This window comes from Barbatula barbatula (assembly GCF_947034865.1).
Source record: "Barbatula barbatula genome assembly, chromosome: 24".
Classification (NCBI taxonomy): domain Eukaryota; kingdom Metazoa; phylum Chordata; class Actinopteri; order Cypriniformes; family Nemacheilidae; genus Barbatula; species Barbatula barbatula.
In genome coordinates this window covers 8,587,189-8,731,367 of record NC_136787.1, presented here as the reverse complement: position 1 = coordinate 8,731,367, position 144,179 = coordinate 8,587,189, and the positions used below count along the sequence as shown (strand labels likewise).

Sequence of the window (144,179 nt, the reverse complement as noted above, 5' to 3'; positions counted from 1 at the left end):
TTCAAATGGAGCTGTACATGATGGTCTACTTAAAGACATTAAACCAGACACACATAACATTGAGTAACCCCACAGTGAATGGAAATCAAGACCAATTGGTCGCATTAGCTTTAAATCATTTTGTTATTTCTGTCACAGTTGGACAGTTCAATGAAAGGCGCAGTAATACAAAGCACTGAAATGAGATGTCAAGACGTGCCTTACAATTCGAAACTCACAAAGAAAGTCATATAGTTATTTTTATAAATGTGTTTCAATGAAATGAATTTTCAAAGAAAGACATCTAAAGTGAACGAATGGATATATTATTTGCATCGAATCATTCTTTTGGGCATATAGTGGTCTTTCTTCTTCAAAATTGAAGAAACTGAGAAAAATGAAGATTCCATAAATTTATGGGATAGTTCACCCCAAAATCTAAATCCTGTCATCATTTACCCTTGTCATTTCAAACCTGCATGACTTTCTTTCTTCTGCAGAACACGAAACAAGATATTTTGGTATCCAAACAACGGCGGTACCCGTTCACTTCCATTGTTTGGACACAAAAAGTCAATGGGTACCGCCGTTGTTCAGTAACCAAATACCTTCTGTTGTGTTCTTCACAAGAAAGAAAGCCATACAGTACATGTCTGAAACAACAATAGAGTAAATGATGACAGAACTTTCATTTTTGGGTGAACTATCTCTTTAATCTGTATGTGGCTGTTCTCTATGCAATGACACTTCAAAGTGACCACAGCTTAAAAACATATATAGCATCATATGGTCTACTTTTACGTTTACACGTTTTCTTTGAAAGCAGTAGCGGTTTTAGGCAGGGGCGAACCGGGGCGGCATTTTTTCATGTCACATGGAGGGCGGCACCGGCACGAGCAGTAAAAGAAAAGGCCGCCGCGAAGCGGTTTTCTATTATCTATCATTCATTCGTTGTGTGGGGAATCGGCAAATTGGCGCCCCTGCAGGTGTACCTCTAGGTGTTCACACCGAACACGAATGAAGCGTTAAGCGTGAGTGATCTACATGTTAAGTCAATGCAAAGACACGATGACCTACTTGCGGTGCGATTCGCGCGAATGAGGCGATTGAGTTGAAAAATCTGAACTTTGGCGAAAATTCGCGCTGCCAATCAGGAGCTTTCTCTAGTAGGGCCGTGATTATTTACATTTAGTCATTTAGCAGACGCGCTTTTATCCAAAGCAACTTACAAAGAGTTCGGGGAGCAATAAGCAATAGCCTATGTCATACAAAGAGAAATACAAAGTTACTAGTTTCAACAAAAGCTAGACCACTACCTGTTGAGAGAAGAGTGTTAGTGTACGTTTTAATTTTTTTTTTTATTTGTATGTCAGGTATTCGAAGAAGATGTGCGTTAATTGGAAGAAATTATTATGACTTAGCGAGCGGCAGAAGCCCCTCCCATGACGCGAATTCAATTAGTGGGCTAAAGTCAGTCACACACCACCTCGACTTTCTTTCAAATAACGCACATTTTATCCATAATGCAATGAATGCAGGCCTATAGTACCTGCACATTTTTGTTTTTCTGAATTGTGTGAAATGGCTAATAAAAAATAAGTAATACAAAACGATTATGGCCGTGACTCGTTTCCTGAGTGACAGTGTTGGGGGGCGGGGGGAAATCTGTTGATTGTCAAGTGCTCAAAGGTGTTCTCGCCCGGGGTGCAATTCAATGTAGAACCGCCACTGTTTGAAAGTATTCATGGAAACGTGAGTGCCGTCATTAATTCGTTATTTTCAAGCTGTTTTTTGTGGTACAGTATATTTCTTTCATTCATAGTCATGTCCCTAAACACCATGTGAAAAACAGTGATTATCTGAGTTACATCTTCCTTTATGTAGACGGTTCAAACTCAAACAGCTTTGATAATGAATGTCCCTTCATATAGACTCTCTATTTGTGGTAATGGATGACAGCGACATGACTTCAGCATTGAGATGTAACAGATACATGTGATTATTTTAAATGCACCCATCTGTCCAAATGAACATTAGATAACTGTGAGCCACAGATGGCATGGACACGTGAGAAAATGTAAAATAAAATCTTTATCTTTAATAAAATCAGCGATACAAGTTTGACTTGAATGAGATAATGTAAATCGCATTTTAAACTCCGGCAGAAAAAACTGGCAGTGTTAAGCTGCTGTCCTTGCAGCTGGTTTGCACCTGTGCTAAGTGTATGTGTGTGTGCATTTGTGGCTTGGATAAAAGTTTAATACATTGTATTAGTTAAAAATATTTCGACTCTATCACAGTTTTTTGTGCAGATCTATATGTTGACATTTAAAATATTGAAGACTTATAAGCAAAATCAAATTCATTTTCTTTTTTATGTTAGATGTATAGATATGCATTTGGATTTTCTCATATATAAGCTACACACCTATGAAAATCGTCGACGATGCTGTGGGAATGTAAAGCATGCTTTACATTCGTAAAATAACATCAGGTTAAAAAAACACTGGTAGTGCTTCCACAATCCAATAAAGGTAAGGTATTTTCTTCCAACATATTTGACCACTGACTATAGACCACTCAGAATTTCCAAACAGCATCCTACAATACCCTTGAAACCACATATAACACTTTGAGCAGTGTCTTAAGCATCACGTTTTCAAAAAAGTCTAAAAATCATCTGGTGTCTCTATTGCGAGTAAAAATAACACTTTTCACCTTTAAGGTAAATGTGAGAGCTGTCACCCGGTGCAGTTCAGCGGTACGGACCGAAGGGAAGACCATTCAGAATATCAAGGCGTGTCAGCTATTCTACTTCCAATACACAGATGCCAGAGGGAAGGCGGGCAGGAGAAAGCGATTAAAGGACCACAGTTCAGTGTCCTTCTTCCCTAGACAGGTTAATGAGGTTGAGAGGCTAACTTTGATGTCAGGAACCCTCATTAGACACTCAGTGAGCCTGATTTATTGCAACAACTTGTCAGCTAAGCCGTACGCCTTGAACAAGGATTAATTGCTCTCTGAATGTTGATTCAGATCAAGAGTACACCACAGCTAAAGCAGATCAAGTCTGAAAATAAGGAGCAGGGACCAGTTGGTTGTTGGACGAAGCGACATGACAAACCAAGACAAACCAAATGTTCTATCTTAGCTCATTGATGACTATGCACCATGCGTGCACACATAAAAAGACGGACGTCTGCAGAAAACAGCCAATAGGGTTCAGCAAGGAAAAAGCAGATGTTTGTATTTCACAGTTAAAAAGGGGAAGAAAAGAAGTACATTCAGGCATTGTGGATGTGAATTTTTGTAAAAACTTGAAAACTAAATTGTCAGAGAATGCAGTATATTGAATCATCTGTTAATTTTTTGCAAAAACCTTGATTACAAATATTAGAACAAATATTATTCTGTGCATGAGTTTCTTTTTTCAATGAGAAAAATGTACATATTACTAATGTGAAAAAAAGGGATGCATGTTTTTAACAGACAACATACTTTGTAGGATTTCTGTGAAATAAACCAGAAGCAATAATACCTAACAAATGGAAAGAGATGACTCTTCATAAAACATCAAATAGTCACTCTATTTTAATTTGCATGTGTCCATTTATGAGGAATGTGGACCGTTATTGATGCAACAATTTACTGGGCTCACTATGGAAAACTACTCTAAAAAAAACACAAGACTTCACTTGGGTATCTAAACCACCCAATATTGACATCTGACCTATCAGTATAAAATCAATAAAAATGTTATCTTAAGGTTGACATTTCCAAGAAACTGCCCATTGATTTATATATATAAAAAATATAAATATGAGTATAGAATGAACTAATGAGGGTCACTAAGACGGCGAGAGGTAAGACTTCAACAATGTTTACTGAACACACAGGAGAACAACATGTAAGTAAAGTGGTATTCATACTGTCCTTGTTTGTTCAAGAGATCGTGGGCGGCCGGCAGTGAGGAGGTGTGGAGGTGACGTTTGTGGATGGTCGGATCGTGAAGAGCTTGGAGAACTGAAGCTTGCTTTCTGAAGACATTTTTACAGGAAATAAAGACAATTCAATTCAAAAGACAAGTCTATTATACGAAAGTCAAAGATAAGTGAAATTAAAGAGATACATAGACAACTCCAAAATATCCTGCCAGCATATTTAACCTCCTACCCTCCGCAAGCTCTTACCCAAACTAAGCTGAGAGTTTGCCCAAACTAAACGCAAACCTGGGTAGCCACTGAAACCACCTTCATGCAACAGGCCCCCGAATATCACTTGGGGGGGGAGCATCATTTGACTGAGACTGGCAGGAAACCATCTGCAATAATGATCTTAAATAATCTAAACATTTAAAACAGGAAGTCAAAACAACATAAATTGTATTTTATTTATTTGAAACAGTGGATTAAGTCAAATCAGCTCTGTGTCTGTAACTGACAAGTCTCATGTGTCCTCAGTGCTCACATGTCTCATACAATAAAAGCAGAAACGGCATTAAATCTTTATTTTTACAAATTCTTTGGGACATATGGGATATATTGGGATATGATATATCGTCTAATAGAGGTATAAAGGATAAGAGTGTCAAAACAAAGCTGAAATAAGGAAGTATACTGTGCGTTTTTATGTGCAGTCATGAGTGTGTTTCTTTCTATCTCCGTCTGATGCGGCGAGCCCTCCGAAATGAAACTCATCGCGCTCGGCCCAGATCAATAAAAAAGCTGTGACTTCAACCTTGAGTATGATTGCTGTGGCAAATGACAAGATTGCCCCTGCTGACGAAGAGCCTCATCTAGGCCTTCTAGAGCAGATGAAAGTGGAGATGTACAAGAGTACGGGATGATGCGGACCCAACCCGGACTCACCTTTGATCTGCCATGACAAATCAAGTGCTGCGGCAAACCTTCAACGTTCTTCACTGCATTAATCCATTTAGATCTCTCGTGGTGCGTCACATTATGGCAGACTGCAATTATTAGACTTGATAGTCTCTGTTGGAAGCCAGAACCCTGGGGAAGGGAAAATGGGTTAATACACAGTTTAATGTATATCATTAGAATATAATATATGCAGATTTGCTTATGGGTCATTTTTGCTATAATTTTAGACTATATAGGAAAAATTACAATGATATTACAGTAGAGTGCTATGGGAGCTTGTTTGTTGTTATATGTTCATCTACTGTATTCGAATGTGAAATGTAAATGGTTTTGTTCCCTTTTTTATTTTAATAGGTTGTTACAAACCCTTTAATGGCTTTAACTGTGGTACTATGTGTCTAAAATATAAGCTAAAGATTTTAAACTATAGTTTTGTAATTGTAAAATTTTCACAAAAATGCAAAGACGTTTTCTTAGAATTACATTCTTTTTGGTCATATTCTTTCACAAAGACAAGATTTTGATTCAAATATAAAACTTATTTTTCGAGGGTACCAAAAGTGCCACGACACATCGTTTTTTGTAAACAGTCAATTTGATCTATTATGTACAGAAAGGACAGGAAATGTCAAGGTGAAGCTGAGGGAATGTGAAATGTTGCAAGCTTGAATTTTAAATGTCTGCGTTGAGCCGATTTCATCCTGTCTTTCCCTCCAACACTCGAAAGCACAATGCAAAAGTATTCATGCACATCGGTATAAAATATTAACAGTTCAATTTACCTTCCCTTTGCAATCATGTCTGAATCTTTAATTTGTTGCATATTTTCATTTTTTGACCCTCATTTACCTTTTAAATTCACAATTGCACATGCACAGAAAAAGCCTGTCGACAAGGATATTTGTCATTTTAATAAATTGAATTTATAAAAAAACTATTTTTATAAAAGATCTCAAAATGACTTATGCCAGCATTTGCAAAAATAACTAAATATATTAAAAAAACAATCCCCATCATATGTTCCTAAAAACGAATTAGGCTTTATGGGCTATGATATCGAGGGTATTAGCCATAGATATCAAAATTAGATGCCGCATTCAAGCTCTCCAGGCACGTAGGCACGTCCGCCATCTTGGAAGGTTCATAGCACAGATTCTCGGGCCCTGTGCAAATGCAATGTGTGGGGCCCCTCCATGCTAAATATCAAGTGAATTGTTATATTTATTTATTTATAATACAGCACTGAATTTTATTTTTCTTATGAATTTTGATATACTTAAAAATTAATAGATCACCTCAGTATCCCCTTAAACATGAATTGACAGTTTAACTCTATTAACATTTTTCTAGCTACAACGATTCTGCTGTTTATAAAAAGAGCTCGAGGTCGCCCTCGGCTGTGCGAATGAACGTAATATGTGAAAACTGCTTGACAAATCGTACAGTTTTAAGCAAGAAGCGTAGGTTCATGTGCTGCAACGCAAATGGTGGTTAGGGTCATTGCATTCTCACATTTCTCTCAATGCTTCAAGAGGCCTCTGTTTGGAGTACAGAATGCAATTTTTTATTGCTTTACAAGCTGTTTGTCAAGCCTTCTTTAATGAAGACTCTTCATCTTACATACTGCACATGCGCAAACAGACATCTCTTATGTCATTTCTTCACATTCATACAGTCAGAATAACTTAACCTACTTTCAAAGAGACACAGAAAATATCACAGCGTGATGCAATCTTTGCTCTAAAAAAGTGTATGTTATTGCAATTTATCCACTGCAAAAAGCTCCAGCAACATCTAATATTAAGATCCTCTTACATTATGATGCTTAACAGTTGATAATCTCAATTTCTCAAACCCAAATCTAAGACCAACAAAAACTAAAGACATTAAAATTTAGAGTGATTAAAATTTAGTATTTTGATTAAATATAATTCATTAATAATAAAATTAATAAGTATTGCCTTAAGTAATAAGTATTGTTAATAATAATAATCACTTATAAACTTATTAATTACAAAGTTATTTTACAATAAGTTATATTATATAATGAACATAATTGTATTAGCTTTAACAATAAAGCTTTGGGTAATTTACTTATAATTTTATTTATTTCCCCACAAATTAGTAGTGTAGCAAACTCATAAAACTTTGGAAATTATGATGAAAAAATCCAAATTTACAGCTGTTGTTTTAGCATCTTGTCATCCTTTGCAGACAATTTGGCTGGTTAAATGAGTTCCCATCTGTATGAGCTCTTATCCACTGCTTTCAGATATTTGAAGTCAAATTATATTTTTTGTATTTTTTATTTAAATTATTCAGACATGCCTTGGAGGTTTTAGAGTTTTTATAAACCCATTTAAGGCAAGAGACATAGACTAAGAATAATATTGCATATGCATATAAAAAACGTTTCCAACATGAGCTATTGGCTCAGGTTAAATCAGAGGTTCAAATTGTTTGCGGTATGTTTGTGTTTTAACTCTGCTTTTCTCCAGATCTTGCAACACGTGTTTTTATGGAAAGTATAAATACATGGAAAACAATATTTGGAGATGGACTTTGCGTTATATTTGCTAGGCTAATGCTCCGTCATTTACATTAATATTCAACAATACAACGAGGGTTACTTATTCCAATCTCAGTTTTGTAATTTGTATTCAGTCCATATCAGAACTTCAGAACAACACAAAAATGTTGCAGTACAGTAAGTGATAGTTCAGCTAACATGCTTAAATTTCACTATATCAACAATCTGTCAGTTGTGAAGTTCCCCTTTACAGTATATCATTAAAAGATGTAATGTCAAGAGCATATATACCTATATGCATATAGGGGCTTTAATGTTTCTTCTTTGTCAAGTCAAGTCAAGTCAGCTTTATTTATATAGCGCTTTTTACAATTTTCATTTTTACAAAGCAGCTGTACAAGAAAACATTGACTATAAGTAAAACATAAAAGGTTATGTTATGGAAGTCAAAACACAGGTCAAATATCAGACACACAATAAATTCCTATATGCAGTGTTAATTAAATAAGACTATCAAATTCTAGCAGCCCCGGCCAGGCAAACAGTGCAAAACAGTGTGCAAACGGTGGCGAGGAACCCAAAACTCCATTGGAGGAAAAAAAACCTCAGAGGTAGACCAGGCCTAACCAGGGGATTCCAGTTCCCCTCTGGCAAAAACTGCAGCCTCTGCACAAGCTCGACAGTGCTTGCACAACAAGGCAAAATAAAAAAGTTAGATTTAAAATTATCATTAATAATCTAATAGCGACGCCACGTCCTTCGTCCAGCATTTGTCAGGTCTGGGAATGGAACCTGCCCGCTCCGGTACACATACACTTAAATAATTTTCATTTAATATCATAATGTAGTCCAAGCATGTCATTATATTAATCAGGAGTGGTGTGATGCCTCAGTGAAAGCAGCGTGCTTGAGGCAAAGACCTCTGTTTGATTTTTGGATATAAAGAGTAAATGCAGAATGGGCACTGTAAAGCCCGTAAATGAAAAAAGAAACACTGAAATATAGAGCAAACTAGTGAAATCATTTAAGAAGGTCTCAATTTCTGAAAATAATAAGGAGAGCGGGGCCTTTCAGGTTAATTCTCTGAAAAGAAAATCTTGTCTCTAGGGAAATGCCCCTTTCAACAGAAAATGTCTTTGAAAAATAGGTTAGGATCCTATTTCTGTCTTTTCAAAGATATTTCATTGTCATTCATTTTCAAAGGGTTTTCAATAAATTCACATAGGATCATACTAATATTATTGGGTTTATCGTAACAGATACCTAAATGGGCCGACCTTCAGGCTGTTTTCTGTGCAGTATATGTCAAATTCTTGCACAATATTGCAGAAAAGCTTAATAATTGATGCCAAGCCTTAACAACGCGAAATACTGAAATGTATGTTACGGCGGCCTTTTGTCACCTAAGCAGTCTCTTTCTTTTCCTAAAATTGGCATCAGTCATCGCTAATTGCGACAAGGCACTTCAGCTTCACCCTGTCATCTGCTCTCGACGTCTGCATGCGGCAGTCATCATTTCTGCATAATCAAGATCTATAGTCAGCTTTGTGTTAGTCAACGTGATGACATATACTTCTGTGCGGAGTCGACTGTAATGATTGCAGTTTTTCTGCGGAGTGCTAATGAATGCCAAGAAGAGCAAAGAATTTGCATGAAAAATTATTTCATTTAAATACCAAATTGTGTATTATCCATAACATGCCGGCAAAGTAAAACTTTTCACAAACAGGCCCAGGTCACGCCCACACTTAAGATTGGACCCCTCTACTACCGACAGTTACAGACCTGTCTCTCTCCTCCCATTTATTGCAAAAACACTTTTGAAGGACAGTTTTCAACCTGGTATCTTCCTACCTATCACAGAATAAACTAATGGATGACAAACGGAGCCTGGCTTCAAAGCAAACCACTCCACTGAGACAGCACTGCTATCGGTCACAGAAGCACTGCGGCTAGCCAAGGCGGAGTCTAAATCCTCGGTCCTGATTCAGTTACACTTATCTGCAGCATTCCGACATGGTCAACCACCAGATACTACTGTCAACCCTGTCATCTTTAGGAATCTCAGCCACACATCTCCACTGGTTCAAATCCTACCTTTCCGGCAGATTCTTCACGGTGTCATGGAGGGGCTGGCTGTCCACTGCCCACCACATGATTACTTGGGTCCCTTAGTAATCGGTGCTTGGACCACTGCTATTGTCCCATCTAGAGCAAACTACTCGGGTTTCCGGCACACCCCACGGTGCAACACAATCTCACCATCCAACTTGGCAATACCACAATCACTCCCTCCAAAACAGTCAGGAACCTCTGGATGTTCTGAACCATCAGAGGGTGGAGTGTCACACTGAATGGACGTTGCTCCGTGATAACATATCTGGTCCCCGGATCAGTTTGCTCGGCACATGTGTTGCCCAAAATGAGTGCAGATTGAACTGGGCTAATTCCAAGAGGCGGAGTACCATGGCTCCTTTCCTCATCAATTCCTCTTCCTCACCTGAGTCTCAGGATGGTGTCTGAGGCGCAGGGTCCAATGTGATCTTCGGTCAGGGTCTCTGGTGCTGAGGGTGAGGGAAACGGCTTCTTGCTGGCGGGTCTCCGCTTTTTGCACCGTCTGTGTAGCGCAAAGCGACTCTCGGCGGCTGCTGTGCAGGCGTTGGCTTCGGCCGGCTAGACGAGGACCTGGACCCTGGTCGTTCCGGCAGGAAGTGTTTCATGGCCTGCAAAGAATAATACTTATTGATTGCTGGGAGGACGTGAAGAGATTTCCATCCAGCATGACAAAACATGTTTCTGGACAGGGTCACCTATTCTGCCTTTAATGTCAGCATGGATTAAACTGCATTCATCCCAGCATGATATGAGAATTTTCCAAAGATCACCTTGTGTTCTTCAGTGAAAGCAACAAAATCTTATCATTGCAGAAAATTGCTTACGTTTGATAACCGACTTAAATGCTTTTTTTACTCATAGCATTACTTTGTTTAAAAAAAAAAAAATTGCCAAATTTCCTTGTTTTCACTCCGGTCTTAGACTTTGGGACAGCACCGCGTGAACTGAAGGGTCATTCATTAGCGATTTTAATTACGCTAAACCTCCAGGTGGATTAAATCCATTCTCTAAAACTATTACAAGCATGCTCATTTGGTTTTCTTGATCATTAAAAAGGAACTCTGGACCCCCTCCCAAGACACCTGCACCTTTCCAGCCTCCAAGTCAAGTACCATCTAATTTTCTCCATGTCTAAAATTTGCTCCAAGTAATCAGATATCGGCCATGTTATTCTCAGATCCATCGGAAAGCTGTTAATGAGAATGTGTGGGTGAAGACGTGCTTGGTAATGAAACACTGCCTGTCGTTGGAAGGCGATATATGCAAATATAATTATGGGAGATTTTCTTCTTTTTGGAAGCTTTTTTAGCTAACTTGGCAATTCAACATTCTCAGTTAGCATATCTCTAGAGATCATAACCCAGGTAATCTAGGCATAAAAAAAGAGATGTCCAAAAGAAAGAATAAATTATGGAACGGTTGACAGCTGTATTTTGTCATTGCGTCTTTCACAGGCTAAAAAAATAGGTGAACCTGTATGAGCCGACTGCACACATTCTTCAAACATTCTTCTGCAGAACAAAGAAATTTATACAGGTTTGGAACTTTTCCATTTTGGGTAAACAATCTATTTAAGGGGGTCACACTCCAGACAAGAAGCCCCTCGCCGCGTCAATTCACGTTTTTTAAAACACATTGATTTATATTAAATTGAGGGTACAAACACTGGCATCACTCTAGCAACATAGGAATGTGTAAAAAATATAAAACTAATCAATAAAATCATTGAAACTCTAAAGATACTTGCAACTATTAAATCTTAGCAATTATTTAACCAAGCCCTTGCAATCACATAAAGCACCCTAGAAACCAAACAGAAACAGTAGGCTAGTATGTTGTAACACATATACAAAAAGTTCTAATCTAGTCAATCATAACAAAAGCATTCTGAAAAATATGTTCATTTTTAGCTAGACATTAGTAGCAATGCGTTTATTAGGAGTTGTTGAAGGTCAGACAGTTCACATTTCGAGAGTTTGTCTGCTTGAACTGGTCTAATGAATGCTCTCCTACTGAACTGAGCACAGAGGTTTGTTGTGTCATCATTAAAATTATTTTTAATCAATACACCTAGACCATAAGCCTAATTACAGCATTGGCTTCACAAAGACCGTTTGCTTCATTAGAAATGACCAATACGTGATGACCTCGCAGCCAGCCAGAGGTCAGGGCAAAGCAATAACAAACGGCAGGCAAACATTAGCATTTCTCGTCGTATTTAAAACCACAGGTGTGCCCGCGGCATCATTAATGGCAGATGTTTCCTGAAACCGTTCCTCTTTTCCCAAAGCGGCTGACCTGCTATGTCCATGCTGAAGCAAAAACAACTCCATCACGTAACTTTAAACTAACCAATAGCCATACAGTGATAAATGAATGGGAGGTGGGTTCTATATCATGTAGGGTATGGTGCAGAGGGGTGTGGGAATTGCCTTTAATGAATGACAGTTAGTTTGGCCAATTACTCATTTAGCTAGTGACGAAGTGTTGTGTCCCTCTATCATGGTGTGTTTTGGCCTTGGGGTAGTTGTTTCATTATATTGCATGTTTTGGAAGACACAGACTTGGGATATAAAGGGAAAGGTCAAAAACCCTTGCCGACATTACTCACCATAGGAAAGAAAAAATACAAATTATCTTTTTAAAGGTGCTTGGAATATCATGTAAAAAACTACAGTAAAGGTTCGCTTAATAGGACTAGGGGTTATAGTCTCACTATTTCAGCAGAAGGAATAGTTACTATCATGCTACTAATTCTCTCAGGTTTGATTAAGCTATTAAATAAACACTGTAACTACGGCATGTCTGGGAATTTGAGTTTTATTAATATAACTGTAAAAAAAACTTGCAGGAATTAAGCAAACTTGGACTCCAATTTAAATCTGTTTTATCAATATTTGCTATTCCTTCTTTGTGTAATACTATTCTGTAGTTATTAACTTATTAAGTGTTGTTTATTGTCAAAGCTCAACCTCAGTTTATATCCCAAGTACGAGTACATTAACATTTAAGTACATCTTTAATAAAACATATGAATGAAAAGTGTACACGTCGATTGTCCAAAATTGGACATCGCTTTTGACTGGGACTGTACATTTGAAGTCCCTCAAGTCCGTCAGTTGAACAGAAGCAAAAAATGTTATTAAAATAAGGTTATAGTATCTTTTGGTGTTCTAACGGTGAGGCTCTTGACAAATAATCACCTAACAGCAAGAACCAGTGATAGTCAGAATTGTAGATGTGTTGCAATATCCGCTTGTTAAGCCGGGGGCACATTTTCTCTTGTTTGGTGGGTATGTCAAGAATGTCTCCCCAAACAGTGCTCATTAACAGTAGTTTAACTTGTGGCCCCTCTTGAAATGAATAGATGATTGAACCCAAAAAAGGTATTCCTTACGTCACCACTTAACAACTGATTAGAATGCCGCAGGGATGACATGTTGTTTCGTTTGCAAAACCTGCAAGTGAGTTAGCATTTTAGCATGTATAGTCAATGCGTTTTTGGTTAAATTCCTACAAATCAGTTGTGACCAAAAGCTGAAGATATTCACTCGTTTTATTCTACGACATGAAACAAGCCAGTAATGATGTTTTAAAGCTTTATTGCATTAAAAAAACAGCAGTTGCTGAATACAACTATAGTCATTGTCGGGGACCTTGTGTCATCACACACGTAAATCTCACAAATAACGCAACATGGACACGAATGTTTAAAAATGTGGATAGGGGTTCAGTAACTAAGTTATTACTTAAAAGGAATCCTGTTTTTGATTTAAATTTTAAAATAGTTGTTGGGGGATTGGTGGCGGTGACGTTGATATCGAACGTAGTGCAGTCTGTTTATAGCCTCATGTTAGCTTTTTACTTCTGGCGTACAAACTTCCTTCAAAAGTACAAATGTTGTGTTCATTTGTAAAGATGATCTTGACGAAACAGCAAAACGTGTTTACTGTAAACCTTTGTTTGTCACAGAGCGTATTTATTTGCGATCTTCCAAGAGTCTACGGGAAAATAGGCTTTTGGTCAAGGGAACCAGTGCAGCTCTAACTTTTGGGTTGATTTACAAAAAATGTATCATGAAGTCTAGCATTTAGATCAGCTTGCGCAATGTATTGTTTGCTATATGTAAGCTCAAAATATTAATAGTTTTCTCTCACTGATGTATCTTTGCACTTCTCAATAATTCATTTCAGAAATGAGAGCTCTATGTATGTGCTTTTTGGTGCATCACTATTATGATTACCGTCCACGAAGATATGACATCGTTTTAATAGGCCTTTAAAACTATTTGTTTCTGTTCAACTGAATAAAGGAAGTCGTGCATCTTGGTTGAAGGCGAGTCAATATTCAGTTTTGAATAAAGTCCTGGTTCCGGTAGAGTTCCGGTTCTGTAAGATGATGCAGAGCATATTTGATCACCTATTTGTTGAGAAAACAACCTCTGCTTTAAACCTCTGCTCTCCACACTCAGAGCACACTTCACTTTCATTTCACTTCAAGTTTCTTGGAAAAACAAGCGGTCAAATATCTCAATGGAGGGCATTTAAATTAGAGCTGTTGGCATGGCGACGCTAAGCTTGTTTGTAGATCAGAAAGTGTGGAGGGGACACAAGGTGAGGGTCCTACGAGTGCTGTTGAGTCTTCACACAGAGTGAGCAATAATTAAACTCCCTCATTACAAAGCACTAGAGTCAGGTTGCCCGAGCCGCACAGACCCTCCAGGTAATCCAGACAAATAGTGTGCAGTCAAGCACATATACTCGCCATTATGACTGCAATTTCTGAAAAATCCACTCTCACAAATTAAATGTACCGAGTATTTTTAGGTGCACGGGAGTGGCAATTTGTAACCTAATTGTCGAAGTCGCTTTTAAAGGCAACTGAATTTATTTCTGGCACGTGAAAGTTGATGTTGAATGGTGAGGGCCCGAGCAATGACAGCATTATGGATCTGTTTCACTGTAAATGGATGCCTTCTACATTAATGTTCATTAATCAAATACATCAACAGATCTCTACTGTATTTATTTTGCAGATTTAATGCAGACAAATGCAGTTTTATTTCCAGCGAGAGAGAGAGAGAGAGAGAGAGAGAGAGAGAGAAGAGAGTCGGAATGTTCTTCAAAAAGCCATACTGCTGGTTTACATTGTCAATAGAGGTAAATCTTCATTACAGGTGTAGGACTGTTGTTAGTTTACTGTCGGTTTGTTGTTTGGTCACTGGTGGTGTCTGAAATCATTTTAAATACAGTCCATTTTGGCTATGCATTCATTTTCCACAGTATTTTATACATAAGCCCTATTCGGACAGGAGAAAACAAGGACGGACGTAGTTTGTCAAATTTGTTTCATCCTTTTTACACCATGCAATCTATGTAAATATTCAAGATTCTGTTGTTGAAATCTGGCGAACACAACAAACGTGATAAGCACATCAAAAACTTGAATATCAGTATCAGGTGATGCTCAGTTTAATGTGTCCATTTAACGAAATTGTTCACCCAAAAATGACTTCCTTTATTCAGTAGAACATAAAATGAAGATATTTGTAAGAATTTGTAAGTCTTATTTTGTGATCTGCAGAAAGTCAAACCGGTTTGAAATAATATGAGGATAAGCTAATTATGACCAAATATTTATTTTTGGGTAAACTGTTTCTTTGTTATAATCATAAAACGTTGTTACTGTACGTCTTTTGGTTTATTCTGTCAGCAGCCAATTATAATAAAAGGTATCTTTCGGATGATCTTCACAACAATTATTCAGTCAATAAATGAATAAATAGATGCTTTATATTTTTTATCATTTCAAGTGTAAAAATGTATTTTATTGTTTTTCGCCATATGTCATGCAGACATCAAAAACGTGATTTTCTGCAACGCCCAGGTGTACAAAACAAACCTCTGTAACGTAAACGTTGTCCTGTCTGAATCACTATACATGAAATCACAGACATGGTGTTATAAGACCTGTAACTCGAGCATTGTTTAGAAAATTTGTCACATTCAAATATGGTTATAGACCATTATAAATGAAATAGCTTACTTACACAAAAATAGAAAAGCACATTTTGCATGTGTTTTAATTTTTCTTCCGTCCAGTAAGTAGGCCTATGTCTAGTTTGGGCCCCTGTTCATTCATCTCCATGGCAGTTACTTGGCTGGTCGTTGACTTTTTCAGAAGTACTGTTTGTGACCTGGCATGATGTACTGAGCATTCACCAGCTGGGACTAACTAGTCCAGGTCAGGAACTAACTGCCAAATGCTGACCCTTTGGTCCAGATTGACTAATGTTTGTTAGTGTTGGTTTGCTGCAGGTGGTGGATTGGTATCTATCTCTTTCATTTTAAAGCAGTTTTTCACATTAAACTAATCTGACCGCTGTTTTACACTATAACCCCGACAAATGTTAAGTACTGTTGTTTACACTGACTTAACAATGCTTACAATTAAAATGACTAATCTGTTTGTTTAGACTTATTTTCGCTTTTCCTACTGATCCCATTAATGTACTTTTGCTTTTAAATGACAAAATTGAAAGCTATTTCTCATTGTGCTTTGTACTCCTTTCTAGCCGCATTGACTTTAATGATGTATGTTTTCTTAACAGGGCTGTTTTGTGCCGTTGGCTTTTACAACATTTGGATAATGAAAAGGTCTAGCTGCAGTACCACTTTATAGCATTATAAATAAATTCACATTTTTCAGTGGCAAACACAAAAGGGTACAAAAATGCCTCCGGCCACAAATTGTGGCTCCTGCCGGCAAGCGTTATTGTACCTGCCCACAGTCGACACGTGAGCGGATACAATGATACAGAGAAGCCTGGCTGAGTTTTACAAAACTGACAATGCTTGTAGGAACGCGGAGTGAAAGCTTGCTGAACACACATAAGATCTGCCTGAATCTCGTGCGTAGGCAAACCTGCTCTCAACAGGAGCTCATGGGACTCCATTTTGCATATGTCCCTGGTGCTGTACTCGGACAGCTGCTACCGGGAAAAATAGGGCACCTGAACAAGAGCGCCATTTCTTATTGTAATAGGAATATTTTCCACTTATGAAGATGCATCCTTATAGGAACAGGTCACGAAAAATGAAAATTCTACCACCATTTATTCACCCTTTTGTCATTGTAAACCTTGTGACTTACTTTCTACTGTGGAACAGAACAAATCTCTCCGTTCCTTTGGTGCTGCAGGTCTCTCAATTACTGTGGATCGAGGCGGGAGTTGTTAAATGTAAAATGTTGTTGAACCACCAATAATAGTCCATGAAACTTATATTCTGAATCTTCAGAATATGGGCTGCAGTTTGTGTGCGAATAATGAACATCAATTTTAAAGAGTCCTTCATGTAGTGTCCAACAACAAGTTTACATACATTCAAGATGTAAAAACACTATTATTTTGTAATATTAGGCAGTAACCTTACCTTACTTCTTTTGTTGCCTACATTTGTCTAATCCCCTCCTTTCCACCAGCCTACCCTGATCTGACTGGTCTACAGCGAATGAGGGTCACGAGCTACAGTGTTTGGGGGAGAAGAGTGAAGTTCACGGGAAGTCCTAGCAATACGTAGGCGGGTTTTATATGTAGTGATGTAAATCCCAGGCAATTCACGAATTCGACTAGGGCACGACTTGTGGCGACATAACATATTGCATAAGATATAATTTACATGATCTAGTAACATATTTTTTAAGGAAAAAGTTATCCAAAAATTTAAATTTTTTCATAATTTACTCACCCTCGTGCTGTCCCATGACTTCCTTTCAGTTGAAAAGAAACAAAATGTTTTAGAATAAAACATCATCATGTCATATGGTTATCCTCTTATATGGTACTCAAAATGAAGTTTCAAAATGCACGTACCTCAATCAGTGATGACTCCATGTCTTCTGACATTAACAATACGTTTGAAATGATTAATATTTTAAAGCTGCAATGTGGAGATTACAGTGGCATCTAGGGGTGAGGTTAGGAATGGCAACCAACGGTTCACTCCACCCCTCCCTTTCAAAGCACTACAGTAGCTGACACAGAAGTGTTGTTGAGTTTTCGCTTCTTTGCCGAAGTAGAATAACGTATTAGCGAAACGTGCTCTGTAGAGCAGTTTGTCCATTTAGGGCTATTGTAGAAACAAAACGGTGAATTCTATGTTAGGGGAACCGCTGTGTATGAATATAGAAATAGCTCATTCTAAGGTAATAAAAACATAACGCTTCCTTATGTAAGGTCTTTATACACCTGAAGACAAAATTATTTATATTATATAGCATTTTTGTCAATAGATCAAATACACGTTGGACCTTTAAGCTTTTAAAATGTAAATAAGCATCATGTTGTTATTCTCATTGGTTATGGCATGTCTCATGGCTAGATTTACCAACATGCCGTCACGAGCGGAGATTTAAGGGCCCTAAGCGGTTTCAGGATTTCAGGGACTAATAACATTCATAATATGTACTCTTTAAAACCCTTATTTTGCCATCTCGTTCTCAATAACTTTTTTCTCTACATTTTTAAATAAACTGTATATCACATCTAACTGTCTGTAAATAATTGGTCTCAAAGTGAAAAATAAAAAACTAACTTCACAAACTAACTATTTACAACATCTGTTTATACTTTGATACTTAAATTTTATGTTCTTGAGACCTGTTATGCATTTTTAGATGGGAAGACAAATTTCTACAGTTGTTATACCCATCTCCACTGAACAGATTGGACCAATCTGGACCAAAAGCAAACTACACTATCATTTTTTACACTGTACACTAGCCACGATCAGCTAATCTTTTCACATTTTTTTCTTATTAATGAAGTAAATGCTGCATGTGAATTGACGGTCATCGCTGTTTCCCATCAACTGGGAAAGTCAAGTCTTTGATTTAAACTGGCCCTCTCTTAATAATATGACGCCGCTCTTTATCTGATACATTTTTTGGCCAGAAAGCAGGATCGTCACTCAATAAAACAGTCTGTCTGTGTTGTTTGCATACTGATCTTGGGCTGCGCTCACCGCAGCACAGCACTCACTGTGTAAGCTATCAGTGGAAAAGAGGAGACTTTACATTTTTCGGCTCTGCTGGGGTATATGCATTTTATTATACACTAAATCTGAAATATGATGAAAGCTAATATGTTATACATGCTTTATATAAACCTCTGGGTATTTTTTATGGAGCCCCCCTGTTTTCCTGGGGCCTGGTTATATACAAGTCCGCCCCTGCATGCGGTCATATATAAAATCAGAGCTTGAAACTGTTTATACGGTATACTGTACATTGGGGATGGCATAGGGATGAGTAATTTATGAGAAAATTTTCATTTTTCGTTGAACTATTCCTTACTATTCTTTACTATTTGTATTCTACAAATGCCCATGGCACATTTATGAAAGTTCATGAAAGCTGAATTGAGGTCATGAACCAAGGTTTTTTTAGTCTGATCATTTGAATGAATCAATCAGGTTCACATAACAGGTCTAAACTATTTGTTAGTGAATTTGACTGATTTAATTCTCCAATTCAGCTCGCCGGATAAAATAGCTGAATTTTCATTTCTGGGTGTTCTGTACTTTTCAAATGGGATGCTCACACAATCCAACTTTTTATGCATATGTAATCAAATTCTTCCCGTTTGGCTGCCACATAATAATGCGTAATGCTTTGAGATAAAAGGGTGTCCAGACTGACAGCGTGATCAATTGCTTATATTGGCCATATCTCTGTGGTGAACGAGTAGGAAGTAGAGGAAACAAGGCACTTTAAGCTTGCACTGATTGGGTTTAACTGCATCTATTTGGAAGCCCGGTGACTGATCATTAAATCTAAGGGAGATAAAGCCAGAAACACAGACTGGAACACAAAGGGCATTGCTTTGTTCATTATCTCACTCTCACAGCATAACAACACAGTCCATTAATCACCCAGAAAAGCCAACAGCGCTACACCTCCATTCCTTTCTCAATGGGGTAGCCGTCGCTGGTCCTCTCAACTGTTTTGATTTGATCCCATAATTAGGTCGTCTGAACACCGTTACAATTGTAAACTTTGAAATTGTGGATATTTTCGTGCGACTGCTGCATGATTGGCAAATTTTACTCAACCTTTGTTCCCAAAGGAGCAAAATCAACAAAGGCCTATTTGAGGAGAAAGGTCAAGACGTTATGTGATTTCTACGGTGGTGTAGACTTCATAACTCTTCAGACACATCACACTATGACACCCATCCTCACCCGACAAACACAAACCGCAGTATTCTTTCTGTTGGTGTGATAAATAAAACGACACCTGGTCTGTTAAAAGAACAGGATGCACAGTTCCCCAGTGCACATTCAAGCTTTTTCCGCCCAAAGAGAGATCAAAGAGGCTGCTGCCTTGACTTTTTGTGAAAGAGTTCCCAAGGTTTGAAAAAAGGTTCATTGTTACAGTGTACATTATGGTAGAGTGTTAAAATCTTAACTCACATTCTTACTACACTCTTTTTAAAAGGTGCTTCAAGTCAGTACGAGTCCGTCAAATCTGTTTTATCAATGTGCCCATAAACTCATCGATCTAGACTAAACAGTCAAACCCACATCACTTTTAAAAGTCGCATGACAAGTGATGTATTTCTTCCATTCTGACAAGTTCGGTTCCTTTGTTAGAGACTCCGCCCTTATTTGGACTGCTAGTGCTCGATTGAAAAGGCACATTATTGCAAAAGGAGCCAGTGTTGGGCTTGAAGATAGAACGAGTGTCAGCTCGCTGCAGACAGGTCGTTTCCCACCCATGCGGGAGGCCCCCTGTGCACAGTAAGTCTTCCCTCCTTGGGCAGATATGAATGCTACCGGCAGTCTCTGCCCCTGCTGCTCATCTGCTTCTCAGAAAGTTGAGCTGAGTCAGCGCCACACTCAGCATCACGCCCACCCTGCGGGTCCCTTCTATTTGCATTTTCATTATTCATATTCTATGTACCACTCCGGTCTGTTTTAGGGGACATTGGAGGAAGTTGGTGTGGCCAGTCAGAGTCTTGCATCAGTTTTTGTGTATGCTGCATAATAAGCTAGCTTGTTCTGAGACTATCGACAGTTAGGGTGCCCACCTGTCCCGCTTTGCGTTGTACCGCACAGCATATTCAACCCTTGTCCCACATCTAGCATATTGAGAAAATATAATCTCTAAAACATTGTAAAACTGTGTGGCTTTGAAACTGTTGATAGGTTGTGTGGACAGCATACTAAAATAATTTACAAATAAAGAAATTATATATTATACCGATATATCACAGTTGTACACTGCCTTTCAGTGCTGTCCCACATTGTTCCACACAAACATATTACCTGTCCCACATTTGGTTTATAGGGTGGTGGTCGCCCTATCGACGCATTGTACTGTATAGGTAACCAAAACATTAAACATTTACAAGTGCTATATCACGTACAAGCAGTTACCTCACTTCCCCTCTAGCATCACCACATTAAACATGCTTTGAACAGAAGCTAGCGATGCCTTTCTGAATTAGCAACAGGCTAACATGACGAAGGCCTTGTGTCTCCCTGTCATATCAGATGCGGACGGCGGACATGGATTTGGCTCAGAGCCAGGGCCCACACTTCACATCCACTCTGTCTCATTCTCAGCTATTTCTATGGTGACCAAGAGAGTGATGCCTGGGAATTCAAAGCCAAAACTAATCAACTTTATGAAAGCTTATAATACCATTCTGGCTGCCTCGCCAAGTTAGCGTCATCTGTAGCCGTTTATCGGAATATCATATGATTTGTCTTGTGCTTTACCAATAACAATGCATTTCCATTGATTCCAGACGAAAGCAGATCCTGTCGCCGCACTTAAAATTCTGTATGTGCGAAGAACATTTATCCATCCGTTTACACTTTTGGGAAATCACATGCCTTTGCATCCATTGCCTCTGCGAGCAACGTGGAATGTTTATTAAGGCTGTCCGCATGATTTAAAGACGCAAAGCATTTAACGCGAGTAATGACTTTGGGGTAGCCTACCTGAATGTCTTGGTTGCAGCTGTATTCGTTAGAGTGTACCCAGATCGATTGCTTTTAATGAAGGAACAAACACTGTGCAGCAGGTCAGCCTTTAAGGTGCGATACTGACTTAGAAGGAAATGTTTGATTCACATTTCGATTTCAAATTTTTTATAGGAATCGTGTTGGCTGATGCGTGTGGACATGACTAATAACCGCTGTTAACGTGTGCCGTCATTAACAATACACAAGCAATTTTAAATGCAATGTCTGGTTTTTGAAAGGATTTGACATGCTTCTCAGACACATACAACACTTGCAAATCCATCAGTTTTATTTTGAAAGGCAGATCACAGCTACTCTCAGCACAGCTTGTCCCCTGTGTGGCCTTAAGTCCATAAAGTTTTCATCATTTACTCACTCTCCAGTTGCTCCAAATCAAACACAGAGAAAGATATGAATGCTTATAACCAAACAGTTCTTGGACCCCATTGACTACCATAGTTGGAGAAAGTACAATACTAGTCAAAAGTGCCCGGGAACTGTTTGCTTTCACACATTCTTCAAAATATCTTCTTTTGAGTTCAACAGAACAAATAAATGTATAAAGCAAATGTTCTTACTATGATGGTCAATGGTGGCCGAAAACTGTTTGGTAACAAGATTTTTTCAAAAAATCTTTCTTTGTGTAAAACAGAACAAAGACATTTATACAGATACTATCCTTTACCTTTAAGCCCAATGCGTCATTTTAAATATATCGATTGAGGTCATTTATAAGCATTACTCTTTCTTAAAAGAATACCATAATTATTTTAGTTCAGGGGACTTCTGCTTATTATTTATTTTCATTGCTAGGCTGATTTGTAAGTATGCCATTGCTAACTGACTGCTTAGGGCTTACTGTGGTATTGGTGCATGCTGTCTGCTAGCCAAATCCAATCTCATATTAATCTTGATATATAGTAGTATTGCATACTTTTTATCTTCGAAAAGTATTTCGCTTGATAAAATTTGAAAACGAGAGATACAGCTGTAGGATTATTTCCGGAAAAACACGAGCTGCTGGAGGCAGGCATGGGAGACGTAACTAGAGAACGAGCACACAATACATCATCGCATTATCCCTTTGTGTCCTTTACATTATTAACGTACGGGCCGATTGCCAAAAAAACACACACATATGACTTACCATGTGCAGTTCATGTCCGCAATTTTTTAGCGCTGGGACCGCGTCATCTATCAGTTTCAAACGATCTCCAAATCCAGCAATATATCCACCGTTTATATAACATTCATCACCGAAATACAGTGAGCAACAAACAAAGCTAAACTTCTGTCAGCCGAGTGAAGTGGCATTGATGGGAGTGCTCTCTCATGGGCGTGCTCTTTCTCTCACGCTGGCGTGTGGGCACGGTCTTTTGCTCGGTGGATGACAAGTGGGCGTGCTTTTCCGGGAGAATGGCCAATAAAAGGAATCAGATCCCTGTTACGAAACAGGAATCCAGACTTATAAAAAACGTTCCGAAACAAGTTGCAGTGCTGGGGTAGTGTATCGGGCACAGAAGTACTGTTACGGTCGTAATTTGACCATCTTAAGCATGAGAGGACAGCACATTTAACAGTGTAAAGAAGTGAGAAGGCATGAAATAGAATGTTACCCCATCTTTAAAGAATCTTAATTTTTGGGTGAACTGTCTCTTTAAGATGATGATAATGTTTCCATTTTGAAATTCTTCATGCAGTTAAACTGAAGCAGGCTTGCAATATCTTTGTTGTACTAATCGAATGTTGTACTTTTGTGTGACTGACTGTGTTACATTGCTTTGAATTGCAATACATTCCAGTTCTTGCCATTTCAGTTCAACAATCTATGGGGCATGGCCAGGTCAATTCGGCTCACATATTAAGAGCCAATTATAAAAATCTAAAACATTTATCAGACCTAAATATTTCTCAATCCCTCCAAATACTCACCCCGAGATGGCACTCTTGTAACAGCACTGTAACCAAGAGAGTATCCATTAAATCCAAGCTTTTTTACAAGACTGACTACACCTACACAAGGGATGCAGGCTCCCTTGGCTACTTATAATTGATAAGACTCTTGAGAAAGACACCTGGGGACAAGATGAAGATCAGCCTGGGGAAAATTGATTGAGCTCATAAATCCAGTATAGACCGGTACCATATTTTATAAGAGCTCCACTAGAGAAGTGGGTTCCTGCTGAGATTTAAAAAACTGCCTCCATTTGTGTGTGTGCTAGTGTAGTCGTGGTTCAGTTTCCGTTTGTTTGTGTCTCTGGGGACACATTTTACACAGATACTAGACATTTGCCTAATTCTCTGTGAATAATGAAATTACATTCACTGATTTTAATGCATAAATGCATGATGCGCTTGCGCGTGCGTCATCAGCGGCCATAAAATGTCACGAAAGAGCATCATTTTATCATCACATTGCACTCATCCAAACTTCGTCAACCCACTGTTCTTGTGTAATCTCATGTTTTGTCCACTAATTTCTGGACATTTGGCTCAAAATACTTTTTTTAATCCGTCATGTGTAATCTAGAGCCGGGCCGCGCGCAGCGATGAAATAGCACAAACTACGTGAAGCTGAACAGATGTGCGATTGGTGCTGGAGGGATACGCGGAGGAACAGTGAGTCGGCTTTGATATAAACAACGGTAATATCATAAAACAAATGATCTGTGTTAAAAGCTGGGAGATTTCCGTGAGAATCACCTGAGCCCAAAATGTGGCGTCCCAATTGAATTAATGACCCGTCCCTGGAGGAGAACTCCTGTTCAAAAGCCTTTTAGTAGCTGGCAGGAAATGGATGAGTCCAGTAGGCTTTAATATTTAGGTTACCTCACGGCTCACTGCATTCCATCTTATAAACATAATGAGATTGCCCACAGCTTGCAAGACACTGAGAATAAACATATTTACCCTGATGGTAAAATATGGAAAGTAGAGGAGTGTGGGAATGTTGTCTGAGAGAATTATTATTTATGGTGTATTGTTTTGCCTGTAAGGTAATTTGGAACTGTACTGTACCGGTATATTTACCATACATTTCATTTTTCTTTTGTATTGCGAAGTTGCAAACATTGCAAGATGGTTTGATATTGAATTTTGTGTGATTCAAGGGTGAGGAGCAGTAACATGAAGGCTCTTGTTTTCTTTCTTTCTTTCTATCCATCCATCCATCCATCCGTCTATCTATATGTCTGTCCGTCCATCCATCCATCTATATCATCATCTATCTATCTGTCTGTCCGTCTGTCTGTCTATCCGTCCATCCGTCCATCCGTTTATTCGTCATCTCACTGCCCTCTTTCTCCCTCTCTCTCTCTCTCTCTCTCTCTCTCTCTCTCTCTCTCGCTGAAGCCTATTACGTAAGATTGCACATTGCTGTTTTTTGTTACTGTTGGTTTAGAAAACTTGTCCTTGGTCATCCTTGGTTCTTCTGATTAAATAAGGTGGACTACATAACAAGATACTTTTTTGAGTTAACCATTATTTTAACTTGAACCATTACAAATGCAACAAACTACCCCCCCCCTCTCTTGACCTTAAATATCACATGAATTGGTATTAACTTAGTTAAGTAGTTAGAAACGAACCATTAATATCGATGCATATGGTCAGCACAAGAGGACTTCTGTTCTGTGGATGCTGAGATTGAATAACACTGAGCTGGAGGTTGAAGTCGAGGCATGAGTAATGACGATCTTCACGGAGAAGAACATCAGGGAAAGCTTGGCAAGAAGCCACGTTTAAAATTGGGTAAAAAAGTCTAATGAGCCTCACAGGATCAGCTCTAAGGTTCAGGAGATGGAAGGGCTGCAGCTCTGGAGGGAAAATGACAGGTGATTGAGGGCATTACAAGGGAAAGGAAGAGAAAAAAAGACATTCAGATGGAAAAGGGATCAAGATCTTCACAGCGTCTCGCCCGGCTGTACTTCCGCTGCAGAAGTGTCAGGAAAAGCGAGCAGAAACTGAAGGAAGGAGATGCAGAGGTCTGATGGGCAGAAGGAGTGAGTGAATTCATCTACACGTGGGATAATCTCACACCTTGTGTGCTGAACCACCTGATATCGTACCATCAGAATTCTGCTAGATGGTAGCTACATCTAAGATTTGAAAATGAGTGTCGGGTGGAAACATTCTATACATTTTATTTATATGTGAATTTTGGGGTGTGGAGTTACTGTACTAACTGTAGGAAATTCTTGTTTCAAAGTAAAGTGGCTGTGTGTCTATAGGGACTATGCTTAAAATGTGCCTCATTTCATTAAAATTAAGAAATGGATACAATGTTTTTTTTTTTATATTTAATCATTGACAGGTTCCAGATTTCAAAAGGAAATTACTTACAGGTTGTGAACACTGAAATGTATTATTTTATTGACACTGTTTTTACTATGTTCTACAATGGATACAGGTAGTTGGTACATTGTGTTCAATGTCTGACATGGCCTTACTCAGTCCATGTTAACAATATCAAGCTTATATTTTCTTTTATTTCTTTTATACTTTTATTCTGTAGTTTTACTTAAATGTAATTTCAAATATGAAAAGGAAAAGTTCTCCCTCAAATGAGATTTCTGTACTAACAATTTTACCGAACTACAAATCCCAACACTTTATTTTACTTTAATTACTTTTATTTTCTCCTGTTGGACTACATGGGTTAAGAACAGCACAGAAGTGAGAAAATAGTGACAGAACGTGCATTTATTTAACCCTCCTGTTATATTGGTGGACATGGACCCAACAGCAAATATTTGTATTTTTAAACATTCACAAGTTTTGAAAATAGTCAGCAGGAAAACACATTTAACAAAAATATGAATAAGTTAATAAGTTATTTTCATTTATCCTTTGCCCAAGCCTTCTGGAACTAGCTTGAGCTTTTTTTTGAGAATTTGAAGCCTCTCTTTCAATCTAGGGCTTTTTGTGGTGTCTACAGGAGCTCAACAATTATACAAATACAATATATACAAATCAAAATGTTTTATTTTGTCATTTATTTTCATTTAATTTAAAATATTTCATTTAAAATATTAGGTAGGTAAAGTGTGAATTGAAAAGCATATTACCATTTAAATTGGGATCATTTATATGTTAAAACAATTGTTTTATCATTCATCATTAATAGGGTTGGGAATCGAAAATCAATCCCATTAGAAAGATTAGGAATTGGATACTTGATCTCAAATCAAAATTGCACTTCCTCTTATCAATTGTGTGCAAATTTTCAGAATTATGCATGTGTTAACTTGAGATCTGCTGATATCTCAATGAAAGCCCTTTGAAAAAGGATTATATTTTTCTACTAAATTAACCATGATGGTATATTTTTTTTAGCAAAGCACAGTAAACAAAAATTTAGCATAGTTTCATGATAGTAACTACAGTTTAACCATGATATTTGTAGTTAAGACATGATAATACACATTGTAAAGAAATCACACAACATGTTTGCTATGTGTACAGTACATACACAAAAATATGCTCATCAATATACATTTATTTAAATTTACAACTGGGAATCGATAACTATCGGGGTCGATGAGTAGAATCGGAATTGATCAAATGTAAGTGATACCCAACATAAATCTGTTAGTCCAACTCAAATACACTGAATAGAGATTAAGGATAAAAATAGCTTTTTCGACTGGGATCTGTTTCTAATATAAATCAACAAATAGTCTTCGGAGATTTGTTCCCATCCTCTTTCTTGCCTCACTCCTTTGCCTACACATAGACACACACATACACGCAACAAAGCTATCAGCCATTCCAGGCACGCAGCCTCAGCACAATGTAAATTATTCAGCCGGGCTTACTAGAGGCTGCATGCGAATCATAAATCGAGACAATCTGGGACCATTTCAGAGGGGTAACCATGGTTAAACGAAGCTAAGCATCAATACTGAAAACCTTCGCAACCCTAATGCTGCCAAAAAAGACCAAGTCAAATCGTTCATTCCAGCTCAAATCTCGCAATAAATGTTTGGACATTCGTTCTTTGGAGCCGGGGTTCACCCAGGTTTTTGTGGATAACAATTCTTGGCAGGGCTTCAAAGGTTAACCAGCACTTTATGGCTGCAAACCAAGCCCATGCCCCGCTAAATAACTTTAATTATGTATGGCTGCTGGGCCAGAGAAGGCCACAGTGTACCTGAAGCTGTACCTCTTTGCATTTGACCTCGCATTTGATATTTTGACACGAAAATCCCCGGAAAGCTCTTCGTGCTTTATAAAATAAGTTAGGAATGAGAAATTACATACATCAAAGAGATGTTTGTTCAAGGCTAAATTGCCAAAGGCGGATTGTGTTTTATCTTCTCAGGTTTGGGAAGAATTGTGCCTAAGGATTTTTATCATGATAGACTGTTCACAAATGTGTGTTCTTTAGTCTAGTTTCTGTAGTCTGTATTTCTGTCATCTTTAATAATATGTAATAACCATATGCGATGTAATACATTTATCAACTCTGCAGCCGTACATCAATGCAGGTGCTGGCATGCATTTTCAAGTCCACGTCGAATTTGGCAAGTGTCAACGCGCTGCATGTCAATGAAAATGCGATCCCAAATGTTCAACCTGTTCTTGTTAATGCATTTAGTGAAAGTAACATTCAAATGATCATTTTGCTGCAGTTTTGCTTACCGATCTTAAACATATGTAATAAATCCGACAAATTCATTTTCATTTTGCAACTTAAAGAGTGTTAAAATATCTATTTAATTTTCACATTAGAACTAGTGAACTGACAAATGTGTATTATATTATTTTCATTTTGCACCTAATGTTGCACATATGTTATTTTAAATGTATATTTAAATACATAAATGCATTGCTATTTTGTGTATTGCATTTAAAATAGAAAATCGCGACCAATATGCTTCCATATGCTAGTGCTAGTGTGTTTTGCTTCTAAAAGTTAATCAAAAATTTATCGATCAGTTTGTTTTGACATGTATGTTGTCTCTGTTTGATTTGGTCATGTTCTCTTAACATGAAGCATTTAAGTAATGTGGACTGAAAAAAAAGGAAACTTAATTCAATTGTGTGAAACCACTGTTCAAGACTGGATCACGTTCAACTAAAAAGCTTAAAATGCTTGTTTGTCATTTGTATTCTGTGGTAGTGAGGATGTAATTTTTCACTTATTTCATTTAAATAATCAACAACATTTTCCTGTATCAAAACGTATTATAAATAACACTAAACTTTTAGTGCTTAGTGTAGCATAACTCAATTAAACAGAGGCTGTGAACGGTTTGTGTTTTAATTTCTAAAACTAATTTTGCATTTATAAATGTTTTGACTGAAACCCAAATTGTACAGTTATCGTGTCAAATTTGTTGTAATTGAGTGAGAAATTGAGCTGTTTGAACATTATAAACATGTGCATGCGGCTTTTTTGTGCAGGGAAGTGCTCTGCTGGACGGCCGCCATGTTTAGCGAGGCCGTTTGCTGTCTATTTACACACCGCAGGAGTGACCTTCCTTACAGCTCCTCCTTAGCCATCCTCGGGTACAAGAATCCCCCCCATCGCCATCACACAGCATTTCCTCAAAACAACATGTCAAACCGAGGTGATGTTTGCTAACTGCCGCTGCGCTGTACCCCATAATATTTGAATGATATCTTGACATCTGTTTATTTCCAAACATGCATCACTCATAGCGTCGTTTACATGTAACTCTGTGGATCATACAAACAAGCTCGCCTTGACTCACTTTACATTTTTATGCATTTTTGAGTCGTCGTACCGCTAAGCTAATCATTTTTCGAAATATGTTCTTTTGTGTTCTGCAAAAGAAAGAAAGTGATACAGGTTTGAAATGGCGAGAGAATGAGTAAATGATGTCAGAATTTTCATTTTTGGGTGAACTGTCCCTTTAAGCTTTGGTTCTAAGCTTCGGGACTTCACTTGTTAGCTGCGCTGTTGGTCAACAAAACATTACTCCTCTACCGCCTTGGACTCATTGTGTTAGACTATCTATTCAGGCCTACAAGCTTAAACTATTTACGTGATGGTTTGCCCCTTAACACCCACATTCTCATATCTCGTAACACTTAAACGATACAAAATAAAAAGAGTCCAATTTCAAAAACAGGGTTTACAAGCCAACCACACTCACAACAAGCGGTGAAGAATGTTAAAAGGGAAGCAAAATATTTCACAGTGTACTAATAAAGCCGGCAAGGCTTTAATTCCACATCCCAATGTAAGTTAATGAATGTTTAATTATTGAAATTGGAAACAATATCATTTATTGCCGTTTCATAATTGCTAGGACACAGATGGGACAAGGGTAATTGATTTGAAGTTCTCTTTTCTCTCTGCCGCTTTGGCTGCAACGACACTGCAATTCCCTCTGATGGTCTCTTCATTCCACGTCACCCCACCCGTAACACGGTCACAGCTTCCCCTGAGTGTTTTGTGTGGATCTGGACATTACTATGACGGACGTTTCTTGCAGGTCTGTATCAGCAGAAACAGCTGTCGTTAATCGCTCTGATTTCAGATTTTGTGAAATTGAGAGAGGCTGTTTATGAAAAGGATTTAAATAGGAGTAAAATAGAAGGCCTATATTCTAGAATATACAGTAATGTTGTAAAATGTATCTATGTTTGGCTTTTTTTAAACATTTAAACATTAACTCACACCACATAGAAACAATATACAGGATACTTCAACATAATCTCAACTGTTTTCGTTTTTTTTGGTGGCTAATATAGGATTGATCCATGTCTTTTTCTCTGCTGTAAATTACAAAGTGATCCATATGTCCTGTTCCTGTATACCCAATCCCAGCGTCATATGATTCTCTGTGAGAATCTCCTGTGAGCACTCCTCCAGATTGGGACACAGCTTGTGGCAAAGGTTGGAGAGGTCCCCCCAGCACTCACGCGAACACGCTGAAGCGCAGCGATGCAGACGCTTCTGAACTGAGCTGCCGCCACACTTCATGAGTCTTGTCAACAAACCAACAAAACATCTGTCATTTTATTTGCCTTAGTTTGGCGAGTCTGATGCTTCCACTTTCACATTATTTCACGGTTTAGTGGAGGCGCAGCATTCACCACCTGGAGATTACTCACGCTTTTATTTTTTAACAGGGATTTGTTAAAAAGACAGATATATGAAAAAGTAAAAACAGCGTTCAACTATTTTTTAAAGGCTTGGGGAGACATTTTATTAGATTTTTCAAAAATCTCACAAATTTAATTTCGGTAACTTTGGGAGCAGTGTTGTTTTTTATGTTCTGTTTTGGTACTGTTACAGTAATGACAGGCTGCATATGATTTCATTTTCAATCTCTAATCTGCATAGGCGCATATAGTTATATAGTTACAACCTTACATTCCCCCTATCAAATGGATCATTTACTTAATTTACTTTGTTATTTTCATTTGCAAAATCGGCACATTAAAATGATAAGGTTCTATCTGACATTTGTCAAAATTCTGCTATTTATATATACTTATTCTGTAACTTTTAAACATCATTAATAGTTTTTCAAGTTTTAGGACTATACAATTTTAGAGACTTTTTTAGATAACTAAAAGTTTCTATCTAGTTGAACTCTCAACTTGGTTCTATAAGGTTCTACTTGTGAGTTTATCAGCTCTTTAAATGCCCACAAGAGACCACCAGGATCAGCATTCTTTGATCCTTTTTTGTTTGTTTGTTTTTATTAATATCTTCAAATGTCTTAAATGTTTAATATTAAGCCTTGGAGGTCAAACAGTCAATAACAGAATTGATGGGGTCTAAAGTACAACAATAAATGTTTACATGATATTTAAGCGTATCTCTAGAGAGAAAACCATTTAACTTGTAACACTTTCTGTGGAATAACATCTGAAAATTTACATCTGAACTAGACATTAAGCACTGCCTTTTATGCTTAGCTTGAACAAGACAAAAAGTCATCCATCCTAAAATATGAAATAAATGTCATGGAAAGCATTAAATGTAACTTTTTTATACATGTCAATGCTTTATTACAACACTTATTTTATGTTTTAAAAGATAGTATAAGTAAACTGTTTGTGTTGCTTGAAAATCATTGCTTCAATTCATGTTTTGCAGGATCATTTGATTGGTTGAATTTAACAGGATTTCTGGGAGACGTGTAAATCGCGTTCTTTAACCGTCCGTCTGTAAACAACACGAAGCCATCTGATCTAAGAAGCAAGCTGTCGTATTAACAACGATTGCAATAAGCAATACTATAGAACTTTTGCTCACTGGTTTCCTCATGTTGTCGATAAGCGCAATTGGCAGTTTTTATATAATGTCGCTGTATTAGCTTCCCCGTGGGCAGTGCAATACATGTGAATTTGTTTATTAAGCTGATGGAACCGGTAAATGCAGAAACGTCATTTATTAACCATATCGGACTCTTCCGCAAGTAGGGGATGGACCGCTGTGTGTACCGACACAAAAACAGAACCTACAGGTTGTAGCTGCTATGATGCTGTTCAGGTAGCAGCAGCCAAGGTTTTGTCCGATCAAGAGTTATTCTACCACTGAAATAATTTTAAAGAATTTTTTTAAGGTGGAAATACGACAAAGTGATGCTTTAATTCTTCGGTAAAAACTCCTGAAACGTTGTTGCTGTTAATGTATGACATATTTGTGAACGTACAATGGCCTGCGGGGACATTTCTACGCCTCTAAACATGACACGGCACAAACAGAAACATGATAATGAAAGTGGCCAATGTTCCCAGACCTTCAGAAAGTTCAGTATTTATATTATGGTATGGAAAAACTTCAACTCTCGGCAGAACCGTATAATAACATGGTGACGAAATATTGACTTTTACTCTCCTCCTAAAAGTCTATACAAAGATTTAGTTTTCTAGCGTATCACTGGTGAATATAGACCCTTTTGCAAAAAGTAAACAAGACTGGTCCGAAAGCACTTCCTCTACTGTTATATATTAATTTTAGTTTTTTTATTTCACATCTTTAATTCATAAAGATGTGGGTTAAGCATTTTTATTTAATCGTTTATCTTCTGCTGGATGTAATTTGTTACATGTGTGTACTGATAAAAACTGAAACAGGGCGTCTGCACCAGCTTTCTTATGAAATGTGATTCTGATGTGTCTTAGCAGGCTTAGCTTTGAAGAAAGAAACCTAGGCTTGAAATCCATACCGCGTTGAAAGCACAGTGGGATATACAGCAAGAACAACTTGTTCCACTAAGATTGAATGCAAAAAGGTACTATTTTACACATTACAACGTGTAGGTTTGGTACTTAGATCTGAAAAAAAGAGAGAGGGGTGATTGAACAGGTGACTGCAGTAGAAATGTCCAACTCAACTGACTTGACAGTTTACTTTACATAATAATTGATCAAATGAATGATCACATCATTCACTGGATGTTATTTGGTAGTCTCCCAGATTAGACAAGAGTTTATAAGCATGATTTTACTAGGGAACAGCAGAACTTTACAGGGACCTCCTGTCCCAATAAAAAGCCTGGCGGAAGTGAATACAGAGCAGTTGGTGATATAGTGGTAACAGTCTAATGTTGTGGACCCTGTCAGACCCACTTACTCAAACTACAAGACCTGGGTAAGACTCTTAACTCTGTGCATCTCCACTCCGTCTTAACCTGACTTAGATTTTAATGGTTGAAGACAGCTTAGTTTTTCAAGCAACAAAGAGTTCCCGATTCAATCTGCTCTACTTATTAGATCTGTAACCATCTATGGGTCTCTATTGCCTGTGGCCGCATAAAGAAAATGTACATTAAGTTTGTGCTTTAGTAAGAACAGAACACTCTCCTCTGCAACAAGTGTGATTCAGATGTGTTATGAACTTGTTGATAAAGTAGTGTTATAGTTTGATAACACCCTCTATGCTTTGTTCTGCACTTTTTTAAATCAGCCAAGCTTTCACAGTCGCGCTTGTTATTCTACAGCACATTGGATTACTCTGACACGAAGTCAATACTTTAAAATGCTAATGGCACTTGATTATCGCCAAAGCCCCGGATTTAGTTTTATGTTCCCTCATCCACGGATGTAAATCCAGACAGCCGTCGGAACGTAACTCCAGTAAGTGAAGCGAAGGAAAGACAGTACTGTAAGAGGGGTGAGAGCGTTATATGGGACATTTAAGGGCATCTGCCAGCATCATAACTTCACAGGGCATTAATTGTTTCACTGCTGTCAGCGAGATTGCCTCCGCTTGTTGAGCCCTGGCCAAGGAGCGGCCCATCAGCCAAATTGGAGACCAGTTGGTCTGTAAGTAAGAGTTCCAGGGAATGATGTTTTCGCATTACAGAGCGAGGTGTCAGCCTCAATTTTAGAAAATGTGCTGAGGCAGACCTGAAATGTGGAAATGTCAAATTCTACCTTTTCCCAAAATGACAACCACAGTCGATCAATACATGTAAGTGGTGAGAGTAAATCTTTGTGGTGTATTCAATTCATAATTGTCTTTTATCAGTAAAGACTGTTTGTAGGTGGTGACCAATTGTACTTTGTGTGGGGGTTCGAACAAAACTTGAAAACGTCCTACAAACATGAATATCGATTAATGATAAGGGATAGTTCGCACAAAATGATCCCTCTTCCATCATTAATTCACCCTCATTTCTTTCCAAACTTGCATGGGGTTTCTATCTTCTGCAGAACACAGAATTTTGGTAACCAGACAACATCGGCCCGCATTGACTTCAATTATATGGACACAAAACCACAGAGACATTTCTCAAAATATCTTCTTTTGTGTTCTTTTGAGAATCATATACAGGTTTTAAATGACGTTAGCATGAAAGAATTGTGACAAACATGTTTGTGTTAAGTATTGTATGTGATCAGACTTGAATTTTCTCACGCATGATAAAACAATTAGGCCTAATCAAAAAGTAATAATCCAGTACACCCTAGCAACCGCATAGCAACGCACCAGAAACCATTTAGAACATCCTAGCAAAAGCATACAGCATTTCTCTGGCGGCTACCCTCAACACCCTTGTATTATGTTGCATTCCGTATAAACAATGCTCAAATCTAGTGTCTGGTTTGATGTAGGTGGAACACAGAAGATGCGTGATTAGAACATTTACAAAATTCATGGAAAACATTTGTGATCCTGAGGTGATTAAACCGAGGGCTCTGTAGCTCACACTCTCGGCAGCCATGACCTCTTTCTGAACTGTTGATAAAGGCTGCAGCTGTCTGGCCTGGATTTCCAGGCAATTGTACAATTGCCTAGACTCAGTTTACTTACAAAATAGGATACACTTTCTCTTTAAATAAAGAAAGGATTTGTTTGAAACACAACCATACACAGTGCCAAATACATGAATTTCTGCTAATAATTAATGTTTATTTATATATTTATACTATATGTGTCCATATAAAATAAGATAACATAAAATACCACTCCAAATTAGTCTTTAATCAGCATCTCTGCATGTAGTTAACAAATAAATCATACCTGTGTCATGTGTCATGTGTCATGTGTCATGTGTCATGTGTCATGTGTCATGTGTCATGTGTCATGTGTCATGTGTCATGTGTCATGTGTCCTGTGTCATGTGTCCTGTGTCATGTGTCCTGTGTCATGTGTCCTGTGTCATGTGTCCTGTGTCATGTGTCCTGTGTCATGTGTCCTGTGTCCTGTCCCATCTGAAAAGCAAAAATGTAGAAAAACGACATGCAATATAATTTATATTGTAAATATGAATATATTAGAATAATATATTAACAGTTTGTTTTCTACATTTCTGCTGTCACACCATAGGACACATGTTCGGTATATCTGCAGAATTGACATGTCAATTACTCCAAATTCCAAACTTTCATTTAATCAACATTTCTAGATGTATTGTGGCCATTCCAGTCCAGTGTCTGTTGAATTTGAACAAAGTCAAACCCCAGGAGTGACATAAACTTATTCAACAGCAATGTGAACGGCTGACAGCGTGACGAGATGCATGAAAACTGTGATAAAGCCAAGCTTATCACATTAAAAAAGAATGTTTGAACTTTCCTAAATACGTGTACAAATATTATTGTTGTAATAAGTAAATCTGAACTTGTTTTCTTTGGCAGTATTTGAGGTCTGAAAAAATACATTATTATGTTATTTTGACCTGTTTCTCCAGTCTTCAGCAACTTAATGCAAATAGAAACGATCTTTTTATTTGAAATGCTGGAGAAATATTGTTAGTAGTTCACAGAATGAAACAAAAATGACCATTTTACCTAAACACACACCTATTTCATTCAGAAAAACTCTAAGGGGTCTCTTTTTTATCATCTTAAGCGTTGGCCTTGGTCGATCAGTTCATTCAGCCTTAGGCACTTAAATGCTTTTGTTAACAGCTTTGTTATTTTGAAGGGGACACTTGACGGACAGAAATTACAGGGTGGTGCTAATGATGAAGCAGGAAATAGCAGTGCCAATCAGACATTTGCCTTGCATTGGAAGACAAGGGCAGCCAATCAGATTCCCCTCTGTGTGAGACCCCATAATAATCGATTGTCAGTCAAACCTTTCACCCTGAGCCATGCAGATATTTCTATTATAAATATAAAGCACGTGTTAGGGTGTTGTTCAACATTTAAACCAGTCATTTATTTTAAAAAGTCAGTAATTGGACGTTGTCCAGGTAATATTAGTCCATGCGTCATTTAGATTTCAATAAGGTAGGCTAATAAGAAACGTGTAATTTCCAGAAAATAACGCACTCTGTTGCTGGCTTGTTTGTTCGTTTTTTCTCATATACGTACTGATCTCTATCTTGTTTAGCTTGTCTCCCACTCATTTTCCCTTCGCCTTGGAGAAAAATGAGAAGCGATTGTTGCTGGAGATGTCAGTTCGCCAGAAGAGGGCATTCCGATTCTGTCTGACAAAGTTATGGTGCGACAGGCAGTCGTGGTTAACCACTCACAACCCTGCTGCATCCCTCTCTACTGTCGGGAACTGTACAGATGAGGAGAAACATTCCCGATGGAGTGGAATACACTTCAGTACAATTCCAAACAGTATTACATCAGTGTTTTGTTGTCGGAGCGGATGGAAATCTCGTAGACATCACAATACCGATTTCTTTGTAAAATTATAAACGGATTTGGCTTCTCTAAACAGTATCATTTCGGGAAAGACAGAATTTGCGCAGTGTGCTATTATGGAATATCGTCGGAAAGGGCTTGCTGGGATTTCCATAAGTTTGACTTGCGGTAAATAACTTGGATTGGGAACCGCGCGTCTCCGGCGACTCAACGCGTAATTTTAGGATTTAAATGGGTTCTTTCTGTTCCGCTGGATATTTATTATGAAGCCACGGCGTGTCTGATTTCGTTTTGAGGAGAACTGAAAGACATGATCAGTGGTCAGTTAGGAGATACTGGCATCAACGGGTACGAGGAAGATACCCCGCGTCTGTTCTGCGGTGGAAGGCTACAGGCGGGAACGTGCGCTAGAACCGAAGCATCTGAAGGGAGCGCGTGCCATGCCGTTTCGGGTGTCGGGCGGTAGAAAGCTGTAAAACCTGTGGTCCGGAGTTGACTGAGACGCGGTGATGGGTAAGTTTGCGAAAGATCACTCGGTCCCAAGTTTAAACTATATTCTTCTGGTACACACCACAGTTAAGGGCAAAGAAAATATATTTTTTTTAAATATCAAAACTGCAGTTTTAGTAACCCTATGTTAAATTGTACGCCTTGTTTGCTCTGTCCGTATATCAAAGCTGAGGATAGGTTGCATATAAATGCATGGTATGTTCTCATCTTTAGGCATTAAGTGCATACGATGTTGGTTTTGTTGCATGCATTTATTTTACATACACATCTGACCTTGCATTCTTATCGTTATATATATCCTGCTGTATAATGTGTTGTCTGAGCATTCGTTTATTTAATGGGATTCTCCATCCCTCACTGTTTTAAAGAGAAGACCGATGCCGGATCAATGGATTGGCACCGGAATCGGACCTCATTTTTGGAAGCAAAGCAACTTTTTAGCTCGAGTCTGTGTGCATTGATAGTTCAGGGCACACTGGTAGTTCCAGCCACATCACATGGTGAACCTGACCAGACTGCACATTTTCTAACATGTTAGGATCACATTTCGTGCGCGCATCGTTGTGCGTCCGTGTGTGCGTAAATGCGCACGCAACGCTTGGATAGCTGATTCTAGTTATATGCACTACATCATTGTAAAATGAAGGCACTGTCTGCGTTGCTTTTAGGTGCCGAGAAAATAGGCTTACTACGCATTGCATGAGTGTTGAAAGTGTTGGTAACTTCGGGTATTATTGCATTTTGTAACGGACGCGCTGTTCATGTGAATCATGTTTTTTTCTAATTCTCACACAATTTATTTAACAAGACACTCCTGTTAATCGTAAACTACATTCCTTCTCGTGGACGCATTAGGGTACTTGATGCTTTCCATCATTTTACAGGAGCTATTTGACAGATATGCGACCTGCTCTGATTGTTATTCGTTAGCAGCGCGCGGCGAGATGGCCTTTCACAGCTCGTAAAACGATGAGCTATGCTCGCTGCTTTGCGGCACTGTAGTGGAAGATCTTGACAGCAAACATAAAATAACTAACCAGGCAAATTTTTGGAGCTTCTCCGCAAGGGCTATATGTGTATGTCTATAGGGGCAGCATCGTTTTTACCAAGATAAGAAATTGTACAGTTGCTTCTAAAATAAGAAAAGTGGCAGTGCAGGTTTGGAAACAAATTCGTTTTCATTAGATCTCACTTGGGTCATTAAGTTTATCAGCATCGTTTCATTAGTAAATGTCATTAAACTTATTCAGGCTGATTATATAGTTGATATATGTATTGAAGCTAGAGATGCAATTGCTTTTATGTGGGTGCAGCTTACCTGTGTGCCAGTGGTTTACATGGATAACGGCACCTTTGTTTTCTCTTTGTATTTGTGGGCCGCTGTTGTTGATCATGTAAAGAAATTATTTACATACAATTTTAAATGTATGAATATCACTCCAGTAGGTAACAACAAGACATGGTAAGACGTCAGTATAGGGGGCAATTCTCACTATTAGTTATTATAAGCATGCGTGTTATTGGCATATTGGCTGTTTATTAGTACTTCTGAAGCACATATTCTGCATGACCATACTCTACATCCCTAATCCTAACCAATACCTAGACCTAACAACTACCTTACAAACTATTAATAAGCAGCAAATAAAGAGTTTTTTGAGGAAAAGGTCGTGGCTAATGGTTTGTTAATGGCGAGAATTGCCCCAAGTGTGACCCAAAACATTTATTAAAACAATAAAACAGTCGACGTACCGTTGAAAAGTTGAACACGTTGTGGATGTTGGAACATTGTTGGAAGTACACCTGTAGATATTCAGTGAAACACCTGCATCAACCTGTGGGAAACATTCATTAAAAATCACTTCGGTTTTAACAGAGGCCGCTTTTAGCATCTAAAGTTGTGTACGGCTGCAGCTGCTTTTAATAAATGACTTTGCATCCAAAATGATACAGAATTAGAACACGTGTAAGATAGACACATTACCCCACATCCATTTGCAGTGTCCTGTGACCTATGGCATTACAACAACTGCTTAATTCAGTTTTGATGCATTTTTATGTCATATTCATACATTTTTAAGTGCGACTTAGGTGTCCAAGTTATTTTGGGCACTATTGTGTATTGCAAGGTTCATGATTATTCAAACATTTTGGTACTAATAAACTTTAAATGTTGTGAGAAAGAATACCCCGTCAATGCAATATCTCTTTTTCAAAATTAGAGAACCACTTCTGGCAGAAACGCTTTAAAGGTATAGATCCACTAGACGTGGCATTTCTGAAAATATTATTTGGATGGGTTTGCAATCGTTTTGCCTTCAAGCAAAGTGGTTGCTGTGATATTTCATAACCACCTGTATGAATTTTTATTATGACAATATTAATGCACCATGCCTACATCTTTTTCTGATACAGACAGATAATGCCTTAGGATTGTGATTTCAGAAGTTATTTCTAACTATAGCTTTGTAAATGTGGTCGGTATGTTTCTATGTCAGACACCGAATCGAAACCCTTTCATAACGAAACAGTGCTGCCGTGAAGGCCAGAACGAATGATAAAATCCCATTATAGTCATGTACTGAGACCTTCAAGCACAGAAAATGTGTATTTTATCCAGACCTCTGACCTCAACAGCTAATGTTTGGTTGAGGATTCACTGCTGATATAAGACGTAACATGCCCACACCTTTATATTTTCACAAACGCAACACCAAGGTTTCCTATTTGCATTAGGGAAAAACTCACAAACGCTGGCAGGAAAATAGCAGATTTGTTTGACTGACAATCATTTAGATTATAATTAGGGTGTAATAGGATGGCCGAAGCATCTCTCAGGATACTTGCTTTCATGCTGTAGTGGGCTTGTGTCCAAGCTTATTGTAACACTGGCTTGTACTGATAGCATGTTTTCTATTGCCAGAAAGGAGAATTAAACAACAAGCCATGACTGGATTGATTTCAACAATCACCATTGTTAATTGGGTCCCTTGTGATCATATTCCAGTGTAAATGTACTACTGCAAGGGAGTATAATCGCCGAACAATTACAGAATTTCCCTTTTAATTAGTCATGTTAGTTCCTGCTTTGAAACTTCTCTGAATTATTCTAAGCACTATGATACACATTACATTCTGAAGTTGAATTGAACGCATAGCTAATCCATCTTCAAATGGAATGTTCACCCAAATAGGAAAATGCTGTCATTATTTACCCCCCTCAGCTTGTTTCATACCTGTGTGATTTTTCCGTACCAGTCAAGAAGAAGAATGTCAGTGACTGACACCCAGTCGCCATTTGCTTTTCATTGAATAGTTTTCTTTAGAATGGAAGTAAAACCATTCTGAGGCTGTCAGTCACTAGATTTCTATAATTTTCCATAGACATGTAAGAGCAGCTTTCAAATGTGTCGAGTCCGTAATACTCCGTGTACCTAATAAATGGGCAAAGAAGTAAATAAATGAAAATGAAAATATTATGACTTTTATGTTCTATGAAGGCCTATAATTTTCCTTTTTGGGAAAACCAACTTTTTTCAAATCTTGTCAGATGGGTTAATGCGCTTATGTTGTGAATTAACAAAGTGTTTACTTAATATTGCTTTTCTTGTCCATTCCAGGCTTTGCCATGAGGCACCGCTGGTTTATGGTGCCACTGCTAATGCAGGCATGGTTCTCCGCCACCCCCTGCTTCGGTGATCGTCCTTGCCCTCGAAGTTGTCGATGTGATGGCAAGATCGTATACTGTGAGTCCAGCGCATTCCGTGATGTCCCTAAAAACCTCTCGGGTGGCTGTCAGGGCCTATCCCTGCGATACAACAGCTTGGCAAGCTTAAAAGCCAGCCAATTTGTTGGCCTCAACCAGCTCATTTGGTTGTACCTAGATCACAACTATATTGCCAACGTGGATGCCCGTGCCTTTCAAGGGATACGGAGACTTAAAGAGCTGATATTGAGCTCTAACAAGATCACGCTGCTTCATAACACCACGTTTCACCTGGTACCAAATTTGAGAAACCTGGATCTCTCTTATAACAAGCTGCAAGCTCTACAGCCGGGGCAGTTCCAGGGACTACGCAAGCTGCTGAGCTTGCACATGCGCTCCAACTCCCTTAAGAACCTCCCCTCTCGCCTTTTTCAGGACTGCCGTAATCTGGAGTTCCTCGACCTTGGCTACAATCGCCTCCGCAGCATCACCCGTAATTCAATGTCAGGCCTGACCAAGCTGACGGAGCTGCATATCGAACATAACCAGTTCTCCAAAATCAACTTCTTCAACTTTCCACGCTTCTCTAATTTGCGTGCTCTTTACCTGCAGTGGAACCGCATCCGGACCATGAGCGAAGGCCTTACGTGGACTTGGACGTCGTTGCAGAAACTGGACCTTTCAGGAAACGACCTCCAGGAGATAGATACGGAGGTGTACCGGGCCATTCCCAACTTGCAGACACTCAACCTGGATTCAAACAAGCTTATCAATGTGACTCAAGAGGTTGTGGATGCCTGGGCCTCTCTCACTAGTATAAGTCTGGCTGGAAACATGTGGGACTGTGGATCGGTCGTGTGTCCTCTAGCAGCCTGGCTAAGAACCTTCCGTGGAAATAAGGAGATCAATATGATATGTGCATCGCCCAAAGAAGTTCAAGGTGAGAAGGTTATGGATGCTGTCGACGCCAGCGGAGTTTGCAGGAGTACCTCTGCTACGCCATCGACGGTCATCGTTCCCTCCGTCCCATTTGTCGCCTTTGCCCAAACCCCAGCCAGCTCTTTTGTCCCGACCCTCAAATCCGGAGATAGTAGAAGGAGCCAAGGCACATCGTTGAAAGACGCAACCTCTTCAGCGCCTTCTAAGCCTGCTGTCCCACCTCCCGAGCAAGACTTTGAGCCGGTTTCCTTCCACAAGATAGTGGCTGGCAGCGTTGCCCTCTTCCTGTCAGTTGCCATGATACTCTTGGTAATTTATGTCTCCTGGAAGCGTTACCCTAGCAGTGTTAAGCAGCTGCAGGAAAACTCGGCTGCAGCTCGCAAACGTCGAAAAAAGTCACGGGAGACGGAACGCACGCTCAGCACGCCGTTGCAGGAGTACTATGTGGACTACAAGCCTAATAACTCGGAGGCCACGGACGTGCTGGTCAACGGTACTGGACCTTGCACCTACACCATCTCCGGCTCCAGAGAATGTGAGGTATGACTCCACACCTGAATTTTTCTTATGCTATAAATTCATTTTGCTAAATTATTTAACTGCTTTTGTGGAAATTGTTGTATGTGCTGTGTTTTGATGCCCTTTATTTGGCATCATATTTGTTGAGATAGAAGTGTATGTGTGGGAGGGATATGTTTTCGGCAGGGATATGTGTTGAGATGTTTATTGGCACAGCATGCGGTTTGTTTAACCTCTTGACGGGGTGTTAATTAACTTACTATTAGTCTTGTTAATTCAGAATTTTTGTGTGATATTAGCAGTGTGATAGTCTTTTTTAAAGCAGTACTGGTAACATGAGTACAAGTAATTTGAGATTAATATATATAATAATTATTATTTTGTGCTGTGGTTTGACACGATGCATTTGCACATTGACATGTCTTTTTTAATGCCTTCCTCTACCTGTAAGGCACTTTCCTGAAGTTGATAGGATATTTTATAGTATTTGTGCTTTGTCAGACTCTGTCATGTCTTGCTTCTTCTCTCTTTCACCAACGACATTTGGGTTTCTTTAGAAATTATGTAACAGTAATTTTGTAGCTTGGTCCCTTGTTATTGGTTTGTCAGGTGACCAAAATTTGAATAGCTAATACCTGGATGTTGTTTAATGATTCTTGGCGCAAAATGATATGCTTCGGAGCACCCTCTATTATACAAAATGATATTACATACACATGAAATGAACACAAATACATAACATATTAACATAAATACAAAAAAAGTAATTAAGCGAATTGAATTGTTTATATTATAGTTGACAAATAAACAGTACATGTGTCCTATAGTGTGAAAGCCAAAGAAAATATTAACGAAGATAAATCTCTCTTATGCTGTTTTATATTATACATATACATATTAGTAAAATATTATATATTTGTTTACTACATTTTTTGCTTTCACACCGTAGAACACATGGTCGAGTTCATTTTTTGCAAATGTGTTAAATATTGCTTTATATGTTGTCGCTGTCCATCCAAAAATTGGATGTCTAAATTCACAGTTTTACCGGAAATAGAAGAAACACTTTGCTTTTTAAATGTTGACAAGCACTTTTTAATACTTTTTATTGCTTAGATATTTGCAAAACATAGTGACAAACATAAAGGGTGACTAATAATAATGATTCACGGCAACAACAACAAAACTATAGACATACAAGGGTCCAGACGGACAGCAGCGATATCCATTTATTTTTTGTCTAAGGCTGTTTATTTATTAGCTCTAAACTGTAATAAATTGAAAAATTTAACAAATTATACACAATAAAAAGTCAAAATGTCTAAAAAAGCACAAAGCTGCCTGCATTTAAACTACAAGGTCTAATGCACAGAATTTATAATTTTACACATACACTTTTTAGTCCCGCCCACTTGCATTCCTACAACTGCAAATTGCATTTCCAACAAAAAAGTGCTTTTCAACATCCTCACACAAAGCTGCACCATAAGGGTGCATGCGCATATAAAAGCTCGATAGACATCCGTTGAATATTGCATGACTACCCAACTGAGTCAGTATTCTATTCTACAGAGACAAATACCGATGTTTTTATATTTTTATTTACCAATACTTTCAACATCCTCATTCTTCAGTCCAACATCGTGTGTGCTGAACTACTCCCCAAACTTAAATGGAATAGTCTTTGAGGAGCTTCAAACCGCTAGTAAAGAAAACCTTTATAGCATCCTTCGTATTCTGAATCACTGCTTCTTTGAGCACTGTTTGATCCATGTTCATGTAGAGTAAAAGACAGCAATGATGGTTCTTTCCTCTGTTTCCTCTTTTCTGTTCCTCAAGATCTTCTCGATGCAACGAGAAAGTTTTTAATGACACCCCTACTTCCAAGAGCCTTTTTTTACTTCTCTATGTTTTGCTTTATTTAAATTTTTCGCCCTCTAATCTTCGCTTCACACTCTCTTCCTCTCCTCTTGTCTCATCTTTCTCACGATTTCTTTCGTTCTAAAACAGGTTCTGCAGTAGAAATGTACAAAATACAGACTCCTCAGTCTATCAGTCAGGGCTCTGCTGACGCGTGTGCGTGTTGACAGCCGGGGTCAATTGACGCTGTTTAAGGAGCCGGTTTTGTTTGTGGTTAGTACAGGTTTGCTATATTTACATGCCTTCGTTGTTGTCCCAAAGGGTTGCTGCCACATTTATTCTCCAGGGGTGCGAAACCTGTCAGTAGTGCAGGAAGGTGTCATTAGAGGCAGTCGGCGCCTCTGGCAGAGCCATGATAGGGGCGAATGTGCTGGTGGCAAGCGGGACAGACTTAAGGGAAGACAAGAAAGACAGGCAGACAGGCAAACAGACCGATTGGGATGATGCTGGACAGGTAAACAGGTAAGTCAAACCAACTCACAGGAAGTGAAGACAATAAAGGAGGCAAGAACACAGAGGGAGAGACAGAGCAACATTCTGACAGCTACGCTGACCTCTCCGCACGGGTCTCTGTCCCCGCTGTGATGTGCCGGCTCAAATCGCTTTTGGAGAGATCAGAGGTGCACATCAGAGTCCAGGAGATTGGCATGTTTTCCTTTGTGGCTTCAAGTCAAGAAACAAACTTTTTCATGTTACGTGTAAATCCCTGCGGTGCGTCACATACGCGTTAACTATTTTTTTATTTTGTGTGATGATAGGTTTTGCCAATATGTATACAAAAATAAAAGAACGTAATTTGTAAAGTTATTTGAATGGTTTAGTGCAGTGGTCTCCAACATGGTGCCTGCGGGCACCTGGTAGCCCTTGTGAAGTCTGTGAGTTGCCTGCCAAGCATGTTTTTTTAAACGTTTATTTTTTTATTGTAATGTTTATTTATTTTTTATAATACTTTCATAAAATAAGGAGGATTTTTCATAAATGTTTCATTTAACAGGGAAACGTAAAATAAAACCCCTTTATCATTCAAAATATTTAGAAGTACATACAGATACATACAGCATCACGTTTATATAAACATATATAAAATAATATATGAATATAATTATTTATATTGTTTAATTTTATCCAACAAGTAACCACGTTTATTATTTCATCCCTTCAGGTCACCCATGTTTACAGACCCCTGGCTTAGAGAGTTTTAGGATCTTAAAGGGTCTTAAGAAGGCTTGGAAAAAGAAAAAGAGACGACTAAGAAACATAAAAACAGATCTGATGAACTGAATGCCGGAAGCTACAGCAGTTTTAGCTTTTCCTGCTTGAAAATCTGAGCGGACCCGTTTCGGTCATATTTTCCATTAATAATCTATAATTCCGATTTGTTTTCCTCCGTTTCCCCCCGCTGTCCTCCACACCACAGCATTGCTGCATCAACACTAATGTGGTTTGGCTTCCCTCCCGTGCAGCAAAGCGCACGTCACCCGTGATTGATGACTTCTATTCTCTCTCCGGTGATTTGGTATTCTGCGCGCGCACCTGATTTACGGGCTTTTCACATCAAGCCAACAGACTAGATTCAAACACACAGTTCAGATTGCTCCTGTCTGGAGAACCAGTGTTCTACTGATGCCTTACATCGCCTCTGTTGCGAATCACAAATAGAATATAGGTGCGGAAGAGACTGCTAAGAGAGATTGTCCCATGACCTCACCTTGAGAGCGGCTCTCTGTTAAACTGACATACCATTTGGACATCTTTCATCGTAAAATATAATGCCAAGATGTAATGTCTTCTTCAATCGATTTGGAACGGCAAAGGGCCTTTATCGACGGCACTAATAAAGGCTCGACTGAGGATGAGCTGCCCCTTGAATTCAGTTATTTCAGTGATGAGGCTTCCCAATATATCTCATTTAGTTGTCAGTGATGTGTTGGCCACTCATGTTCCTTCTATCATAGAAGAATAGATGATTAACATACTGTATATTGTAGGTTATAGGTCTTTTTTCTTGTTATGCAGTTCTGTTTGAACTCTGTGATTTATAAAAACATAATTATGCTCATGTTGTACATACAAATAGTCTTTTTACAGTAGAAGAACAAACAAAGTTGATTCATTATAGCTTGGTTATTTACACAATGGCAAGAAAACGATGCTTATTAAGATGCAAAAAAGAGGTTTGCTATCACTTAGTGGGGGATTGAGAGGTAACGTGAAATTCCTGCAGCCATGTCACCCTGTAGCCCAAGACCCCACTGAAGCTAAGCAGGGCTGAACCTGTTCAGACCTGGATTTGAGACGTCATGGGAAAGCTGAACGAGGTGTTTGTGAGACCAGCAGGGGGTGCTCACCGTGTGGTCTGTGTGGGTCCTATTGCCCCAGTTATCGATGGGGACACTATACTGTTAAAAGCACCGTCCTTTGGAAGAGCGTTAAGCCGAGGTCCTGACTCCCTGTGGTCATTAAAGATCCCATGGCACTTTTCGTAAAGTGTAGGGCTCTAACCCGGTGTCTTGGCTGGAATCCCTCCACTGGCCTTTTTCAATCATGGCCTCCTAATAATCCCCACCCTCTGAATTGGCTCTATCTCTCTCTACTGTCCACCTATAGCCGGTGTGTGGTGAGCGCACTGGCGCCGTTGTACTGTGGCTGCCGTCGCATCATCCAAGTGGATGCTGCACACTGGTGGTGGTTGAGGAGAGACCCCATTCATATGATTGTAAGGTTTGGGTGTACAGAAATACACTGTAAAGAGCTATATAAATGCCTCATTCATTCACATAAGCAAAGGTGTTAACTTGAATTTAAGCGGCTATTCATAATATTGTATCCATATGTTGTCTAACATGACGGAAGAGTGTTATTGAGCAAGATCACAAACATCACAATTTCTACAAATCCATTGCCGGTTGTATCGATGTTTGATCTGTAGTCTGTTTTCTTACTAAAAGTTACTTTATGGATAATTGTAAGCTATAAACAACATGTAAAACTACAGTTAAAAAACGACTTTATACGGTCTTTATAAAAATGTATTTATAGATTGCATTTGTTTTTGTTTTAAAGCTAACAAATACAACTAAAAATAAACACTTAAATGTATTTTTTCATAATACGTCCATGAAATAAGCAAAAAACCTTCACATTTCGTAGAACTGTGAAACATTAAATAAGTCATTCAAAATTTTTGAAGTTTAAAGCATCACATGGTTATATTGTTAAAAATGTGTTAAATATACTGTATATAAAACAGACGGACTGATATGCAAATTTGTTGTGTGGTGTGATGTGAAAAATGTAGAAAAACACTTACAATGAAGATAAACCTTTCTTATGCTGTTATATATGAAAATATAACTGTTATTATTATAAAACAATGGAATAAGCAGTTTGTTTTCTAATTTTGCTGTCACAACATAGGACACTTTGAATTATTTGTCAACTACCATATCAAACAAGTAGCACCTTATAGTATTCCTTCAGGTTGCTTGTTTCCAAAAAGGTTTGAAACCAGGTTTTGGAGGGGTTTTAACATTTTAAAGGTCTTAAGAGGTCCAAAAAAATGTGTACCCTCAGTTATTGCATAATGAACAAAAATGAACAGTTATATTGTCATTAATTATAACAAAGTGTGTTAGTAAGTAATAAATGCAGAAAAGACCATTGCTTATTGTTTTTGGATTTGATTAATTTGAACAAATACAAAAAAAACCTTATTGTAAAGTGTTACAGCATATTGTTTAGATCTGTTAAAATCTGTGCAAACCTCACTCGCTTAAAATCATCTCTTATGGTCACTCAATTGTGAATAGTGCAGTAAGAAAACTAATAGGATTTTAATTTATTTTTTAATGTGGGATTAATATTTTATTAATCCCAGTCAGGGGCGATTCTAGGATTTTTTCAACAGGGGGGCACAAGAGGGGCCACAATTAATACAGAGGGGCCAATCTTGTGTTGTGTGAACTGTATATCAAAATCATTTTAAGAGTTTAGGAACCTTTAAATTCAGTAATAAACAGTGATACCCTATTATATTTTAATAGCATTTATTCACGGCTCTAAATCAAAACAAAACAATTTGTGTTAACTTTTCACATTACAAAAGTGAAAGAAAAACAGTAATAAATAAACTTCTGTGAAAACACAGTAGCCTACACACTAAATTTGAGACTAATTTTATTTACTTTGACACAAAATTCAAGAAAACTACAATATATTGTATGGCAAGAAAAGTAAACATCAAGTTATAGAAATTAGATACAATTAAATTTAGGCAAACAACTGTTAATACTGACCAAACAAATAAACAACAACTTAGTTCATAAGTAGTAAAATGTGGCTTATAATAGGTTTATGTATCTGGTTAATTTAAAAAAAAGTACAATTCAGCTTCTGAAGGTGGGGAAGTATCCAGCTCTTCCACATCACTTTCACTCTCATCTGTTTCATCCCTAGAGACAGCTATAACACAAAGATATATTAGTAAAATACAAGGATTCTAACCACATAACTTTATGCATTAATAAAATAACACTCAGGAGTGCACTTTTTCTGTATGATCCTGAAATGACCAATATACCAAAGTACCAATATATAAATATAGGGACTTATGTGATTTAAGCAAATGTGCAGCCCTGATTATACCATACCACAACAACAACAACAATACAAACCAACTAAAACACTTTAAAACGTATAACTCGGCATTTATGGCCTTAAACTGAACAGAAAAACAGTCAAAAACACTGTGGAAATGTCAGAGCATGTCACGTGATGCGTTTGAACGAATCACGTTGTCGGAAATTGGCATCAGCTATGAGATTCGCTTTTAGAGTTAAATGGCCAATTTTACTTACACGATTGGTTGCTGATGAAAAGGAAATTACCATATTTGTAGAGAGAGAGAGAGAGAGAGAGAGAGAGAGAGAGAGAGAGAGAGAGAGAGAGAGAGAGAGAGAGAGAGAGGATTTAGAACGCCAACTTTTGTCTCACCACAAGTCTGAAAGACGACATATTGAAGACAAATAACGTTAGCCCCAAATCTCACAATTGACAAGTAAAAAATAATAGAAAACTATGTTTTTGCCTGCCGTGTCTCACCTTAAAGTGTGTAGCGTTAGATAAACATCATAGATCACACGATTTATTTCGTCACCTCGCTTGCAATATAACTTGCGTTGTGGCCAAAAAATAAGTAACTCCCATTTTACATTCAGCATCAGGTCAGGTGCATAGTAAATATAACGATTAGCATTATCTTAGTCTGCTCTAGGAGATAACATCGTCATCGAACCTGGTCTGTCCTAACACCGAAAGACGGTAGCTGCTAACGTTAATAGTACCAAACCCTTCTTGCACTGCAACAACTCGCTAATCGAAAAAACATAAGCAATATAAAATAGATCAACTTACCGTGTGTTTTTTTGTTGTTGATGTTGGAAAACAGCAGCTTCCTATTCTTGGTCCTAGTTGAGAAGCATCGCGACGCAATCATTAATTACTACAAACTGAACGATTATAATTTGAATTTGTGAGTGACAGACAAGTAGAAGGGTGGGGGCACAATCGGGGGCCAATCAGTTTTCAAGAGGGGCCAGTGCCCCCATGGCCCCTCCCCTGGCTACGCCACTGATCCCAGTATATCAAGACATTTGATTGGGACGTGAAAATGTATTGCATCAAGGAAATGACCCTATTGCAGCTGCAACATATTTACATTGTGTCTTTGTGAGCTTATAAATCATACATCTCCTACTCGCAATAAACAGGATGTTATAAGGCCATCACACTGCCAGACCCACAGGGACTATCGTGTGAATGTGCAGAAGTAGAGGTGCTGAAATCACTCTGCGTGTTCTTGAAGGCTCCTCATTCAATATTAATCTTTTAGTTATGAGCAATTAGGCCAGCGGCTTCACGTTTTGGCGTTTCGTACATTACGTTGCCGTCACATTTGCATTAAAAGCTTAAACTGTCAGACTGTGATGCGTTCCGTGGATTTTAAATTGCTCTAATTGCTTTTGTGGGGAAAAAAAGAGAAACAAGTTTGCTTTAGTACAACAGTGGTAAGCCTGCAACAAGGGCATTAATCATCATTAGACTCAACAAATTTTGGTTAACAAATGGTGTTGAACAGTACCTTTGACCTCTCTGAATAATGAAAATGCACTAATCCTCCCAACAGACAAAGATGCGAGTCTGAGATTAACGGTTCTGCTACAAATCTAGTTAGCGGTTAAGAACAGGTTTAAAACTAGTGAAAAAAACTCGAAGAGAGAAAGGTAAAGGAAAAGCAAACGCACACGATTCAGTTCTGCCTGATGATCACTAAAAAAGAATAAACCGTTCTGCGCCAAGGAACAAGTTGTAAACTTGTGTTCATTTTCTAAATAAACAGTTAAGCGTCCAATTTCTGCAGCCCCAAACGAAATTGCAGACATTTCTTACTCCATTGGTCCACAGACAGATGTCCCTCTGAAACACTTGCCATGGGTGATGCGTCAAGTCAGTTTGGCATTCAAACAGCAATTTTCAATGTGTTTGCACATTTTTGGGGGAATTCAACACGAGTGCCTTGCTTACAGATGGCCATGTGCATTAAACTGGGATATGGGTGTGTATTTTAACTTTAAACCATCCAGCTTCACGTGGTTCACTTCTCAATAAAGCTTTTGAAAGAACGCAGTGCCCCGAAAAATGAAACACACAGTCTGTGCTTCCAAGTTGCTTTCCACCCTGTTCCTGGATGATCTCCAGCGGTATACTTTGGATGTCTCCCTTATCTCACATTCTTATTTCAGGTCTTGAAGTTACACTAATGAGCTGATGAGTTGACTCAGGTGTGTTTGGCTAAGGAGACATCTGACATGTTTAGTCCTGGAGGTCCTCCAGGAACCGGGTTGGAGACCACTTGTAGAAAGCAACACGCTGCACACGACGCTGTGTAAAAAGACAAGATACTTCTCTAATGGAGAAACAGCTAGCAGAACAGATCCATCTCGCTCTGACCGGATAGTCACAGCTCATTTAATTTAGCACCAATCATGGTTTTTAACGTCTGTGGAGTGCATTATAATTTATAGGGATTATCATAAACTGGCCTGAAGCTTGGCACAAGGGCATTCCGGCCGCCCGTCTCAAAATGAGTTTTTGACAGCAGGCCTTAACGTCAATCATCACCAAATAACCGTGCTTTTTTCCCACTTCTCTGTGATTTTGTCCCCCCACCTTCAGGTTGGCAAAGCTTTGGCACCCGATAAATATTTATGTCCATCAGTGCTGGTTTTTGGCCAAGGATCCAGCATAGTGAACGGAGCTGAAGGGCCCTCAACATTTGCTATGTTGAGCAGGGAGGAGGAACACAACCAACAAGGGCTCTTGCGCCAAAAGTGCGCCCTCATTCATGTTAGCGAAGACCCTTGCAATTGAGGCGTGAGTGTTTTTTTTTTTTTTTTGGAAGGTTGGTCGGTTATTTGAGATTGTTAAAGAGGATTGTTTTCCGTCCCAGATGGCTTGTTGCAACTCAGTGTTATGGAAAACAAGTTGAAGTGATGCTTAATTAGATCGAACGGAGGGTTTGGACTGAGCTGTCTTTATAAAACATAGATGTTGTTTAAGAGGCTTTCGCAAATGACAGTCTGAGCTGAGATGTACAAGTGTCTTTGGCAGAAAAGAACGCGAGGAACCGCGGTAATTTGATGGATCATCCACGTTTGACCTTTAAGTTCCATATGCCTTCAGCGTTCCGAGAAAGCACTAGACTTGAGCAGACGCCGTGTATTTTGATAATGGTTCATTTACAATGTCAACGTGCACTATGAAGTAGCGGTTACTGAACTGTGCGTGAATCACTGACCGCCTGGCGTCTGTAGCATTAATGTAGAAATTAACAATGCTATGAAATTATTGCTATAGATGTACATAATTGTTTTAAATTTAAACGAATGACACGATATAGCGTTTTATTCAATAAAATTAGTGTCATTAAAGAAAAGAGCAAAATCTAACAAATGGATACTATTTAAAGGAATACTTCACCCGAAAATGAATATTCAGTCATCCTTTAATCACCCTTTAAGTTGTTTTAAACCTTATTATACAGTATCTCTGTCTCTCTCTATAAATATATATATATATATACGTTTTGCTAAAGACTAAAGAGGATGTTTTGAAGAATGTGGCAAACCAGATTGTTGTGGGACACCATTGACTACCATATAAATGTTCTCCCTGCCCATGGTAGTCAATGGTGCCCCAGTACTGTTAAGTTAAAAACAATCCTCCACACATGTTCAGCAGAACAACTATTAATTTCACAGATTTGGAACAATTTAAGGGTGAGTAAATGATGCCAGAATTAAATTCTTGGGGGTGTGTATTTATGCAACATTTGCGCTGCAGCTCAATTCATCTCCGATCAGTTTTTATAAATCGTAGAGAACAGTTTAAAGACAAATTGAATGAACGCATTATCGTCCCCAAACACGTTTAATTAACCGCATGCCTTAACACAAATAGTCAACAGCCATCGTACCTTTATTTTATTTTATCCCTTTACCTTCTGCTTACCTGCGATGCTAACCGAGCTAGCACGGAGCTAATTACACGCTGTTGCAATTACGTTCCTAGGGAAACGTGTCCAACAACAACCCCGGCGCGTTTTATGAGGGGATGGAGGGTGTGCTGGCAGTGCTAGAGCGAGATGCAGACAGAAAGCTTAATTAATCCAGCCTCCCTTAATTAGCCTCTGTCCCTTTCATTATGTGCTTTCCAATGCACTCGTTCTCGCTTTATTCCTCTCCCTTTCTCTTTTTTCACAGCCTCTATCTGTCCCTCCGTTTCTCTCCTTCCCGGGTTCCCCCCTCTCTTTCTTCCCTCGCCTTCCGAGGACGTCGGCAATATGCTTCAGTGTGATAAACAAACTCTCTCTGTCGGAAAGGGCGGCGGAGGCCGACGGCGGCCGAGCCCGCGCTCCTCATACAGAAGATGAGAAACAAAAGCACAGCTGCGGAATGATATCGAGTGCTTTTTTCTGACCTCGCATTGTTTCGTAAGGAGCTCGGTGGAACGGGAGACGCGGTCATTGTGGTGTCTGGCTCTCGGCCCTCTGGCTGGAGACTTCCCGTGTGCTAGTGTCGATTAGGATCATGTCATAGCTTGAGCAGGCATTTGGCCCAGTGGGCACACACGGGGCCTTCGGCTCTCGAGAACATGGCACATGGTGGGCTGGAGCATGTTTCCCATTTGGAGGCTCGGCACAGAGCAAAAGATGAATAAACGTGTGATCATGATTATAATGCAGCTGTCCCGGAATGAAATAAAGGCTGGATTTAGCGGGATTTCAAATGGCAGGACTACATATTACACAAAAGAAAGAAAGAATTCTAGAAACGAATAACTCTTTTATTATGGTCATGTTTTTGTTACTCAGACAATGTTCGGCAGCATTACTCAGTGTTTGAATCTATACAGCCTACTATACATAAAATGTATGCAAAACTACTCTACACTTTTAGTTTTTTCCAATTGCCTTACAAGCTTAAGTTTAATATTAGACATTTTCCTCTGTTAAATCACATATATAAAGAAGCTGCTCGTTCTTTTGTAAACAAAACAAAAGAAAAATCGTTAATACTTTACAATAAGCATTTTATTTAGGTATTTGTTAACATTAGTAAATGCATTAACTAACATGAACCAACAATGAACAGTATAGCTATCAAACATTTAGTAATCCTTCTTATTGTTATTAAATGTCAATACAACTATTCATCTTAGTTCATGGTAACAGATTTGGATTTTAAACATGTATAAATAAATGCTGAAATTAATATGAATTAAGATGATTTAAAGTATTGTGCATTGTTTACGCATGATAGATTATGCATTAACCTCTTAACACATACCTTATGGTAAAGTGTTACCAAAAATCTGTTGTATGGGGTGACAAAACATGTTTAGGTTGAGGTTGAAAAAGAATCACGTCTCTTTTTAGTAAACATGGAACACGGTCCCACATATGCATATATCACACAAGGTATACATTTCCAAGTCATTTCATTTACTTGTGCAGTTTGGTTTGGGTTATTTTGCCTGTATTGTTACATTAATAGCTTTTCTCTTTTTGAGCACACACAAAATGTCCACATGTAAGTTATATGATACAGTTGATTTGTTCGAGATTATTTTAGGATTAGTTGTGATCAGTTAAACTTGAAAACCAGCTTGGTTCCAATGGTGAATGAATCGTTCGGTCCAGTTTGTGAGCTGAATCAATACGTTTTTGAAGAGAGCCGTTCGTTCACAGGTGTTCAGGAATGACAGGAGGTTGAGCAAATAATTCATTTTCGTTATTGAAATCATGGAATTCATATTGAAGTTTATGGCTTAAAGGGTCTGTGTACCTTCTGGCCCTAACATATTTATTTGAAAAGCAGATATTCAAAATGAAAACGAGTGTTATTTTATCATCTTTTAATAATTTTGAACCTTATTTTGTGATTTATATCGTTTTGTTCTGCTAACTCCCCCTTCTCCCTAATGTCACCTGCTATTGGCTGTCAATAAAAAATAGCAAATCATGATGCTGTGATAGAAACTAACAACGAACTGGCTATTTCAACAAGAGATTCATTTAATCAAAGAAAAAAAAGCAATTTCATGAGGTCCATAAAGTCCAAACCCCTTTTAAAAACCTTTCGTCTTCTGCACGAGGGAAATAATTGGAAAATAATTTCTAATAGATAATGAAGATAATTAAGAAGCAGAACCCCATCTACATCTCTGCCAATGGTCCACTGCATGATAAATATCTTTAGCTAGTTTTCCTTTTTTTAAAGAAGGTCTATTTGCGTATCAAGGTCATCTTACCTCCCCCTCCCATCCACCACCAGGGCACTCTCCATATCTCTCCTTTTCTTTCTTTATCGTCACGCATACTTTTTTATCTTTAGAGGAGACAGATTCAGGAAGGTTGAGGAAATGACACGCTGAGTACGGACGAGCCTTTATTGTGGAGGAGAGGTGACGTGGGAAATGACCTTTCGAGTTCTGTCTCAGACATTTATACCCTGATGCCTAAGAACGTTTGTGATGGACGGCATGTCAAGTTTAAATGGATAGCTCAACCAAAAGCAAAAATGATTTAATAATTTATTCACTCATGTTATTTTAAACCTATATATGACTCTTTCTTTGGTGGAGCACAAAAGAAGATATTTTGAGGAATGTCTCAGTGGTTTTGTGTCCATACAATGGAAGTCAATGGAAAACAAGGTTGTTTGGTTCCCAACGTTCTTGGCAAATATCTCCATTTGTGTTCTGCAGAAGAAAGAAAGTCATACATATTTAAAATGATAAAAGTATGAATAAATGATGACGGAATTACTTAAAGTGAATATTTACTAACATCTGCTCTTTGCTCTCATTGACATTCATTATAGTTCATGAGATAAGACTTCATATTATTAATAAAGAAGTCAGTTGTGTGTCAGTCACCATCATTGCCATAACCTAAAAAGAAGAGCAAGTTCTTTTATGTTTCACTAAGGAGAGAAAACCATGCATTCTTTATGACATGAGGGTGTGTAAATGGTGACCGAAGATTAATTTATGGGTAAAATAATTGCCAGATAGTCCCGGAACCCATTCATTGGCATTCAGGGTTTATCTCGTACGTTCCACTTGTCTTGAGAAAGATGCGAGTACAAGAGAGCAAGCTCATAAGACGCCCTTATTCCTAGGGTGACTTCACATCAGGACTGCAGCACAAGAGACCAATTTCAATGGCAATGAGGTCGAAAAACATTGTCCCTGCTCAGAGTGGGAGGCAGACATGTCTAAGCCATCACTGGAAGTGTTGTTTGGCGGCCATATAATCCTTCATGCATCATTTCAGTGTCCGCCGATCCCATCTGCCGTTGGGATCCTGCACTTAACTGATCCCTGGGAGTATAGCCTGTTCCCTGTCAGAACGGTGAGATAACCAAGTGTGGTTTCGATGGTAATGACTATTCCTTGTGACTGTGGCTCAGTGTCTGGCAGGTCTCACGGGTCTCATTGCGGACCATTCGAAGTATAGTGCCTAGCTGACGTGTAATTTCGATGGCACCTGCAATTCTTCGGCCCCAGATGCAATGTTGAGTTTTATTTTAATTAGCTGGTTTCTAAACTATTATTAACTTCTGCAGGTAGAACGTAACCCTAACATTTTATCGCGGGTGATTGATTGAATGCTTCTGAATGGTAAGCTACGATTATATAAACCGCTTTAATAGTGACGAAATGAGGCTAATTTAACCCAAGGTTAATTATAACAGGCGAACAGCAGAATATAATTAGTATTGTTTGATCTTCCGTGTGCAGTTTGTACATAACCCTGCAAAAATCTGTTTTAAAGACATTGGGTCTTATTGACTAAGCACGCGTATGCACAAATTTGTGCGTGAAACCTACGTACGAACGCTTTGACGAACAAATCACGATTCACAAAAACTTTCGTAATAAAATGTATTCTAAATATAATAGAAAAGATAGGAACAATTGAAAGCACACGTACGCAAAAATCACCAGTCTCTTTCTTTCCTTCTCTCTCTCTCTCTCTCTCTCTCTCTCTCTCTCTCTCTCTCTCTCTCTCTCTCTCTCGCTCTCTCTCTGTTTCTCTAAGACAGAATGCATGTTTCATCTTATAATAGTTATATATTTTAAATAATATTTATATATATATATATATATACTGTATATTTAATTACGCGTAGATGTATATTTTATTTAAAAATTATTTAATCATATTTAGTGAGAGAGTAAGAAAAGGTTTCTCTGAGTAACACTAAAAAGGCATTTAAAAGGACAGATCACCCAAACATGAAAATTATTTCCCCGTTTACTCGTACTTGTGTCACTTTAAACCTGTATTTTGCTTTTCTGTAAGTCTTTCTCGACTTTACATTATTAGACATTCTACAGTTCCAAGCAAACGTGTCTGAAACCAGGTACCTCTGTGCAAACATGCTCCTTTAACCCTTCGATTAACCAAGCAGCTGTTCTCAGTTCAGAAAAAGTCAAATGCATCAATTCATCTGTATTGCAGTGCCACGCTCAAAGGCACACCTGCGTTCATCTTCTGATGAACAAAGCGATGACCGTTGAGCCTGTCTAGGACCCTTAAAATGGTTGCCAGTCAGGATGCATTAGATGATTATTTTCCTTTGAAAATCTTCAGATGTGAATTTTTTTTAGATCATACGCCGAGCCTTTTTCTAGCGTGGCGCTTGGTGCTCCACCGATGGCCTATTTTTTTAAGTGGGGCTGCTTAATACCTCCATCGAGGGGCTGCGGAGTGGTAAACACTTCTTGCAACATCGACGCCAGCGGCCCTGCCAAATAATATGATCCACCTTTTTAAAATACCTTTTTAACGTATCGCTTACCATCTCGTATCGCCTCACAGGAACAATGCATTCAATATGCTCTCAGTTTGCATTTCATATTGCAGTTCTTTGCACTTCCTAGCCGTTGTTTGTGATTTAGCTCTAGTTTGCGTGGAATGAAGTGTTAAGCTTGTAAAAGCATTGTTGCAACTTAATGCAAGTAGAATAAGCAATTGTGGTTATATTAGATTGAGCAGTCATTCTAATCCAAATGAATTATATCGCATTCTGCACTTTTGTATGCTTTCCATAGATATTAATCCCATGACATTGCTCTACCACATGAGCTAAAATATTATGATTATACACTCTCATAAAAAAGTACAAAACTGTACTTTTTAAGGTACGATATCCGTCATTGAGGTGGTACCCCTATGGGTTCCATTATTTGTACCCCACAGGTACAAAACATAAAATGTTGTAACTTGTTGGGTACATAATTGTTCACTAAGGACCTATTGTGTACCTTAAAGGTACAGTTAAATGTATTATTTGGAAAAACAACATCTTTGAGCAAGTTTTATGGAATCCATATGTGGTGCACAAAAATAAACCAAAAATAAATTGCAAGCAACCGACGTAACTGAAGTAGAACACTCTTGTTATCATTAACACAGTGTAAAATATTAACTTTGCTATGTAGAACAGAGTGCAGAACTCTGTGAAGTTTCGTCCTTAAAACTGAAAGTCAAACGGTCGTTCTCTCTTAATTTGTATGATTTGAGTTGCAGTTAACTTTAACATTCTGTTAACCCAGATAGCACAGGTATGTCTGTGAGATGTCTGCCAAAGGAAAACATATGCTGTGTAAAAACATCTGATAGACTAGACGTATTCTAGATGTCTACATGACCTCTGACAAGAAAGGAGACGTATTGCAGATAAGCAAACAATCAAAAAACATATGTCTTGCAGATAGGGCTGGGCGGTATGTCGGAATATGCCGTTACCACAGAATAAAACTTCAACCGCAAGAAATGTTTCTATCTTCTGTCACGTACCACCATAAATGGAAGGTAATTTACTGTTTCCGGGTTCAAATGCTCAATAGAGGGTATAGACGTGTTGTCACTTTACCACCTGAACTCCTGCAGGGTGCCAAAACACTCAGTTCCGCGCAACAATTCAGTGTCCAAGAAAACCTGATTTCTTTGTAAGTCGCAGTGAATCCGTAAGCATGAACGACCGTAACCGTCAAGTTCAGCTGCTTGAAATTTCAGCAAATGATTGCATGTTTTAGTCCCAGATCCTTTGTTTGTCAGCCATTTTGCTGCGTGTTTTACCACTCAGGGTTAACATGTCTCAAGGGGGGCGTGTCTCAGTGTGTTGACGTGGTAAAGTGACGTCTATGCATACCCTCTATAAGATGCTACAGGCAAAAAAAATGCTAATATACAATCATGTCGAGCTATATCGGAAAACCGCGATCCTAACCTTTATCTTCATAACGAAATGCCACATGTCCAGTCAGCAATTTATTTTTCATAATTTATTCAAATATTGATGTCGGAGATTCCGTGAGCCTTGTGACTGTATACTTATAGTTAATACATTTTGGCTTAAGTTGTTTAGCTTAGATATGCAATATGATGTTAAGCATTAGATATGCACGTGTATTCCGCCGAACATAAATAACTAGGCGTGGTTAATCTGATCTCTGCAAATTGGCCGTTTGGATGAAAAAAACATGTGAATTAATCCACCCGTTACAAATGAACAAATCAGATATTCCTTTGAATATTCAGTTTTGTAGTTTACGTAGTTTCACGATTCACTTTAGTGGGACACTTGCCCTCTCACCTGTCACAATACTCGTGCCAGGGTGCAGTGATCTGCTCGTGCATGTAAAAAATGCTCAGTCTTGCGTTTTTCAGCAGTCAGATTGCTTTGTTAAAATGTTAATAGTTTTAATAAGGTTTAACTAGGCGAGCCGAGGTAAAACTTGCTTCGAAACGCGCGACGATGCTCGGGACGTTAACATTTTGACGTGACGCAGCTCTAACGCATGTGGAGTCAAGCGTGAGAATAAACAAATCTAAACACAGTAATAACACACTAAAAGTGTGCATCTAATACAGATTGAAGATCAATGAAGACCTACACCTGTCATATTCATGTTCTGTCATTGTTTGTGCATATATGCACTTAATTATTATACAGATGTATATATTTAATAAATATATATATATATATATATATATATATATATATAGCCAGAAGATAAATATAAATAAATAATATCTGATTATCATCCTACTTACACCAGACAAACGTATTTGAATGTAAATTCTATTAATCGTAATACATTTTCACGATCCCATATCGAGGGAAATAATCAACAGTTAATCAACAAAATAATCGACAAATAATCGCTCCCCCCTAATGTCACCTCGTGTACCGCACCGCTCGATTCAAATTTATTGACACGCTTCTTTAGGCTAACTCTGCTTCTGTCAGATAAGTCGAATGCTAGCGAAGCCACACACCGCTCTGCATCGCTCACCGACTTGATATTATTTGAGAAGAAGAAAACAAAACGGCAACAAGAAAGCTTGTGCTTATCTAGAATTCGTGATGCACTCCTTTTTATGCCCGAGTCATGTTTTGTGAGCCTCATGTGTTGCGTAGACTTGCTTCATGCGGGGCGTCTGAAACGGAGCCTTTGATCATCAAGAGAGATGTGCGAAGATGCGACTTGTGCGCAACGCAGTCGGTTCAATAGAAAAGGATGTTTGTGGGCTGCGATTAGCTGCGATTGTGTATTGTTGTGATTAACGTGTTCTAAAACTTTGGAGATTAACAGTTAATCTGTAAAAACACATTAGTATGTGGGTCCAATACTCTCACAATAAGTGTGTGGGTTTTACTAGCTGGTCGTCGTGACAACACAAATATATAACATGACCAAAATCTTTTGCGCTAAGACTCATGCTGCTTTTGTTTATCATTTTATAACTTTAGATTTTTTACTTGCGTGATGTCTCGTATCAAGTCCCTGCTATTGATGACTTAGCATTTTATCTGATATCATAAATCCTGGGGGAGTCACATCATCTGCTCGTTCATCGACTGTTCGATACAGATTGAAGCTGCGGGACAGTTGGGTCTCAAAAGAGAGGATTGGAAAACTCTTGATTTAGAAAGGCAGTGCCACCTTTTTTAGCCACAAAATCCTGCATCTTATTCACCAACCACCTGAAATTATTTCAAATAGTCACGCCGCAATTATCGCCTGGTTAAACTTTCATTCATTCGTCATTCTTAAAGAATCCCCCCAGACGAATGTTTCCAGCATTTCAGTCGCCATACCTAAATTTGACAGGCAGTACCTGTCTGCAGCAGAAGGAAGTTATGAATCATGGATAGAGCTCGCTTTCTCTATCGTTCCACTGAGAACCTCAGGCAGCCAATCTGTTGGATGCCATTCCCTCTCCCACTATAGATCTGAAGTTTCTTTCGTCGGTTGTCTGTCTCCTGCCATCTGCGAAATGAAACCAGACCATCTATTCTGGTGAGTCACACAATACATCAATTGCCCGCGACGGGCTGCTTGTTTGACCTATAACTCTAATCGAGACTGACTGACTTACACGTGACAAATGAACGATATCTGATGATAATCTGAGATTATTTATTGGTGGATATCATTGTGGTTGAAGGTCAGGGTGGCAGCGGTCCACGTCTACGCACGCTCGCATAGAGTTTATTGGGGGTCGTTTTGCAGCAAGCATCCGTTCATAAATCCATTTAATTTCCCAACAGGATGATGCATCTGCCTATTGCAGCTTGAGATCAGAGTGTGCGGAACCGTGAGCGGAGTTACGGGAGTTTTGCCTGGAGCAAAAGGGATTTTTTTTGCATTTGTGTTCTCCCTGACTCATAGATCACTTTAAAACCGCTCCATCACACGCTATTAGCACAGTGTTAATAGAGGGTTACCAGTCGAAATACAATAAAGATGCTATTTGTGAAGCATTCATGGGATGAAGATGGGAATACAGATGTTTAGTAAAAGTTAATGATGAAAAGGGAAAAATGAAATTTTAGAGATGGGTAAAATAATACATTAGAGATTAGAAAAAGGGTACATTTGACAATAAAAGCAAAAGGTTTAATAGAAACATATGCTGTATATTACCATGACATGCTTCATTCCCCACTCATTTCCAACATCTATTTTTTGTATTTCTGTAATGTTAATTGTCCAGTGTGTGTGCTCTTTATACAGTAGTATTTTTAATGCTAAAATATAATTATTGTTGTTATCCATGAATTTCCAAATCTACCGTTTTGAAAAATTTAAAAACACTATTATTATTTTATTCAGATGCCCAGTTACAGTTTAATGGTCTGAGAGAAGTTGAATGTGCCGGCTCAAATTTGTGTATTAAAACATTAACAAAGACTATTTAGTTATTTCAGTTTTAAATGACAATAGTCCAAAGTTTTAGTTTTAAACAAGTTTGTGACAAATTCCTAAAACATTTGTGTTTTCTCTTTATTATGACAGGTGGTCTAATTCATTTCTTAAACATTGTGTATGAAGAGTTCATTATTGCCAAGGCAGATACAAGGCAGATAAAAATTTTTCAATAATCATGTTTTTCCAATTAATATCCATTAAACTGCAGTTGGGTTGTTTTAAGTAATATTAACAAAAATAAATACAAAGCTAATTGAAACACTCAAACATACAGTAATGAAAAATATATTCAATTAAGGTTTTAAAAACAAAGTTATCTGCTTTTTGCATATTTACATGTATGTACAAATATATATTTTTCTATTTTATTTTAAATTAATTGACAGGGTTTTTCCTGCATAGAAACATTTGAGGCAGCATTTGTCCACCAACACAAATATCTCTCTCTGAGGTGTCAAACAGTTCCCTTCAATATATAATGCAAAACATGCGACACAAAATAATATACAGGGAATATTATATCATTATCGTTTTTAAGACAATATAATTAACAGATTGACTCTCAAACAAATGACCTTCCTTTGAACCGATACGTTTAAACTGTTGAAACTTTTCAGTCACTAGCGAATATAAAGAAAACAGTGAATCTTTTACCTCAGTAAACCAGCAGAGAACTCATGATGTGAATGAGCTTTGGAAAATATAGCAAGACTCATTTAGTTGGCTATCATTTAGTTGGCTATTGTGGGCTGAAAAGTTGAAAAGGATAAAAAGCCTTATTTAAAAATATCTCTGTTTGGTGGAATAAAAGTAATGTTTTATATAACTTAACAATTTTAATTATTCTGTTTAAAAATATAAATTGTATGGTTTAGCCACTTAAAAGGCCTACACACCTGCGTGTGTGTGTGTCTGTGTACAATATAAGCATGGCACCACCATGAGCCAACTATTTTATTAATTTTATATATATTTTATAAATAACAATGTTTATTCTTTGTACAGTCTAAAGTATACCAGACATTTCACTAGTGGTGTATTTGTATAGTTGTATATTTATGTATGTGACAAATTACTAATGGATCTAAATTTAATTAGGGAGCAAGTATTGGGCTTAGAAAACCCAGCGTTAGAGTTAGTGGTATCAGAACACAGAAAGGTGAAATCACCGTTGCTCCACCACACTCACATGCCCTGCTAGTGCCACATATTTCTGAATATGAAAACTATTAGGAAAATGTCAAGGAGGCACTCTGGATTCGTTTTCGTCTGTGCCCCAACCACAAAAACTAAATTTTTTAGCACCGGTGTGGAAATTAGACAAGCGTTCCTTGAATTACATTGAGGCTAGTACATTGTAAGCATGCATTGATTTTCCCATCATTGCTGGCATTTGAGTGCCGTCAAAGTCCTCCCCTGTCTCCTTCAATTAGCTTTCGGCCTAGGAGCTCTGTCAATCCCCATCTGCTCCTGCACCTATCAATGGCTCCTCTCCAATAAACGAAAGAGAGATACAGATGAGCTCTGTGTTCAGAGCCTTTTTACTCACAAATAAGTGAGTAAAATGTCAAAAGTCTCATGGCCCTTTTCTACTGATGAGCTCAGAGTTGATACTTGGATACTTGGTTATTTCCAACACAGAAAAGTGACAATATGCTTTGTAAAAACTGATGAACACTGTGACACAACCAAAACAGTCACTAATACTCTTCTCAAAGGGAATGGCTCAGATGCCTGGTTTTTCCTCATCGCCCTGAAGGTGGATGGTTTCAGAGACATTGCTTGTTTTGTTGCCGAGTCCCATGAGAGCTTGGTATCTCCAGCAGTCTGGACCATATGGGCAGGACACGATAGCTCCAGTTTCCACTTCTTAATGTGTTTATATTTCTTGCTTCCCACTATGTGGATTTTGAAGAAATTCGGTTATGAGTTCACAGATAAATGGATGTTTAGAGAAAGCTTGTGCTTTTCCTTTGAAAAGAAATGAGACGCTTGGGGACGGTGGAAGATGTTGGCTTTTTTGCCCTGTTTGTGCATTTATATTCCGGTATTTCTTTATTGTGCATTTGCGTCTCGGTCTTGACGGGTGGTGTAATTACTAAGCGGTGGGTGAGCGGTAAAATTGGCGACTTTGCGAAGGCGTACTGTGCCGAGCCCACTGGTTTGTAGGCAAAGAAGTGCATTCTTCCTCAGTTTATTGTACTCCCATAGCCATCTCCCTGTGTGCTCACACTAGCGTAGCTCAACAGAACGCAATACATCTTGTATTCGCCACACACCGTGGAAAATCACAAGAAGTCCAATAACATCTTGAGTTCTTCATTCGCATGTGGTTTTATATACCCAGAAACTCATTTGGGCGAAGAGCTGGAGTTTCTAGACACGTACGAAGCCGGGGGACCGGCAGGGCATTCGCATACGGTGCATTAGCCATCGTCGAGGATACGGAGCGCAGAAATGGCCCAGTGGCGGTCTTTATGATGGACCAGACTTTCAGGGCTAGCCGGAGGAATCTAATTCACAATGGGGCCGAAAAATAATGAGCCCCTGAATAGTTGGATGGGAACGAAATGATATCCTACCAGCTAGCATCAAGCAAGGTCAAATCTGACAGGAGGAACCCTTTGGAGAGGTTAAGAGTTCGGGGATGTTCGCCATTGTTTCACACCCTCAATTTGGTATCGACCTCAAGGGAATGAGGTCTATATGATTTTTTTTTATCAAACAGTTGTAAGTGCTAGAGGAAATGTCAATATAAACAGCTGCGCTGGCAACATTACCAACAGCAACACATTGGAGAATTCAAAAGAACAGGAAGCCGAATATTAGAGCAGAATGACTCATCGGGATAAGGTAATGACCGTTGACTCCCATTACCAAGATGTGAGGTGATTTTTGGAAGCCCAGGGCATCAGGTTGTGCGGAGGTGTGCTCTACCTGTTTTTGACAGGCTGGAACCTGATGCTGGTCTAACGAGCCTCTGGATGAATGTCTTTGGCTACATCCCCCCGCTCTTCCTCACGCCTTCTCCCAGTTATAAATAAAATCCTGCCGCATTAACGTCCTTGTCAAAATAAAGCAGTATCCAACAAATGCACTGCGGAGCATCAAATCGCAGTGGAAATTACTTCACTGATGGGGCAAGTTTGGTTATTTCATATGGCAGTATTTATCTGAAGATTCCATTAGCGCTGAAATGGGTCAAATTAAAATGTGGCAGGCTTTACCTGAGGAATACCTGTAAGTTAAGAGAAGTCAAATGAAAACGTATCTGACATTTTGCCAGAAAGTATCTGATATTTTGCAGACTTCCATTTCTTTACTTTTACTATTGGTAATACTTTAAAATAGAATTAAAATTGAATTTCTTAATATTAGTAAATGCATTTGCTAACATGAGCTAACAATGAACAATACGTCTACAGCATTTATTCATCTTGGTTTATGTGAATGTTAGCATTTACTGATACATTTTATTAAAAAAGGGACGGTTAACATTAGTTAATGCAACATGAACTAACATGAAAAATTTTCTTAGCATTCAGCATTAGCAAACTAAGATTAGCAAAAACTATTGTCAATTATTACTTGATGTTAGCTTATGCATTACTAATGTTAACCAATTCAATCTTATTTTGTAACTTTAATAATTCTTCCTCAAAAGTCTTTAAAAAGAAAAATAATTTGATTATTGTCCTCCTTATAATTCATATCCCTTGACTTAGATACTGAAACAGATTGAACGTACGTTCGACATCCCACCTTTGACATCGTCTTTGATTCAACCAGACACTGTACTTCATATCTTCAGTCTTTCTTTTTTCACTGTTTGTTTTTCTCACAGTGTAATCCTATTTCCCCCTCCCTTTTTCATCCCATCACCTGCTGCAGTGCCCCGAGGGGTGAGCCCAGACTCTCCTGCTCAAGCCCGGCGATTATTCCTCTGCTCATTCGCTTTGACTGGAGGGGAGAAGACTGAAAGCCTCTCTTATTGAGGAAGGGTTCTCAGGAATATGGAGAACAGATATGCGGCTCAGGGTATTGGCTCTGACGGTCCTTTACCTTACAGCTTTCAGTACTGCTTTCTCTCTCGCTAAGCCTGTTTAGATTCACAGCCACATCCATTCTCGGCTAAGCTTTACAAATCCCTGTTATTTCTCTCAAAATTGTCTCACGAATGTGCGATCGCTTCAGGGGAGGGCGTCTTATTTTTATGTCCTAAACGAACACTTTTGCTATAAGATGCTTAATGAGTAAATCCATTTTGGAAAATTTCAAGAATAAGGCATGTTTGCGCAAATTAAGCCTCCAATTAATCCTGTTTTTGTTGGTCGCTTTAAGGACTCGAGCGTGCCGTGTTTCACAACACTATAATCAATACAGATCGTCGTGCAAGGATGAATAGACTGTGACATCTTGACTTTTTGGTTGGTTCTTGTTTTAGTTTTTTGTCAGAAAAAGGTCATCATCATCATGGAAACCAAATCAACACTCTTTAAGTGGCCTTGCAACAGTGTTTCATGCATTCTGACTTATTTACAATGTTAAACGTGCCGTCTTCTCATGCTTGACATGGTCAACTTGTTGATATTTTTTCTAAAAATATTTTAACTATGAAAAAAGGCATGCTTCACCTTTGAGAAATAAGGTGAAAACTTTAAGCTTTTTAAAATGATCTGTCAAGGAATTCATCCAGCGCAGAAACTTTGGTGACATTCGACTTTTCACATGGGAACAGGCTTTTGCTGTCCTTTACGGCGAAACTCGCCCGACGTGGCGGGTTGGCTCGTGCTAGCAGGGAATCTCACATGACTCATCTCGGTAGAGACGGTTCTGTAAAGTCATACAGGTGCATTAAGAGTGATTTCATGATTTCACATCAGTCCAGCCGTATGCCGCTTTCTCCTCTCGTTCTAAACTGATTGTGCTACATGGAACTAGCGGTGGCTTTACTAGCTTTAAGGGCTCAGCCACCAACTCTGATTGACAGGCGTCAGGATTGATGGATGTGCGGGCTGCCCCTTGACAACGCCTGCAGATATCTCAATCCAGGAGGCTAATTAACTGTCCTCTGATAAATCATTGAATTTGAGACTAGCCCTAGGTAGGGAGTAGAGGTACTAGCCATCGGTTAGCGCTTAGTGTATATCTGGGCTCGTCAAATCAAACGGAAATGACAGTTCTTTCAATATCAGGCAGAAATGCCTCCATGGCGTATATTTTCTTTATATCTCACAGTTGTTATTTCGCCTTTAACACTCAATAAACAGTGCGTTGTTTTGCTAGCTTGTCACTTTTTGCTAATGTGTGACGACTGCATTTTCGCAACCTTGAGCTTCCAAGACTTTGTCTAGCTAGCTCTCAAAAAGGGTTGTTAAATAAGACATTTTTGCGGGTAAATTATTAAACAAATAGAGATGTATACCTGTGGGGAGACTACTGCAGCTTTGAGTGGTCTCTTTGAAGAGTGTCCGGAAAACTAACAACACACTAAATTATGGCCTTGTTTTCTCTCTCCCATTGAAATGGGTTTCTTATTTTAGAGTAGGAATCAAAGGAATAGTTCGTCAATAATGGATCTTACGCGTTCTCTGAAGAGGGTGGAATCTTAACAGAGAGACTACCCTAAAGACAGAAAGAAGCCAAGGAAAGCATCCAACCGAATGGGACCCCATTTTTTCTTGCAATAGTTATGTTCTACGTTTCAAAACTGGGACACTCCAAGACACATAGCATACTGTTCCCCATGTGTTAATACACTATACATACAACACACATAGACACTAGAAAACAGCAATATTACATATGTTACATGTTTTACAAACTAGTAAGATGCCTGTGTCCCAACAGGACGGAAGAATAATTATGCTAGGCATGTTTTCTTTTGGCCAGTTAGTAAAGTAATGTCTGAAGGTTATATTTCTACAGTATTTACTTTAAATGCTCTCTCAGGTTGGAATAAAAGATCACTAATATGAGGAGTATGGTACGCAATTGAATTTAAGGCAAGTAAGTGAAGCACATTTTGACTACAACATTAACTGTTATTATTATCTGTTGGTTCTTTACTTTTGTAAACTTTTATAGTCATTTTCACAAGCTGTCTTTATTATCTATGCTCAATGTGTACATTTCTTGCCAAGCCTCCTTAAATTCTTCTCATAGCTGAGCTTCAGGCGGAAGTAAAGACGGCATCTGACACTCGGTAAAAGGCACTCTAAAAAGTATAACTATGATTTACGGTGAAACAATTTTTATGAAACAATAAATCAATGAAATAACTTTTTTAATTTACATTTACTCAATTTAAACAGTATAAGTAAATCTGAGTAGCTCAACTATTAGAATCCATTTTTTATTAAATAAACTTAAATAAATTGACCACTGAATTCTTTTTTTAGAGTTGGATCATGTGAGGTGGATGATATACCATTTCTATATGGCAAGTTCCTATGTTTCTTTCCTATTTAGCTGCCCGAGATTAACGTTATGTCATGTGTTCAGCTTTTCATGCATTCAAGTCGTGTTTTAATGCTAATCCACATGCTACTAACTAGCCACATAATACACAATAATTGTTCATTTATGTCATTCTTGTCGGCCAATCGACAACAGTGCTTTTTTAATATCAGCATCGGCCATTAAAAAACGTATTAGTCGACCAGTAATCTTTAATCACTTTTGGCTTAGACTGTTTATTACGCTTTGCAGTGCGCGTGCGTACACAAAGAAATTTGACTGGATAATTTTTTAATATATTGAAGTGTATCTGTTGGCTGACGTTACTCTACCTGGAGTCAGATAAGCATAGAGGCTGGTATATTATTATGCTTTATTGCTTAGTAAAGCTTTGTCACTGTCTCTTATTCAAAAGAAAGCCTCGGGGATAAAGCCCAGATTTCAAAGAGGAAAGAGCTAAAGGTTAAAACATAAAAGCATATATATAAATAAATAAAAGTCCTGAGATTTAGAGACAGCCACTGATATCACAATTTAATGAAGGGCAGGCCAGCGTTTCTCTGGGCCGGGTCTCCGTCCCCACAAATGACAAGCTGTCCGCATCCGAGTGTAATTTAAGACCTTCCCCATGAGAACCCAGAGTTGGGACATGTATATCCATTTGCTCCTCATAGTTCCCCCATTTCTTCATGCCAGACCTTAGCCACCCTCTTTCACTCACTATTTCAAAATCTAGGAAGCTGCCACACGTCCTGTTGCCTGCGTAGACAGCTCATTTCTTTTGTGCGACATTTTCACTGAAATGGTGACCGATTGGTACGCTTTACATAGGCAGAAACTCGATGCATCATACAAATAGTTCTCCACGCGAGAAGCGCACATGATACTCGGCGGCTGGGCATTCAGGTGAATAGTCAGTGTATATCCTTTTATCTTGACATTTTGTATTGAATGAATAGTTAAAATCAACATCTCACTTCACAAAATATAAGGCGGCGTTATTTTAGAAATCAGAATAATTATGATGCTGTCTCTTCGCATCAGGACGGTGTCTTAAATGCTACCTACCTCTGCATCTCACTCGATTTTGGAGCGTAGCATCTTTCCCTCCCTCCTCCCCATGTAAACACCAACTCATTCCACTTTAAATTCACCTGTAAGCATTCCTCCAGCCATTTGTTTTCCCCAGCCTGACGTCTTTTCATTCTCTTCAGCTTGTCATCCATTTATCCTCCTACCGCTCTATCTTCCTCCCTACGCCTGTCTCTCGTTTCCATTTCTTTTTCGTCTCTTCTACACATCTCTGCCAGCCGCTGCAGCCCCCCCATTACTGCAGTCCTCCATCCATCTCATTGCTTTCCTTATTTAGTCCTTTGTCACTGCTAACTTCTGCCCTCTCTTGGCGCACTCCCTCTGGATCATAGTGACATGCAGACAGGGTATATACAGAAATCAAAGAGTTAAATGTAATACCTTTTAAAACCTTTTTTAAGACTCTCTCCATACATTTTAAGACCACATCACCACCTCAAGTTTTAATCGTACACTTCAACCGAACATTACGATGGATTCTGTGCCGATCGCTTTGGAAATGTATGTGTGAACGGCCAGCAGGGGAATGATGACTAGCGCTCCGGCATGGTTCAGGGCACGCTATGGATGCAGGGCTCGCAAAAGCTTTAGCTTCTTCCTGTGTTCAGACGTTTGTTAACTTATAAGAGATACCACACCGCAACCTTTCGGTACTGCACCAGGCACAGTCACTTGTAATCATTACAAAGAGTTAAGATCAAGCCCCTAACAAGCTCTACACACGTTCATTCAAATAAACAGATATGACGTTTATGTGGGCGTTCCCAGTAATGCAGACGGTCATCCACACCCACTGATTAACATGTAATTTGCATGCAGGTTGACCTTGAAAATGAAAAATAAAAGAGAAAATTAAATGAAAATCAAACTTTACATTTTAATTTGAATTGTGTCAGTATTATTATGAAAACCCTTCCACGTTTGCCTTTTCATTTATATATTGGCAGGGACGACGCATTGTCAGTGTAAAAATTCTAATATCTATCTATTTCTAAAATCTATTTGACTGAAAATGTTACATCCACAACACTGGAAATTAGCTTCACAAATGTTATGCTAATGCATAAGCATATTCGTGTTTTTCAGTTTTAAGATTTTTATTTTATATGTATCTTGCACTTTATCCAGAAATGTTGGTTAAATCTAGACAAACAACCAGTGCTAGATGTGTTTGTTCTATCTTTCATCTCCATAACTCGATACTCCATCTTTGTTTTAATTATCCAATAGTAGCGCTTATTTGTTGTTATATATTATATTTTTCTTTTTTCTAACTATAAAACAGCACTAATGTTACCTAGGGCATCAAGGGAGCCAAGCGTGCCAATAGTTCACCCCAAATAAATTGAGTTTGCGAAGCCCCCGCGAGGCCTCCCCTCAAGTCCCAGCCCGCTCCCGCTTCACCCAATAAGCAAACAGAACCGTCCTCCCTGACCACGGCTCCACACAGTAACAGTAAAGCACAGCTGTGCGTCTGAACTCTTGCTCCTGATTGAATTAACATGGGGGTCAGATTGAATTACGTGTTGTTGCGGTCCCATTTTGAGTAAATGGCATTATGACAGTTGAGATTTAAAGTGGTGATTTGTTGAACGCCGAGGGAAATAAATGGCCCTGTGGAGTCTCCGGGGCTCCGGCCAGCATTAAGCAGCCCCTCCGCACACCAAGAATGAGTATTGAATTCTCTTCCAACGGCTCCATTTATCCACCGAGTTTAACCACCCAGTTTGGCTCACGCTGGGAGCCACAAAGCCTTCATTACCTTTGTTTTTAATCACTTAATTTACCCCTTTAATAAACAACGAAGTCTACAAATGCACAAACAGTGTAAGGAATGGTGATGCTGCTCCGTAATAGCTCATAAATCTTTCGAATCTGGTAATTAGGTACAGTACTGTCGTACGGGCTCCGGATGCAAGCGCTCGGGAGGCGCGGCGGACGCTTCTCTCACTTTTGCTCTTTCGAAGAGCTTTGCGAGGGATTCATTTGTTTATTTGTTTGCTTGGGAGAGTTGAGTTAATCTGTTTAGCCGTAATGTTTTCCTTACCTCCCATAAATGATTCACTCATTTCATCCCTAGTTCATTATCGAGCTCAGCATTTTATAGCACAGCCTATTTTCCAATTGCGCGGGGAATTGTAATAGGACTGAATTGTGGAGCGCCATACCGTAATGCGGCGCACAAGCCGTTCGCGGTTGCGTTTGAAAGTCCCTGCCGCTCGTCTGAGCTGTACTGAATGCTTTTTAAGCTGGGTTAAATGTTTAAACCGCCACATTTACATGAATACAAAAAAACTCAATGCTGTCCAGGGTAATAAAATGAGCTTTAGATAAACACAGCCTTTAAAGGTGGGAGGGGGTTGAGAAAAGGCGAGAAAGAGCTTTTCTGCGGCACTCTTCATGCAAATGGCATGACAAGTACACCCCCTCTCGCTCTCGCTCTCTCTCTCTCTCTCTCTCTCTCTCTCTCTCTCTCTCTCGCTCTCTCTCTCTCGTTGCATGGAAATGTAGCTGTACTTGTACATGGCCAATGAGCCATGAGAGCTAGATGGAGTCAGTCACCAGGCAACTGCAAAACCACATAGCGCTCTATTGTTTTCCACTTATCCTGTTCTCGCTCTCTCTCTTCTCTTACGAAAGTTAAGATATTTAAATAAAACTATATACCCAGATCTCCCTCTGCACAGGTTTTCATGACTTATGACAGTTTTTAGACTCATATCATCGGACCTAATTATTTTGGGCTTGCCATTGGCGTAACATAAATTAGTTTGGTCGAGTCAAATAACCATATTGTAGTATCATTTTAAGATGAACAATTTTGTGTCCATCCAAGCCTGAAACTGATCATGGGGTTGTCCCGGCATGTTTTGCACTGGACTGGATGGAAAGGGTAAACAATGAGTAAATAAAGTGTTATTTAGTGTTTTCTTAGTGAGATGAAGAATGTTAGACTTGTTAGTGTTTAATGATCTGTTAGGTCAGGACAAGAAGAGTTTCTATTATGGTTATCGTTGTGCTGAAGATGGACTACTGTCCTGTGTGTTTCTTTAAACAAAGAGCATACACAGAGGAAGTACACAATTGATCACAAATGATGAAAGCAAACAGACATAAAGTAAAGAAATGGATTGGAATTTGCTGAAGGTGCTTTTGTTTCCAGATGTGTGTAGAGAAGTGCAACTACATGTTTAACGCTTTTGCAAATAGAGTTTGATTGTGTATGTAATAGTGTGTTCGATTGAAAGATTTGTTTTGCCTCTGTATCATCATCTCTTTTTGAAACATAAAAGTTCAGGGTACTTTGCAAATGGCGACTCCCTCCTTATACCCAAAGTATACATTTGGAAACAACTACAGGAAAACAATTATTCTTTGTTTACTATACAAAACACAATTTGTGGGCCTTCGCTGTGATTTTAATTGAGTAAAGAGTTCGTATCCCTTCTGACCATGTGGTATTTTGTTTTGATATAAAGACTGGCATTGAAATTATTTCATGTTTAATAATATTTTATGTGAGTCTAGTTGGAATGAACTATGTAGTTGCAAAATTGACTTATAATCAGCATAATGTCTAAAGCGTAACCTTCAAATAAAAAAGTTGACTTCTTTTGGATCCAGCGTGTTTTTCCAAATGGTTGGGTGACACTGGTTCTGATTTTGAAGAGTGATGATAGAGAAGTTGTCTGTCTTGAGAGACGTGTCACTGTAGGTTATGACAGGGGTGTCCGCACCGGGCCTCTTATGTGACCAACAAATATGATGGAGAAATACACGATGACAGAGGTCATTGTTATCCTGTCATCTATTTTAAAGTGTTATAAATCACCAGTGGGAGAAGGGTTAGTTAGAAGAGCTTGTGCGGTGCAGGTGCGCAGGTCTTATGGCAAGAAGACCGGGACATTATGTAAGCTTTGGAGAGTTTCGCTCATTTGCATATGCAGTAGAGCACTCATAAATAATGTATGTTTGCTTGGAAGTAATTAATGACTTAAATAGTCTCCTTAAAGCTGTAGGGAAATTGCAAAGTCTTTCCGTAGCTACTGCGTATGCAAGCTTGGAATTCCCTTACAGTTAGTAAGCTTGCGATTTGTTTTGCACATTTTAATGGGCACATGTTATATTTTACATTCATCTGAGAAAAGATTTTGATTATGATCAAACTACCTTTACACTTCAGAGGATCTCATTAAGGTCAGCGTCACACCTCATTAATAACTGCTTCTGAAATAGAGACTGGCGAGCCAACAATTGAAGTTTGAAGTTTTGGTTCATTGTTATAAAGTGTTTCCATCATACTTTTGTTTCGGACGCACTGGTTCAATGCTTTGATATACACTTTTGATTTACGTGGTGGCTTTTGTCACCACATGGTCACATACATTTGTGTGCTTTCAATATTTCATGAAATATGCAAGACACCACAAGCATAATTAAGAGTTAATGATGTTTTTGATTGTATTTTAATGAGTCGTGTGGAATTTCAAATGCCAACCCTTGTATGAATTTGCATATGAATGGATCGCCCTATACTTATAAACACTTTTTAAAGTGAAGGGTCACTTATTCCTTTTTTATGTAGATTTTTCACACATTTTGAATAATAGTAAACATATCAACATTATTAGCACACATGTGTGAGCCTGCCTTTGAAAGCCCAACTAAAGTCTATTTTGGTGATTCCACATAAAATCGTTCTGCATCATATGAAAAACATTCTGTCAAAGTGTAATCTTGATATCTTTAATATTATATCTTTATCTTTAATATAAGATTAAAATCACAGTGAAATCAATGGTTGAAATCAAACTTTAATGCGTATGATGTTACAATTAGTTTTAGAGGCTTTAGCTAGATTTTCACATGCGGGGATAAGAATTATGTTTAGACTACAAAAATTATGAATAAATGCAATGTGTAAATGCAAAATGAACTTCTGACATTTTGTTAGAGATCTAACTGCATTCAATTTTTCAAACGCAGTTAAAACGCTTGTCGGTTTTCTCAAGGTTGTGTTAAAACCTCCTGGACATGACCAAGAAGTACTGATTCACACCAAGTTTCTGGTCACTCATGCATTAGGTATGAAACATGCGTGTTGTAAATCTGGTTTCCTTTTATCCTTTTCAAATGATCAATATCGAAATTGGCCCTGAGGGAGAACCTAACCGAGCTTTCGTTCTGGCGCGGCGATGCCTTTTCGTTTTTGTTGTCTTCACCCTCTGAGAACTTTTCAACATAATCTTCAGCCCGCTGCGGAATTTTCATTCTTGGAAAGCTATCCGTCCTGGACATTCATAGCACTCATTTACTATCATAGCCGGAGAGCTAATTGCTTTTCAGCCACCCTTGATTTCCTGGAACGTGTGGAGGAAATCAAGCAGCAAGAGTGAGCCCCCTTTTCAATTTTCTCTCTAATAAATTTCCTCCCCTTTTTTCTGAGCTCTTTCAAAAGTACAGGCAAATTAGAATTCATTGAATTCCGACATATTCATTAAGCTCTGAAGTTCAATGCTCGCTTTCCGTCGAGTGGAGGGTGCGGTTGAAGTCAGCGAACGAGATGAGGAAAGACAGTGAGTCTCTGATCTTACGGCACGTTGATAAAGGGCCCGAAAGAACGAGTGTAACGCTTAAATCACTTATTCAGATGTAGTGTTAGATCTGTTGGATATCTCGGGGCTTCTAGGCTAAAGATGGCTGACTTGTACATTTGTCACGAAGCCCTTGAAAAGCAGCCATTTCATGGTGACTAAGAGGTTGTTTTAATATGCAGGATTTTGCGCTCGGGAACAGAACTGCTTGGTTACAAACATATTCTTCTAAATATCTTTTTCTGTGTTCATCAGATTCATTACACATATTTGGAATAAATCAAGGGTGAGTAAATGAAGACAGAACCTGTTTTTTCGGTTGAACTTTTCCTTTAAATGAAATAAAAAATAGAATTAAAATAAATGTAAAATTGCTCTAAATGAGATGAAACGAATTTTGTTATGGCGGCAAAAATGTGCATCCGTTACTTGTTTAGCAGGGACTGAATTTCAAGATGTTTTGTGTGCAGCGATGCTGAAGTCGAGGCAGAGACGACTGAAGGCTGTAATTTTGTTTAAAGCCAGACATTTGCCAGCACTGAGAAAGGAGGTTAGCGAGACCATAAACAATTGAATAGTCCTTTGGGAACAGACAATTTTAGTGGTGAACCTCAAGGCACTTCAAGATTTTAAGAGGGAGACCGAAGGGCGTCTGCACTCCGATGCTGCAACACATGCAACATACATCTGAGATGAGGTACAATTATTGTTGAAAACACAAGCGTTAGATAGTGTCTCTAAAAGTCCGGGTAGAGGCAAACCCTAACCTCTCAAATTGTTACCTTTATCCCAAGTGGCCAGAAGGGTGGTGCACGAGCGAGCTTGGGTAGATAAATGTGGTGAAAAGCACAGCGGTGGTACTAAGTGTAATCGAATCTAGTGGTTGAAGCATACAATTTCTGTTTACTTACGTAATTTCATCTATAACTATAAACGGCTAATTTAGCCGACGATGCTACAAGTAAGAGCCCTCGCTAGAATCCAAAAGCGTCTTTTATTTTTTCTAAATGAAAAGAGCAAAATTAAGAGGTTGAAGCCTTCAATATTTCAAAAGTCTCTTGCCTTTTGGAGACCTGTGTATGCATTTTTGGTGTGGGTGGTGGAAATGCTTGGATGGTAAGGGATGTGTGGGCATCAGATTAATACTCTTACATGTAACACCTTCGCAGCCTGAAAAAGGAGTGAATGTTCTTACATTCTTGCAATTCAAAACCATTATTTGCATTTTGTTAAATATAAACACAGTTCTGTTAAAAAAAGTCATTTGCACTTCGAATTCTGATCGGATGAGTCACATTTAAAGCATATGGAAAATACAGCAGTTGATAAACAAAAAGACGTCTGCAATTTCATTGACTGTTGCACATGTTTTGTCCTAAAGCATATTGAAAACAACACATAGACATTTAGCTGTGGAAAATATTCAAAGATCTTTACATTTTTGATTCAATCAGATGTATTGTGGCCAGTCCAGTGTCTGTTGAATTTCAACAAAATCAAATCTCAGGAGAGAAAAAGTCATGTAAAAGACAGACAACATGATAAAAGATCATTTTTAACCTTTCCTTAATACATGTACAAATACTACTGTTGTATTGCTTAAAGGTGAATATGAACTTGTTTTCTTTCTGTATTTGAGTTGTAAAAAAACAGAGTATCTTTTTATTTTCTACAAATGCATGCAAATAGAAACTTTCTTTAATTTGAAATTGGATAGTTATCATTTTCCCTAAACACATACCTATAGATAGTATTTTCAGAAAAACTCAAAACGGTCTTTGAGATGGTCTAGTAATTCTTCACCCGCTGTATATTCGCAAGAATCACGTCTGTGAAAATGTGTGTACAGTATGTGTGTACTTACTTTTAGGCATGTTGAATTGTTATAAAATGCGTTTTCTAAAAGTGGATGATGTTGTTTATATTTATTTTCAGGGGGCCTCACTAGGATGCTCACCTAGGGTGCCAAAATGGCCAGAAACAGCCCTGCATGTAAACAACATTGCAAATGGGATTGTCACTGCAGGGGGACAAATGTATTGGCGCGGTTGAGAAACAATGTAAACTTCACTGTTGTGCCTCACAACGCTCCGAATAACAAGTTATTCTTCATCTTACGAGACTTGATCAAGACACACCCCCCTTTTGTATTTTTACATAACTACATACCAAATATATCTAACGCTGCATAGCACAGCTTCATCTCCACCCGTTGACACATTTCTGTCTGCCCAGCCCCAGCGCATTTCCACCAACATTAAGTGCTGCAAATTAAAGATTTATTCTAAAAAGCTCCAACAAATGGACGATCCCGGGCATGGTCAGATTACACAAGTCCTACCCGCCTGTAATTTCCATTCCAGACTCGTTTCCACTCCAGCTGTTGTATGAAGCAGCAGTTTTTAATGTCAAGCTAAAGACGTAGATTATTTTTCGACTCATGAATTCATCAAAATACGCGTCCAATTATTTTCCACGCTACGTTTCCCCATCAAGTGGCACAGAACGAACAGCGCATTGGAAATGAGCCACCGGCGTGCGAGCTGGGCCCACACTAATACATTGACCTTTTAAGTTGACAAGTGGGGAATGTGATTGCGGGCATATCGCGAGCACGTTATTTTGTCGCCAAATTTTCCGCCCTCCGCTCGTAATGGCTCGGGAGTGGAGCTCACGCTGAACTAAACCAGTTCAACAAACACGTGACGTCCTGGTATAGGCGTTTTAAAAGCGTTTCCTTCGCACGTTCCTTGTCCTCCTCCTAACTACCCTTGGTGTCTGATACAATGAAGCGCCATTTCTCAACCACATTGTTTTTATTGCTGAATAAATCCTTCTTCATCCGAGGCTCTACATTATAAGATATGTATACCCTATACGTGTGCAAGCGCATGCACTCCCACGTTCTTTTACATTACTGGAATTACCCAAAGGGCATTGACAGGGGTTTTAATGAATTAAAGTGGACAGAGCTGACTCAGAGCGATCGATTGCTTGTCCCTTATGGACCCGTGTGTGTTTAGTGCCAACGGTTTCGTTCTGGCACAGGAGAGAAGGAGAGCTTCTAAAAGAGAGGCAGATCTGTATGTCGTGCTTGGTGGAGAGGGGAAGGAAGCTCAAAGTGTTTTTAACTGGCCAATCATTTTTGATTAATGACGGTGTCCACCGATGGGATGTTTACAGTGCTTCCTAATGCAAGAAAAACACGTATCCCATTGACATACGGGATGGGGGCTAAATAAGAATTCTTTCATCATTTATTCACCCTAATGTCAGTCTACACTAAAAAAACCCCAAAGATGTTCTGTCAGCTGGAGCAACAGAAATTTACCGTAATTTTTTCCTGTAAAATAACAGGATATAAGGATATATAATGAATTGTTTATTTTGAGTTTTTGACTGTATTTCAAAAACAAACTGTAAAAGAAATCCAGTCTTGTACAAAAATATGACATTTTCTGGCAGCTGTGCGTTGCTGGGGTGCAAATAAACTGTAAAATAACATGTTTTCCTTGTAAATTTGCGGTATTTTTCTGTAATTTTAAGTTTTTTCAAAAATACAGTACATTAACATTTTTATTTATAAATTCTGTCTATAAATGACACTTTCTTCTGTGAAACACAAAAGAAGATATTTTAGGAAATGTGTCAGTGGTTTTGAGTCAGTATAATGGAAGTCAATTGGATCCAATGTTGTTTGGTTACCAACGTTCTTGAAAATATGTTCCGCATAAGAAAGTCATAGAATAAATGATGAAGGAATTTTCATATTTGCTCAAACTATCCCCACTGGGATAAACCCCATGACTTTTACGCTCCATCACAATAGTCTGCTTTATTTTCAAGCCTTTGCACCCCTGTATACGCATGGCTATGCTTTAGTTATATACCGCAGATTCTAGTTTTAAGAAATAGGTTTATAGCTCAGTTGCTTCAGGTAAGGTCACTGAACCTCCTCATGGGGTCAGGGATGTCAACTAACACACAAAAGGACTCGTTGCTTGTTCCCTGTCCTGTGGCCGTGCGCCCTTGAGCGGGGCACTTGACATTAGAGTTGATCCTGGGGTGGCTACAGCATCCGAATGCCCCTGACCCCTCCGAATGCCCCTGACCCCTTTTAAAACAGAGCGCAGACTCAATAGACAACCACTGCGAATAACTAAAGACTAAAACTGCACTACATCTGTTGTGAAAATAGCCTCCACGACCCGCTGTTTTGTGAACAAGATCAAACCTTGTTCTAAGTCCACGCTGGGTTGTGGATTGTTGGCATCAAAATTTGCCAGGAACTGCTTAAAACGCTGTCAGAGAGGGGTGACATTTTATTAGCATATATATCCTACCTCTGCAAATGTCACCCTCAGGTTTGTATGACTAGCCTAAAGCCTACTTAGTGTGGGATAGAGGAATATCATTAACTTTTTTAAAAGGACATTCATTACTTTTCATTTTTTTTTTATTGCTTTTGAAGATATCTCTCTTTGGAAATGTCCAGAAGACATATGAGTGACACAGAAACCTCATTGACTGTTAATGATAACTACTAGTTAGGTATGCGTGTGTGTTAGTTTGATTTATTTCAAATCAATATAAATACGTTTGTGCTAAAATATATAATGCCAGTGTGTTACATGTATAATGCCTTGTTTACAAAAAAATTACCCTCAAGTCAAAACGTCTTCGTGCTTCATTCGTGCTGTTTAGCTTGCGCATCATTTCCCTTTATTTCATGTTTGCTCTAATACTTAAATAAGAACCCCGTACTTAACTAATATCCAAAGTAACTTATTTATGGGTACATTGTGATAACAAAAATGAAGTGTCTGTTCATGCTTAGATTGTTGTATAGCATACAGCAGGTCTTGCAAACCACGTTATATTAAAATAGTTACCCCTTAGTTTTTAAATAGTTACACTATACATTTTTTATTGTTGTTTTATATCCCAAACTTTGCATTTTGTTCTCTGTTATCTACAGATATGTACTGAAAGTTTTACAATTAGTTACTCTGTAAATTCTGTTTAGTTATGCTGTACATTGCGGGCCGTAATCTAAAGCTTTACCGCTGTGACTTTTATGTAACAATGCCCGTATTCATGTACAACGATACAAATATTAATGGGACAGTTCACCCAAAAATGAAAATGTTGTCATTTGTTCGCCATTATGTGGTTAAAGACCTATATATGAGCCTTTCTTCTGTGCAACACAAAAGAAGATATTTTGAAAAATGTATCTGTCGTTTTGTGTTCAGTCAATGGGTACCGCTGTTGTTTGGTTATCAACATTCTTCAAAATATCTTCTATTCAGTAAGTCATATAGGTTTGTAAAAACATGAGGGTAAATAAATGATTTAATAATTTGAATTTTGGAGTGAACTATCGCCTTAAGACCAGTTAATGTTCCAGTCTTACATACAGAAATTGAATGAATTGACAAACAAGTCAAATGTCCCAGAGGGTACAGAATGTTCCAGCTCTATTTAACCTGTGGCTATACTATGGCGCCATAGTAAAAAACAATTTCTGGTAGTTTTCGGAGAAAATGTGGTCACAATGTGCTTTCAAAGTCATTAAACTTGTGCCATTCAGTCCAACTGGAACACAACCAACAAGATTATTATGATAAATGTGGGGGCTTGGTAGGATGTTTATTTCAGAAGGAATATGTTTTTTAGGACAACAGGGGGACTATTAAATATCACAGCTTGGAACAATTTTGGTTGTCTTAAAGTATTACCGAATTCATTTCAACACGTAATGCGGCAGACTTTGTCAACGTGCGGTGATGAAAATTAGACCGGCTGACAGGTCGGGGGTTGACTGTTGCTTTTAATTTTTCCTGCCTCTGTTCTCTCTCCCAACGTGCGGCGTGTGTTATGTTGTACTTTTTATCTTTGTCGGATATGGAAAAGAAAAGGTGTTTGAACGTTACACAGAAGCCTTTGACTGCTCAACCCCCTGTCAGAGAATCTTTTTCAGCGCCGTTTCATCTCAATTTGGTCTGTCTTGCATTTGCCCCTCTTAGTGTCACATTCCCATCTGTTTGCTTTCCAGAAAAACCCAATTCTCTCTCGTCATTCAGACGGCTAGGGAGGTGAGATAGAAGTTATAGGGAGTAAGTTGTGCATATCTGTCAGGTTTGCATAACTGAGAAGTATCAATTTAAATGGCTGTCACACTTTTGTTTACATTTATTTCCCTAGCAGATACTTTCATACCAAAATGTCCCGTCACCATTTCTCGAAATTCACAGATGAGACATAAATCTCTCTTTTTACATGCTCAACCTGTACTTCTACCATCTCCTGTCATTTGGATGGATGCAGAGGTAATGCATGCTAATGGTTTTCAATATCCCCCATAGGTACTATATGTCAAAGTGACTAAAAAAAACACAAATCTTTCTACCTCAGTACTGTGCTATTTGACTGGTCGAAGGATGCTTTCAAACCTTTGTCTGCATTTATGAAGAGTGCTTATGCATTGTGATAATATGCGTTCATGTGTGTGTGTGTGTGTGTGTGTGTATGGTCCAATGAATGTTAAGCAATTTATAAAGAGAATTGGTCAAAATATAAAATCTGTGCAGCCTAATGGATCTGCTGCTGTCTCTGTTGTCTACTATGTCATTAATATTCATTAAAGATAATTTTGACAATTAAGCAGAAAATTGAATTTAATGCATTTCTATATTTCTTATTATTGACTCTTGGAAATACTTAAAGCAGTGTTTACTTAAGAACTAATGAAGGCTGCTTTATTCAATTGATCATGATTTAATTTGTTTAGATTTTATTATGTTTAACTTAGAAAAATAATGTATTTAACAGCATAATATTGTTTTTACATTAGTAAAACGACCAAAAAAGCACAAAATCTAGCCTTATTTGTAACATGTATATCGTTGCTGTCCTTGCAAAACCTTGAATGTCTATTTCGCTGTTTTTCAGGAACTGTCGTTTTTAAATGATTAAATACTTATGTTGTCACATCAATTGTCAATTGAAGTAAAGTAAATGATGATTAAAAAACATACATTTTTTAAAAGAACATAAAAATCTTAAACCATGGAGATACGAGGTTTCAGTAGGAAGGACAGCAGCAATATGTTCCTAGCCACAAAAAAAGATGTGGGTTCAATTCCTGGAGAGCACAACTTAAGTCCCTTTGGATAAAATAGCAAATCCATCATAAATGTAAACGTATCAACAACTGAAACACTATCTTGAGAACGCTAATTCCCAACCTGTGCCGTTTTCGTTCCATTTTCTTAACATACGACACCAATCACAATACGTGATCGGCAATGGCAAAGCATTCAAATATAGTTATGCTTAAGTGGAACAGGAGAAAAGGCGCAGGTTTTGAAAGGTGCCGTGTGATGGAGGCTTGATTGATTGGCATGCCCGTTCTCTCACGCGTGTGACTGACAGAAGCGCGGTCGCCACGGAGCTGGAAATGAGAGTGGAATTACAATGCAAACCTATCGCTTCCTTGGGGATGAAAAAAAGAGAAAAAACACAATCAGCCTCTTTACCTTCACATCAAACACACAACCCTAATGCCCACACGCTCTGCATTCAATGCGCGCGCACACACACACATTCATGGAGTCGCACAATGGCACTTGGCACAATGGGCCCCGCATCAAAAATACACTCGGCAGGCTTGCTTTTAGCCGATATTATACCCCTGACTCTCCTTTCCTTTAATCTGTCACCTCACACGCAACCCACAAGAGCCATTATGGAAATTCAGAAAGGGCCTTTAGTGGTTTATTCTGAAATACGGCCCTGAGTGATTCTCACAAGGTTCTGCCCCGCAAATCGGCTTATTAGCTGCGTCATACTGTGATACTGTAATCATATAGATTGTCACTACAATAATGAATTGTTTGCCAATATGCTTGTTGACAACATCTGAGAGTGAATTGCTTTTAAATGTAACAAAGATGCTCTTAAAGTGATCCTCAGTGGACCCTTGGGTTCCACAACACTAGGAGGGAGCCATATGTTAGCGTTTATTTTAGGAGACGGTGCTTGGCCTGTCATGTGACTGAATTACTCCGGAGCCTTAAGAAAGTGTTTCCATTGGCTGGGCAAGCATAGCCCTTTACAAACAGCTAGAAATGTATGATATCATTGGTGTCAAAGGGAACAGACAGGGGAAATAAGCCTGCGTAATGTTTTCGGAGCCTTCAGGAGTCCTCTTTAACACTGATACTAATGCATTTAATGTGGATATTCTGTGTAATATTATTTTATTTATCTATTACTATTATTTTATAATTGTTCAATATTGTAGTTGTTGTATGGATATGTATTCTAATGGATAAATATCTATGTCATATAATATTATATTAATATCATTTTAAATTATAATAACATGTTTAGTAATATAATAAAATATAATTTATAAAAATTAGTTATTGTCAAATTCATGGAATAAAATGTTTCATATACAGTATATACATGTATATATATATATTTTTTTATTACATTTTGATTACATATTTAATTATTTTTATTATAATAATAATATATATATATTATTTTAATATTTTATTTGTAGGAATGCACACAAAATGTAGATCACCCCTTTGTGAGTAAGGCACTTAGGTTCAATTGATATTTGTTGGAAGTTTCGAATATGTATTTGTATGAGCTTTACTTCCCTCATACGTCATGAGATAAGCTGCAGCTGCAAGTATGTCATTTGGCTCACTTGAAAAACTTGTGCAGACCAACAAATTGTGGCTGGTGTGTCAAGTTAGTTGAAACAGATATTGTCTTTTTTCTTGTCGGACTGCGTCGGAGTGCATGAATTGAAGGCATGAATTCTTTAGGGGGGGAGGATGCCCCCCACACCTCCCAACAGGGATATAAATTGTATGTGTCAACATTTTCACCTCTTCCGAGTTTGCAGGTCTGTAACCAAACTAGAAATAAATGCTAATGAAACAAGTCTAAACAGTGGCTTTACAAAAGGTAAAAGCTCTCTTTGTCTTTCTATTTGCACTTATGATTAGTCTGGCTCAAAAGGTTCATGTAAATACATGATTTTAATTGCTGCGTCTGTTTTTCAGCATCCTCAAATCCTTCTATTATTCCCAGCATGCATCAGCTGCACCCCCATGGCGTTTATCACTCGGAATTCAATTTCTTTGGTTCATTGTTATGTTTTTACGGGCACCATATACCATCATATAATGATATGCTTGGAAATGTACATTTTGAGCTTAAATCATTATCTGTTTGTGAGTGTGAATATATGCTTGTGTGTTGCTGAGATTTGATGCCCTGTACTGCAGGAAGAACCGGATTATAGGCGCCGATCTGTTTTATGTTCTTTTTTTATGGGCGCTGAATCTTGTGTGGGTGTTTATGACTGCATGAAGAGTCTTACGTATCATCTCTAATACAATTCAGATGTGCCACTTTCCTTCGTCAACACGGAGACCCGTTAAATCTCGTTAAACGCCTTTAAAGCCCGCCGGCATGAGGCCTGTTACACGCAACAATAACCTCTAACTGGAAATTCATTTCTGGTGTCATTTAATAGGATGTAGCCCTTTATATCACCCATAGTTACCAGCCGCGGGGTGGATGAAACAAGTAAACGAGCCGCTTCGGGAGGTTGTGCCTACCTGTACCGTTCCCCAAAAATGGTCTCCAACCATCTCTGAAAGCTCATTTTTACCAGCATTGTGGTCAGTGGAGTGTAGGAGGCTGGGAGGGGCGATGTGGGTGCCGTTATAGAGCCTGTGACCTGACATTTCGGATTGCCCAGACAGGTGGGTCGAGTTGCGGGAGGACAGCATGCCTCTAGGGAAACGGCTACGAGTGTCTTTGAGGTTAAACGATGCCTCAGCTGGAGCTGCGACAAGCATGATGAGGTACTTTGGAAGGCCAGGTGGCTCAGCCACCAATGGTGGATATGAAGCAATCTTGTCGCCCCGTGTGACACCGAGCTAGAAATAGCTAGAAACGCTTAGTTTGGCTGTGAAAAAGTGGCATTGTATTGGCGATTGATACGCTTACCTTGTGACTTTGAATGACTTCGAGTGCAACATTTTCAAACACTAATCCGTGTTTTCCAAAGTGTGCATAACGCACCATGCATAATGAATAGTTTTGAATAATTGCCATTGGGTAACACCACGGAGGAAGGAGGGGGTTCAAATTGCATAAACTAATCTCACATTCCGCTCTTATAATCACAGCTTGATGACAATATATGCTTGTAGTATCAATCAAAGCGTTTAATTAAGTTATTAAGATCATCCGAACACCGTGGATAGCATTCTCAGTCGACTGTGTAATGGGCAGTAATGACTTTCACCTAGAGAGACCTATTAAGGAATCCTCCTGTTTGTCACACGCATCTGCTTAAGCTCCAGATGTTAGCAGCCATAAAACACGTTCTTAAGCAGCCCGCGACAAGAACGCTCCTACTCAATGGTGGCGACTTCCATTCAGACCTGCTGCCCGTCTTCTATCTCAACGCAGTCCAGCATCCTCGAGAGTCCCTATTAGCGTAAACACGTGCAGAGCGACAGCCATATCTCAAGCCGTGGCGTTTCTCTGCGCTAATGCCCTTACTATCAATGGCTAATTAAACCTTCGGATCGCTTCGCCAAAACATCTGTTCCGCTCTAACCAGCACCGGGTTGTCTCGAAGAGATTGCACTGAGTGTCATTAACTGCTAATCAAATGGAGCTGCCCGGTCAATGGCCGTAAATGCTGCTGACTGCTGAGGAACGCACGTGCGGAAGATGCTAACGCTAAAAAGATGCAAAGGGTGGAGAAAGGGAATGACTGTGTGCATTTAGCCCGACTTTGACAGCCGCTTTCTTAAGATTTACCTTAACTTTAAGTTGATATTAGGTTCTTTTGATAGCTGCGAATAACGCCTATAACCAGTCAATTCTTCGTATGTAGCCACGCCCACGTTTGTGATTGGGGTACAACGTACGACTCAAACAGCGCTAACCCTGACAAAAAAAGAGCTAACCCTAACCCTAACCTTATGTATCCATGGAGATGGAAAAATTACAAAGTGTGATAAAACACAACATATCGTCAGTTCCCTGTTGTTATAATAATGTACGTCATGCTCTAAAATATCTCAAGCGCGACCTTGCTAATCCTACACAGAGCAATAGCACAGGCTCTCCACGACTTTGAAGCTGACTTTCAGCCTTCTCGGTCTGTCAGTAACAAGCTATGCAAACCAGTGTAGGGTTTGTTCTGCGGAGTAACACGAGCAGACGGGTTTCAGCGCTGTGGCTAATAAGGTTGTAGAAGAAGATTCAAACAGCATGGCATATCTTTAGTTTAATTAGTCATGAAAGAAAAAGAAACCTGCGCCGTGTTTCTCTCCAGTTAAAGTTGTGCTTTGAGGAAATATAATGAGGTTGGTTAAAGATAGTGTGCACTAGCATGACCCTTACTTTGATAATGACCCGGGGTCTGTACCAGACTGCATTAGGATTGTCAAGATGCAATATTTTCAGTAGTAGATACCTGTAGCAATATACCACAGAAACTAATATGCTACAGTACACATTCGTTTCACAAATTACATTTAAACAATTCCACGGGTTCATGTATTTCATAATGAAGTTCATATTTTCTGTGTTTATCGTGTATGAACTATTAAATTGTATGAAGTACACTGTGAAGAGCAAAATTATTTTTTCTTGTGAATAGTGTTTGATATTAACAATACAATAGACAGCAGTTTATTAGACTACATAACCATGGCAAGGGCTAGCACCAAGATTACATTTTCATGGACTGTGTTTATGTGAATACCTCGGCTGGCATTTGATCGTTCACGCACCAGCTGTGAGGCGGGGGCACTTGAGGGTGTGCGTGCATCTGAGCATTCAAACACAGCCGCCTGTCAGTCGGGTACAGTAGCACATTGAGTTAAATTCAGCTAGTACACTGTATTACCAATACCGTAGAGAGACTAGTAAAGTCGTAGCTTTTTATTATTCTTTTAATATCGACTTAGTTTGAGAACCACTGATTTAAATCAATACTGTCGTGCAGCATATGTGTGGTACGTGACGCGACTGGAAATTTAAAATACTTATATACTTATATATATTTTAAATGGATTTACATAACATTTTTCTGATTTTCTGATGTACAGTATGTGGAACTTTAATATAGATTAATGTATAATAATTTATCATTGGATGATCGTAAGTCATAGAAACAATTGTGAGCAAGTCTAATATCTCGCGGGATATTATTCAATTTCATCAAAATTGCTACATCAGGAATAAAAGTAATCAATTCACAATAACAGCAATTAAAGAATCTTATATATAATATATATATAATTATCAGCGTATGCGTGTCATTTTCTATGACGGTGAAAATGTTGGTGGAACAATTTTTTCAAAAGTGGTACTTGATTTTTAAAGTTTAAGAACTACTATTTCGATAATGACAATGAAGTATCAATGGTTTCGACATCCCTACACATCATTCTTTTCAGTTTTATAAAGATCTTGTCTACCATGCTTAGAAAAAATAACATCACAGTTTATCTTATATACGGTTTTATCGTACGCAAGCGCCTGGCCTGAAGTTAGCTTCCATTATCTAATAAATAATTTGAACATGAGCTACAAGTTTGTTCTGGTACTCGGCCCAAAAGTTTTTGAAAAAAGACTAACAATGTCTTTAAGTTTGGGCCACAAAAGTGTGCATGTGTAATAACATTTGCTTTCGTTGCTGCTTTGAATCCAACTATATAAGATGAAGGCCTGAGTTTTTGGCCAGACTGAGCTGGTCTGCCTAGTTTTGCAGCCTTAATAGTTAAACTTCTTTAAAACCAGAACAGTTTGATTAAACTGTAATTTAATTATTTTTTTAGCAAATTATATTGAATTTTACAGAATAACCAGATACACACGTATCAATAATTCAAACCGTTACTTCTCCATAGCCTGTTTCTTATGAGGACAGTTACAGAGGAATACATCTTTTTATCCAACCGTACATGTTCTTTATGGATTGCTGTGGATTTCATGAGCCCTTACCATTGAAAGCATTATGATGAAGTATTGAGATTAGGCGTATAATCCCTACAAATGGGCGCTTTATACTTTTATCTAGGCCAGTCATTTACATATACTGAGGAAAGGGATTGTGAGGAAAAGACAAATGGAAATTATTTCTTTTAAAGTGGGAGAAAGTAGAAAGACATAGATTCTCAAGAGAGAGCAGAATTTAGAGTCGTCGTACAAAGGCGTTCAGTTTGGGTTATGAAGACCGATAACACAAGGCTCTAAGTAGGGCAGAGAGACCAAGAGTGAAGATTTGACTCACCTTTAACTGGAACATTCTGTCAAGTACCGTGGAACATCCAAGATGACTTCACCTCGAAATCTGTAGGCAGAAAATACTGCTGTCGAAACATTATTGGCTGCCTTAATCAGGGATTACTTTTTCCTATGCCTGGTTCTTTAAAGGTGATTTTTCAAGGTTAAAATATGTGTCTTTCATTATTTACTTACAATCGTGTCATTTCAAACCTGTATGGCTTACTTTTTTCTGCAGAACACAAAAGAAGATATTTTGAAGAATGTTGTTAACCAAACAACATTGGTCCCCATTGACTTCCATTGTACGGACACAAAACCACTAAATCAATTCTCAAAATATCTACTTTTGACACAGACAAAATAAAAAGAGTCTGAATGACAAAAGGGTGATTAATGATGACAGGAGTTTTAGCGAACATATTTCACAGCAGCTTTCTTTAATTTTGTTTGCTAGTGGCACAAAATAACACATTTGCAGTTGTCATGGCTACAAAACAAACTCGCTTTTTTAACACAACATAACTTTCAGCCAAGGAATCAATCGTTTCAATCATTGAGGCGAGAACATAAATCTGTCCCCCGACACTGACGGCACTGCGTACATCATGCGAAGAAAAAATAATTGATGGTCAAAGCTGTGGGGCGTCCGTGACCAAACCCGCTCTACATAAAAACGTGAAGTCGGATATTTGCAAAATACCGTGCTGGAGCCTTCTCTCATCATCTGCCACCGCAGGGACGTCAGTTATGACTTTCCATTCAAAACGCAACCTTTGCCATTTGTTTTGCCACATCCACCTGTAACCGCCAAGCTTCTGAAGAGTCTCCCGGAGGATTAGTAATGTTCTCCTGCCTGTCTCGTTGTCTCGTGTTGACAGACTGACAGCAGATTGACTCGCTTTCTGGCTGCGGTCCCCACGCTCTCCTGGAGCATCTTCCCTGGAGAGAGCCTCACCAGGCCTGGAATTCACATCTGAGGCTGCCCGAGACGGTTTCACAACCACGTGTTACTGACGGCTGGGAAAAATGCCTCTGATGGCCTTTTCTTCCACCGTTGCTCTAAAGCTGTGCCAGACAGTCAGAAGATAAATCTGAGCTCTGCGGGGGTTACCCGCAGCTAAAATCCTGTGCCGCCTTCCACTGGGTGGCCCCCTGCTAACGAATCAGTTAACTGAGATTGAAAATGACAAAGATGTGTTTCTATTTCTTTATCTTTGCTCTTTGAATGCTAAGGCACCCCACCGAACGCGTTAGCTGTGATCTAAGGATAAATAATCTCTTTATGTTGAATCCACTATGAGAATTTTGTTTGCTGAATTTTAAAGACCCCGAACAGGACTGTAGTTTTTGTCATACTTGGAATAATTTACCTTCCTTTCCATTGTAGAAGATTTGATGCCTGTCCTTTTATTTGAATGTGTTTTGAAAAATAGAAGATATATATATATATATATATATAAAATACCTTTCGCTTACACCTGAGGTGATTTTTCTTAGTCAAAATAGCAACACTGGCTTTTAGCATACATAACAAAATATGTCAAAAACAGGAACATTATTTTCTAGACTACTGACTGCTTTGCAATGCCAGTTTATGTGACAGGGCATTACGCTTACAAAATCTCCTTTACAAATTCACTATTTCACCAATTCATCATGAACTGTCATATCCAGTCTCCTCTCACATTCTCCTGGGCTCATGTATTTTTCCCTTTTTAAGTCCAAGAATTGCACAAGTTGTTCCCAAATCTGCAGAACAGGCCTCGACACAATTTGTAAATACGATCTGAACTCTTCTGCTGGAAAGTGGTCTTAAGACCGACCAGAGGGTGCCCGACATAAATGAATAAAGGTCAGTGGAATTAATATGCATATATTATTTTTTATTACCCGTAACCTTGAAGAAACCGGACTGGCCCGTTTGTATCTAATATGTAACTGGAGAGGTATGGAGGGATTCGAATGTAAATGTCACGTCGTGTCAGTCTTCACATTTTTTGTAATTAATGGAAGCCAAATTTTAAATGCGCTAAATATCATTACACTCTAGGTAAATGTTAAAACCGTAGTCCCTGGAAATGTCTAACACTACTTTTATCCACAAAGATAACTTGAGCTGACAGAGGTTTCTGTTTTGGACTGAATCTGTTTTATTGTGGCTGGAACAAGCTTAAAAATAAAGGTGCATACATTCTAGAACCTTTTTCATCGAAGAACGTTTCACAAATGGTTAGGCTATGTAAAGTATAGACCCCTTTGCATAATGTAAACACTGGTCCTGAAGCACTTCCGGTTTCACTTTTAATGTAAATTTATCGATCTTAGAAATTAATTTTGATTAATATTCTGTTGGTTGTATTTTGTTCAAAGCTTGTGCAATAAAAAACTGAAACAGGAAGTTCTTCTGGACCATCACTGAACTAGCATTATTTACATCTTCCGAAGTGGTCTATAAGAAAAAGAGAAATGGTTCTTTTCAGAACCTTTGACTGGATGGTTCTTCTATGCCATCTTCTGTAGCACCTTTCCATAAGAGTGTAAAGCAAGCTGCTTTCAACAACAGGGTTGCGGGTTTGATTCCCAGTGAATGCATTGCAACAGTGAATAAACTGTATTCACTGTGTTTCTGTTTAAAAAGCCTTTTTGTCGGCTCAGTCTTCTCATTACACTCTGAGTTGATTAGTGTGTCGAATACGTTCAATGGGGTTTTTTATTAAAAGACACCTGCACACCTGCTGGTTAATACCAACAGCCAATCATGTGTCTGTAACTCAATATATAAAAGCACAGAAACACTGCATACCTTCACATTCAGAAGAGCATATCTGTAGAAGAAACAGATTAAATACAAATGCCTGAAATTTGTGATGGTGATGTGACGGTTTATTTACCACAGGTGTCGCTTTGACTTATACATAACCCATTTTCATTGTAGCAGATACCTCATTTCTACTTTTCTCTCGTGCACAACTGCACAGTAACCATCCCGAGGTGAATTAAGACAAATCAAAATGCCAGAGGCTCAGCTCCTTTTCACCAGATTTATTTTAGCCATGCTCATGCAGTGCTGAGGTGGTGTGCGGTGACAGATGGGTGAATTTTCCTGCCCGCTTCCTGAGAAGTGATGTATCGATGTTCTCTGTACGCCGTGTTCGCTTTGCAGGGCGTTATCGGGCACCTGGAACGTACCCTGGGTGAAGAGTTTCAGCTGTCGTTCAAACCAAACATGAGAATTAGAAAGAAATGCGATCGCTGTGACTTTGACGGTGTAACGATTAAAGATGCCAGGCGGGTTTGAGTATCTTGGAAATTGCTGATCTCCGGGGAATTTTTTTGCATGACGGTCTCTAGGGATTGCAAAGAAAAGTTGGAGAAACTGAATTCAGGCCAAAATCATTGGTCACGTAGGGTCCCAAATGATAACAAGGTCCCAAAACAAAGATGCTTCTGGGGTCTGACAGATCCCACCGTCGTTTGCAGTATGCAAATGGTTGGGTCATAATTTTGGCGTAAACAAAAAGAATCCTTGGATCCGTCCTGCCTCGTGTCAAGGGTCTGGGCTGATGCTGGTGCTATAATGATCTGGTGAATATTTTCTTGGCACACATTAAGCCCTTATTACCAATTGAGCATAATTAAAATGCTACAGGCTGAGTATTGTTGCTGACCTTGTGCGTCCCTTTATGGCCACAGTCTACACATCTGCTAATGGCTACTTCCGACAGAATAATGTGGCCTGTCACGGAAAGCGAGTCAATGATTTTAATGTGTACAGCTTTCACCGTCACCAAATGTCAGGCCAAAATACTTTATTTGAAGCACTTACGTTTTAATTTGCGATTTATTGGTTATGTTTTGATGTAACCTTATTTGTAAAAAACTGTAATTTTCCTATTAATAAACCTAATTCATGTTAACTACTATATTTCATCTATTTACATTTTTTATTGAATGAATGATTAGATATTTTTAATCGACCAGCTAATCACATGTAGTTTGCCACATTCACAGTACAGAACTGCACAGAAAAAAAGAAAATATTCCATAGCCGGCCATGATACTATTTTTATCTACGTCTTTTCTGCCTTCTGAAGTGACATAACCCATGTTAGCTGACCTATGATCATTTCATCACAATTATGATGCATTACCATGATTAATGCCTCTCTCGTCTCAGCAGTCTTGTCAGAAGTCCATTGGTCTTTCTGTCTAACTGTCAATTCCACCAACTGACACAAAATCAGTCAGTTCGGTGAAATCTTCTGCAAAAATTCTCTCAAGCTGAATCTTTCCTACGCTATTATTTCTATTGTGCATGCCGAGACATTGCGGTAAATAGTGAGAAGCTCAAGTCGGAGCTATTGAACTGCAGGCTTCAAGGTTATGATGTTTTGATGGAACGACCTGCGATGCATTTAGTTCCAGTCGTGAGACATGAGGCGCCTTTGATAATTGACACGCATTTGCCGGCGCGCATTCGCTTTCATGTATGCGTCTGCGAACACCCGTCTCAATTATTCCTGTCAGTTAACATTTAAGAAAAAATCTCTGTTGACTGAAGCCAAGGCCGTATTTTATCATGTTACTCTGTATCAGCGTATGTCTCATATACATTGTTGTATTTCCCATCTAATCTTTTAATCCACAAATGACTGTCTGCATTGGCCCCTCCCTCCCCCGAGTTGACGGCAGGAGGCCTGGCCGCTTTGTTCCATATATCTGCCAGCCTGCACCTGTGTTGCTATGGACTGTATAATTCCCCGTCTCTGAGGGCTTCCTGCACGGAAATTGAACTGGAAAAATCCAGAGACAGGCTGGATCTGCTAGGTTATCTGATGTAGATAGGTGCATGTGGATAATACTTAGTCTGGTGCCGGATAGAAACATTTCCCCCGCCGAGCGCAGGGGAGCAACATCTCTTTTAGAAAGCTCAGGGATAAAAAAAGACTTTGGAGTCGAAATGTGCAGCTGTCAAATGCGGCCTGCTGGTGTACACACAGAGGGATCGAATGATCAAAAGATGCCAGATGTTTAGCATCGATTTACCACAAAACCATAGCCAAACCCAGTATACCAAACCCAGGGAAAGTTTTTTGCATACATTAACTGGTGTATTTGGAGTAAGAATGTAAAAGCTGTAAATTATAATAGTTGTTCTGTAGTATAAAAACTACCCAAGCATCTTTTTAAAGGATGGCTCTGTTTAGTAATCTAGCGGGCTGGCTCCATAGGAAAGTGCTTTCAAAGATGCCGTCTATTTCTTAAGTGACTGATTTGGAACGTTCTGCATAGGCAGCAAATACGTATCATATCATATACTGTAAGAAGCGCTTTTCACAGGAATTGATAGAAAACTCTTAACTGATTTTAAGAGAGTCTGGAGTTGGCGTGTTGCAGAAAAATACAAATCACTCACAAATATCGGAAAGGATAATTCTCCGGAAAATGAAAATTCTTTCATCATTTACTCATCCTCTTGTCATTCTAAACCCGTATGACTGTTTTTCTTCTGCTAAACACAAAAGAAGATATTTCGAAGAATGTTGGTAACCAAACAACATTGACCTCCATTGTATAGACACAATATAAAATATATTTTGTGTTCCACGGAAAGAAAATCTTATACAGTATTGAATTTTTAGGGGAACTGTCCGTTTAAGATGCCTATAGACCACTTTGGTAAACAATGCCGGTTCAACGGTCCAAGAACTTCCTTTTTCAGTTTTTTTACACTACACAAACGTTTAAACAACATTCGACCAACAGAACATTTATAACCAAATCAAAATATTAAACAAAGAAGCCAGAAGTCCTTCTGGACCAGTGTTTACAAATTGCAAAGTGGCCTATAATGTCATGAAATGCTCCCTACATAGGCAGCTCACTATGTTTTGGTACATATACCATGACAACATCTACCATAATCATTAAAAGAATAAAAATGTACACTTTCATTCATTTTAGTAGCAGACACTTACGCATGACCTTAGCTTTAATAACAACAAGTTGGTGGGTATTGTTAGCCCTTGTTAAGCTCTTATTCACTGTTGTTGTTTGCCTCCCGCTTTAGCTTGTCCTTGAGTGGATTTCATTAGCTGGCTTAACAGGGCCGGTGTAAATAAGTGCGTATGGCGCAGCTTTTCTGTTTAGTATGTACAGGGTGTAGATGTTCCCCTAATTTGAGTATATGTAATTTAGCCCTCGTTGGTCTTCAAGCCTCAGTGATTTGACCAAGAACCTCAGGTTTTAGCTTAAGTGTACATACACAAAATGCGAAAAGAAAACACATAGACGGTCTTTAATGGTTCAACACTCTCGGATATGAGAAACAGACTCGGGTGCTAAGTTCTACTATTTTGTTTTAAGTGTAATGAAAATTGTATCTCTGGGATTAAAATTCTGTCATTATTTACTCACCTGTTATGGTAGTCAATGGGGGGCAAAATCTGTTTGGTTACAAGCATTCTTCCAGATATCTTTCTCTGTGTTCACCAGCACAAAGAAATGTATACAGATTTGGAACAACTCGAGGGTGAGTAAATGATGACAGAATTTTCACTTAGGGGTTAAGTATCCCTTTAACTGTATCGCTTTCACGTAAAATTACTTTTCGAGTTTAATCCTGTGTTTGTTTTCCAACAAGAAGCCCTTGTGTTTTAAAACCGCATACTTCAGCCGACTATGCTAATGAAGTTCATTTGGCAAATCAACCCGGGGCTTTGAAGCTTTTCTCACTCCGTTTCATGTGCTTGGGTTTGTCTGCCTCACCTTGTCTTTACCTCAATCGGGGGAAATGTTTCCCGAAGCAGTCTTTTTTAAAATCCCATGTTTTCTCTTGCTCCCCTGACGGCGTTGCTGTAAATAGTCGTACCTTTGCTAGCAGCAAAGTCCTTTGTTTCGTCTTTGTATCGCTTATTCTGTCTTTCATCCTCTACCTCGGCCCCGGTGACTTTTGACCCTTCCTGCTGCGTGCCCGATTCACACCTGCAGACGTTGGTGGCGACGGGCTAAGATCAAGCCCCTGGAGGAGGCGTGCTGGGTTAAAGGAAGATCAAAACCAATCCCCGGCAGACTGAATCTCACATCGACTCCCACAGACCTCACTATTACCTAATTAAGCACAGGTTAAAGAATCTCATTTACAGGTTTAGCTGTGTGTTAACAGATGAGAGGAAAACGTTTTAGCGAAACCGAGTTTGAAATTCAGAAAACCACCTCAAGAGAGATCGAGTGGTAACTTTGAGAACCGGATTTGATTGATCGCTTGTGCAAATGTGCACCATAGAGAACACCAAAAGAACTTTGATACTTTCATTCCTTTTTTCTGAATAATGCATCGCCCCAACATCCCATAACAGCAACAAACCCTGCCACTCCAACCATGGTATGCTACAACAAATATTGTAAGGCATTCCACATTGCCAGTTGTGAGATTTAATGCATATTTGATAATGTTTTTGTCAGACTTCATGAATCTCTGTCATATGGTTGTGTTGACGGCGTCAACTTAAAAACCATTGGTTCAACATCAGTGCCGGATGAAGATGGAAGTGAGAGGAAACAGGGGACGTGTCGGTCTCCAAGGCTCAGTGGAACTTACTCACAAGCCTGAAGGAAACCGTGTGGCGTGACATCCTCTTCAAAGTGCGTCAGAAATGAGGTCTCGCTGCCAGCGAGTTCCGATTTTGATTTTTCCGGAGGCTTTGAAATGGTTGTTAAAGTCGTTTTTCATGTATATGGATTAATGCATTTGCCGGAAAGGAAACTTGCTCGCCTGTCTGTTAAACAATTCATAAAGATAAATATTTGGACGTGTTATTCAAGGTTATTGACAGTTGAATTGCTTTTTTATTATTAGTGTTATTTATTATTTATTTTATTTACATTCAGGTTGAGAATGAATACACTCCTCAGAAAATGTGCTTCTAAAGTTTCTTTGATGCCATAGAAGAACCTTTTGGTTACATACAAACCTTTAACATCTTCAGATTATAAAAAAATAAGAAAGAGATGGTTCTTTAAAGAAAATGTCCCTGAATGGTTCTATGTAAAACCAAAAATGGTTCTTCTATGACATCGCTGTGAAGAACCTTTTAAGCACCTTAATTTTTAAGATGTACTGTCAGTGTTTTGATTTATTTTCCCCCGGGAGTTAAGATTTGTTTGTCGGTTAATATAGACCTCATATGCTTTAGTAATAAAAATGGTTTCAAAGATTAAAAGTGTAAAAGTTTGGTTAAAGGCTGTTTTATTGATTTACACACACATATTCACCAAAGCCGACACGTTCTTGACATAACTCTGCGGAGGCCAGTCTAGCAGATACAACTCCAGGCCATGTTTTAATACTCTGTTTTTACAGTTCGCCAGTGTTTATATATTTTGTTCTAACACGTTATACTAACAGAGTCCTATTTTGACATGTCATCCACACCTTGATGCTTTAAAACTATGAATGGCTCTTTGCCTGGTGTTTAGTAGCGGTCTCCGTCCCTGCTCACGGTTACCTGTGGTAACCCCAGGCCCCCATCCAACACCAATGCGCTAGGCCAACTGTGCAGCCACGCTCGCTCTCTGATACCCCCCCTGGCCTCTGCTTAACCAGAGCACATAATCCTCGAGCTTTCCTCAATGGGTCGCTTCCTGCACAGACTAACAAACACATTCAGAGAGAAAGAGAGCGGGCGAGCGAGCCCCGAATCTCTTTGACGGCAGCGCTGGCTCGTGGTCTCGAAGCAAATACAAGCTGCCAGAAATCACACAAGTGTAATGCATTCTAATGAATGGGAATGGAGGATGAAAGTCTTCCATGGACCAACATGGCTCATCTGAATTATTCCATTAGAAAACGGTCGATGCTCCTTTTGACTTTAATTAGAGGCGTCTTCACATGGATCCGCCGGCCCCGGTTGATTGTAAAATTAAAGATTCTTCTCTAGTGTTTCCAGTCGCCAACCCGAGTCATGAATAAACCAAACGAGGAGCCTGAAGGATCACACTGTGAAACTGAATCACAATTACAAACGCACTGTAGGCACTGCTTTCTGCCGCAGACTTGGCAAGTAGACGAGTGGGCACTTTATCACAGCGGCTGCGCTCGTGCGGACACGTTCCCTGCTTTCTCAATAAGTTCGGTATATATGTTTTTTTGCGAGAATGTTGTTAGCGGTGCACGTCGATGCTTTGTGGCTGTTTGAGGGGTGGATAGATTTTTGCCAAGATGCAGCTGTACAGGAATAGGAAGTGTCTATGTGTAAAACTTTGCGCATGAGGTGGCGGTCTTTGGTGCGCGTTGAATGAAAGAAGGCTCATTTTAACACCATGTCAATACGGTTGACATGTTGACGAGTTGTGCGACAGCCAGTTAGTAGATTAGTGAGTTAATCTTGTGTAGACTCATTTTAGATTCACAGTTTTTAAATGATGTGTATGAGTTTTCGGTGGCTCAGAGGATAGAGCATGGTACTAGCAATGCTAAGGTAATGGGATCAATCCCAGGGATTGCACATAATGTGTAGTACAATGCAATCTAAATCGCTTTGGATAAAAGTGTAAAGTGTAAATTGTAAGTGTATAAATGTGTCCTAAAATCTCTGTATTCCATTCCATTCTGTCTATAAATATCCAAACTGTCATACGATTAATCGCATCCAGAATAAAAGTTTGTATTTATATAATATATACATTTTGTATTTATAAACACATACATACATATTTTGGAAAGATGTACAAATATTTATTAACATTTACCAATAATTTCAATAATATAAAAATGTTTATTGTAATTCTTTTCAGAAATATTAGCATGTACGTGTATGTTTACAATACAATACAAAATGACTATGCACATTACATAGACATACATTACGTAAACAAAAACTAAGATTCTAGATTCGATTAATTTTTTGAAAGCCCTCATAAATATAGAAAAACAGTTCAGCAAAGAACTTTAATATTAAAATACATCCAAGAATGCAATCCTGTAGGATCTCCTTTCTTTGCTAAGCAAAACGACAAGGACTGACAGTCACAAGTCACTTTTACTTTATGACAAAAAGATGAAAGTGAATGGCGACTGAGATTGTCAGTCCCTAACATTCTGCCTTTAGTGTTCCACGCAATAAAGAAAGTCATACAGAACATAAGGTAGAGTAAAAATGACAGATTTATTTTCCAGGGTATTCCTAAAGAACCTTGTAAAGTCCCACAAGGGCTCCTTAGTGTGCATGTATGTATGTAGAATGAGCTGGGAGCGGATTGACGGAGTACTTTCTCCTCCCTGATGTCATGTACAGCAAAGCTTATACAGTAGTAATGACGGAACTTGAGTCCCATCACACAATTGCAGATGACAGCTCTTTACGGTTGCGAATTGTGTTTTCCTTGAGGCAGTGCAAAGAAATACATGTGCACATACAAATGTATGCTAAAAGCTTAATAAATTGATTTTTGGTTCGCTTTTAGCAGCTGTTGCTTCATAGCTCAATGGCGTGTTATGTGTTTTTTCACTTTGCATGCTTGTAGGAGTTTGGTCAAGGTTTGGCTATTTAGCTTTTGCAAATAGTCCCTCTTGCTAGATAGCATAACTACAGTATACCATATTGCATCATTCAACAAGAACAACTTTAATTGACAACCACATAAAAGTATGTTCATTAGATATTAACTTGGTTACTTATTAATAAATCTTGCTGTGATGTAGAAGTTACTCCTGGGTTCTCGCTGTCACAAAGTTGCGAACATGTTGTTGATTGTTATATTTACCTCATTACAATAAGCTAACACAACACTTTTGGTTGTTTTTCAAACGTATTTACATTATATACAATGTATTTAAATTAGCAAAATAGATATTTATTCAATCCATTGCTTTGGCTTTACATGAATAATTTTTTGGCAATAGCCAGATACAGAAATCCAGATCTAGCTGCACTTGTGTGACAGTGTTTTGAGATAATTTATTGTGATATCTACCGTAAGATGTACTTAAATTTTACAATTAAATATAGATTTTTTTCCACAAACGTAGAGGTATTACAGTTTGTAGGCTGTATTTTTTAGCAAAGTAGCAGACAGACCTTTAGGTTACATTTTCATTGCATCTAGGCGTGTGTAACATGATTCAATAGGAGAAAGGAAGGAGGCGGGAACCAGCGAACGTAACATAAGACTTTTAATCAAATAAACAAAGTAACGTCCCTCACGGTCGACTGCTGGCCACACAAAAACACACCAAAAACTCCAGGCCTGGTCCTCTCTCACTGACGGTCCGGTTGCTCGTCCTCTTATGCTCCCGATCTCCTCCGTGATAAGAGGCCTCCCGCCTACCTCACTACAGCGTGACTTAAACCGGATTTATAAACATAATAAACTGAACCAACTAAAATGTAGACCTTTTTTAGTATTCTAGTACTTCTATAGTATAGTTCTACTATAATTAGCAACATTTTTTGTTTTTAAAGCTGATCCGAATTGCATCTTTAAGTCTTGATTTCTTAAATATTTTTATTTTATTTTCTAAGGTGTAGAAGAACATTTGACACTTTGCTAAAGCCGTTCACATTCAAGGTACACGTTTCCTGTAGCTCAGCTGGTAGAACACGGCTCCAGTAATGTTTAATCCAGAGAAAGAATCTTACAGCAAGAAGTAAGAACACATAGCACTCACTAGGTTACAAAGTCACGATGACTCTTTATTTGTCCGACTCTGAAGTTTAATTTTACATGACTTCCTCTACTATCACTTTATTTACAACTTCATCAAAAACCTTCTTCTCAAAGGCCTTAGGGAATATGCCGTGCACACACAGTTCCTTCTTTGTTCTGCTTTTGGTGCCTGAGGAAGTCAGACCAGACTTAATTTCTTTTGTCAGATTGCAGAGCAAGACACTAATATTGTTTGATACCATCTAGCGAGCAGATTGCATGTAAATGGCTCGAAATAAACGTATCAATTATACAATGTAAACAGATCGGCTTCTGCTCCATTGGCGTTTATTTACAAAGACTGAATCTGAATTAGATCTCCTTATTCTATTTATCTTTCCAAACCAAATATGTTTTTCGTGAATAACCTCCAGACAGATTCATTTTTCATTCCATTCGGGAGCATTTTCGTAAAGTTGGTTGAGGACAGAACATTTGGATGATTAAAAGGATCCGATGAGCACAGTGTCATGTATTTCTAATCTCCCAGATAAGGATTAGGGCCTCGACAGTGTTGCTGTCCCTATAATCTGGTCGCGTGATGTCTCGGCGGATGCGTCTGCGGCTTGTGTTCTCTTTGTTCTCTGTTATGTTGAGCCAACCTACTGACACGGATTCTCATATGAAACCCTGTATAATGTCAGAGGAGTTTCAGACAGCTGGCCGCAACGGTGGACAGATGTGTAGCGTGTTCTCTTTCAGGACCCTGGACAGTTACACACAATTATTTAACACATTGCAGTAGTTTCAGCACCAAGGACAGCTGCATTCTGCTCTTGATTTCAGCCGAGGGGTCACTTTCCCACTTTTCAGTCAACCCCTGTAGGTAGATGAAGTAATTACACCATCTGGGACTAAAAAGCATTTTCCTTGGTTGACAGCTGTATAAAATTAGCAGTGTATTCGAACAAAAGAAAATTTGTCAGTGACTTAAGTAGTGGCCAAAAATAAAGTGAGGCGCATATTTATACAATGCGAGCTGCCCAGACAAGCGTCTGTCGTCTTAATACAACACCGGCTAATACAACGCCGAACTACCATTGTGATATCTGTCGGTCCATGGCGATGGATGATGGGATCGTCTATCGGCCCAACCTTCGGCTGGAGACCTTATTTTTTTAAACTCCCCTTCATTTAGATTAAACTATTGAAATATAAGAGCATTGTAAAAAGAAAAGACAACCTGGTTAAAATAATAATATGTTAAAAAGGCAAGCTACTGAATATCAGAGGCTATAGGTTGTTTTCTAATACATATAAAAGATTAAATGGAAAAAGGCATACACTGCAATTATATTTGTTATTAATATTAAGTAATTCTTCTCTCTTTATTACAGCTTTTAAATCATTATCAGGGACTTGACTCAATTTGTGCATAGACTGATATGTTTCTGATGTCTGGACATTTGGAGTTAAGGAAAATATTAACAGATGGTTCAATATATTAATGATGAATACATTCTCTGAGAGTTCATATTTCAAGTTTTAACTGAAAATGTCAAATCCATAATGCTGGAATTGCCCATGTGTTGTGTAATTTTCAGGGACAGTTCTGGGTTCTGTCTTCATTTAATCACCCTATGAACACAGAGAAGGATACTCGGAAAAATGCTTGTAACCAAAGAGTTCTTGGCCACCACTGAATACCATATAATAATTGCAATTGTAGTCAAAAGTGTATTAACAAAAAATAAACAACGACACAATTTTCATTTTCGGGTGAACTGTTCCTTTAGAGAGAGAAGACAGCTATTTTCAATTTAGACGTCACTTACGGATACTACTGTATAAGACCGCCTTTCATGTCATAGCTCAGTATAATCACTAACAGAGAGGGCTGTGCATGTTTTTCTGGTGCCATCTGCTTTGCCATGACAATTTTCTTGCAATTCTAGAGTAACAAGCCTTCTTGCAAGCTTTCTTCAGGTTATAATGTACCACCTTGTCCAGATGCATGCACTAGTAATTGGGTTGGTGTCGGCTTTCATTGCAAATCAGCTGTATGCAAAAGTCAAACCCATGAGTCCCTTTGGGACAACATGAGCGTGCACATTACATTAACTTGCGAAACTGCTGATGACCAGGCGTGATCAGAAGCAACATCAGTTGGGATTGCGGGTAGCTCTTTTTGTCGCAGTTAATTTGGAAGGTATCTGCGCCTGTTTCCCCAGAAAGAGCAAAGTTTATTTTGCCAAGCATGCAAAACTGTTTTGGAGGGGGTGGGGTGCGGTGGTTTCCACAGGCTCCCTTGTGGCCTACGTCGCGAGCTGAGTGTGAGAAATGATGATGCGCTTGATGAAGAGATTGGCGAAGAGCGAGACAGGGTCCCTCTGTCTTCGAGCGTTCAGAAGCCCCACAGGGATTTATCATCCGCATTTCTAGACATCTCCAAATATCACGGACAGCTGTGCGATGTCAGTGAGGTAATTAAGATGTGCGTTCACCTTATTCCCCAAAACACGTTATCTCCTAACAGCCTCACACAAGAGATCGCGCCTGCATTGCTTTCCTCTCAGAGGCCAGCTTCGACGTCTGAAAGAGTGCCCCGGTGTCGTGATGTACAGCGGGGCCTGTGTTTCCTGGCCTGACAATGGCCCTGTCATCTCCCTCCAAAAGAGCGGGCCGCCGGCTCCTCCACGTGACACCTCCACAGAGAATGTCAAGGGAGAACAAATTCCCCCATCCAATTTGTGAGGAGGCTGAACTTTACACCCACTTGCTATGACAAGGGGGGAATTGAAAATCACCACTTGGTCTAGTGGTGATTTTCTTTCTACCTCCTCACTCTCTATCTGTCTAGCGCCGACTCTCTGAATCTTCTCCTCTCCGCCGTCTTGACATGATATTTTTATTCGCCGGCTCTTAAGCTTATGCACGCTTCGAGCCTTTGCAACACCATTGCAGTCTATTCAAATGTCAAGGAGAATTTCAGCATCTCTTTTATTTCCTTCCCGCCTCCGCATCATCTTTTTTTACCTTCTCGATCCCACTTTCCAGCTTTTTCTGATTGCTACCTCACCTATGTGGAAGGTTCCCATTACCGCAGCTATTCTCGAAGACTTAAAATTTTACCTTGCTGAGTAAACAAGCGGTACCCGGTGCCCCTCTGTTGCATTTGACACCCTAGGAGAGGCCAACACTTACAGAGCGCTCTTAAAAGGGCACAGAGCCAGTGCCACGTCTGAGATTTAACCCATCGTGGCAGCAGTATCGTCTCTGAGCCTGTTTGAAGAGCTTTAAATCAGACTCGCAACAAAAACAGAGCTCTCAGCAGAGTATACGTTGGGTATATTTGTGTAATCATAAATCTTAAAAGTCCGAGTTGACAGGATCTGTAGTTTACTAGGCAAAACGAGACGGGCATGTTTATTTAAAGGGGATGTGCAACAGTGTTTCATGCATTCTAACTTAAACATGCTGGCTTCTCATGATTGACATGGTCAACTTATCAAAAAACGAGTTGGACGTACATCGTAATATTTCTGTGCTCAATACACTCCCCCAGCGTTCGTATAGACTTCGGAAAGTTTTTTTCGAGCATGATTTGTTTGTTCGCTGCATTTCGGTGAGGAATGTTATATACATATACATAAATGTATAGATTTTGTACGTTTGGGGCGGGACTACTGTACATTCCTGAATTTGTGGTTTATTGATCAGAGGTACAGAATTACTTTTTGGGTGAAAAACCAGGTGACTTGAACAGGAATCTGATCATAGCCTGTGATGAAGTTTTGTGCTATTTTGACAGAAGATAACAAATGCAACTTGGCTTTATGTTGTGACCAAACCATATACATGGACTATTTTGACTTTGGGTAGTCTACCAAAGCCTACTAAATCAAATGTTAGGTCTAGAATACTATACAGATCTACTGAGGTTGATTATTTTGCTATACCCTCTGTCCCCAGGTTATGCGCACATTTCGATTTGATGGCACTACTAGCACAAAAATGACACACTTCACCTTTAAAAAGGTTAAAACTTTCTGTGTACAAAACATTCCATACCAACCACCAGTATTACAGCAGGCGAAAAACACACCCATCTTCCACATGCAATTTTAAGACTGGAATAGAGATACACACGATCCAGTGCACATGTGACCTATCGATGTTTATCTCCCCATGTGTGATGTGAAGTCATTAACGCTCTTCAAAGGAATGGGGGAGGACGGCTGAAGCCAGCTGTGGCAATTACTTCAGCATGGATAAAACATAAGTGGAGATGTTAAATGACTTAGATATCTCCAGTCTTTTGCATTTATTGATTCCGTGGTGTGTGGGAATGGTGCAAAAGGAGATGAAGTGATCATTACAGTTGACTGTTTGTTTCGGTGATGCGTATCCGGAGGAATGCCACCTTTAACTTCAAAACTTACAATGACGAAATATAATAACAATGTTTGGGCAGTTATTTGTTTGAATTCATAGCCTTTTCCCATATCTTTCAGTTAATTAAACAGTAAATAAACGTATGCTAGTTTGTGTTTTGTCTAACTGTGCCTTTTATTCATGTCACTCATGTCCTATAATGGCTATTTGTGTCTTATTAAGTCTCGGCCAATTACATTAAACTGCAGTTATTACATAATAGATTTCAATTGAGGGGCGGATACTTGGTGACTTGTTTTCCATCCACAGTATGGATGTTGTTTCGTTTAAAAGCAGATTATTACAACAATGGCGGTTTTAATCATAATAATGATAATGCTCATTGACATCCTGTATATTCTGTATTTGGGTTGTTTTATATGATGTTTGATAAACACTGGTTTATTTAATACAGCCTTGGAGGCAGACTATTCATTGTTGTGCTTCCATGGGTGCATTATGGGCATTATGGGTGCGAGCGGCATTCCCTCTTGTAGGAGTTTAGATATTCATAGGACCGTCCAAAACGCCTATAGGAAGCAAAGAAAACTGTATGCTATTTTCAAATATAGCTTACCAAACATGACCCACCAAGCCACGGCCCAAAGCTCACTGCTGTCATTCAAGAGCACCGCTAGTGGCCTTCACTTTTGTTTGTTTTTTGGCCATTTCCATGAAATATGCATGATCTCCAATGCCACGGGGCACATGGCTAAGTCTTGATGGCTCTCCCCTGTCTCATATGCTGAACATTACTCTCCGGAGACCGCTGCTTCCCTGAAGGGATCAAACCATCAGGCTGTGTATTCCGGCATGCAAACTGCATCGTAACGGTTGCTTGCTGAGCGTATGGTTCATGCCCTCCTATTGTTTACGGCGGAATGCTTTGACTCTGCTGCCAGAGCTAAAGAGGAAGGGACAGCAAAAGCTTATTACTTTATATATAATGCCGCTTCCCATTCGTAAGTACATTACCAGAACTGTGTCTGCTGTAAGAAGAGGATTACAGTGTGGATCAAAAAGTTCACGTCGTGAACAAAAGAGCTGATCATAGAGGTGATGGAATAACTTGCATGTATGATAATATTCTTCTCCCGGTGAGGTGCGGTTTGATCAGAGGAGTGTGGTGAGCCATGTAATTTAAGGGATGGGAAGTGTACAGTAGTGTTCGCAAAGTTACAGCGATAATAGATCATGTAAGCACGTTGGTTTTGTGACTCAACGGTATGCTAACATGCTAATTTTATGATACGTGATGGTGGCATTTGTGTTGTACCGATTGGTTCGAAAACCAATGATTTCATCATTTACTCCACATCATGACAGTTCAAACATGCATGACTTACAGTACTTTTCACCAAACAACACTGGACCCCATTGACTTCCATTTTATGGATACAAAACCACTGAAACATTTCTGAAAAATATCTTCTTTTTTGTTCGACTTAGTCATATACAGGTTTTGAACCACATGGATGTGAACAAATGATGAAAGAATTCATATTTTGGATGAACTATCTCTTAAAGAAAAAGAGATGTTATTGTGTTACAATAGGCAAATGCACCCTAAGATGTGTTTGTCTATTTTTACACACAATGACCTCAATGCAACACTGGTAAAAATGTAAAGTACAAAAGTATTTACGTAAGAATAATCTGCATGGTTTTGTGTTTCTAGTGTTTCTAGATTCTCTGCAGAATCAAACTTATGGATCCTCCACAAAATAATGATTTCAGCCCACGCACTGATGTTGTTGTTGTTGTTGTTTGGATGCTGGCTGTCTAGCAATGCATGCTTTTCTGCTGGAGGAAAAGCTTTCAGCTATTTTGGATGTACCGAAACCACAATTTTGCAAACGTGGAGCATTAGCATGCACTCATTGTAATTGCTATTAATTACTGAGAGTCCAAACAATCCCTCAGGAGGCTCATAGACGCTTGGTGTCATTGTTTTCACACAGTCTTGGCCTTTCAGGAGGACACCAGGAGGTTGTATGTAGCTCCTAACACAAGGCCAGAAGGTCATGGTTCGTGCCTCTATTATTTATCATCTGTGAGTCATATTTGCCTCCGCTGTCATGCATTCTTGCGAGGTAATGTCATAATCGAGGGACAGCTGGCATCCTCGTTTCCTGTCGGCACATATTTTCTGCCACATCAGTAACAAGCGCCTACATGCTGCTACAACGGTCATGGCTCGCTGCTTTTCTGCGTTTGAACCCCCCCTCCACATTCCTCCTCTAGATCAGTGTTGTTGTGGTACTTCATTGCTGGTAGTCTGCCCCACCGGCTTCCCAGGCAAAAACCTTTACTGCTTTTTTATCTAATGTGCTCTCGCGCTGTTTCTGTCTGGTTTACTCCAAGATGCAGCAGTTTAGAATCTGTGTTGCAATACTGATTTTAGGTGAACTTGGCCTAACATCTGCAGATACTAGATCCAGATAAATTGGATTAGTCGATACTGATGCATAGAATTTGGTAGTTTTATTTGATTCTGCTTATTTACAATATGGTTATCATTGTGTGGTATTTGGGTCAATGTTTGTTAAAAAATTATGCAATTCATTTCACAGGCATTTCAATTATTTCGAGATAAGCTTGTTCCATGATCAAGATAAGTTTTTTCACTCATATTGTAGATTTTAATATATTCATTTAATAATAAATAAATAAAAATGTTATACATTCATTTGTTTATTAATTTATGTATGCATTAATTTATGTATTATTTAAAAAAAATAAAACAATCCTAAATGTAATTTTACATTGGTAAATGCGACTATTATCCATGTATGCTGTTTGTGTGCGTATATTGTGTGTATTTGTAAAGTATATTTATATTGATTTAAAAAATGACTAATGAGTATAATACTAGAAACAAAAATAAGGGTTATCACCATACAAGGGTGCAAAACACTGGATTGCATTTAAGGAAATTAAAATAAAACTTTTTCTCTCATTTTCAACAAAAAAACAAGAAAATCTGTTTGTCACTTAGACAACTTACGTTTTATATTTGACCTATAATATCATTTAATATTTTACATATTACATATTTAAATATAGATATTTGTAATGAGCAGTTTTTATTCCTGTTTACATATTTTCGACTCAAAAGGGGGGTTGGGAAGCAATATACAGTATCAAGGTCAAACGCTTTTTCATGTTTAAACAGCCAGTTTGTTTAACATCACGCAAATGTCCCTTTTTACTATTCGCTTGCATTGCAAGTTTCTCTCAGTGTTTCACCGCCGTGTCTTAAACTGTGTTATTTTAATCTCTTTACTAAAGAACACGGCAAACCAAATAGATTCAACTCGAACAGGTGCATTTTTCTACCTTCTTTGTTTTGACGTGACTAACCTACACACAGCGAAGTGCTGACATTATGCAGACGCCGCTGTGAGCTATGCATTTTCTGACACATTTCGTTCTTTCCGGATTTTTCTTAAAAGGTGAGCTTGCGTCAACGTGACAAAAGTGCTGTGGAAAGAAAGGCAAAAGAACAAGGCTCGAGAGAAAGTAAAGGGGTTCCTGCTGGCCCAATTTAAGATTTTTTGTCATTATGGGCACAAGCAGACATTGCTATGGAAACAGCGAAACAGGAAGGATGGAGGCGATGGAAAGGGGCAGGAAAGGTGGCACCTAAGAATGATGGATGGTATAATGGCAGAACAGAGAGATGCAGAGAGATTTCTGGTGACCCAGTCACTCATCAGCGCTGAGGTTTCTGTCAAGAGTTAGAAAATGACCCCGTGTTTTGATGTTAGACAGTCTAGCCAGACACTTCACATGACTGTCAAACAATGCCAGAGTTAACTCAGTTTTAAAATGTACAAAATTAGACATTTTCAAGGAAATTTTAGGTTATTGATATCCCACCAAAAAAAAAGAATTGTGTTACTGAGGTCTCTCAGAAATGTATTGTTTTGCTTCATACGACCATTTCGATTATTTTAATGATGGATGTGCAGTATGTGCTTTTTCAGAGCTTTACCGGGTTATACAAGGATATTCCTTAAGAGAGGAAGTCGTATACATCTGGAATGGCATGAGGATGACTAAAGTATGAGATAATTTATATTTTTAGGTGAACTATTCCTTTAGTGGAGATCTCGGTAATGTTTTCCAGGGACTTATTTAAAGCTCCATCTATCAGTTTCAAACAAACTCCAAATCCAGCGTTATATCCACCGTTTATATAACATTCATCACCCAAATGCAGCGAACAAACAACACAACTGAACTTCGCAAACTTAGTGCTCTCTCTCTCCCTCCTGCACACAAGTGAAAGTGACTTCTGCCTATGCTCCTTCTCCCGCTCTCCATGGTTGATGCGTGGGAGTGCCGCGTGCTTTTTGCGGGAGAATTATCCAATAAGGGACTAAGAAAAGTTGTTACGTAATGATTTTACTTGTTCCAAAAAAACGTAATAGATACAACTTTTTTTTGACAAGTTGACCATATTAAGCATGAGAAGACGGCACGTTTAACATTGTAAAGAAGTCAGAATGCAAGACACACCATTTCACCACCCCTTTAAAGTTTACCTCAGACTTTTATTTCTAGAAATGCACCGATATTTCGCCCTTAAACGGTATCAGTAAATAGAAGCAATCTTTCACGCTATCGTCTATTGACCGATAGTTTTAAAACCGCCTATGATCAGGTCCAATAAATCCTGTCATTCAAAAGATAACAGACAGGAAAATGCAATGAATTTGTGCTTCGTATAGAGAAAATGTCAAGAAACACAACCAGTTGGATGACCAATATCATAGTCATTACATGAATTAATAGCATTCAGAAAGTTAAGAAATGTTAAATTCATCTTTAGAATCGGGATTGGCAGATATCACGAAGTAATCGGCTACCGGTAGCGGTGAAGAAATTTAGTATTGCTGCATCTTAATTTTTTTATGTTTTGGTCAAGAATGGAAAAAGAGCAGGGTGAATAAGAAGCTACATTTTCTATTTAAAAAATGTAGATTATTCTCTTTGACATTACAGGAGTTTAATGACAACCCCTTCCCTCCTCATGACATTAATGATAATGTAATGACGCATTATTGTAATTGTAAACTTATATAGCATTTCACATAGCAATGTATTTTATTGCATGATAATCCGAGCATTCACAGAGGACGATTTTTTTTACTGTGTTATAATGAGGATCTAATAAGAAACACCAATGAGGTTAGTGAGAGTGACAAACACATACAAAAGTAAAACGACTGTACAAATTACAGTAATGATAACGGGAATGTGTTTTGTTTTTATAAAAATAATGTGCGACACACGCATTATAAGTTCTTTGAGTGGGCTTTGTTTTGTTCACACTAAAAAATAAGTTTTAATTTCACCCGAAACACAAATATATAAACCAAAGACTTTCTTGGCAAGCGTTGTGAGATTCAGCCAGTTCTGGTACCATCAAAGTTTGGTCAAAAAGGAAGATTGAAGGCATATTATAAAAAACAAAACAATTACCATTTAAACCTTTGGTTACCTTTACGTTTGAAAAAAGTACTGTGCTCTTGTTTGAGACCTGTCACCTTCTCAGTACCCAATACTCCATATTTTCCTCTCCCTTTCTAACTTCAGAAACAAGCCTTCTTATATTAAAGACCATTCAGCCACACTGCCTCTAGTGTGCGAATCTCACCGGGCGCAGATTCTTCTGATTAGGCCGGAAGCCTGAGTCATACCGCAAAATTAAACTGATCAGAGGACGAGCCTTGAGAAATATCCGGAAAAGACTCTCAATTATACACCAATCAGCCGGAGGCGCCTCTCTTTTAACTGCCGCTTTATACCCCTCACCAGCCTCTGATTGGGCAGGAGTGGCCACCCTCCCCCCCCCCTCGACCCCAACACACAGCTGGAGCTTTTCGGCTACCCATAATGCCACGCTTCAATCCTCGGCTGGTTGACGTTGCCTGATTTCCATCCATTGACATTTTTGGAAAGGGTGATCATTGAGATGCTGTGCGAGTGCCAGACCTTTTTAAGCACTGTTTGTGGGCGTAATGAGGGGAACATAGAAAGAAGGATGGAGAGAGAGAGATGGCAAAAAAGAGAAAAAGGACACCAAGAATAGCTAATAGTGTGGTAAGATGTTTGTGTGCTTATACCTATGTATGAAGTAAGAAAGGTCTAAAAAGTGTTTAATGTTACCATTTATTGGTAACTTTGTTTACTGATCCATTTTTTATTAAAAAAGAAAGTCATATATCATCGCTGTGGGGTAAAAACGTTATGTATTTATTAACTTATTCATCTGGTTTCCAAGATGTCAAATATTATTTAACACTCTCAACTCAAAACACATTTTTTTATATTCCAAGCAAGACCTCTCATTACTGTGTTCTTTAACGCCCAATATGTCATTTGTGCCATTGTTAGCGTTTTTAATTTTATAAGAGAAACTGCCAAGCTGTTAGTTTTAATTCTGTTTCAAGAATAAGTGTTTTTTATTTTTCTACGTACCGTAGAAATGTTCATTTCACAGCATATTTTGCTAAAAATGAGAAGCCAAGATGCCTAAAGTTTTTTATAAATCATAGCCTACATAATTAGATATTAATGATATAAATTTTTATAAAAATTATAATTTTTAAATGTTGAGAACTGAATTATGTGTTTAATATTTAAAATCATTGCTGCAATGACGTTTCATTGGCTTTGTTAGACTAACCCTACTAATGGTTAACCTTCATGTTTGTCCCTGGGTTTTGCAAATATTTGACCAATAAAAAGTATTTAAAAGAGCTTGTCAACTTTGCAAAGGCAGTGGTAATAAAATGTTGTTTTTGCGGAAGGAAGCAGTTTCCTACCGACAGCGTAGATGTTTTCTTTTTTCCGTGACATTTCCATTATATTCCAATTTCAGTGTGTAGCACATATCCTAAAATATAATCATACAACTTTGCCTTGAAAAAAGTAGCACATTTAACCCCACTCTCCTCTATATAGGTCAAAGTATCACCTTCCATTGGCTTTTCCAGCAGTGACTGTAACTGTGCCATTAGCAGTAACACATTCTGATGTAAAAACGACAGTTGAGCTCTGGCTAAATCCCACAACCTAAACCCGCCATCTGTAATGTGATGGCATATCTGGGCAGCTTAATCCAAGCCTAGGCCCAATATTTACTCGCGTCTCTCCAAGCACAGCCACCGAGATCACTGAGAGATTTAAAGTGACAGGAGGGGTGGCCGGGGCACGCCGCCCTGAAATCAGAACACCACTGTAGAGATTCACGCTTTCAACACTCGAGACCAAAGAGCAACAGAGGCCGAGCGAGCCGCGGTGGGTATATAAGTCAGTTCTCTTCTTTGCAATCGAAGAGAAGACCATCAAAGTCAACACTGCGTTCTTCAAAGTCAAGTTAAAAAACTATTTCTCAGACCCAGATAAAGGACCGTCTTAGAACAAAAGGTTTTCTTCAGGAAATGTTCTTTCAGACTAGGATAAAGCTTGATTTGAGGGCTAGAGGGTTTGCTATAAGAGAGTCACCAGAGGACAGCCCAGCATGATGCCTTTGGACCTGTCAAACAAGCTGTTGTCAATGTTGGTTATTAAAGTTTGATAAGAGCTTGCTGATGCTCAGATTTACGGCTGCTCACAGGCTCTCTTTGATGGGTCAAAATAGGGTTAAAGGGAAAAAGACCATTTCGTGTTTAGGGTAATTGTAGCTCTAGGGGTTACTCAACCTTCCATTCATCTCCCTCCAGAGATGGGATCCTGCTGCGCTCGCGTAGATAACCGGGAAGGAATGCCAGAATTGCCGTGGGATCTGCTAAAAGAGCCATTTTGTCATAAGACATGCAAGATTGTACTGCCTTTATTTTCCTCACGTAATTTCATGATTGTTCCCGGTTCTCACAGTACAAAGAGCTTGAGTCTCATTTCTGATGATATGTATAGAACTGAAGCAACCATGTGAGGTCTAAAGGAGCTTTTAAAAATTAAGACTAATAAACATGTTTATCTATTCCAGTGATTCCTATCAAAACAAATAATAAAGCTAAATCATACAGTATCATATTAAAGGATTTTGTTTCCATCTTTGTTGCAACAGTTTTAAAAGGGTCCTCTTCTGTTCTGAAACGACTGTACCCGATGGGTTTGAGTGATGAGTGTTTGGCTCAAAGGTGTTCCGCTGGGTTCAGGCCTGGGACCACTCAAGTTCTTCCACACAAGACTGAATCAATCATTTATTTTTTAACTTTGCTTTGTGCACAAGGTCATTGTCATGTTGAAATAGAAATGGGTCCTGCCCAAACTCTTGCTATAAAACTAGAAGCACACAATTCTCTAGAATAGAGATATATAGTGCATGTAGTTTAAACATCTGTTCCTAATGAATTCATCCATACATTAATAGTCTACATTATTAATTTATAAAAGCATTTATGAAAGTGTCTTGGAGTCTTAAATAATACGAATATACTGTATATACTGTATGTATGTGTCTAAAATGATTTATCTCCAATAGTTAATTCATAATGTATTGACGTATGTACTAACGCACATACAATGCAAACAAAAAAATATAACCACCAAGACTTTTCTAATGGAAATGAATATAATTGATTACTTAAGTGATTCGTTTTTTAAAACTGCAGTTCATGCATTATTGTCTCTAACATTATCATTCAAACTGCAATAGAATATGCGAGTGAAAACTTGAAACTGATGTCTCTCGCAGTTCGCCCTACAGTACTTGTGTTTTCATCAGTATATTCTCCGGAGGAAGCACTTCCCAGACAAAGGAGAAACGCCAAGTTCAGCGAGAAGGCAATTCACTCAAATCTACTTCCTCGACCTGATCTTGAGGAAATGGATGTGACATTTCCCCTGTGACTGCCTAAAGCAGTATCACTGCCAGTATATTAAGAGGTGATCAGCCAAGAATCGGAAAGCCGGATTAAAAGATATAGAGCACAAATATAAGTTTACTTTATAATACAGATGTTTCACTTTCGACAAGATTACAGATGTTACCTTCATTTTTCATGCCTTTCTATGCAAGATATAAAAATAAATCTTTACTTCACATAATCAGTTCATTGAGTTTAGAGCAGAACTATCTGTTTGTATGAGCAATGAAAGACGAGAGACGGCTTTGAGTGTGAATCATTTTTACTAAGCAACCTTTTCATGTTCATATTTTTGTGACTGGTTGTATACACACACCTGGCCCAAAATTAACTTCCAGACTATGTTTGGTTATAAAATCACAATGAAAAATACTCAACAGTTATTGATTCTTTGCGGAGGTCGTTCGGGCCACATAACGCTTATGTTGTTGCCGCTGAAACTGTGTAGTATATACCAAAAATACAACATTTATTTATTTCAAAATGATTTATTGATGATAAATAATTCATTATAGTCATTAACCAGCATCACCATCATCCTTTTCTACATCATGATTATAATAAAGTACTTTTTTGGCGTTACACATTACTGTAGCTCACACAAAGTCTACACTTCAAATAAACTGTAGATTTGAAGTCAAGGTACAGTCCGTGTTATCTCTTCCACTTTTCTGTGCATCAGATCAAAGGAGCGCTGGCTCGGCCTTGATAAGAAGCTCACAGTCAGAGGCAATATTAGTCGGCGTGTCTATATTAGCAGTATCGATTCAAACATTCGCTGTGAACTGTACCGCCAGATGTCTGAATCCATATACAGTGACATGGTTTACACAAAAATATGACCTCAAATGTCAGGATGTCTGAATCGAAAAGATTATCTGATGGAAAATGTAAGCAGTGCACTTCCGTGCTCTGTGCGTGATCGCAGTATGGCTGTTTTGTGTACGGGTTGGAAAATAGATCAAAATAAGCAAGTGAACCAAGATCAATAAGGTCAGGTGAGCTAGATCTCACTTCTATAAACTTGTTAGTATAAAATTTACATTGCTGATTCTTTGAGATTTTCATCAATATGACGTTTAATTCCTTCCACGCACTGCCCTGCAGGGCATTTATTTCTCCACCCCCTCCTGGCGTGTTCATTATTTCTGCCGATGAAAACATATTCCCCTTCATTAATTTTAAGCTGCTACAATCCATCTCAATTACTGACAAATAAGTTATTGTTATGGTAGTATTATTTTGATAAGTGGCCTACGAACTCCACAAAAAACACAAACACGCATGTCGAAGGTACCAAACTCAGCACCTCACCAGGCAGGGTTGCTAGATATGATAACACAACATAATTACATATCAACTCTCAACCATCACGAACCTTTCCAAGCTATGTCATCTGTAAAGGACCGTGGGTTGATTTAGATAATTGAAGGTTTGTGTGATTGTAATTGTCATGTTTGTTTGGTATCGTGAGAGACGGGGCAGTTGATATGGAGGGGGTCCTCTATGGACACGTACAAAATTTGTCCGGAGGAAAGATTGAATGCGTTTGGTAACTTTCTATAATAAAATACTCCAAAAGGCAAAATGTTAAATATTCATACACTGTAAGTTAGGGCTGTGTATTGGCAAGGGCCTCACGATACGATACATATCACGATAGATGGGTCCCGATACAATATATCACAATACATACGATACGATACCAACGTTCGATATATTGCAATAATTCGTTTTAAATAAATACAAATTAAGAGTGAGCTAAAAATACATGTTGGTGTGTACAATCTATGGTATTCTGGTATGTTCATCACATTATAGTGATAACTCTGCAGACACAAAAGATTCCATTCAATTTTATTAACAAAGCTATTTATAAGAGGTATTTGTCATCTTGCTTACACAGTGTTACTGAACAGCGAACATATTATGTTTAAAGTGCATATTTAGTCATTAGACATTTAAATGCAAATGCCACAAAAAACGTATTTTTTTCAGTATGTTGTTAATAAAAAACAAAGTACATTAAAATCTATTCATAAAACTGAAATTGTCAGTATGACTCTCTTTTATATCCCACTCCACCAGTGCAGTTTTCAGTAACTCCGCAATGTTTATGCCAGTATGGCTCGTCTCATGCATTGCGCGTGTCTGTGGTTGTGATGTAATCCTAACATACGATGCATTGCAAGTCAGGGTCACTCTCTCTACCGAGCTAAGGGATTTTTTTACCTCTTCGTAAATCCCGGGTACTTCTACGTCCGTTATGTGCCTGCGAATCGGAATCGCATAACACAGCTAGTGTTCACCATATGCCAGATCGAAGCCGGGGTTTTCAACCACACTGTCGCAAATCCTTACAAATAAAATACACCACCGACTCTGTTATTTTCTTTGCACGAGCTAAGATATACGGAAGCTTGTTGGTGATATTATATGAATGAATCTACTTTACGCCATTTGCTTTCTCGCACCCGCTTACTTTTGAGACATTGTCCGCATGACAGCGAATCACAGCGACATCAACAGGAACGGAAAAAATGGTTATGTGATGAAACGTCATTTTGAATCCATTCAAAACATGACTTATTTAAGGTATCGATACTATAGGTTGGACTATCGAAACACTATCGTGAAAAAAAAATTATCGCAATAGTTAGCTGTATCGATAATTTTGCACAGCCCTACTGTAAGTGAGGTACATCCATAATAAAATCTCTAATGTAATGTGTGGTGTGTAATTGTAAATATAACTGTGTATATGTCTTATTGTAATGTGCTATTTAAGACCTGGCAGGTCTATTATTATAACATTATGCCACACTACTGATCGGTAGTTGAGCATTTAAATGCATTATAACCCCGATTTCGTTCACCTTCCAATTTTTGCATGCTATACGCATAACATAGTTATCGAAGAGACCGTTGAGTGGTTCACCTAAGGCTGAAACCTTAGAAAAGGCGAACAAAAGCATACAAAATAAACAACTAGATAAAATCAATAGATTTACCAAGGTTTCGCCAGCCTGTGCTGTTGTGTACAGCTCCATTTATTAGAATTAAGGATTTGTCCATTTACCAAAGAACAGTAAATTCTTTGTAATTCTTTCTCAACAGCACCTTAAAGCAAAAAGCCCAGACTTAGATTCACAGGAGGGAGAGCCAATCCGTATCGATCCTTTTCAAACAGAAGCATCTTCAGGCCGAGCTTATCCTGAGTGCTCTTTTCCAGAAAGAATGCCTCATTTCAGATAATCTGCCTCTCTGAAATGAAATCAAACAGAGGGGAGAGAGAGAGCAGAAGAAAGCGAAACAAAGAATGAGAGAGGTCTTCACACCGGCCTGGCTTCGCTCCAATTCACGCAAGCATGTCTGATTAGCCCCAGCTTAAAAAGCCACGTTCACACACTCCTTTTCAATATCCCTGATTAAAAGTTGACAGGGGCGTCTGCCACGGAGCCAAAAACCCTTTTTACATTTTGGAAATATTCATCAGCCAGACAAAGTGAAAATAGGAGTAGTTTCGGACCGGTGGACGCAGCAGTTTCGGGCGTGCGGACCGAGCTCGCTTCTTTACAAGACGATGGAAAATGGCTCATTGCCACAAAGAAACGAAGATACGGATGTGATTTATAGTGATAAATGCGTTTGATGTGTTATGATACTTTGCACAAACTGCACGCCCGATCGCATTTTGCGTTCATTTTATTGTTGTCATAAACACAAATGTGATACATAATTCTAGGTATAATTCAATTTGTCATTTGTTGGACATTCCATTAAAGGGATAGTTCAGCCTAAAGTAAAGAATTATGTCTCCTTATACTCACCGTCTTGTTATTTAAAAACTTTTTGGACTTTCTTCTGCAAACCACAGAAGATATTTAGAAAAATGTTGGTAACTGAACAACGTCGGTACCCATTCACTTCTATTGTATGGACACAAAACCAATGGGTTTCATTTTTGAGTAAGCTATCGCTTCAAATTTAGTTGATAAGATATTACATCCATGGAATTTTGTTTTAGCTTGTCATACAACAATGACTGTCTAGCTTTAAATAAAAAAACTAATCTCCAAACAGCATAATGACTTGAACATATACAGGGTCGAAATATTTGTTTTCGCATAGACGTTTTTTTTTACTATGCTGCTACTTTCATGTGAATTTATGCAATGAAAAACAAACAAATACAAAAAAAGTTGCTCTTGACTATTTGAAAAAATGCAGTAATGAATCTCCACCCCAAACTTAAACATACTGTATAAATGAGATTCTAGAAATTCATATGAATTTGTTAAAAGTACCATGGGATTGTGTTTGGTCACATGGACCACTTTTGTTGCTTCTACTTGTATTGCAAACATCTTAACAATTCTTCTCCTCTTTTTTTTTCAAAACAACAGCACACCGGTTTGCAACGACACAAGGGTGACTATATAGCATCTGGCCCTTTGTTTTCAGATGAACTGTTCCATTAAAGAGGCTGACAGCGTCAACATTTTCTTTCTAATTCCCAAAGATCAATGCGCAGACCTCTGCTGGATAAACGCTGCCAAACCCTTCAGTTTCTGACAGATAATGCATGAGTTCATCTGTTATATAAATGGAAGGCAAACACTTCTGACGGTTTGCGGCAGCCCCAGATTCCCATTTCTCTTAGGCGTGTGCTTCCCCTTCTGCTTGTTTAAATTCTTCGCTGCTCAGGCGAACTCCAGGGCCCTCGGACATGTTTTTATCCAAAGTGTGTCTGGTGGCTTTAGTGTCACACAGGCTAACCGTGCGCATCCAAACACCACTGCAACGTTAAATATTCACGCCTGCTGACGCAACACACACACGTGTGCGTGCAAACACTTTTAAACACTTCTATGATTTAAGCGCATTTGATCGTGACAAACATATAAAGTATCTGCAAGACCATTGTGAAGAATGTTTCTTACTACGCTTCCCATCCTAATGCCTAATGCCGGTCGTGAAGAAATCAATCATAAATGTAACTTCTGTTATTATTTAAACTCATTATTTAAAGGAATAGTTCACCCCAAAAATAAAAACGATGTCATCATTAATTCATCATCATGTCATTCAAAACCTATACATGATATTTTCTTTGGTCGAACACAAAAGATGATGTTTTGAAAAATGTCTCAGTGGTTTTGTCTTCATAAAATGGAAGTCTATGCTGTTTGGTTATCAATGTTCTTCAAAAGAATAGCTTTTGTGTTCTGCAGAAGAAAGAAAGTCATACAAGTTTGAAATGACATGAAACAAAAAAGAAAAGTTACAGCATTAATGTTGTTTCACCATCAGTTCATCGTGGGCCGGGGTGTCAGCTTTGGTAGTCACTGATGTATGGTGACTGCTAAAATATGATTCTTTAACATGTCTGCTATTCTGAAATTCAGCTTTTCCCAAATGCAGCTCATTGCTGAAACATTCTGTAGTATGTACCCCATTACACGCAGCTCCGCCTGTACACGCAAATAATTGGTTGGTGCGTGGAAGCCAGTCACTCACAAAAATAGGCAATAAATTGCTTATCAAACTTGTCATCCGAATAACTAAAGAGCTAACAGATTCCAAACCGTGTGTATGTAGCTGCTGCAGTATGACTCATTGGTGCAGGTGGTGAATGTCATTTGCCTAGTTTAGCCTCTCTGACACATTAAATGCATTGTTGCACTCAAATTCCTCACGCACGATCGCATCGCAGACACACTGCATTATTGCATCTCTCGTAACCGAAAGGTTTTGGCCTGAACGTATGAAGAAATCTAATCCTATAGATTCCTTACGGTTCTCTGCGGGCCATCTATTAGCCGATACTGACATCTATTTGGCGTGCTCCTGCGGCCGGCAGCATGCAACAAATCAAAACGTTAGCTCAACTGTACGCCGTTAATATGCCACGCAAGCCTGCTTATTTGCATAGCTAGTGGCTAGGGCACAAGAATTCCCTGTTAGGCTCTGAATAAACAGGAATGGCAGAGACGCGACGTTCCCCACATACTGATGAGTTCCTGCTGTCACCGTCTACCTTAATGGACAAACGGCTCAGCAATTTGACTGTAGTTGGCCACGGTATTGTTATCTGGGTAATGAGGCAGCAGACAATGTGTTAAGAAACATCACAATATGTACCGCTCTAAATGAAAGCACAGGGGACCCAGACCAGAACAGAAAGACGTGACGGACAATGAATAGAATGCATTTAGACCTCATCTGCCATGAGACCAAAGGCATTATGGGATTTAATTCAGACTCAAGAGTTTGACCATCTGTCTGATAAACACTGATGATTGTTTATACGTTCAGGGCTGCCTCTAAAATTGATAGAAAATTCTGCGATGCACTTCAACACAATCTCAAAAGAATTAGTTCCTATTTACTATACTAAGGTGCCAATTCGTATGAATTCGTACAATCAAATCCATACGATTTAGTAAAGCCTGCTTTCCCGCCAGTGACGGTTGGGTTTAGGGGTGGGGCATCAGTATTGCCTTTTCTGATAATCATCCATTTTTTAACCATTCACATAGCACGAAATCATATAAAGTAGCCACTTCGTAAAATAGTGACGGTTTGGTTTAGGGGAGGGGCTTCAGTATTGCAGTTTCCATGCAAATCGTATGAAATCATTCGAATTAGCCACTTCGTAAAATTGTTACGGTTAGGTTAAGGCAGTGTTTCTCAAACTTTTTCTGCCATTCCCCACTTTGGAGGTATGGTAGGGGTCCGAGCCCCACCTGTCCCCAATAGCCAAAAACAAGGCTTGCATTTAAATGTCGTTGTTTTGTTTTTGAGTGTATGGTCAATAATAAAGTAATTAATAGAGATAGGCACAAAAATTACTTAATGTCCACTCATTTGTCGCACGCCACTTGTCATGTCTCTATTCCCCACCAGTGGGGCCCCGCACTTTGAGAAACACTGGGTTAAGGGGTGGGGTTAAGAAAAGGGGTTTCAGTATTGCTTTTTCTGATAATCGTACATTTTGAACAATTCACACGGTATGAAATCATATAATGTAGTCACTTTGTAAAATAGTGAAGGTTAGGTTTAGGGGAGGGGCTTCAGTATTGCTTTTTCGATTCAAATCGTATGAAATCATTCGAATTAGCCACTTGGTAAAATAGTTACGAATTCCTCTAAGATCAGGTGTACTATTATGCCACAATATATTATTATACTGCATATGTACCTATGATACCGAAGCTGCACAAATCCACCTTTGTATGGTGTAAAAATGGTGTTTTTTATAGGTGTCCTGTACATTCTGCAAATTGCATATTCCTATGCATGTTTGGTTATATGTATGTTTTACAAAGCAAAGTTAATTGGATAGCTCACCCACAAATGAACCTTCTTTCATCATTTACTCACCTTAATATCATTTCAAACCCGAGAGTGAGTAAATGATGACAAAAACTTTCATTTCTGGGTGAACTATCCCTGCATCTCCTGAAACCTGATTTCCCAGGATAGAAATCGCATAACGACAACCCTGAACCCTGCACAGTGATAGTCTTAGACAGTCTCGTCTCTCGTGTAAAAAGAACAGTGTAATCCAATGTAAGTCAGTTAATCACACCCGCCATGTTGATCTGAGATTTACCCATAATTCCATGAAAGCAGACGAAACACAGAGGCACTGGATGGTTTTCTCTTCTCTAAACCTGAAAGGTGTGGTTAAGACAAGAGCGCTTTCCCTCTCATACACACACACTAAAGCTAGATCGATGTCCTGCACTCTGTTCAGAATTTGCTGAAACAGTTAGTAGTTCATATATTATAATTAATCAATGCAACGAGTGACGATCTGCGGATGGAGGGTACAGTCATGAAAGAGTTTGTTCTGTGTGTGTGAGAGAGCAAGAGAGAAAGCGAGGTGAACTAATCCACTGAGTGCCTACAATGTAATAAGTAAACCCGGCTTAATGGAGTCATTTAAGCAGGAGAGACTGCAGAGGTAATGCTAAGGTATCATTGAGAGCTCATTTCCAAGGGTTGGACTTAACACAAACATTACTGTTATGTTCGCCTCATTGTACAGGATTTGCCTCGTTTATCATTTATATGGCTATTCATTTGCATAGCTTCCCGGTTGGCCGTTGTTTACCGCTGGTTAAAAAATACATGCAAAATGTGACATCACCTCAACACGTCAATCACACTCAGTCAACACAAACAGTTAAAGGTTGAGGGTCTTTTTGGGATGTTGAAGTATTTGCACATATTACAGTTTAATGTGGCATGTTTGTTTTACTGCAGGATTTGAGGAGGTCTATACATTTTGTTACAGTAAAACGGTTTGGCAGATTGATTATCATTTGTATTCCTTTCATTTTCCTTCAAATATCGTTTGTTTACTCAAAAAAGCCGTTTTGTCATACAGCTGTTTTTTTCCGTGGAACACAGATGAAGATATTTTGAGGAATGTACCGTGGTTTTGCGTCCATGGAGTGGAATTCAACCGGCACCAATGTTGTGTGGTTGTCAACATTCTTCAAAATATCTTCGTTTGTGTTCTAAAGAAGATGAAAGTATGTCATACAGGTTTGAAATGACACGAGGGTGAATACATTATGCATTTTGGCTTAATAACTATGACAATTGGGGTTAAGACCCCTACCTATTTGAAAAAATGCATTATTTTAGCAATTACGCTTGGTTATCCCAGTCACACAAAAGTACAAACTTCACCATAAAAGCCAATGAATATCTGTTAGTACACAAACCCACTAGTACACAAGTACACAAATCTATACTGTATATGACCTCAAAGCTAGCCAATATGGAACAAAAGCAACTCAAAACCCACAATGGTCAACAGTTAGCTCTGACCCTAACCCATGGATCTGACTTTTCAGTTCTTCTTTCACTTTCTGTAAACTAGTCTTCTAAGTAGCTGCCATCTACATTCTGCTGATACCCCAAAGCCCTTTGCTCTAGTCAGGGAAGGAATTAATTTGGCATACAGCGAGCACCTCTTTACACCTCAAGTCCCTGACACAATGCATCTCATTATGACTTGAGAGTGGGTCCCACATTTCAGCTTTTTATTTTACTTCCTGTCAGGAGTCTCTTGTAAAACCCTTTCCACTGTCACGCCGGCAGCCTTTTCCCATCACTAATGTTCCCTCCCTGCACATGTGATCGTACGTGGGTCTCTCTTTGCTTTCTAATTAAGCACAATGAAAGCAGTCAACTCTGGTTGTTATGTGAAAATGCACAGGGATTTCAGCATTGTTTCATCAGGATTTCTTAGCGCATTAGTGTGTGCTCGTATGTATAAGACAGCAAGGTCAATTTATCAGAAGTCAAATAGAGATCTTTCAATGATTTTATCTCTTTCCTGAGTAAAGAGTCAAGGTGGCTAGGTTGGTACAGTCAGCCTGCTGTTGGGTATGGTTGCAAGAAAGCATTTTGGGGCCATTTAAAAGCAACTGACTATTATGGCATAAGTATTTTTTTCAAGACAAACGAAATGTAATTTTTTAATTGAATAGTCGATGTGACTATCTTCGTTCTTTCCTTTCTTCGATACACTTTTAAACATGCTGGTTATTGGATTGTTATGCTAGGTTGTTTAATAAAAATGAAAATTGTATAGGTTCAAAATATGTGGGAACATACTGCATGCAATATATTAAATAATACATTACCATATGGGTCAAAGACGTTAAGATAATACATTATATGGGTCAAAGACATCAAAATTAATTTACAAAAGTGATTTTATGTCCATTGAAACCACATTAAATGTAAGTAAAATGTATACGTTTTTGGAGAATAAAATGTCAAATTTGAAATAATGTTACATTGTAATTCAGTGTAACACAATATTTATGTACAAATTCAAACAACGTGCTTATTCTCACTTACATATTAAAATATATTAAAGAATAAGGGAGCATGGTTATTGTATATATTATTGAATATATTGACTGTTAATATTTAAGAAAATATATTTAGGTTGCATCAGGGATGTCTCTATTGTTATGCATGGTGCATTTTCTGCAAAGCTACTTTGCAATGACGCTGAATTGTGAAAAGCACCAAGGAAATACATTTGAATGGAAGTGAATATACAAGCATAAATTGAAGCTCTTACGGCTGTAAACTTTATGTTGTGTAGCTAATATCTTTTAACTGTCCCGGCCAACTGCATTTGCCTTATAGTCATACTGGCAAGTCAGTAGAAAAAGTGTGTTTGTGTCGTACTGTGTGTGTGGTCCTGATACACTGTGCTACCAAGTTAGTAATACCAGTAATCTGTGACCTTGTTTGGTCCCCATGAGGAAATCATGCGTGTTTGTGTAGGGTGGTGAAATGATGTACAGTACAGGCTACAGTACTAGACATATACCCTTACCCTGCCATATGCATCTGACGTCCCTTCCGAGGGAAAGAAAACATGAGGCAGGCAGATGCGGCGCGTTTCCTCGCTGCGACTCTACTGGAGTCACTGCGTGAAAAGGAAAGACATATTTGCTAGTGTCACTTATCATGGGAATAGCTGCAGCAACCCATGCGGGGGTTCATGTGTGTGTGCTGCAGGTATCCACAGTGTGAGTCACCACCGAGCACGGCACACACACCGGGAAGCAAGACAGATGCTGGGTTTGCACTCAATGTAAAATGCTATTACGTTTACCAGTGCGATGCCTCTTTGAAAGCAGGTGCCACAATGCAGTTTTTTAAATGCAGACGGAAGCAGAGCTTTTAGAGGAAATGCAAGTGGGCTCAGAATGATCAACACATTAACTTAAACTGAAATTATTGAAATGACTTAAAGGAATAACTAGCCGTACCAACCTATTCAGTCATTGTTTACTCATCCTTGTGTTGTTCTAAGTAATTTGTGTATTACATTCCAAATCATTTGATTCAGTGGGATGTTAACCCTTGCCAGTAGATGAGTCAATGAGTTCAAAAACCAACAAACCAGAACAGTGCAACTGAAACATTCAGGCTGGTTTGTAAAACTAAATAATTGACTCATTTAAGGCATGTGACTGAAATATTAGTCATGGACATGCTAATGTCAAGATTTTCAGTGAAATTCAAGTTTGATTGTATATTGCTTTATCACTTTTTATAACATTGACAGGTGAATAGATGTTTTGTGTTATTGGGTTTTATGTTTTTAAACACATTATAAGGCATTTTGTGTCAAATAAATAAAAGGGACAAGTTTGATCTATCCACCCATCTATTCATATCCATTCATCTATATTTCACTATAGATCTATATATCAATCTATATTTATCCATCCATATCCATCCATCCATCCATCCATCCATCCATCCATCCATCCATCGTTCTATCGTCTGTCGATCTATCATCTATCATTTATCTCTATCATTTATCTCTATCATCCATCCATCCATCCATATCCATCCATCCATCCATCGTTCTATCGTCTGTCTGTCTGTGTCTGTCGATCTATCATCAATCATTTATCTCTATCATCCATCCATCCATCCATCCATCGTTCTATCGTCTGTCTGTCTGTGTCTGTCGATCTATCATCTATCATTTATCTCTATCATTTATCTCTATCATCCATATCCATCCATCCATCCATCCATCGTTCTATCGTCTGTCTGTCTGTGTCTGTCGATCTATCATCTATCATTTATCTCTATCATCCATCCATCCATCCATATCCATCCATCCATCGTTGTGTCTGTGTCTGTCTATCTATCTATCATCTATCATGTATCTCTATCATCCATCCATCCATCCATATCCATCCATCGTTCTATCGTCTGTCTGTCTGTGTCTGTCGATCTATCATCTATCATAGATGATAGATCCACAGCTGACCCCCTATCTCTATCATCCATCCATCCATATCCATCCATCCATCGTTCTATCGTCTGTCTGTCTGTGTCTGTCGATCTATCATCTATCATTTATCTATATCATCCATCCATCCATATCCATCCATCCATCCATCCATCCATCCATCCATCCATCGTTCTATCGTCTGTCTGTGTCTGTCTATCTATCTATCATCTTTCATTTATCTCTATCATCCATCCATCCATATCCATCCATCCATCCATCGTTCTATCGTCTGTCTGTGTATGTCGATCTATCATCTATCATTTATCTCTATCATCCATCCATCCATATCCATCCATCCATCCATCCATCCATCGTTCTATCGTCTGTCTGTGTATGTCGATCTATCATCTATCATTTATCTCTATCATCCATCCATCCATATCCATCCATCCATCCATCCATCCATCGTTCTATCGTCTGTCTGTGTCTGTCTATCTATCTATCATCTTTCATTTATCTCTATCATCCATCCATCCATATCCATCCATCCATCCATCGTTCTATCGTCTGTCTGTGTATGTCGATCTATCATCTATCATTTATCTCTATCATCTATCCATCCATCCATCTATCCATCGTTCTATCTATCTATCTGTCTGTCTGTCTTCTATCATCTACCATCTACCATCTACCATCTATCATCTATCATCTATCATCTATCATCTATCATCTATCATCTATTATCTATCAATATCATCTACCCATCTATCAATCATCCATATTCATCTATCATCTACCCATCTATATATCTATCTATATTTATAGATCCATCCATATTCATCTATCCATCTATATCTATCTATATTCATTTATCCATCCATCCATCCCTCTATCCATCCATATCTACATACCCATCTATATTCCATCATCCGTACATACATACATACATACATACATACATACATACATACTAACATATCCACTTATCCATCCTTAGCAATGTCGCAATACAAATTTGTATGAATCATTTTCTGCTGGAGTTAAAATGTTGTAATCATTACTCTATTAAGTATGTGTGTCAAATTTAACATAGGATGCACATTATTGACAAAAGTTTAAAAAACAAATAGAAGAAAATTGTTGTTGTTGCTTCTCATGCAAAGCTTTATGGTTTGAGAAGATTTGATTTAGGATACAGGACGCTTTGGTGTAATTTGGGAGCTTGACACCCCTAGACTCAATCTACTTGAATTATTATAGTAGCCAACATTTTCATTGTTTCACTTTGTGTTGCCTGTAGGAGTTTGCTCTATAGGAATGAGAAAATAATGACTGACTTCTTATTTTTTGTTCACCTGTTCTTATTATTGACCGTTGTGGTGGTGGGTGTTTAAATGACTCGTAAGGTCTTGTTTAATACGTTATTAATTTCTCTCTTTCTTTCGATCCATCCACAGGTGCCTCACCAGATGAGCACGCTGACCTTCTACAGGTACGAGCAGCCCATAGTGGACTACTGCCAGGCCCACCAACCCCTGCGGCTAAACATGAGCTATGAGGGTCCACCGCAAAGCATGGAGGGGCTGGAGGAGCTTCCCCCTCGAGAGCGGAGCACCATCCAGACTGTAGCCCTTCCCGCCGTGCCCACCCTCAACACGGCACCCCCAGGGCCCTGCTCCCCACCCAGCCAGAGAGCTCCCGTTGAGGGGCCCAGCATCTCTTACCCCACCACAGAACGCTCGGTTTGCTATCCAACGACAGAACGTTCCACCAGCACTCTCACTTTTAGACGCTAACAACTACTCTCGGAAAGCAAGGCATGATGGGTAATTTAAGAGGCTGTGCCTGAGTGGTGATCCACATTCCACCGTCTAACCACAGCGATGCGACTCAAACTGTGCATACTGCTACGGCATCTTCTGTGCTAACTGTTTCTCACGAACATAGAGATGTGAAGATCATTCCCACAACGTTGCCGGAGGATCTGGTGTACGGGACACTTCTATTGTGGAGTGTAGTGTATCCTGGAAAATGGGATTCCATGTCTTTGTCCATTTTCTTTGTTCCCATGCAAAGGCCTGTGCCATTTTTTTTCTCCCCGTCCTGCTCAATGACAAATTGAAAACCTGTGTGACGCGCATGAGACGTTAAACGTGGTTTCGGTTGCATTCAGCCCCTTCTCTGTACCGACAGGACGCCTCCTCTGTGGAGCAGATAATGGTGAATCTCCCATGCGGAGTGAGGAATTAAAAGGAATGTGCAATAAACAAGGTTTTTGACGAGAGATAGAGAGAATGAAGAGAAGCATATTAATGTTCAGCTCTAAGGCCTCTCACTGTTATTTTCATTTAGTTGCCAGGGAGCGTCCATAAATGCATCACATTATTCGATTATGAAGACAGATCTGTCCAGACATGAGCATGGAAGATCTTCAGTATAAATAACGCATTGATTAAAATCTAAATGAAGATTCACGCAGCAAGGTCTTTCAGTGTGCACATGTACCAAAGATCAGGCTTCTTACGTTGTACATATAGCTTGTGTTTATTTTCAGAATATATTTCCAGACCTTTGCCGTTTATGACAGACCACATTTTGCCAGTTTTCTTTCCTGTTCAGTAAGTACTGAAAACCAGAATTGAAGAATTCAGAGAAACGTTGTGTTCCTAGGCTACCTGTTTTACTTATGGTGTATGTGTGTGTTTATTTGTGTGTGTGTGTGAAGGTAAAAAGTGATAAACCTTCTCTTTGTGTGCATGTTGGAGTCACCATACTCTCATGCCAGAAATGTATTCTACGCAAATAAGCGAACACATTGTTAACAAAATAGTGGCCAAATGTCTTTGTAATTAAATGTTTTGATATTCAGGAAGCTACTTTTAAATATGCTGACAGCTAAGGGTGTTGAGCTAACAAGATTATTTTAAAATTGTTGTTCCTGTGTGGTAGTAGTTGACCTGTGAAAGAAAATCTTTCTGCTATAGTGACCCTTATGGCTACGCTAAGATTGAAAGTGACATTTCAGAACGTTACAGTACGTGTTCATTTACTTGCGTAGAATACGTTTCAGAGTAAAAAACTTGTCCTAACCCAACTTCAAATGACTTCCCAATGATCTAAAGAAAATGATGTAACTGTAACAAGTCTTGAACCTTTAATGAGGGCCTTCCGAATCTTTCATTTAGGAGAATTTGCTTCTTTTTCTTAGTTGAGTTCATGTAGAGGTGGTCAGTAACCTCAGGTCATTCGATCGTAAAAAAAATTCTCCAGATGTCACTTAACAAAGAAGCTACACGGATGAAATTGCTACAATTGGATGAAATGGCAAGAATTTCAAATAGAAGAGACCAGGGGCAATTGTAACTATTAATTCATAAGTCGCCTTGTATAATTGTATTTTGGTATAAGATATACGTATATGTGCCAACAGTTAAACATTTACATTGTTTACATGTTCATTATACCTCTTCATTATTATTTGCATTACATTTATTATATTTACTTTAAATTTATTACAAAATGTTACACTACAAGACTGATTACAACAGAAGTTTGGGGGCAAAAAAATATTAAACTTACGATATTAATACTTATTCAGTTGTGTGTTAGAAATAAGGGTCGTTTAATGCAAATGTCTAAGTGGGACCAACATTATAATTAGTTGCAATAAATCTAAATCCTTTTTACCAGCTGGATATATTTTTAAATCATTCTGATATTATAACGATTAAGTCATACGATTTTCATTTCATATTTAGTGTTGCAGATGCCCCTGATGAAAATCATCATTATATTATAAAAAAATGAATATTATATTATAAAATCATAATTTCTTTAGTTTCTAAGTCTCTTCACTCCAGCTCTTTTTGTGATTGCAAAGTGACTCTTATTTGTCTTCACTCCCACCTACATCTACTCCAAGATCATCAACATTTTTCAACAAATATCCTTGAATGACTTGGACACAGAATCATTACATTACATAACTGTGGCGAGCAGGGCGGGATGAGAGCCGTAAGGGAACGGCACGAGCACCGATCTCGCATCTCTTACTGAGGACCGAGCGACAGTGTGCCGGGGAACCGGACCAGGAATTTTTTTCTCTGTTTTTTTCCCGTCGTCCCTCTTTCGCCTGTGTCGCTCCATTTCTCCTCGTCTGTCCTTACCCCCAGCCTGGCCCCCGGGGGGGACTAGAGCGCAGTCTCGGCAGTACCCCCTGGCCTGCGAGGGGCGGGATATGTGACGAGCGTGGCGGGATGAGAGCCATGAGGCCGGTGCCGCGAGTGCACCGGTCTCGCATCTCTCACGGAGGAGCTCCGGAAGCATAAGAGCGACAACAGGGAAGGGCGAGAGAGGACCAGGCCTGGACTTTATGTTCTGTTTTATTATGTTTGTGTTGCCGGCAGGCGACCGTGTGGGAGCTGTTGGCATTTTACTTTCGTTTTGTTGTTTGTTTATTTTATTAAAAGTTGTGTAACGTTCGCCGGTTCCCGCCTACTTCCTTCCTTTTATCGAACCGTGTTACAATAACATAAAATGCTTCACGGTTCCCAAATCACTCACCAGAGTTTAATGTCGTTACCAATCATTGTCTAATCTTTTAAAAATTGTGTTTCTTTGACTCTGAAAATGGATTTACGAATTCGTAACAAATATGGAATTATTGCCTGTAAACTGATTTTTTCACCCTGCGTGCCTGTGTGTGTGGACTGCACACAAAGAATGTGGACATGGAACCTCACCATCGGTCAATGTGGACATTGTTACGTTCATTCAAATCTCAACTTGTTCAGTGGAAGGCTCCAGAACAATGACTGGTGGTGACATCATCACCTGTGTTTCTCAGGAGCCGTGGTAACCACTCTGGCCACACCCCCAAGGTTGGAATGTTCAGCCTAGCTAGTAATGGGAACAGAATTAACCGGAATGCTCCACCGAGACGTGGAGAGGTAAGAAACTGATGTCATGGCGAGAGAAGCGACGCCGTCCAGACGATCGTATAGACATTTGGGAGTGTTTCTCGACAGCCGTCGACTCTTCTTCGTATGTTTATCTTGTAAATAGAGAGCATAAAGAAACATATTGTTATGCTTCTTTTGACACACGTTTTGTGAAACGGACAGATCCTCAGCTGTTTAAACGCGCACCTGATCAAAGATTACGCTTGTAGAGACTCGATATGACCCCTCATTTCCAAGATTGATATTTTTCTATCTGCTGTTTGTATTACGTTCCTCATCTCACAGCCATCGTGGATTTTCAGCTTCTTCGTATCCCTTCCTCGCAGATATTTGTCATGTATTCGTTTTGAAAATCGTAAGGAGGATATCCATACTCATTTTATTGTGATATTGGCTTTGATTCTGGTATGTGCTCTAATCTGATTCAGCACTGGCCTTCAATCTTTCTTCTTGGATTAAATTTTCTAGCAGCCCAGGCAAATAATATCAACTTGTTCAGTGAGACTGGCTTGTAGTTTGCTCCAAGGCTTCATGCATGATGTATCGGGTACATTGGCTTGATGTCGTTAGGCAAATGCTAATAGGGTTACCTGCCCACTGCATTTCAATTCTAAGTAAGTTGCGAGAACTTTACAAGCTCATAAAACGTTCCTCACAGCGAAGCATTAGCTCAGTGGCATTGTTTCGGAAAATCCATACGTAGACAATGTTGTTTAGGGGGAAAGATAAAAATACAATTGTTACAAAGATATAATATTTATTTGTATCAAATATAAATGATTATATTCATATCTGATTATATATTTGACTGCGCTATATATAGGATTATTTGTTTGATGGGGTATCAGTTTGTCCACTCGGCACACAGCCATCTATTCAGATATTCATCATTTGAAGATTTTTCAGTTCCAAACTAATTAACTAGAATTGCCTGCGATAGCATCCAATCACATCTGCTATTTGGATGAGTTACCTTGACTAGATCCCCTAAGCCATCATTCAAAGCAATGATTCACCTCCTCCACAAAATGTTCAATCTTGAACGCTTATGTAATTTCCTCTCTCCGTAATTCTGCAATATACCAGCAGTATGTGCATCTACACGTTTTCTTTTTTGGTCTCTTGATACAAACTCATCAGTTAACCAAGCAACTGTGAGCCGTTTTGTGTACGGAGCTTTCGGATGTAATTTTGCTAATGTAGTAACAATTTGCTGCTGCGGTCATTTACGTAAGACGCAACATTTGTTTTCCATCACGCCCATGCATCTTTGCTTGCGTTTCGCATTTTTGCAGTTTCCGTTATGAGCATTCGAAACGTTGGGTACCTTGATTTGTTTTTAATGTTTACAAAGCAAAAGATTCATTTTCCAAACAAACCGTCAGTAAACATGCTATTAACACTACGTAGAGCAAACAAGCCAAATGCTTATTTTTTTCATTTTCCATGCAGGATGTTCTTCATAAAACCGGCTGTGGGTGTTATTCACTAATATTCAAAGACGTATATTCAGTTCATTCACACGAAAGCTGAAAAAACGCTAGTGCTAAAAAAGACGAAACTCCAAAGAGTTGCACGTTCGTTTTTTGGTTGGTTTGTTTTTATTTCCCTTGTGTTTTGGGTGTCTGTTGGGAACACATTTTTCCCTCAAGGGTTGGTTATAAATGAAGAGAGCAGACTTTCTCACTTCTGTTTTAATTCTCAAAGTGTCTAATGTACATATCCAGAAGGACAGGAAAAAGACAAAACCACAACAGAAGGAAACCAAGCTAATCGGCCGTTTCATTCCCCTCTGCCGCACAGCCGTATACTACAAACATTGGGGCGAAAGCCTTGCGAGGAGCTCCACGCGGCACACATGCAAACACATACATCTGCTCATCTGTGCAGACACTGGAGAAGAAAAAAAAACGTTCCTTATCTCCAGGCTTGCACATGGCTTAGGTAGTGGCGTTGTCAGTCAGAGGGGGTTGGCCCATGGGGCTAACATCTGCTGCTTTTGTGGACTTGGCTTTGTCACCAAACTTATTCTCTGTCTGCTAAATCTGCCACATTCAGCCAGAGCTCCAGCCCACAAAACTCTCTAAACATTGAGTGGCGTGATTTGGTTGTAAATGAATGCTGGACAAAATGGCCAGACAAATATTGGAACGAAGACCCGAAGGCTATGTTCCAAAATCTAGTGCGCTGCCCTGCATGGTTTTCCTTTGAAGACAGCATCTCAACACTCACGAAACATAACATAGGCAGCAAATACAAATAGCACCACTTACATGAGCGCACAGGAGACTCGACTCATCGTTGATTTTAATACATTTTAGCACTTTACAAAGTTAAAGTAGCAATACCTTAAAACAGTGATTCTCAAGGGGGGACGGAGGGGGGGCTAACCCAGCTGATTTCCAAGGGGGCCTTAGGATGACTAATATTTTAAAATGAAATGCATTTTAAAAAGCTCTTTCCTATTATTTGGCCATTTTTATAATGAATAGGAGTATTTCCTTTTAATGTCAAAATGAATGGGAAGAAATTAAAAATGATTTAAAAATATATACCACACAAATATTCTGTTGATATTTTTCTATTTTTAATTCAAATGAACTATTGTCATTGGTAGCATTTGATATATATTAAGTTATTTATTTTCTCAGTAGACAAGAAAACTAAATTTGGCAAATGTGAATGCATCATCTTAGAAGCAGCACATTTTGTGATATAGAAAAACTACTTGAACTGGGGTTTTGAAAGGCAGGGTCACATTTGACTAAAAGCATCTTAGAAAATAGTCACATTTTTGTTTCAGGAGCATGTCTGTCATTCCCGAAAACACCAGCAGCTCACTAGATTTCGGAAAAGACTGAATCGTTCCTTTAAAATGTACAAAAAGGACTGAATTACTAGGAAACTGGTCAATATCGCTGGATCAAACTCACTTTAAATCTGCAGAGCATGACTTTACAGTTTAGAGCAGAAGCCATATTTAATTGTAATAGATTGAATTCTGTATGTCTGTTCAAGGGACAGTCTAGATCACATCATTTATCAACCCAAATCTTCTGTTGTGTTTTGCAGATTTAAATTTCCCTTTTTTTTAATGGCCGAACAAATGACACCCAGATACACGATAGCATGAATAGACTGTGTTCCATACCATACAGAGTTGTTTTGCTTTTTAAATAAAGCTTGTTGAATCACATAATTCATACTGATGGTGAAATGTATTGATCGGTTTCGCTCTGTGTAGTTTTGGGTCGTTTTGTATTGACGTTCGCTGTCAGTCAAAAGCTTGAACACACTTCTGAACGTGTGCTTCTCTATAAACAAGTATAAACAAATATTTTGATTCACAAGACTTTTTAAATGATAAAGTTTGATTTTTAACGTATCAGCTGGACCACGTTATGATGGAGAACAAGTCTAGTTTACTGGGTTGTTTAAAAAGCATCCCAGAATGCAACTGCATGTTGTTGGCTTTAAAGATGCTAAAACAGCAAAATAGCTTTGACACTTTTTGTTCACTAAATAATTTTCATACTTTCATCATTAGTGCTGTTCCAAAGTTGTGATTTGTAGAAGTTAGCAATGTTAATGCAAGAATGTGTGTAGAGTTTTGACTGGTAGTGAACTTGTCGCAGTATCTCCCACGTTTCCACAGTTACCCAGACACTTCAGACATTTTTGTCTGTTTGCTTTTGTTTTGCAAATCCATCCAGCATGTTCAAGGCTGAAGATGTATTCTGTTTGTAAAGCAGAGCCCCTTTGTAAGAAATAACCGATGCTCCAGTTCTATCTACTGAAGTAATCTACAGTATAGACAAGAGCCATGACATCACTGCTAATTGTGCGGATATCAATGATCAAGGGCGGTGATGATTTATGGAGAACTCAAACCAACGATTCAAGGGAAATTTAGGCTTTTTGTTCCAATTCATCTTCCCCGTTCAATATATTAATGGATTACATAGGGCAAAAACACAATGAAAAGCAATATTGTCTCATTTGTATTCTCCCCTGTTTTTTAACCTTCCATTTCATCCCCCGTAGGCCATTATCTTCTATAAAAACTCATGTTTCTCTGGCTTTGCCTGGTCTCAGGCTGTGGGGTATTGTTTTTTTTCTGTGGGATGTAAATATGCATTGTTATCTTCCTTTGGTTAGTTTGCTGTTGTTTTCTTTTGTTTTCATCTGTACGCAGATTGAAAACAGTTTTGTGAAGACCTGCTCCAAATGCAAAAATGTGGCTCTTTGAGTATATTATTGTCAGAAAAACAATGTTTTGTAAAAATTTTGATGATGAGACCAGAAATAAAGTAATTTAAAGATCTAATGTACAGGAATGTCCGTCTGCATTTATTTAGTCTACATGTGCACGTTTGATTCCGAAGTAAACATCTTTAACAAAAAATATTCTGGTGGGAGTTCACTTCGACTGAATCGTGCCTGCTGGTAGCTTGATTTATTTGCATGTGTTGTTTCTGCTGTTTCAGGAACCAATTTCACTAAAGAACATATGCAAATGAGGCAATGGTGTAAACATGCAATTCCCATCTTGCGGTTGGTTCTGAATGTTGGATTTGTCGAGGATGCCGTAAAACTACCAAGATCTGGCTGGACAGCCTCGCTGCTACCCAGGCACCTGAATTCAGTCTTTAACATGCCAAAATCACACTTGTTTACACCGCACGCCCGGACAGACGCCTGGTTATAATGCTCTTCTCCATCACTGGATTGTCATATTGATGAATTGCCGCTGCGATGATCAATAGAACTCTTAAACAAACAACACTCTTAAATAAAATGGCATTTCCCGTCTGCTTCACATGGCGTTAATTGCTCCAGGCAAGTGGCTTTGAGTTTGTGAATAAGGCACATTCTTTAATAACCTTAATTTGCATTGAAAGGAGGCAATAACTAAATTCTAAAAAGAATGAATTTTTATATGCATTGTGCCAGATGAAGGGTAACAGCGATTGTCAAGAGCCATGGGTGCAAGAGAGTCATTAACAATTAAAATGCTATTGAAATCCTGCATGGCACAATGGTGTGTCGGCACATTTTTACACTGGAAAATAAACTGATTAGTAAATAAAAAAAGGGCGGTCAAATGATTAATTGCATCCAGAATAAAAGTTTGTCTACATCATATATGTCTGTGTACTGTGCAAGTTATAGAAATAAATGCATATATTCAAGAAATATATAGAAATTATTAAACATCTATGCAGTATATCATTTAAATTACTGGTAAATGTAAATAAATATATCTAAATATTTCTTAAATAGCCTATGTATACATGTATGTGTTTATAAATACAAAATGAATATGCACAGTACACACACATTTATTATATAAACTCAAGCTTTTATTCTGGATGTGTTTAATCGCGATGCATCCTTTGACAGCTTTAAAATAAATCAAAATGTTTTAATGCTGTCAAATCCTCCCTCTGTTGTCAGCAACGTTGTATCAGAGTACAATTGTTCACGGTTTCAAAAACACAATTTTGGGACAGCATTTCACAAAATGTCCCCTGACTTTACATAGTAGCCACGGTTCAATTCAATCCATTTTCGAATCGGTACACAAAGGCGAAACGGCATCAGAGGTCAGGACAGGTTTCTCTCTGTCTGCCCTTCATATCCTGTTCTCAAAAAAGAGGACGCCCTAGCACCGAAATGTTGGGATGAGACGTGGAAATTTCAACTCCGGCTTGCGGGGCCACAAGTGTGATAGAAATTCGCTTCTGCTCAAAGGTTAGGCACCCCGCTGGGGCCTTTAAACTTAAACTGGGCCCGAGAGAAGCTATAAGCTGCTTATTTATTACAGCATTTCCTTTCTTTCACTTCTTCGCTTGGTTTGCAGGATGGCCACCATGAGCTTAATCAAGAGGACAATAAATGTTATCGTTTCGTGTTATGATATGAGATCGCTGAACTGTGCTATACTGTTGAGTCGGCCACATTGGAAGTAGCTTTTGAAGCTATATGCTACTTGTGAATGAGAGCAGTTATGCAACAATACATAATGATAATAAAAAGAAACATTATGTTATAGTTCGCATAATGACATTTCTGTCGTCATTGATTTATCCTCATGTCATTCACTTTTTCCTCTCTGAAACACAAAAGAAGATATTTTAAGAGCAGCATATTCTCCAACCCATACAACATACGTATGATGTTTGTTGCCTCTCTCGGCTTCACGCAAAACCATCGCCTGCCGTCATTATAAAATGTAAATTTTGGGGTACTTTTTTGCAATAATAGCACGTGTTGTAGTTTGATCGTAGTTAAACATGTCGTGATTACTGTATTTACATTACATAACACATACAGACTTGGGCATCTGTTACGGATGCCTACTGGACGCCTTCCACGAAAGGTGTTCCGGGCCCGTCCGACCGGGAGGAGACCCCGTGATTACTGTATTTACATTACATAACACATACAGACTTGGGCATCTGTTACGGATGCCTACTGGACGCCTTCCCCGGAAGGTGTTCCGGGCCCGTCCGACAAGGAGGAGACCCCGGGGAAGACCTAGGACAAGCTGGTGGGACTATGTCTCCCGGCTGGCCTGGGAACGCCTCGGTGCCCCCCCGGAAGAGCTGGAGGAAGTGTCTAGGGTGAGGGATGTCTGGGCATCTCTGCTTAGACTGCTGCCCCCGCGACCCGGCCCCGGATAAGCGGTAGAAAATGAATGAATGAATGAATGAACACATACAGACATATTCAGGCATTTTGAGGAAGTTACGCAACGCATTTATTTATTAAATAACAACATGTTCAAATACAAAACAGTTAAAATGTTTAAAAAGTTCAAATATTCTGTATACTGAGGTCAAACGATTGATTTATGTGAGGAATAGACGTGAAAGCTATCACCATCGGCTGTCTTTCGGTTTCTGCTGTTTTTCCTGATTTGGGGAAATCTGGCGCCAAGTTACGTCAGCCTTAATAGCAAAATGTCTGTCTAATAAAACGAAGTGGGCCTTATGTAAACCAAACATTTCACATTTTATCAAGGATTTTAAAATACATGTCATGGCATTGGAAAAAATGTATAACAAACAGCTCTGAAAACATGTAATAGTTTAAAAGCACTTAACTTTATTTAGTGACATTTTTTTGTTTCTGTTTTTTTTCTCTCTTTCGTATCTTTCATTCTCTCTGGCAATGTGATGTAGCACTGTAATATTGTGTTTGTGGCAATAAAATAAATCAGTGTAATTACATCAGCGTTGAGTGCGAAATGCTATTGGCGCTTGTTCTCATGTTCCGGTTTGTTTTAAAGATTTAAGATTCTAAAGAATTAAGGCCATTGTACATGGAATCCGAAATTTAGTTAAATAGAGAAATACGACCTCACGTTGTGTCAATCACATTTACACCATGCCGCCGATGTTTTCGTCCATCATAAAAACATTCGGACTGGGTTCTATTATCTGCAAATTCCGCATCCGTATTTTGAGAGGCGTTTATCACAATTCGGAGACACCGTACAAACGAGCAGCAAATAAAAAAACGCATATGAACATTTCGGACTGTATGTGCAAAGACCTTTACTCGTATAAAGTTATCGTACTTCAGTACAGAAGGTTTCCACGCGACTTGTTTGTTATACTTTTACTCGTGTGTTGTGTTTAATGGATGGGTGGTTAGGTTTAGGGTAAGGGGAGGGGGGGTTAGGTGCTCTTTAAATATCTTTGAATCCACATTTATTAAACCATTAATACTTAAAAATAAATGCGTCTTTATCAGACTTTGTCGTTTTCATAACAATCGCTAGAGGGATCTTAAATTTAAAACGTGCACTGTTGTCATAAAAAGCTACGTGCACAAACAACCTATTGAGCCGTTTTTACTTGGAAGACAGGCTGTTTGAGAAAGTGGTTTTGTGTCTATAAATTGGAAGTCAATGGGGACCAGTGTTGTTTGGTTACCAACATTCTTCAGATTAACTTCTGAGTGTTCTGCAGTAAAAGGTTACACAATTACAGACATGAGGGAAAGTAGCCTATATGAAAGACTACATTTTATTTTTGGTAGAAGTATACCTTTAAGGCATATTTTTAGGGTGTTCGGGAGACAGCATTTAAAACTAACTTCTTGATTTACATTAAACACAACTAATAAGTCAATTTAGGACAAAACCAGAGACACATTATTTTTAGATGACTGCATTTCATTAACACCTGAACACAGTGTGACAAGCAACATTGAAGCATTTTTGACAGATTGTTACAGGAAAAGCTAGCATTTTGTGAAATGCAGTTAAGTTAGTTCGTTCTGTCCGTAGTTATTTATTTATTTCCATGTAATGCTTACAGAGAAAAACAGTAGCATGCCCTTTCATGTGGGCATAGCTTTCTGTACTTTCTGGCATTCAGGCCCTGCCATTCGCATTTTCAAAACGAGAACCTGTGTCTTAAAATCTTGCATTTCAATTCATGTCAAATCCTCACAAAGGTATCAATAAATAGACAGGGAACGGCCTTTGATAACATTTTTGTTAAATAAAGCTCTAAGATTTAATGCGTGCCTGACTCTTTGTGTTGTGGTACTGATGTTGGCCCTTGACGTGTGTGCGTGCAGGAGGTCAGCAGCTTCATAATTATTCTGTGTGTGTTTTCACGGTGCCCTTTAAGGCTGCACGGTTGCCAGGTTGTTTTAAAGGTTCTTTGTAATAGAGGCCATCAGATAGCTGATGACTGAAGAGACAGACACTTTCAAGGAGAAAAACAAAGTCCAACATTTTCTCATGCTCCTATTTCCTAAAGCATTCACAGTTGTAAAATGTTATTTGGTTGTGAGGGAAAGTTGAACAGAAGAGCTTCATTTTACAGCTTGGTGCGTTAACAAAAAGTGCTGAGGGCCAATACGACCTTTCTGTGAACTTTAAGAGAAGACAAAAGGTAGGAGAGGAATGCATTGCAAGAATGTTGTTGTTAGAAGTTATTTTATTATTTTCCTTTCTCTTTTTTCTGATGAACGCCAGCGTTTACCCAAAGTAAACAGGGTTTTCAATGGTACCCCTGGAGAATTGCTGTGGTAAATAATGCAGTATTTATTTGCTCTTTCCAGCTTGAGCGCTTAACATGGTAGATAACAGATTATGATTTCAAACAGATGGATACCACCATAGGTTTCCACCTGTTTCACGCCTTTGCCATTTCTTCTGTCATTATGCATAAATCTAACACAATTGATCATATCAATTTACAATAAGCTTTTTTTTGTTAAAGTGATAGTTCACCCACAATTAAAAATGCTGTCATAATTATTCACCCTTTTGTCATTTCAAACCTGTATGACCTTATTTATTCTGCAGAACATAAAAGATATATTGAAAAAAAACTTTAACTGGACCCCATTCACTTGCATTGATTTTGTGTTTGTAGAATAGAAGTGAATGGGATCCAGTGTTTTTCTGTTACCAACTTTCTTCAAAATATCTTATTTTGTGTTCTGCAGAAGAAAGAAAGATTTGGGTGAACTATCACTTTAAAACTGGTAAATGCATTAGCTAACATGAACTAACATTGGCTATGTTTACATGTACCCAATTTCGTCAATCCGAATGAATTCAACCTGATTGCAGATTATGAAAGTGCTGTTTACATGTCCCCTAAACATTGCAATACAATTCAAAAACCTGTTTACATGAAATATATTCCGAACAGAACTTCTGAGCAAGCGCACAGCTAGGGTTGCCAGATTTGTGTGACAAGTTCAGTCCATTGGCCATTCAAAATGACTCAAATGACCTCACTTAGCCCAATTATCAATATCTGATTGACAATATAATTCCACTTCTAACCCGCCACAAAAAACAACCACAACAACCGCTTAAAGTAGCTTATACGTAGTGGGACCTGGCAACACAGCACCAGAGTCTAACATCTCACTTCAAACTTGCCTCTAGATGGATATATAATTCATTATAGTTAGTATAGATAGTCATCTTTATTTGCTTTATGTAATGATATAAAAGAACACACGAGCCTGGCAGAACATACAGCGTGCGTCTCCATTTCCTTAATAATGCGTGTGACATTGCAATGGATAAAACATGTTCTTGTGGTGAGTTTCGTGTGATTTTCAATATTTGACGAACACTAGATAATTAAGACATGCGCAATATTTCACTGAGCATGTGCACAAGGTATTTTAAATCCGATTGAGAAAATACTTTGATTCAAGCCTTTACATACTTCATTTTTCCTCCTGATCGGATTGCTTTCGGTCTTCACCACCCCTTTCGATCCTATCAAAATTTGGGATTGATTAAGATGTTTACATGAAGGCTTTTCAGTGCGATTGAGCCATCAATCCGATTAAAAGTGGATTATTTGGTTGCCTGTAACTAATGAGTAATTATCGTTTTCCGGCATTTATTAATGTTTAATAATGTTAGTTAATACAAATACAATTGTTCGTGATAGTTCACTGTGCAAATATAACTTTTAATTGTTGAAATTAACATGAACTTAGAATTTGTTCATTGTTAGTTTGTGTAAGCTAAAGTTTTGCCATGTTAACAAATACAACCTTATTTAAAGTATATTGTCTATATATTTTCATATTATCTATATGATATTAAACTGTAAGTAAGTGTACCTTGTTTTATTCATGTTAAGATATCAGATATTTACTAGACAACAAGACAAACATATTAGTCAAACCTAAATAAGACTCTAAATACATACTGTAAAAAGGTGTGTTTAAGCTTAATGTGCACGCAATACAATTAGCTGCAAAGATCTTCAAAATTCATTCTTCTAAATTCAATCCAAGCCGCTTCTCCCATATTTGCCGGTGCTCCAGGAAGATAATAGACTGACATTTAAAGAAGCTAACGACAAAATTATTGCCCCCAGTCACCAGCATCACAGAGCCCCCGAAATTCTGAAGATGAACTAATTTATCAGTATAATAGGGCAAATTTATCAAGACACATTGGTCCCAGCAGGACATGGACTTCACTGGTAGGGGTCTAATGACTCAGAGAAAAAATAATCACCAACGCAGCATGTGTACGGCCATCGAGAGGCTACGGTCCCTCGCGCCATTGGTCATAGATGTTGTTAGCTGTCTGAAAAGCAGTCTGGAGCACCTGAAGAAGAGACCTGTTTTACTTGGATGAATTATTGAAAATAAACCGGGGAGCCATTGTTTGAAAATGCCAATTTACTCAAATAATGGTGTACAGTCGACAGAAATATCAATGATTCAAGCACAGAAAACTGTACTGAGGATTTGTTTGAAAGTGACCCATGAATGAAAATGTAATAGTGAGTTTATCGGTCACTCATAGTCATTTCTACAAACAGGGGGAGTATTGAGATCTCGTAGCTTGTAGAACAGAAGATCCTCGCGCAATTTGCATTTATTGGCCGATATACCATATTCTGTATCTCTAGAAAAAAGAAACGCTGTACTTGTTGGACGTAAAATAACATTCCAATCCAAAACAAAAGGATTAGATTTACTGTGCCTTCCCATCGCCAGTGACAAAGCGAGGCTCCGGCGACACGAGCCATAGTGACCGTTGGTGACGGTAAGTGGGCATGTCTAGCGACACGACAAAGTTTAGATTTGCTAAACTTTCTGCAAATGATGAGCGACTTTCACAAGCGACTTACTACTTGTTTATAAATGTTACTAGAGCAACCAAAGCTAGGAACTTCCTTTATAGCAAGAGACTAGCGACACCTAGCGCCAGAGTCGCTGTCGGTGTGAACGCACTGTTAGATTCAATTCACATTTATTTGTATAGGGCATTTCACAATGCATGTTTCTATTTACCAGACAGAATCAAAATAGTATTTTATGAGATGTAACATCTGAAAGTGCAAAGAACTGTATAAATTATAGTGTTTATATGATTCAAAATAATTGTGTTTTGTATACACAAAAAATGTACATGTTTGTTTAATGATCAAGAGCTGACGTCATTTCGACTTAAAGCTTGGGTTTGTGAATTGCATACAGTTTTTATCGGCCTATAATTTATTATAGTTATTGGTAGGTTAGTTAGATTTAATCTATAATTGATTGATATGATTGTTGTTACAGTAAGGTACAGGTTTACTGTATATAGAAAGGGCAAGTCAAGTTTCAGCACCAGGTGTTAAAAACCATCATAAAAAGTGAATATTGAAATGCACAGTTTTGTTTTCTGTCATTTACAGAGCTGTACGTTGTTCAGACAATTAGCACATCAACACAGTCACATGCCATTAAGCGAGTTTCGTCTTATGATTGCTGTTGCTTTTCATCAATACAGTTAGAGCATGTGAAACATGAGCTGTCATTATGTTCATTACCATTCTGCTGGACGCATTCAATAATTTCCTGGTTTCTGTGACCGATGGTCCTGCAATTACACCGGCAATTTAACCTCGCCACAGACAATTTTTTCACATTGCTTCAAAATGCACATCAAAATGCTTAATTGTGTGACCTCTTCAAGATCTGGCACAACCTGCTATTACTGGCAATATACTTTATGGGACTCACCTGCGGCTGCCATTCTAACTGTCTCAGTACCGTCAAGGTTCAAGCTTTCTAATGAAATATAACAATGGTAAACGTACCTTTTATGTAATGCCAGAAGCTTTGACATCTCTTAAAGAAACAGAGGCTACAAAATAATTCTTGAGCAGTAAAATGAAAAACAAGAATGCAGTATTACTATGAAGGTAAATCAGTAGCACAACTTGAGAGCATGCAGATTTTAATTTGTGAACTAGTAAAGTATTTGTACACACTAAAATGCACACTCACAGCCCCAATGTGAAAACTTGTCACATAAAAAAGCTGAAGTCGAATTGTTGAGATTTGCACTCGTGGACAAAACTCGCAAATCTGTCTTCTGAATCAAGTTTTGCTACTAATTTACCTTCATATATTACTGTATTCAGGCTTTGTTGTTGTCATTTTAAAGTCACTTTGAATAAAGCATCCAATATATATATATATTTATACCCCACATATATCGCCTAAATTTGTCTGTGGAATGGGTAAACGTGACTTTAAACACACAGCAGCAAGCTTTCTATGCCACTGCGAAAAACGCAGCTGGCGCAGAAATCTCTGTGTTACTTTTTTTCTCCATATACTTTTCTTGTATGAAAGTGGTGTTAAATACTGCAAAAACAAATCAAATATAGATACTTGGCTTCTCTCACTCAATAAAGCAAACGCGTGTGCACTGTTCCTCTCGGTTTGGATAACTGCCTATGCATATGCATGATAAATTCGTCCTACCATCAAGTGCATTCCAGGACCTTACAAATGTCTTAAGATAAAACATCGGAATAACGTCTTGTGGTTTGGTTACCGTGGTATAACAAATAATAATTGTGAAACTCCACTGCATTAATACAATTAAATAAAAGATAATTTAATTAATCAAAGCAAGTGTACAGTAAACATAGCATATGGAATAATGAATGCATAAATACGTACAGCCACTTCCATTTAGCGTTAGCATGCATACAGTTTTGCGACACACTAAAATGTATATACTTTCAAATGACAAAAACAGTTCATACTTTTAATACATTGTATAAGTAGGCAGATATAGCATCATTTTCTTATTTTCTTCATAAAACTGCCATTTACTAGAGACTGTTGAAAAAAAGCGCACATCATTTCATTAGACCCCTGTAGATCAGCAGTTTGAGGCATAAATATGCAAAGACGGCGCATAGAGTCGGGCTGAAACAACCGCTGCACTGCTATGTCAGCTCTCAGTTTCGCTTTCAGTTTTAGCATAAATAATGAAGCCGATGTGTAGAGTTGCATTTAAGCTTTTCTAAGAAGGGAAAAATATCTTTCACAAGAAAAAACCTTTAAAAATGTAATTTGATGGACAAAGATTTGTTGAAAGGGATGAAATTATAGAACACAGGAGGATTTTAAGTGTGTCATT

General features: G+C 38.6%; 1 protein-coding gene across 1 annotated transcript; it reads left to right on the top strand.

Moving 5' to 3' along the window:
- Positions 1-40,713: 40,713 nt before the first annotated feature.
- Positions 40,714-127,772, top strand: LOC306889220 (leucine-rich repeat transmembrane neuronal protein 4; the record flags this gene model as incomplete). The annotated part of the gene is made up of 2 exons (XM_079447958.1): positions 40,714-42,270; positions 126,737-127,772. The coding sequence occupies 2 exons, from the start codon at positions 40,714-40,716 to the stop codon at positions 127,073-127,075; spliced, it is 1,896 nt and encodes a 631-aa protein (XP_079304084.1). The 3' UTR covers positions 127,076-127,772.
- Positions 127,773-144,179: the final 16,407 nt, after the last annotated feature.